This window comes from Vicugna pacos, chromosome 13, assembly GCF_048564905.1.
Source record: "Vicugna pacos chromosome 13, VicPac4, whole genome shotgun sequence".
Classification (NCBI taxonomy): domain Eukaryota; kingdom Metazoa; phylum Chordata; class Mammalia; order Artiodactyla; family Camelidae; genus Vicugna; species Vicugna pacos.
Window position 1 is genome coordinate 42976528 of NC_132999.1, and position 142528 is coordinate 43119055.

The 142528-nt window shown below is 48.4% G+C and overlaps 3 protein-coding genes and 2 long non-coding RNA genes across 7 annotated transcripts in view; 2 read left to right on the forward strand and 3 right to left on the reverse strand.

Annotated features, from left to right (window-relative positions):
- The window catches only part of GJB3 (gap junction protein beta 3), a 4806-nt gene extending 4220 nt beyond the window's left edge, over nt 1–586 (reverse strand). Inside the window, exon 1 of the mRNA XM_006212709.4 lies at nt 1–586. This exon is cut by the window's left edge and continues 65 nt beyond it. The gene's annotated coding sequence lies outside the window, so the exon portion shown is untranslated.
- Nucleotides 587–16453: 15867 nt separating this feature from the next.
- On the reverse strand, nt 16454–21485 carry GJB4 (gap junction protein beta 4). Of its 2 annotated transcripts, none has more exons than XM_031683999.2 (2): nt 21385–21460; nt 16454–20362 (listed from the first exon to the last, which is right to left on the reverse strand). In XM_031683999.2, exon 2 carries the CDS (start codon nt 19976–19978, stop codon nt 19178–19180), a length of 801 nt encoding a protein of 266 aa, XP_031539859.2. In that variant the 5' UTR covers nt 19979–20362; nt 21385–21460; the 3' UTR covers nt 16454–19177. The 2 variants fall into 2 exon arrangements, with proteins under 2 accessions (XP_031539859.2, XP_031539858.2); XM_031683998.2 differs by having other exon boundaries at nt 16455–20047; nt 21385–21485.
- A 1227-nt stretch (nt 21486–22712) lies between these two features.
- GJB5 (gap junction protein beta 5) lies at nt 22713–26278 on the reverse strand. Of its 2 annotated transcripts, none has more exons than XM_006212724.4 (2): nt 26088–26278; nt 22713–23899 (listed from the first exon to the last, which is right to left on the reverse strand). In XM_006212724.4, exon 2 carries the CDS (start codon nt 23876–23878, stop codon nt 23057–23059), a length of 822 nt encoding a protein of 273 aa, XP_006212786.1. In that variant the 5' UTR covers nt 23879–23899; nt 26088–26278; the 3' UTR covers nt 22713–23056. The 2 variants fall into 2 exon arrangements, with proteins under 2 accessions (XP_006212786.1, XP_031539857.1); XM_031683997.2 differs by having other exon boundaries at nt 22713–23902; nt 26088–26265.
- Nucleotides 26279–27836: 1558 nt separating this feature from the next.
- On the forward strand, nt 27837–38188 carry LOC140700720 (uncharacterized). Its single transcript, XR_012079302.1, has 3 exons — nt 27837–28116; nt 31477–31596; nt 38096–38188. It is a non-coding gene; the product is annotated as an uncharacterized lncRNA (long non-coding RNA).
- A 23662-nt stretch (nt 38189–61850) lies between these two features.
- LOC140700719 (uncharacterized) lies at nt 61851–98863 on the forward strand. Its single transcript, XR_012079301.1, has 4 exons — nt 61851–61984; nt 64287–64339; nt 64511–64562; nt 97650–98863. It is a non-coding gene; the product is annotated as an uncharacterized lncRNA (long non-coding RNA).
- The last annotated feature ends 43665 nt before the right edge of the window (nt 98864–142528 follow it).

The following is a 142528-nucleotide window of genomic DNA, read 5'->3' on the forward strand; positions in this document are numbered from 1 at the left end:
GGGGCGGGAGCCCTGCAGTTGCGACGAGGCGCGTGGCAGCAGGTACACCCCGGGGACAGCGTGGAGGAGGGAGGGTCCGAGGAAGAGGGAGGGTCGGAGGAGGAGCTCGGGAGCCAGCCGGGCCGCAGAGGGTCGGTTTCTAGTCCCGACGCTGTCACTCGTTCCTGCCGGGACTTGAAGCTCGTCTGAGCCTCGGTTTCTTCTTCACATGTGAAATGGGGGCATCGGTGGCCCTGGGCAGGGCTTTGGCAAAGGCTCCAATGAGATTCGGGGCGTGAAGCTCTCTAAACTGTTAAGTGCTAAGTGGTCCCCTGACCGACTGCAATCCGGACTCGCCCACGTGGCGTTACCACTTGTACTGTGTCCGCGCCCTGCCAGTCACTGTCCCCGCCCGGCGCTTGGCCTCGACCCTGCGTGGGGCCCTCCTGGCGGCTGTCCTCCCAGCATTGCTGCCTGGCTTGAGCTCCGTGTCCTGGAATAGGGCATGTGCCCTTTGGAGAACCAGGGTAGGGGGCAGACCCCGTGGCTGCCGCAGGAGTCGTCACTGTACCGGAAAGAAGATGGGGGGATCCTTTGTCCGGGGGTGAGGGCGGGATGGGGGAAGGTCGTAGCCTGAAGTTATACAAAAGGAAGATCCTATAGGGGTGGGGTAAGGGGCGGGGAGCAGAACCTGTGCTCTAGACCCCCTGCGGAGGGAGGCGGGGCCTGAGGCTGGGCGTGGCTGGGCGCGGCTGGGCGCGGCTGGACTGGGCTCTAGGGGCAAGGACGCTTTGTCTCATTTACCAGTGTGCCGTGACTGCGAAACTAATGATAGCCACTGGAGCTCAGCCTAGTAGGGGAATCCTCAGGGTTTCCGGCCTCCCGGGGAGTCCTGGGATCTTAGTCACCAAAGGGCCTGAGCCTTCCCTGTGTCAACAGAGATGAAGTTTGTTAGCAGGAGGGTGACTATACATGACATTTTTCCAACCCTGTACTGGTTTATGCCTGTGGCCCTGGTATAATTAACAGCACCCCTTTTACTCTCGGAAGGGCCCCCAAACTTGGGAAGATCAATTACACCATCACCCAACACACTACCCCTGGCTGAGAACTAAGGCTACACTGGGGACCTGGAGACATTCTGTGCCAGGCGCTGTCCCGCAGGCTTTATTTCATCTTCCCAGTGCCAGATGAGGAAGGTACCATTCTTCCCACTTTTATGAATGAGAAAACTGAGGCACAGAGAGGTTAGTTAGGTGACTTGCCCAGGGTCACACAGGTAATCAGGAGCAGAGCCAGCTCAGGAGGCCTCAGCTGTGTTGAATTTCGGATGAGGGCAAAGCCACAGGGCAGAGGCCATCTTTCACTCTGGCCCTTGGAAATCCTGCTGGGTGGTCTGGGTGCTTCTGGGCACGTGTCAGTGCGGGGAGATGTGTGAGTATGTATCATGGTGTCTGGTGGGGGGGAGGGTGGTCCCTGACTCTGCCACCTGCTCCCTACCACCTCTTGCTCTGCTGCGTTCCAGAGCAAAACCCGTCCCCCACTTCCTCACCTCCTAGCCACTCTTCAACCCATTTGAACAATGTTTCCACCCAACCATGAAATTAAAGGCAGCCCTGTTGATGTCACCATGGATCTTCACGATGGCAAATCCCACAGTCAAGTCCCTGTCCCCAGCCTCCTATGCCTTCAGAAGCACCTGACACAGCTTCACATCCTGATCTCAGTCTCTTCTCTCCTGAGTGAGCTCATCCAGTCCTGGGGCTTCCAATACCTCCACTCGCCGATGAGCCCCACATCTCTAGTACCAGTCCCGACTTCTCCCTGCACACCAGATTGTGTGACCAGGGCTGCCCACCTGACCACCAGGTTTCTAGTTATTTTTTTCCTCCCTAAGATCAACTGCCTATTTGGCTGTATAACTATTCTTTTTCCATTTGCCCTATGGAGGTGTGCTGTGTGCATGGTTCTGCACTTGGCTATTTTCATGTAGCAAAACATAGGACATTTTCCTCTCTCAGTAGATATAGAGCTATCTCATTCTTTTTTTTTTAAATCCTTGAATGGTATTTCACTTTCCCCTATAGTAGATGCAGAACTGTCTCTTAAAAAAAAAAGCCAAAGAGTATATTTACCATATTTATCACTCTCATACTGATGAAAATTAAGGATGTTTTCGATCTTGTATTTTTATTATAAACATCGTTGCAATAAATACACTTGGACAATACACTAAACACATTTTGTGTTTGTGTGTGTGTGTGTGTGTGTGTGTGTGTGTCTTCAAGATACATTCTTAGAAGTGGAATTTTGGGGGTTAAAGTATGCTCATTTAAAATTTTGATTGATATTGCCAAATCCCCTCCATAGATGTATCGATTTATGCTACCATCAGACATAAGAGTGCTTATTTCCCCCAAATCCTGCCAAGATAGAGCATTAGCAAACTTTCTGATCTTTGCTACTGGTATCTCATTATATGTTTACTTTGCATTTCTCTTATTATGAGTGAGAATGAGCATCTTTTCCTATACTTAAGGACTGCTGTGTTTCTTTTTCTGTGAGCTGTCCTTTTGCCTTTGCCCATTTTTCTGTTGGATGGTTGTCTTTTTAAAATTATTGATTTCTTAGGCACTCTTTATATATTAAAGAAATATGCCCTCTGGGGGAGGGTATAGCTCAGTGGTAGAGTTCATGTTTAGCATGCACAAAGCCCTGGGTTCAATCCTAAGTACCTCCATTAAAAGTAAATAAACCTAATTACCTCCCCCCTAAAACAACAGCAAAACCAAAGAAAAGAAATATGCTGTCTATGATACAAAGAGCAAGGATTCCACCCTCTCCTCTGAGTTTGACACTTGTATTTTGACTTTGCTTATGGAGTTTTTGCCATGCAGAATTACACTTTTTTTTTAAATGTAGTCAAGTGTATCAGTCTTATCTTTTATGGCCTTTGGGTTTGGTCATAATTAGAAATACCTTCCCCACTCTGAGAACTGAAAGAAATTTTTCTCCCATGGTTTCTTCGCGCTAAAGCAGTTCTTTAAAGATATCACTCCCCTATTAAAACCTTGCAGTGACTTACCATCACCTTTATACTCACACCACTCTCCCGACAAACCCCCGAGCAACCTAGTCCTGCCTCACCTCCCATCACACATCCCCCTGGAATCACTGCTCCGCAGTCACACTGGCCTACTTTCTGTTCCGGAGACGAGCCATGCTCTGTCCAGCCTCCTGCCTTTTGCACTCACTGCTCCCTCTGCCTGGACTGCTTTCCACCTGGCAGGTTCCTCCCCCTTACTCAGGTCTCCCTTTCTTACAGAGGCGTTCCCTGGTCACCCCATCTGGAGAGACCTCCCCCACCTCCTTAGCGGTCACTCTTCAGAACAGCCTTTGACGTGCCCTCTGAGAGCAGGGAGCTCCCCGGTTGTGCTCCTGCTGCGTCTCAAGGGCCTGGATGTCGCCGATGCCAGTTCCTATTTGTGAAGGGAAAGTTGGGTGCGCACGAGGTGATGTGTGAGGACTGTCTGTTACTGTGTGAGGTGGGGTAGTTGTGTATTACGGGCGTAGTGTGGGGCATGTGTGTGTATGTTTGGTGGGTGTTGTTGTGAATGTATATGCTGCTGGAGGTGGCTGGTGGGGCTGTGTGAGGCTGTGTGCCTGTGTGGTTGCATGTGTGTGATCATGTCTCTGTGTGGTTGGTTATTCAATCCAAGTGATTGGATTGCCCAGGTCCTGTCATTCTGACCGGGCCAGACGCTGCCCCTTGCCCCTGACATTGGGCAGGGCCCCCAACCAGTGGCCTTTGCTTTTTATGGAGTGAGCTGGGAGAGTCCCCATTCCGGAAAGAGGCTCTGAGGACCTCCAGACCCTGCTGTCCCACTCCAAGCCTCTGCTCCCTGAGCAAGGGAATGTGTGGGAGGCCATCTAGGCCATCCTCCTGCCTCAGGGCAGGGCTGTGTTGCATCAGGGCTTGGCAGCTGCCCTGGCCACCCCCACTCCCCTCAGGGCCTGCACCTGCTCTCTGGGGGCGGCAGGCCTGAAGCCTGCCACTGTAGTTTTCCCAGGCTGGTCTTATTCCCAGGCTGCCCCCTGCATCTGAAACTCTGCCCAGGCCTCAGGCAAGGGCTTCCTGGGAAGAGGCAGGACCTTCCCTCTCCTGCTGAGATTTTCCTTGTGTTTGGGTGCCGGGGGTGGGGGTGGGGGGAGGGGTGGTGGGTGTGGTGGGGGGCTGGGCCCTCTCCTGGGCCTGAAGGCCCTCTCCATCCTTGAGCACAGAGGTGGAGCAGGCAGAACCCTCTGGAAGTGGTTTGGCGGAAGCGTGGGGGCTCTCCAGCCCTGCTGAAGCATGTCTGGGGCTGTGGGTAGGAAGAGATGTCCCAGGACCCAGGCTAAAGAGTTGCTTTCCTTCCAAAACATCCAGAGTGACCTGGAACTTCTGCCTGCACCACTTTATCCTCAAGGGAGGTAATCTATTTTTCTGAGTTACTGTCAGGATTCAGCTATTCTGCAAGTGTGCCTGACCCCACCTCTCTCACCCACCCCAGGCCCTCACGCCATATCCTCTCTTTCTCCTCTGTCATCAGCCTTTTGCTCTTTACTGGGTCTTTCCCATTACAACAAACATTCTGGTATTTCTCCATCTTAAAAAACAAACACACCTCCCTCGACCCCACTTCTTCCAGCATCTGCTTGATTTCTTTCCATCCTTTTACAGCAAAACTTCTCAAAGGAGTTGTCTTGATTCATTATCTCCTTTTATTCTCTCTCTCTCTCCTCTTCTGAGCTCATTCCAGTCAGGCTTTACTCCCCATATTCCCCTCAAACCGCTCTTGCCAACATTCCCGTGGCGAAATCCCACAGTCAAGTTTCTACCCTGATCATTCCCTGCACTCCGAGCGGCCAGAACATCCCAGACTCCTGATTTTTCGCCTTCCTTCCTTCTTTCCTTTCTAAGTCTCCTTTGCTGGTTCTTCTCGATCTCCCTGACTTCTAAACACTGGGGTGCCCTGGGGCTCAGTCCTAGGACCCCTTCTCTTCCCTGTCCTCATGCACTCTCCTGGTAATGTCATCCACCTCAGAATTTAAAATATCAAGACTAGGCCAACAGCTCCCAGCTCCTTATCTCCAGCCTAGACCATTTCCCCCCTGTATGCAGCTGTGACTCAGCCTCTCCCTCGGGGCATCTAGCAGTTATCACAAACTTATCATGTCCCCAATTAAGCTTCATCTTAATAGGATTGCCAGATTTGGAAACACTTTGTTTCTAAACAAAAAGAAAAGTAAAAACCAAACCAAAACAAACTGAAGACACTCAGTTAAATTTGAATTTCAGATAGTCCATGAGAGTCCTTACTTATACTAAAAAGAGAAAAACGTATTGGTTGTTTATCTGAAATTAAAATTTAACTGGGTGTCCCATAGTCTATCTGGCAACCTATTCCTTAGATTCCTCCCTGACCTTCTCTCCTCACATGCTCTCAGAGTAAACAGTGGTTTTACTCATCTACCTGTTCAGGCTCCAAACCTTAGAGTCACATTGACTCATTTTTCCCATATTCCACATTCAAGGTCAGTGAATCATTTTGCCAGTACATTCAGAACACTTTCAGAATCTGGACACGTCTTATTGACACCATTAGTGCTAGTCTGGTAGCATTAAAGCCACGAGTCATTTCTTTGCTGCATTATTGAAGTAGCCTTAGAGCTGGTCATCCTGCTTTATCCCTTGTCCCCATTCATCTGTTGCTAACACAGCCACTAACTTTTGTTTAAAATGCTCCATTGGCTTTCTGCTCACTCAGCGTGACAGCCAAAAGCATCAGGATGGGCTGTAAGACCCTGTGCGAGATGGTCCTTCTCAGGCCTCATCAGAATGCTCTAGCCTCCTTTTCCATGCCTCTAGGCTCTCCCGCTGCCCTAGCTTGTTGGCTTCCTTGTTGTCCTGGGTGTGAGACAGGAAGCAAGGGGACAGGTCACAGCCGTGAAAGGAATGACACAGCAGTTAGCACCATGATGGTGGAAAAGTGAACTCCCAATAGACCTGCAGGCCCAAGGTGGTGGGAGATTCGTCCTCCAGGGGACCTTGGGCTTCATTTCATGTATTGTAATGAACTAGCATGGTGAATGACACACCTACAGCCACGAAACACCTAACCATGAAAGGTCAAACAGAGGGCGCAGCCAATTCCTGGGAATTCCCACCCCTTTCCCAAAGCAGTTGGAATAATCCTCTACTTGTTAGCATATAAAAACTAGCAACACCTCGCCTTGAAGTCGCTCCTTCTCTCTTGCCCTCTGAGACAGCCCGCACTGTGCCTATGGAGTGTGTATCTATTTATACTTTACACTAAACACCCAACCCCACACCTCTTGGCCTTCCTCTTGCCTTCTGAGATGGCCTACACTCTAGTGTGCATCTCTCTAAATAAATCTACTTTTACTCAGCTATGGCTTGCTCTAGAAGTCTTTCCTGCACACAGCCAAGAACCCTCACTTGGCAGGGCGCGTCCCAGGGACTTGATGGAGACCTGGGACATGGCCATCCTCTGGGGCTCCCCATTATCCTGTACCAGGTGCTCGCCGGGTCTTCCAGCCTCAGCGCGTGCAAACTTGCCCTTCTATCTAACGCACTCTCCCTCCAGACCTCTGCCTGGCTTGCTCCCTCGCCTCCCCTGGCCTCCCCATTCAAATCTCAGTTCCCCTCCCCACAGTCCGTTCTTCCCTTCCTGCTTTATTTTTCTCTTTAGCACTAGAATCATGTGACATATTTCATATTTTGCTTCCTCTTGCTAACTGTCTCCCCATCACGAGAATTTATGGGGATGGCCATTTTTGCTTCTTGGGTCCACTTGTGTATTCCCAGAGCCTGAAGCAGTGCCTGGCATTTTGTAGACAAAAGAACTTGCCAAATGAGCGAATGACCTGCATCGAGCACAGTAAGCTCCCGTCCCAGGTCAGCTCACGGCAGCTGTTTAATCAGCTCCCTTCTAGCTTAGCATCTGACCCTCCTGGGCCTCTCCCTGACCACCTGCCCCCCTCCAGGAAGCCTTTACTGACCTAGCCTTGTCTGTCTCCCTTTCTTCTTGCCACTGGGCCCAAACCCCCGGTACTCAAAGGGTCAGGTGGGCTGTCTGTCTGGCTGAGACTGTCTGTCCTTATGTAGCCTCTGCTGTCCCAGATGGAAGGAGGCTCTTAGCTTGGGCCGTCCTTTTTGTTTGTTTGTTTTTGGGAGGTGGTAATTAGGGTTATTTATTTATTTATTTATTTATTTATGTATTTACTTATTTAATGGAAGTACTGGGGTTTGAACCCAGGACCTCGTGCATGCTAAGCACATGCTCTACCACTGAGCTATACCTTTCTCTCCCTGAATATTTTTTGTTTATTATTACTTATTTTTTACTAAAAATTTTTTTTTGATGGGCAGGGAGGTAATTAGGTTTGTTTATTTATTTAACGGAGCTACTGGGGATTGAACCCAGGACCTCGCGCATGCTAAGCTCACTCTTTACCACTGAGCTCTACCCTCCCCCGACTTGGGCTGTCCTTTGAGCTGCAAGGATGTGGGGCATGAGGAAGCCAGTCCAGGGTGAGGTGTGTGCAACAGGCCTGAAGGCAGCTGGCCACCTGCTGTGTGGGACCTTCCAGAGCCTTGACCCTGGGCCGAGGAGGTGATGGGCATTGGGCACTGAGGAGCAGAGCCTAGGATGGGTCTGGGTTGCAAGGCTGTTGTTCCTGAACTCACTGCTCCTACAAACTGGGGAGGTCCTTACCTAGGCGCCGGAGTAGATGGTTTGCTATTAGCTAAGCTGGGAGCAAAAGAGGAACAAATTGGGTGAGGCAGAAGAAAATGGTGGGGTGGGGTTCTTGCGCCTGGAGCTTGCTAAATGATATTTGTGTTTGTAAATGATATTCTGATATGGCCACTTTGACAAAGGCCATTGGGACATTCTGAAGTGGCCTGTAAAAATCCTTTCTTATGATGCAAGGGCATAAAAGACGGTTTTGCCCCACCCCAAACTCCATCCCTGAGCCTCCCCTAATGCCCAACACTTAGATCCCAGATCCTCAAGGCTGGGGTGTGGCTGGGACTGGTTGTTTTTATACAGCCAAAGTGTCCTCTGCATCCAAATTCCCTTCTGCATGGTCTGAGGTCCCTGTGGGACACACACGTGTCTGCCAGACGTCTGGGCCTGGGTCTTGAGGAAGAGAAGACCCGTGGGAGCCCTCGTGCCTTGCTGGTGTGCATGCAAAACGGTGCCGCTGCTGTGGAAAACAATCTGGTTGTTCCTCAAAAAGTGAAACATAGAATTACCACTTGACCCAGCAAGTTCACGCCTAGGTATACACTGGAAAGATCTGAGAATAGAGACTCAAATACATGTGCATGGATGGTTGGAGCAGTGCTATTCACAAAAGCCAAGAGAAGTGTTTGAAAACAACCCAAATGGCTATCAAAGGAAGGGTGGATAAATCACATGTGGTCTATCAATACAATAGAATATTATTTGGCCATAAAAAGGAATCAAGTCCTGATACAGGCCACAACATGGATGAATCTTGAAAACATTATGTCAAGGGCAGTCAACCAGACACAAATGACAAATACCACATGATTTCACTCCTATGAAATATCTAGAATTGGTGAATTCATAGAGACAGTAAGTTGTTAGAGGTGACCAGGAGCTGAGTGGAGGAATCAGTGGCAGTTATTGTTTAATGGGTACAGACTCTTTTTTAGAGGTGATGAAAAAGTTCTGGAAATAATAGTGGTGGTTGTATACCTTGTGGAGGTAATTAACACTATTGAATTTTACACTTAAAATGATTTAGATGGTAATTTCATGTCATATATATCTTATTGCAGTAAAAAAAAATTAAGGAAAAAGAAAGCAGGGATGGAAATATAGATCTGGGAGTCAGCAGTGTCCAGATGGTAACGAAGGCCACGGGGAAGGGTGTAGAGACTGAAGAGAGCAGATCAATGGCCTGGACAAAGCCCTGAGGACCTCCAGTGAAGGGTGCGGCTCAAGGAGGTTGGTGGGGAGTGGTTGGAGTGGCCAGAAAACTGAAGAGCGGTGTTCTAGAATCTTGGGGGCATTAGTCAGCACTCTTGATGGCAAATGACAGAAATCCACTTTGAGTTAGCTTGAGCGCAAAGAGGGATTGATTGGTTTGTAGAAACGTGGGGAGGGCAGGGGTACCTTGGGGCCCAGGAAGCACCTGGCCAGAGTCAGGTCTGCTTTCTAGGACCTCTCTCCTGCTTGCCTCACTCACTTCTGCTCCTCTTGGACTGCTGTCCTCCTCCCTCTCATACTGATGGGTTTCTGTGCCAGGCATTTGCTCACCGTCACCAGCAGCTCTGAACGGACACCTCCCCAGGTTTCAGCACTATACGCTTCCCTTAGGAAGGAATCAAATCAACTGGGGAAGAACTCTGGATGGCTCCACTTGAAGCATATATCCACCCTGAGGTCGGGGGGGCAAGACTCAGGACCGGCAGTTGCCTTTCGCATCCCTGTTTAGAGGGAGAGGAGAAACGGGTGGACAGGACACACAGGAGGAGAGGCTCAACAAGGAAAGTCATCTACCCTCTAAAGTGGTTCATGGCACGAGACGAGGACTTCGAGGACTGCTGGGCTTAGTGACAAAGGAATCTTAGGTGTGCTCAGCAAGGGCAGGTTTGAGTTGGGTGCTGGGGCAGAGACTGGATCACAGCTGGTGGGCATGAGTGGAAGGTAAGAATGCTCTGACTCAGGAGGCACAGTTGAGAAAGCCAGGAGGTAACTGCAGGAGATGTGGGGTCAAGGAAGGGTTTTATTTCTGTTTTTTTGGATGGGAGATATGAGCATGCTTAAATGCCGAGAAAACCAGGGAGAATGGAGGTTGAAGAAACAGGAGAGAGTAAGGAAGTGGAGAGAGAGGGTATCTGAGCACTCGGGGGCATTGTGGGGGAGAGATTAGAGTGTTGGCAGGAGCAGACTCACCCCTTTCACTGGAGGGGTCCTGTGTGGATACAGGTTGGTCTGTAGGTCTGGTGACTGTTGATGGGAGCGCATTCTTCCCAGTTAGTGCCTACTTTCTTGGAGAGGTAAGTTGGAAACAAGATGGAACTGGCTAGAAGGTTCAAGGAGAGTGAAGAAAGTTGAGAAGGCTGTCACCACGAGCACGCATAGGCTGGATCCAGGTGGAAGGGGACACAGGAAACAACTGGCAGTGGGAGAAGTTCACAGGGTCAGGTCTGGAGGTCACCTGTTGATCTGTTGACCAGACTTGGGCGGATGTTGAGGGAGGAGCAAGGTGAGAGGTCTGGGAGCTGAGGTTGGAGAGGGGATGACTAGCACCTGCCTCGCCCTTTCCTCCTTCCCTCCTGTTCCAGTAGGTATCCTGTCCCTTTTCTGTCAAAGTTGGAGCCTCCACCTGAGCTCTGCACCTCATTCCCTCTGGCCTCTTGGGGACCTTGACTTTCTTTCTCCTCTATTGGATTCATCTTGCCACTTTTAAATATTCCCGTCTCTCTTATTGTAAAATGAAAAAAAATTTTTTTTTGCTTGACTGTTCCCATTCTCTTGCAGCTAATACCCTTTCCTTTTCTATTCTTCTTGGAGCCATCATTTCCAACCAGTTGTCTACACTTGCTGTCTCTATTTGCTTGTACCTCACTGTCCCCTCACTTCACTGGGACCTGGTCTCTGTACCCTGTTCTCTACAGATGGTACTCCTGCCATGAGCGCCAATGACCATCTTTTTAATCTAATGAAAACTTTTCAGTCTTTATCTGCTTTGACTCATGATGAGTGTTTGGCCCTGATGATCACTTTCTCCTCCTTCTAGAAACTTCTCTAGAAACTTCTAGAAGCTCTAGAAACTTCTAGAAGTTCTAGAAACATCTATTGGCTTCTGTGACATCAAATTCCTTCTCTGTGACATTGTATTCCCTTGGCTTCTATGGTATTGGCATACCCCACAGTCCCACTCCATTTAGCCTTTAAGCCTCCATCCTTGGGAATCTTATATTCTCCCCTAAACAGTCTCTGTACAGTATTAGCCACTTTCAAGGCTAAGTTACCACTTAGCCATCAAGGCCCAGATATAAGATAAAAAACAAACACCTGGATATAGATTCAAATAAACCTCTAACTCAAAAAGACACATGCTTCCAATGTTCATATAAGTGCTATTTATAATAGCCAAGATGTGAAACAACCTAAATGTCCATCAACAGATGATGAATAAAGATGTGTTTTATATATATATATATATATATATATATATATATATATACACACATATACATATATATATGATGGAATATTACTTGGCCAAAAAAATGAATGAAATAATGCCATTTGCAGCAACATGGAGGGACCTAGAGATTAACATATTAAGTCACACAGAGAAAGACAAGTATCATATGATATCACTTACATATGAAATCTTAAGAAAAAGATACAAATGAATTTATTTATAAACTGGAAATAGACACACAGACATAGAAAACAAACTGTGGTTACCAAAGGGGGAAGAGGTTGTGGGGAGAGATAAATTAGGAGTTTGGGATTAACATATACACACTACTATACATAAAATAGATAAACAACAAGGACCTACTGTATACCATAGGGAACTATGTTCATTATCTTGTAAAAACCTGTAATGGAAAGGAATCTGAAAAAGAATATATGTATATGTATAACTAAATCACTTTGCTGTACACCTGAAACTAACACATTGTAAATCAACTTTATTTCAATTGAAAAAAAACCCAAACAAAAACAAAAAACAACCCCCATGAAAACCAAATAAAAATCAACCCCTATACTCCCAGTGAGGAGACTCTCCAAAAAGTTTGGAGGCTAATTTGAATACATAAACTTTTAGTGTGGCTGAAATAATAATGTACTTTATTAACTTAGTTTGCTGTACATTTGGAAAATCACATATTATATAAAACATTGTAGTAAGATGTATTATTTTTTTCTCCCCTCTTATTTCATTTAGACTTTTAACAGTTTTCTTTAACACTTGGGTCAGTATCATTAGAATTTTGTTTGTTATCATTAACCTTTTGTAGAACACACAAACTTTATTTTTGCCCAAGTCATTTGTGACATAGTGCTTTTTGGATCTGTGTATGATGCCGGAAACTTTATTCTCTGCCACAAAAGCCTGATTGCATAATATTAGGTTGCATAAACGTAAAAGAAAAATCACCTGGTAGGTGTGTATTTGTCGTCTCCACAACACTCCTTTATTGTTCTTAAAGTGATTTTTTTTTTAGAAGAGCTTGCTTAAAAAGACAAATACTCCCAATTATAAGATCATAGCCCCAGGAATGATGATTGGATCTGTGTGAAATGTCTTTGCCTCCATTTTTTTCTGATTCTCCCAAGCAATCTCTATGCATATCCAAAACTTCATTGACTAAGGTTATTTCAGGCTGAAGAGTTTTCCCCAAAGAGCATTTTGTTGTTCAAAAAGTGGTAATTGTGAGCATGCCCCTTAATGTGGGAGACTTTGTGAGGACTGGAATATAAGACAAATCCTTCCTACCTGAGGGATAATTCTGGAGCAAAGTCTTATCTCACATTCAGGTGTTTTGCTGACAACTCCCAAATCGGTATCTTCTGACCAGTGCTTTCCCACTTATATCCAACAACTAGACAACTCCACCTGGATGCCAATCACTCAGTCAGCTGATGCATTATTTCTGAGTACCTACTATATGTCAAGCACTGTTTCAGGTGCTGGTGGATAAAGGGGTGAACACGACAGAGGCCCTGTTCTCAAGGAGCTCATCCAAGTGAGATGACACAGAGAATAAACATGTGAACACATAAGAAAATTTCATATACTAGTAAATGCCATGAAGAAGATAAAATGGGGTCATGTAGTGGAGGGGGACCATGTGTGGAGTGTGTGTGTTTCATTGGGGGAGGGGGTGGGGAGCAGGTCAGAAAGAAGATCCATCTGGAGGAGAGGATGTCTGATATGAGGTGGGAATGCCAAACAGACAGTCTCGTGAAGCTCTGGGGCAGAGCGTTTTCAGCAGAAGCCAGGGCGAAGACTCGGAGATGAGGGAAGGCCACTGTGGGTGGGGCATGTGACAAGGCTTGAGCTTAGGGAGATGAGCTTGGAGAGGTAGCCAGGGCCCCACCAAGTAGGGTCTTGCAGTCCACGGCAAAGAGTTTGTTTATTTTCGTTTTTACAGCCATAGTGAGAAGCCACTTGGAGGGTTTTAAGCAAGGGAGTGACTTGGCCTGACTTACATGATAGAAAGATCGCTCCACATGGAGGAGGAATTGCAGAGGAGCAAGAGCAGGGACAGGGAGCTAGTAGCTGCTTGTGTCCAGTGCTCGGTGAGGTGGCTTGGCCTGGGCACTTGGAGGTGGTGGGAAGGAAATAGGTTTTGAACATATTCTGAAATTATATCCAATGGGACTCGCTAATAGTGTGGATGTGATCATGAAGAGACACCTAGGTTTTTGAATTGTACAGTTGGGTGGATAGGAATGTCATCTTCCAAGATGAGGAAGACCAGAAGAGAACATAAATCTGCTTTTAAAAAAATTTTTTAATTTTTTATTGACGTGTAGTTGATTTACAATGTTAGTTTCATGTGTACAGCAAAGTGATTCAGTTATACATATATACATACATATATATATTCTCTTTTCAGATTCTTTTCCATTACTGCTCATTATAAGAAATTGGATGTATTTCCCTGTGCTATACAGTAGGTCCTTGTTGTTTATCTGTTTTATGTATAATAATGTGTATCTATTAATCCCAAACTCCTAATCTATCCTTTACCCTCACCCCTTTCCCGCTGGTAACCACTGTTTGTTTTCTATGTGAGTCTAATAAATCTGTTCTTTGTTGGGGGGGGTTAGGAGTTCTATTTTGGATGACCAATAGGAAGTTGGATGCGTGACTCTAACCCTCATGGGAGTGGTTAGGTCTGAACATAAAAATGTGAGAGTCATCAGTTTATAGATGATTTTATAGATGGTTCTGATCACAGAGGGGAAATGTATATAGAGGAGAAAAGAGGGTGGAGAACTGGGCCCTGGGGCATCCTGCACTTAGAGATCAGCAAGAGGAAGAAGAATCAATGGAGACCCAAAAAGACTCATCAGTGAGAGAGGAGGAAGCCAGGAAAGGGTACTGCCTGGAAGCCAAGGGAAGATGGTGTTTAAGGAGGGAGCTCTCAATGGCCAGATGTTGCTGAGGGAGTAAGATGAGGATGAAGGACTGACCATTGGATTTGGGAATTTGTTGGCCATTCATGACCTTGACAAGGGGCAGCCCTGACTGGAGTGGTTAAAGTGTGACGAAGTGGAGATACCAAGTGTAGACAATTTTCAGAGGATTTTGATTTTTTTGTAAACAGGATAGTAGCTGGAGAAGGATGTGGTATCAAGAGGGAATTTAGAAAAAGAGAGAGAGGGGAACATTATTGGATGTTTACAGAAAGGGAATTGCAACAACAGTGGAACATAGTCTAGAGTAGGTGAGAGGTGATGGGGTCCAGTGCCCTAGTACAGGGAGCAGGAACACGCTTCATCCACATTGCAGGGGAGAAGGCAGAGTGAAGGGGCACTCATGCCAGGAGGTCTGCAGACTTGGTGGTGGGGGGTAAGTTAGCGTTTGCCTGCTGCTTCTATGCACAGTGGCATACGATGCCCGGCTATCAGCTAGAATGGGGATTAGGAAAACGGGGACTGGAGGTTTGGGGAAAGAGGAGAAGGCATGATATTGTCCTCTTAGAGAAGAGGGTTAAAGTTTTAGGAAAATGTAGAATTTCTTAGAGATGCAGAGTGCCCACTTGAGCTTTGTGGCCAGAAGTGTCAAGTGAAACCAGCCAGGCCAGCTCTATTATTCCCCAGGTGTTCTGGAACAGGTGCCATATGGAGAGCTGGGTTTAATTGGAGGTAGGATCCTGCCTGGTGGGTGCCTAGAGAAGCACAGAAAGGCAAGGGAATGGAAGGTAACTAGGAGTCGGCGATGATCTGGTGGCCCCTGGAGTCTAAGCTGGGGAAGGAGGGGAGGGAGGATGTGAAGAGGGTGACAGACATTGACATAGTGGTGGGTCAATAGAAGGGGCAGAAGGATTGCTGGAGTGAGAATGAGAGACAGTGAGCTACACAGATAGGCGCTGGTGCAGCTCTTGGTACAGACGAGGTCTAGGGTGTGAGCACGCAGCGGGGTGGAGGAAAAGACTGTTGGACACGAGGAAATCCAGAAACGGAGAGGTCAAGGTGTTCGGTGTAAAGCTACCAAGAATGGTAATAAGCATCTTGGCAGTGAGACAGGCAGCGAGCCAGAGGCTGAGAGGGCATGCGAATGCAGTGGGATAACCAGGGCTTCTTATCTGTGTCTCCAAGTCAGCATGTCTGAAACTGAAGTTATCAGTGCTTCCCTCAAACCTGCTCCTCCACTCAGTAAACGGCCCCGCCACCCAGAAACCTGTGTGTCTCTGATACCTCTCACTGCTTGATCCCCACACCCAACCGAATCACCCCATCATTTTGACTCTGTCTTGTAAGCATTTCTGAAATCTAGGTACTTCTTTCTATCTCCACCGTGTACGCCCTACTTTAGGCCACTATTGTTTCTTACTTGGCCTGTTGCCTCAGGCTCTAAACAGCCCTGCCTCGGCCCCCTCCCCACATTGTGACCAGACACTGTAAATTAGATCATGTCACTTCTGGTCAAAGCCTCTCCAGTGGCTTTTCATTGTCCTTAGGGTAAAGTTCAGAACCATTAACAGAGTTCTCGAGGAAGCACTGCACCACCCAGCCCCTGCCTGCTTCGGCCTGGCTTCCACCCTCCTGGGTCCCTTCCAGTCCTTGCATTAGGTTTGGTCTCCCTCTCAGGCCTTTCATGTGCTCCTTCCTCTGCCTGGAATCCCCTCCCCTCTTTCTCTAGGTGTCAGCTTCCGAAGTCCCAGGGAATCTTTCCCTGGGTGCCTGCGTGTTAGCTCCCCCGCGCCTGCCAGCAGTAACCCCCGCCTCCCCAGCACCCCATGAGTTCAGTAGCTGTCCATTCATAGCATGTGGCTCCATGCATGAGGTCAGGGACTGTGCCTGATTCTTCCCAGACGAATCCGCAGCACCTGGCACGGGGCTTGTCATCTAAAAGTGAACCATTTGTTAATGTGAATTGAATGGAAGATTCTAGAGGTGGAGCAGTTCTGGGTGAAGACAAGGTCCAGGGTGTGGTCCTGTGAGTGGGTAGCTAAATGGAGGAGGAGGCCACAGGAGACGAGGATGGCAGGGAATAAAGAGGACAGAGTGACACACAGGTGGTCCCTGAGGCTCTGGGCCATGAGAGACCAGAAAGACCGAGAGTCATGTGCTCAAGTCTTTAATGAATGGGGAGAAGCAGGTGGAGCAGTGGGGGTGGGCAGAGGGCAGAAGAGAAAGATGCAGGCACCTCAGCTAAGGGAATAGTTTTCAAGAAGGTGGTGGTGGAAGGTCAGAGGGTGGTGGTCTCAGGCTGGTCAGATGTGCTTTTGGCCTCTAGCTGGCTCAGTGGCTCAGGACTGGAGACCTCTTGGACCACAACCCATGGAGAGGGCATGGGAGTAGTCAAGGTCTGGGATGCTCTGGCCATTTGTTGGACCCAGCAGCAGCTCCTGGACTGGGGAATCTGGAATCTCAGAGGGAGTTGACTAGGGCTGGTCTGCTGGCCTGCATGTGGGGGCTACCTTGGTTTGAGCAATGCGGGGCCATCTGGTTCAGAACTGGTTGAGAGGACCATCCTCTGGTCTGGATTGGCGGTGGGGGCTGCCTTGTTTCCTGGAGAGTTCAGTGGATGGTTTTGGTGCCCTGCCTGTACCTCCTTTTCTGGGGGACACACACACACTCATGGCTTATAGCTGCCCCTGGAGAATTGACCCTGACTGAGTGGGAGCCGCCTACCCCTCCTACCAGCCCTTCTGCCCTTGGGGTGGCCTGAAACCAATGACTGACTGCTACAGGAGTTCCAAAGCCTGATGCCCTTTCCTCCAAGGGGGACCGCTCTGTGGTGGGATTTATGATTCAGAGGCTGCTTACCCCACCCGTGGGGATCAGGCCATGGCCGAGTTTCCCTGAACTCATTCGCTGCTCAGCTCGGCCCTCTCCCCACCCTGTTTCCCTTGTTCCTTCCTTCACAGGCACACAAATTCCTGCCACTGGCTCTGCTCAGGGGAACCCTGGCCTAAGAAGGGGTGAGTCTCTGGTCTTGTCCCATAATCAGGGGTGGGCATGGAGGCTCTCCTTGAACCATGGGGCACACAGCCTCAGCACATTCAACTCCTCCCTGTGGGTTGGGAAGTTCCCCTCCCTTCTCTAGGCCAAAGTTTCCTCACCCATAAAAGAAACCTTTAGTCTGGACTTAGTGAAAACAACATCAAAACACACAAACAAGAAATCACTACGCTCAGCTCCTGGGCTAGGTGTGGTGGAAGACGCTGAACTCCTGGGCTAGGTGTGGTGGAGGATTCAGATTCAGATCAACCAGACACAGTCCCTCCTGTCAAGCAGCTCAGAGTCCGTTTAGTCATTTCACAAACATTTATTGAAGGCAACTGAGGGCCTGGATGACTCAGTGTCCTGTGCGTGAAGGGCTCATGGACTGGTGGGGAGAACAGACCACTCCAATCTGGGAAGAAGGGCAGAGGCACAGGCGAGGCTGGCGCAGGGAGAAGGCAGTTAAGGCTGTCCCTGGGGTTCGAGGAAGGGTCCCAAAGGAGGGAGGGAGGGCACTTCGGGCAGAGAGAACAGCATGTCTGAAGGCTTGAGGCAGGACCTGGTGTGATGTGTCTGGTTGGGGAACCACAAGCCCTTTGGTATTATTGGTGGTACAAGGAGGGAGGAGGCAGGGGGTGCGGCTGGGAACGTCAGCAGGGTTGGATGGATGGCAATGGTGATGACAGTGGCGGTGAGGGGATTTTCAAAGCAGGAGGAATGACATGATCAGATTTGTATCTAGAAAAAACACTGTCCCTGTACTGGAGGGCAGATGGGAGAGGCCCAGCGGGAGGGTGTGGGGTGGGAGAGGAGGGGCAGACTCAGAAAACATTTAGGGGTTGAAAATAGTGGGATTTGGTGCTGCAGTGGGATGTAAGGCATGAGGGGCTAGGAGCTGGGGAGGGGACGAGGCTGTCAGGCCAGCTCCTGGCTTGGATGCCTGAGTGGATGGTAGTGTTATTCATGGGGTGGGGAGTGGTGATCTTTGGGGAGGGCAGGTTTGAGGAAAGATGACATGGTCAGTTTGGGGGTTGCAGAGTGGGAGATGTCTGGGGGTCTCCCAGAAAGCTGTCCCATGAGCTGTTGGTATGGGGCTCTGGGACCAGAGGCAGGTCCAGGCTGGAGCTGTGGGTTTGGAAGTTGTCAAGTGAGTGGTGAGGGAGGATGAGAGGAGGTAAGCAGGAGGTAAGTTGCTCAAACTTGAGGATCTATGGGGGACCGTTTAGCTTGGATGCTCTCAGTGGGTTCCTGGCCTGTGGGGATGTGCCTCCTAGACACGCTGGCAGACTCCGCATCCAAGACTTGCTCTTGGCACCATCTCACCCTCCTAGGGGACTCACCTCTGGGGACCTGTGCTGGGCAGGGTTAGGGGGGCCGGAATGTGGAGCCACATGCACTCATCTGAGGGACACTCGCTGAGAACCAACTCATGCTAGGCACAGGGGCTCCGAGGGTACCTTCCCTCCTGCCTTTGTTGTAGAGTCCAGAGACCCCTGGAGCAGCCTCTGGGCTTCCCAGCACATCCTGGGGGCACATTCTGTGGGTGGTGTGTGTGGGGTGAGTGTGTGTGTGTGATGGGTAAACCTGTACCTGAGGTTCCAGGGTTCAAATGCCCACTGAGTCTTGACCTCCTCTCCAAAGTCCATCATGAATCTCCCTGCTTTCCTACCCATCACTCCTCCCCTGGTCTGCAAAGTACAAAGAAAATCATATTTATTAAGGGTTTTGACACACCCTAATGCCACATACAAAATCCCTGCCAGCCATCAATCTCCCCTTCCCAGGGCTCAGGACCCAGAGACTGAACTGCCTCCCAGCATTGGCCCCTGGGTGGGCTTCCTGAGCTCCACACCCACCTTCCTCACCTGCCCTGCTGCAGAAACGATGCCACTGCCCTGCTGTGGTCTTAGGGAGCAGGCCCAGGCTCTGGTGGTCTCAGCCGCCGACCTCACCAGTTACGGGTACCCACCTGCATCTATCATGGTGGACCTGACCTTCATGAGGACAGAGTTCCCATCCTGGGGGTGCTCTCCCTGGGAAAGGGCATATGGTGGGCACGTATCAGGCAGGTGAGCCCGGCACCGGGACTGCCGGCGCCTGGGGCCGAGGGTCTTCAGGCACCTCTTGCCCACCAGGTAGGTGACCTCACTGAGGTTGAGCAGGATGCAGATAACAGCTGTGGCCACCATGAAGTAGGTGAAGACCTTCTTCTCTGTGGGTCGGGAGATGTAGCAGTCCACGGTGTGGGGGCATGGCGCCTCGGAGCAGGCCACCACGCGGGGCATGTCATAGTCCTGGTAGAGGCGGTGGAAGATGTAGAGGAAGCCGGAGTCGACGGCAGCCTTGAAGATGAGGCTCAGCAGGTACGTCCACCAGAGCCCGCCCCGCTTCTTGCTGGGGTTGTCGTACAGGGACGGGGCGTCGGGCCCGTGTTTCCGGCGGTGCTTCCGCTCGCGCTCATGGCGGTAGGCCACGTGCATGACCACGAGCAACGAGGGGCACGTGACCAGGATGAGCTGCAGGGCCCAGAGGCGCACGTGGGACACGGGGAAGAACTCGTCGTAGCAGACGTTGGGGCAGCCTGGCTGCTTGGTGTTGCAGACAAAGTCCTTCTGCTCGTCGTCCCACACCTCCTCGGCCGCCACCACGTACACCAGCACGCGGAAGATGAAGACCACAGACAGCCAGATGCGACCCAGTGCCGTGGAGTACTTGTTGACCCCGCTCAGGATGCCCTGCAGGAACGCCCAGTTCATGCTGATTGTGGCCTTGGCTCTCCTGTGCGCACCTGTGCGGGTCCTGGGGGCCACGAGGCCTCAGGGAACCTGGAAATGGGTGCCCTTAATTAAAGGTGTGATAGGCAAAGCCATTTCACAACCACTGTCATCATGTCCTCACTTGCAATGACTCAGTGGGATAGGGACTACCATCCTCCCTGATTCACAGGGGAGTAAGCTAAGGCCCAGACAGGCACCCGCCCACGGCCCACGAGCTGGACTTGAACTTCCATCTTCTAGTTCCACAATCTGGGCATATTTTATTCTACAAGGTAATAGATAAACGTGAAGGATAATCATCCTGCATGGGTGTGCGGCTGATCTCATCGACCCCAACTTTCAGCCCTGCGGGTCACACAGCATCTAAAGAAACAGTAACAAAGTGTGGGTTGGATCCAGGGACGGACCACGCAGGAGGTGGGGATGTGTATCTTTTTCCCTCAACTTCCTCCAACTTTTATTGAGCCAGGCCCTGTGCCTTGTGGAGTATTATGCACCCTCATTCTTCTCTCTGGCTCCAGGATGTCCCCCGCCCTGACGTTCCCTTCCAAATGAAACAGGCTCTTTGGAACGATGGTGGCTTGGTATCATCCTGCCACCTCCTGCGTTGGTGCCAGGCCTGAGGGCTGCCTGTCCTGACCACAGTCGGTTCCTCTGGAATTCCAACCATTCCAGCCTTAAGGAGGGACTTGGGAATGGACAGAGGCAAGATTCTGGCACAGTCCTCCCCCCACCATTTACCTTTTCTTTCCGGGACCCCCCAACCCCCTTATGTCTTTGCTCAGTGGCTGTTCGCTGCCCACATCAGCTCTCGTTTCATTCAGGACGTGTCCTGCCTGCGCCATCCTCCACACCCCTTATCTGGAGTGCCATCTTGTTCCATCTGTGGCCCCGGCCCCTCCCCTGTCCCTGACTCAGATCTCAGCATCCTCAGACCTTGTGCCTCTGGGACATTTTCTGAGCACCCTCCTCCATCTTTCCTGGCAGAGTGCCTCACTGGTACACAAATGGTCTGTTTACCAGTTTTCGGTACCAGGCTGTCAGCTTCTGGAGGGCAGCCTCTACACCTCACTCGTCTCTGATTCCCCAGGACTCAGCACCAAGCCTGGCCCCGGGAACACGCAGTAGATGTTTGCCAAACCTGCTGGAAACGCCACTTCTTCCTGACCCTTCCTCTTTCTTATCTCCTCTCTAGACTTCTGTCCTTCCTTTGGTCTGGCAGGACATCCCTTCCCCTCCTTGGGGCTTCCCTGGGTTTCCCCAGAGATCCTGTGTCCCCTCTGCTCCTCCCTGAAGCCGGGCCCACAGCCTGAGGTCCCCTGGGGGTCCTCAGCCCATCTGATCCCTGCCTCCCAGCCCAGTCTCCTGCCCGACGTGGCCCTCACCTTTCTTGAGTCTAGCAGCCACTCTCCTGTCTGTGGGCTGGTCTGTCTGCCCGTCTGCCCCAGGGCCTCCTGTAGGCAGCTTTTGTTCCTTACTCCCCTGCTGGGTGGGGCTTGCTGAGCCAATGAGCCAAGCAAGAGTGCCCGGGTGGGCAGGCAGGCTGGTGGGCGGACTTCCCGGGCACGCGTTCAGGGTAAACACCTGTGGCTCTTCTCCCCTGGCCCACGCCTTCTCTGCAGTTTGGTCAGGCATGGCTGGGTCTGGCTCCCTGCGCTGGAAGATATATGGGTGAAACTGCCGTGAACGGGGGCAGGGAGCCTGGTATCCTGGTGCTCGGGCCCAGGTCGGCACCAAATGGCATTGTCCCCTCTTTGATTGCCTTAATACCCCGACCCTGTCCCCCTTTCCCCAGGCCTCTCTCCTGCCCTTTTCCTCTGGAAGCCTGGTTCTGAGGCCCTTAGCGGCTGACATCTCTGGAAAGGGGCAATCTCAGTTTAGACCAGGATTGCATCCCACCCTGGCAGGGACATTTCTGGGGCCTAGAGCTTGGGCTGCTGGTGAGTTGCATAGGGGATGGGAGGGGCCGGCTGTGGTTCCTCTGAACAAGGGCACCGCTGCTCTGGTGGAGAGCAGGAATGCAGGGCACAGCATGAAATTCTCCAGCTGGCGAAGGGCCAGGCGCAGCTTCCCTGTCCATCCCCTCTGGGCCTGGGTCTCTGTGGAGGTCGGAGTGTGACCCAGTGGGGGCTGCAGAGAGGCCTTGGGCCTGCGTCCTGGTGGCTGGGACAGTGAAGGTTAATGCACAGCCAGGGAGGGGCTCCTCTGCCTCATTTCCCACAAGCATTTATAGAGCACTTCCTAATACCAGTGATTAACACTTATGTGGCCCTTTACAGCTGGCTAACCCCATCCAGCCGTGAGCTCATCCAGCCTCACAACCACCCCACAGGCTTGGTTATTAACCCATTTTGGAGGGAAGCTGGTCACTTTCCCAGATCCCAGTGGAACTTGGGTTCAAGTGCAAGTGTTATGACTCAAAAGTCCATTAACTTTCCACTGTGACATGCGGCTCCCCACATACCAAGCTCCATTCTCTTTGCAGACCACCCACGGGCTTAAAATTGCAACTGGGGATAAAGGCTAGACTTGAGCATGAAAAGCAGCATGGTCCCCCCACCCTCACCCCGCAGGAGTGCTGGGGGACCCTCTCCTGGGGGAGGGAATGGGCTCTCATGTGGCTGGATCAAGTTCAGCTCTTTGCAGGGCAGAGATGTTGGCCCAATGACCTGATAAGGATAGAAAAGGGCGAAGGATCGAAGGGCACGTTGAATCAGTGAACGCGCTGACTTTTATTAAGCCCTGACTGTGGGCCCCACACACCAAAGGCATGTTATTATCTCTTATTAAACCCCTCTTCACCACGACAACCCAGGGAGGTGGGCCTCCTCATCTCTGTTTCACACAAAAGGAAACTGAGGTTCAGCTCTGAGGGGTACCTTGTCCAAGCACCCAGCTGGGCTGTGGCAGGAGCTGGGGAATAGGGATTTGACCCCAGGGCATCTGTCCCTCCCTCTTGCCTGCCCCCCACCCCTCACAGCTTAGCACCCCCACCCCCAAGGCTGCACCTCTGAGAGGTGCCGGGTCCTTCCAACCCAGACGGGACCAGGCAGTTCCTCACACATTGGTTTTCTTCACGTTGTCTTGAGGGTGGTCCGGTAAGAGAGGAGGGGGAGTGTCGGAGCCCAGAAAGATGAGGTCTCCAGAGAGGAGGTCGTCTGGTTTGCAGGAAGAGGCAGCCCAGTCCCGGTGGCGGCCCACGTCCCTGGCCCGGGCTCTCCTGGCCACCAGGCACTCATGGCACCTCTTGCTCACCAGGTAGGCCAGCTCCACCAGGTTGAGCAGGATGCAGATGGCAGCCGTGATCACCATGAAGAGAGTGAAGATGTTTTTCTCCGTGGGCTTGGAGATGAAGCAGTCCACCGTGTTGGGACACGGAGCCGCATGGCACTTGACCACCCGAGGGAGGGTGTATTTGGGGTAGAACAAATGGAACACGTAGAGGAAGGTGGCATCCACACCAGCCTTGAACACCAAGCTGAAGACGTACGTCCACCAGAGCCCACCCCTCTTCTTTCCGGGGTTTAGGTAGAGGCGCCCACCATCCTTCCCCACCGCCTCTTGGTGCTTCTTCTCCCGAGCCTCGCGGTAGGCCACGTGCATGACCACGAGCAGTGAGGGGCACGTGACCAGGATGAGCTGCAGGGCCCAGAGGCGCACGTGGGTCACGGGGAAGAACTCGTCGAAGCAGACATTGGAGCAGCCTGGCTGGCGGGTGTCACAGTTGAAGTCTTTGTGGTCGTCGCTCCACACGCGCTCAGCCGTCACCAGGTACACCAGCACACGGAAGATGAAGACCAGGGACAGCCAGACGCGCCCGAAGGCGGTGGCATACTTGTTGACTCCGCTCAGGAGCCCCTCGAAGATCCCCCAGTTCATGGTGGCCCCAGGCGTCGGCTGCTACTGCGGGGAGATGATAATGCTAATTTCCCACATTTATGGAACGCTCACTCTCAGCGCTTTATAGGACTATGTCATTGTGTTTGAGACTCACAGCCACGGTGGAGTTAGGCTCTATCATTGTCCCCCTTGTACAGATGAAGGAAACTGAGGCTGAGAGGGGTCAGACGGGGTTACACTACTATTAGCTACAGAGCTGAGACTGGAGCATAGGTAATTAAGCCTAGTACTCAACTCTTACCCGTAAAAGTGGGTGAAGGCGGGTCCAGGGAGCCAGCCACCTGCTCCTCCCAGGGCCTCAGCTCCAGTCTTGTGGTCCCACACAGTGAAGGCTTAAGGAGGTGGGACATCCTGCCTTCATCCCTCTGTTCCAACCCCAGCCCTCTCCTCTGGGGGCCGAGCCCAAGGATGACTTCTTTCCTTTCTGAGCACTGCTGTCTCCCCTCAGACAGCCTCCTTCCAAGGGGAATCTGCTCTTTGACTTGGCTTGGGGGCTTGGGTTAGAGAGGAGGCTGGAACCTTGTCCCAAAACTCCCATCTGGTCTAACACTCCATAAATATCCAGGCAGTGTCCTGCTCAGGTGCCCCTCACTTGAAGCAAGGTCAGTGGCAATCCAACTGAAATAGAGGGTAGGGCACAGTGATTCTCTTTATCCTGCAGGCTTCCTGGAGTTGCCTGGTGTTCCCGTGTTTCCCAAACTGCTGTTCCCTGGAGCCCTGCTCAGTAGGCTGGTCACAGAAGCAGTAAGAGAAAAGGATTCTGTGTTCAAAATGGTAGGCAAGCACTGTGTACAGCAAAGTTAAACAGGTCCCTTTACTTGACCATACTAGTAAGTTCACATTATGAATCTCCAAAAAGGGGTCAGAATATGTAGCATCTGCACAAACTCCTTCGACCACAGACCCTCCCTTTTTTGGCCGTCTTGAGGAACAGACACCAAAGTGGGAACTGCTGCTCTGGTTAGTTCTGCCGTTCAGTTTGGCCTGATGAACATACAAGAATCAGATTTACCTCCAATTAGAGGACGTGACTACTGTTCAGAGTGAAGGATGCCTCAGTTCCTCACTTGGAATTCCTCTGCCTGGTGGAGAGACCCACAAATTGTGGCCTCACCTTACCGGCTCCCCCTGCCCACCTGACCCCGGAGACCTCAGGGAGTCGGTGTACACAGCCTCCTTTTTTTTTTTTAAACTGAAATATAGTCAGTTACAATGTGTCAATCTCTGGTGTACAGCATAATGTCCCAGTCATGCGTACATATGCATATATTGCACAGTCTGTTGCTCTAAGGGGTTCCTGATGCTCCTCCAGGACTGGTCCAGGCTGAAGATCATCACACTGTCCTGACCCCCTGCACTATCTGCTTCGGATAAGCAAGGTAGTGACAAAAGCCAACATTTACTGGGTGTTTAGGCAGTGCCGGCACTGTTCTGAGCACTTTGCATGAACCAATACAGCAACTGTATAAAAGGGTAGATGGTTTATCCCCAATTTACAAATGAGAAAAGTGGAGCACAGAGAGGTTAATTAATTTGCTCGCAGTTACACAGCTGGTAAGTGGCAGAGCTGGGATTTGAAGGCTGGCTGGCTCCAGGGCCCACACTCTGGGCCTGGGCCCTTTCCTGAGGTTGCAGGAAGTCTTCTGCCTGTCTGATCTGTGCCCACTCCTTCCTCCACCAGGTGGATCCCCAGTGAGGGAGGCCGAGGGTGACTCTGCTCCTCACCCCGTCATCTCTCCACCTTCCCGTCTACTTACCACTTGAATGTGGGGCCTCTGCTCTGAATCATCAGCTTGTAATTGCTCAGTCCTGCCTAAGGTGGGTGGAAATCCTGGCAGCTCCTCAGGGAATACCAAGGAGGCTCCAGCCCAGGGGCTCTCTGCCCAGCCCAATCTGGGGCGGGGCGGGGCAGGGCAGGGTGGGGTTTGGCAGGCCCAGGCAGAGCAGATCTGCCTCCTCAGCTCCTGGCCCCTCTGTGAGCCCCTCTCCCACTCAGTCCCTGGCTCCCACCTCTGCTCAGCTGGGGAGAGAGGGGGAAAACTGAGAGCAGAGGAGGGCGGAGCCCTTCATTCCTCCACTATCAGGACATGGGATGTGTCCAGGCTACTCCCCAGACTCTCCACCAGAGAAATCTCCCTCTTCCAGGTATGCCGAGGGGCAGGGCACATCTGGGCACAAATGGCCTTACCTGAGTGGCTACTCCTCCTGGCCGCTGGTGGTCGAACTCAGCAGGCAGCCGGAACTCATGTCAGAACCAGGAAGAGTGTTTAGGGAAGGCTGTTTCTAGGGACAGAGCTTGCCGATTTCGGCAGGCAGCCTGGGTGTGCCGCCGGCCCTGGATGGGGAGGAGTTGCATGGGGCCCTGCCATTGGCTGGGCCCCAGCCTCCCCAGACTGCCTGCAGTGAGGCCCAGGAAACTTAGGGGTTCCCTCCTCCCGGAGCCCTGAGCCCCAAATCCTGACATCCTTTCAAGGAGAACCACAGGTCCACTCTGACCCCCTGCTTGTCTTCCTACCCCTGGCCTCATTGGGAGGAGTTGAGGCCTGTCCTGGATTCTCATTCCTCTCCAGAAATGCCCTCTGCTACCTCTGGAGACTCTATGAGCTGCTCCAGACACTCCTCTTTCTCCAGTTGCTCCTCCGTGGCCTTCTGTTCTCACGGCTTCAGTTACCTTTGGAAGTGCCATGACTCCCAAATTCTGTCTCTAGCCCAAATACTTTTGCCCATCAATTGCCCTACCTGGATGCCCTTCCCTCTCCTTTCTCCTTGGACTACTCCTCCAAGAAGCCCTCCCTGACTGCACAGCCCCAGGTGGCTTAGGGCCCCATCTCAGGGCTTCCCATGGCCCTGAGCTTCCATGTGATCGTCAGACTGTATTGGAATAGTTGATTTCAACTAGACCTGCTCTAGGTGGAACGTCCCTGTTGAATGAATGAATCGGTCCCCACCAATGGACATTTTTAGGGGCTTGTGAGTGAGATATAACATGGATCAGCCCCTGACCTCCAGGAACTCACCAACTTGGCATTAGTTACTAGCTGGTAAGTCTAGCACCAGCTGTGCAGCCTCTCATGATGGCAAAGGGGTCATAGGACAGGTTTCTGGGCCCAGTCTGCCCATTCCTGCCGTCCCCTTGCTGCCAAAATCTAGTTCAGTCTTTGCACCCTGACACTGAGTGCATGAGGGGTTGCACAGAAAGCTGCCCTTTCTCCACATACACAGCCCCACCCCTCCCCCAGACAGGAACACCAAGTACCTGCCCAGCCGCTGCATGGCTGCCTGCCCTTCACCAGTCTCCCACCCCTGCCCTGAGTGGCTGCTCCCTGCTCCTGACACCACATACACTGGCCTTTCTACCAGCCCTTGTTTTACATTCAAGGATCATCGCTGAGACATGGCTGTGTGCCAGGGGCTGTTTGGTGCTGAGCTACAGAGATGAAGAGAGGGTCAGAAGGAGCTGGCGGGGTCTCCCAGCCTGGGACAGACACACTGATGAGGGGCCCGGAGACACACTGATGTAAGAATGGCCTTGAGGGGGAGCTCTAGCAGAAAGGACTTGGGATTGGATGAGTCCTGTCCAGAACAGCAACTCCCTGTCTAATGGGGGAGGCAGAGGAGGTTAAGGTAGGGGACATCTGTGTCTGGACCCCATACCCTGCACCTGGAGCTCATACACCCCTACATCTGGGTCCCACATCCTTACATCTGAAGCTTACACTCCTGCATCTAAGTCCAACCCCCACCACACTGGAGCCCACACCCCTGCATCTGGAGCAAATACACCCCAGAGCTAATACACCCACACCCCTACATCTTGGTCCCATAGCCCTACATCTGAGTCCTACACCCCTTCACCTGAGTCTCACACCTCTGCACCTGGGCCCACATCCCTGCACCTGGAATCTCACCTCTTTCAGATCTGGACAGCTTCCCTGTTTCTTGGATGTACAATGAGACATGCTGTACCCGTGAGGGGTGCCCTGTGAGGACAGAGACTGCAGCGCAGCACCTGAACAACTCTGCCTCTTCCTGTCTGCGCGACGCCCCAGTTTCCCATCTGTGCAGTGGGACAACGGCCTCGCCTACCTCATAGGGCTGGTGCGCTGATTAACCCAGCCGGTAGAGCTACAGTGCCAGAACAGCGTCCGGCACCTCGAAAACCCTTTCCACGACTGCCTGTGACGTACATCAAACTGCCTGCACACGCCTGGCACGGGGTGGGTACCCGCACAAAATGTCTTCCTCCCTTTTTCCCTATTCCTATGCCTCTTCTCTCTGAGATGCAGGGAAGGGAGAGAAAGGAGGAGAGACAGACTACTTGCCAGAGAAAATCTCCTGTGGATGGATGTTGTCTTTGGGTTAAAAAGGCAAGCCCTGTGTTAGGCACTGACTGTCAGGGAGGTGGGAAGTGTGGGCAGGGAGCGCCTTGGGAGGGTTTCTCATTAGTGCCCAGACACAGCCTGTTAGCCTAATTCACTTCTAAGGTGCCCTTTATCAGCAGGTCACATGGGGCTGGAATTCATGGATGGTATATCCAAGAACCACGAACACCACAGGTCCACAGCCAGCACAATGCAGTCCCCCCGCCACACACTCTTACACACGCGCCACACTACGTGCCCAGTGCTCCACACACGTGGGCAGTGCTGGACCCTGGGGGCCTAGTATGGTGCCTGGTACCCAGTTAAGCCTCTGTTTATGTTTCTTAAATGACTGATGTATGAATTACATGGACCCTGCAAAGAGAGTCACATGTATCTCCCTCTACACTGTTCTTCTCCCAAACTAGAGCCAAGTATAGAAGAGAGGAGACTCATGAATGGATCGGGTACAAAATTGTGAGAAGTGCTGTAAGAGGCATATAACACAGAGGACAGTGTCAATTTCTGCCAGAAAGAGACCCAGACAAGGTGACATTTAAGCTGGGTCTTGAAGGATGTGTAGGAGTTCACCAAGAGGAGAGTCCTTTGAAGCAAGGGACACAGAGTGCGCAGAGGACCTCTGTGAAAGAAGATGTAAAAATTTTGGAGAGTGGACTGGAACAGGGTTGGGGGGCACTTAAAAGCAAGGACATTCTGGACTGTGAAAGACCTGGAATACTGAGCTAAGGGGTTTGGATTTATCTTGCGTGCAGAGGGAAGCCTCGGGGAAGAAAGGAGGCGACGTAGTCAGATTGGTACAGTCCATTCTCATTCTTCATGGTAGTTATGTTCTGTAAATCACCACAGACACTGAATTAGCAAATCCTGAAACTTTGCCTGTAGGGGAAATACAGGGTTCGGTTCCTGCAAGTCTCTGCAACATTTTCATCAACTGATCAATACTGTAACCTTGTTTTATGTGTGCTTCTCTTTAAAGACACCTTATTTAATATATATCATTTACGTTGAACTCATAGCCAACAGCACTGTAACTCACGCCTGAACGAAGCTCATCTAACACACGGATTTACTCCCTAAAGCCTGTCACAGCCTTTCTGCGTTGGGAACACTAGACAGCACTTCAGCGCTGTGCTTGGGGGCCAGTTTAAACCACAGAATCACCTTCCATGAGCACAAAAATGGGCAAGAGTGGCAATAAATCGACCTCAAACAGGACATTATTTTACAGTATCATCTGGAATGAGGCAAAGCATCCCCTTGTTCAACCTGCATATCACATGACTCATGTTTCGCTGCTCTGTGCACGGATGTGCACGTGTCCATGGATGACAGTGGAAGCATCGCCAAGTATTGATTTTGGGGTTAAATAAATTTTAGGGACTAGGCGAACTCACACATATAGAATCTGTGAATAATGAGGACTGACTGTTTGGAAAGCTCCCTCCATTCGAGAGAAGCGGTGTGCAAGACCAGTAAGAAAAATTTATTGCAATGATTTAGGCAAGAGATGAGCCAGAGGGATAGATTTGGGAAATAGGTGGCAAGTACCACTGGCAGTGTTTGGGGTCTGACTGGATGCAGGGGAGGAGGTGGGAGGAAGAGCTGGGATGGCTCCCAGGTTGCTAGTTTTGGCGATTTGGCAGGTGGTGGGTCTCCTGATGGAAGTAAGGAAAACAGGAGGAAGGTAGGCTGTTTGTGGGGGAGGCGAAGGTGACAGGGAGTTTCTTCCCTGATGTTTGGGAGTTAATGAGTTCAATCGTCCATCTGCGGAATGGGAGGGTTTGAGGGGCAGCCACAGGGACTGTGCTGGCCTCAGGCAGTGATGGCTGGAGATGTGCTTTGCGGGTTGTCAAGAGCCACCAGAGGGAACGAGGTGATCTTGGGAAAGCGTGCAGAGTGGGAGGAGATGAGGGTCCAGGCAGAGCTCTGGGGAGCACTGACATTTTAGGAAGCAGGCATGAAAGAGTTGCTGGTGGAGGAGAAAGCATGGCAGGCAGGGGAGAGGCCGGTCAGGTCCCCGGTGACTTTTGCCAGAGTGATTTCAGCAGAGTGATGGGGACAGAAGGCAGAGGACAGTGGGCAAGAAAGCGCAGATGATACCTTTTCAGGAAGCTCGCAAAAGATGGAGGAAGGTTGGCTGGGGGCAGAGGGATCATGGCCAAAGGAGGGTTTACTTTTCCTGGGGAGACGAGGTGAGACACAAGGAAGGAGCCACTGGACCCGCAAGTAGATCTGGCTTTACATCTGTCTTCCTCTCCCCTCCCTGCTCTGCGCTGTCGAGGTACTCTGGGCTCTGCTTGGCTCTCTGGGTCCCTCCAAACCTCAGCCCGGGCCCTCTGTCTCTCGTCATCTTCAACATGTTCTGGCTCAGCCTGACCCCTGCCTCTTCTCCCTGTTACTGGGTGTGGGGTGGCTGGGAGTTGGACTCTTTTCTGGAGACCAGCCATCCCCCCAGGCTCCCTTCTGAATGCATCAGGCAGAGGGCCATACAGGCACCAGGGCCTGATACCCCAGCAGTTAACCATCAAAACGACTGCTCCCAAAGGAGAGTAAATTTTGTCCTGGAGGAACAAGAAAGGCTGGCCTGGGGGGCCAAGGTGGTGCCATTCACTGTGCTCAGGAGAGGTGGGAAAGCTGGGGTAGAAATGCCAGCTTCATCACTGGGCACCTCCGCTGGGCCAGATGCTCTACGTGCCTCACACATGTAACACTTACTGCTCTCACCTTGCCCCTCTCTAATCAGTTGTTCACACACAGCAGACGTCTCTGGAAAATGCCAATCATGTTAAAACAAAAATGTGTTCCAGGTCTTTCAGAGGTTCCCCATTATCTGGAATAAAATCTCATATTGCTAATGTGGCCTGTGAAGTCCTGCATGATCCAGCCTCTGCCACCCTTTGTTCTCAGCCTCTTCCCTTCCCTGTTTGTGCTACAACACAGTGACCCTCTTTCACTTTCGAGAACAGAGGACTCTCTTTCCCACCTCAGGGCCTTTGCACATGCCTTAATGCTCTTTTTCTCTGAGCTAGCTACCATTGAGTTCCAGACATCAATTTAAATGGCGCTCTTAGAAAAGCCATCCTTGACCCCTGCAACTAGGTCAGGTTCTGTGTTATCTTTTCCCTCAGCATGTGCTTCCCTGTATCCTCATCACAATGGCATTCCTAGAGTCACAGGTGTGCTCGTGTGTTTCAGGTCCTCTCCTTGAGACTGTGATATTCGAGGGGACCAGGCCCAGAGGTTGGGCCATGGGAATCACGCTCACTGCTCCAGCTCCACCATTTGGCATAGCACCTGGCACACAGTAGGTGCTTTGTGAGTATCTGAAGATGAATGGATGAATGATTGCATTTATCAAGAGTAAGGGAGCCAAGAGCACTGCCAAATTCTTGGGCAGAAGGATGTTGACATGATGTTGTTTTGACAGCCTGGGCTCTGGCCTGAATTCCCACCGCAGCTCTCCTGCCTACTGGCTGTGCAAACTTGCACAAGTTTCTTAGCCCCTCTGGGCCTCGGTTTCTTCACTTGGAAGTAGAGACCACTAGAGTACCTACGGTAGTATCTCATAGGATGGTTGTGAGGCTCAGATGAATGCAAATATGTAAAACATGTATGCCTGGCACGTAAGAAACACATGATAAATGCCAGCGGCTGCCGTTCTCAGCTGGGACTGACATCAGAGTGGGGCTGACGTGAGGCTGCTGTCTGATTTCTGTCCCCCATTATTTGGTGATGTCTTTGGGAGAGCCCATCGGTAAACAGCCTCATGGGCCTGAGCTGTCCAATCCTTCAGCATCACTGGAAGGATAGGAGATGCCACTGGTTCCTGCCCTGCAGATGCTTATGGACTAGAGGGGAGCTGGGAGGCCCAGCACACAGGTTCTGGGGGACGAGCCGGGCCCAGCCTGCAGGAGAGCTTCCTCTGTAGCTGGTTTGTGTCTGTTTTGAGGCTGTAGCCAGAGAGCCTGCTCCTTTGCTGGAGAAGCTTTGTTTTCTCCTGGAAACAGAGAGAGCTGTGAGTTCCTATCCCCAGTGGAGACTTTAAGCTTTTGGGGGTGTGTGTGTGTGTGTGTATGTGGTAATTAAATTTTTTTATTTTTTAATGGAGGTGCTGGGGCTTGAACCCAGGACTTTGTGCACACTAAGCACGCACTCTAACACCAAGCCGTACCCTCCCCTCTTCAAGGTGCTTCTTTTGAGCAGGAGGGGAGTGGTGGGATGGCAGGAGTCTTGGAAGGAGGGGCTGTGGGCGTGGCAGAGAAGCAGCAGAGCTGGGAAGAGGAGAGCAGTGTGCCAGAATCTACAAGACCCGCGTTCAAACCTCTCCTGCTGCTGAGCCACGTGGCCTTGGTCAAACCATTTCTCCTTTCTGAGCCTTAGCGTCCTTTCTGTGGAACGGGGTGACAGCTGCTGTGGGCAGTGACTGAGAGGACAAGTATGGTGAGTTACAGTTGGCGTGCCCCGTTCCTTCACCTCCCTGCTCTGTAGACTGTCCCTCACCAGTTGGGTAGACATTCATTTTTATTTTCCGGGGGACCCCAGTGGGCACATAGCCATGCTTTTCCCTGGGCCCAGAGACCCACCCCACCAGCTCTGCCTATGTTCCCATGCTCAGCCTGAGGGGGCTGGAGCTGGCCTGGCCTCCTTGGTCTCTTCCTACTATTTCGGAGACTCTGGGTCATGGCAGCGGTGAGACTGCTGTCCTGAAGACTGAGGGCCCGATGCTTCCATGCCCCTTCACCCCTCCACCCAGGCCCACAGTGAGACTGAACTGGTGACCCAGTCACCGGTGCCCTGCTGTCTCTGGGCAGCACGTCTTGATTCCCCGAGGGGCCTCCTTTGTAGAGCATTGAGAGGCTGATGTACAGTTCTTGCAGCTTTGGCCACTGGCCACCACATTCCCTGCTGCTGGCATTCCAAGGCCAGGGACCTCCCTTGGGTCTGGCCTGGATGCTCAGCACCTCTGCTCAGTCATGTCTAGTCTGGGGAGCACATGGCTTACTGCAAACCATTGGACAGATCTGGGTTTTAAACTTTGTTCCTTCTAGTGATCAGTACAGGCAGCAGGTGCTGTCAGAACCCGCCCCACAGCTCCTTGGTCTGCTGCGATTTGGGGATTGGGGGGACCTAGGTAAAGCATGGTGACTTAAGGCAGGGACACCCCTTGTCCAGTGGCCAGCACCTGCCACCCTGCTGGGGCTCCCTGGGCTTCTGGGTCCTCTCTGCCCGAGTACAGGGCAGGCTGGAGGTGCCAAGGAAGTGATGCCTCACTGGGGGCAGCCCTCAACCAATGACTGTTGGAAGTTAGGGCATAAATCCTCCAGCCTCCTCCCCGTGGGCTGAGATAACTATAAGGCCCATGTCCTTATCTTTCCCTGAGGTCCCCAGCAAGGCTGAGCTCACGGAGGTAACCCACTCAATTACATACCCTTCACCAGCTTCCTTCCCTTCTCTGCCTCACCTCCCATTCCCAAGCCCATATTTCCTGGGATCATCTCCCAAACAGACAACTTGCCTGCAGATCCTTGTCTCAGGCTTGGCTTTTGGGGAAGCCCAGATGAAGACATCTCTTAGTGAACCAGCAGCAGCCTCATTTCCCGTGCAGTTCTCCCATCCTCACACCAAGGAGCCACATCTCCCCACCAGCTCGCTCTCCTGTTGGCTGTTGACTGGCTCGGGGGATGAGACTGGCCCCAAATTGAGCTCATTGGTCACACTTACCTTGCTCAGTTGATCAGCCCACTGTGACAACGTAACCCACGCTGATCGACCAAAGGTCCTTCCCTGGGACTTTTGAATGTGGGCAGGGACAGTGTCTGTCCGATGATAAACACTGAGAAGTGAGGCTCTGGGCCTGCTGGTGGAGTGCTGTTTGGAAATGCCGCTCTCCTGGAGGAGATGGTGACTCTGGGACCCAGAGGGAAGCAGAAACAAGAGAGGAGTGAGTGAGTGCTTGGGAGGCTGTGCCTCCCTGGCTCCATTTATCTTTGGAACCCCGTGATGTGGTTTCCCCACTACAACACCCCTTTGCCCAAGTCTGTTTAATTTAAATTTCAGTCACTTGCAACCAAGAAGACTCTGTGTGACCTTGGGTTTGCCATTTAACAGAGCTTGCTGCATTGTAGGTGTCTGATAAGCATCTCTTGACTGACTTACACCCTCTGAACCTTATTTTCCCCTCATTTACATGTTGAGGTCAATAATAACTACTTCATAGGTTGTTGGAAAGATAAATGAGACAAGGAAAGCCTGGGGACTTTGAAGCGTCGGACCCAAGCAAAGAGCTCCTTTCTGCCCGGAAGGCTGAGGAGGAGCTGGGGAGGGGAGGCCTCTTGGGCGAGGGGTGCCGAGCCCTGCCTGGGTCTGTGGCTGGACTGCTGGCCCTGAGGGCTGCATGAAGATGATGTTGATGGGCAGAGGAAGGGAGGCGTCAATGCGAGTGACTTTTTTTTTCTTTTTGAGAGACTCAATAAGCAGCACAGAGAAGGGAATTCATGTTTATCGACTCCCCGTTATGAGCGAGCACTGGGTCCAACTCCTCGTGTATATCAGAGTACAGACTAGCGACCTGGAGGCAAATATTTTGTTTGGCCTTTGTGGAGCTTAAAGAAACATTTCAATTAATTGCCAACATACACAAATCCGGAGATTCCACATGAAAACATGGTTGGGGGCTGCTCTTGAAAAATTAGAAGTCCTAGCTACATGGGGCCCATATTCCCTGTGGCATCGATAGCTAGAATGACAGACAGCTCCCCTCTTCTGATGGGACATCCGCTGTCCAATTTGCACTGGCCCCACCTGGCCTCTTCACTCATGGGTGGGGCTTGTCTGGCCTTTAGTCATCTGAGATGGTAATTCTGGACATTTTTACCCCATCTTCCCAACAGCCCTGCAAAGTGGGTACCATCAGCCCCATTTTGCAGGTGATAAAACTGAGGGTCAGTGGTGAAGCGATCTGCTCCAGGTCACACAGTTATGAAACGATGGAGCTGGGATGGGTTCTCAGTTCTCACCGACCCCTAAAGTTTATTCTGCTGTCAAAAAACAGGGAGTGTTTGGCTTTAGGTAGAAGGAAGGAGGAGGAGGCGGAGAGGTTGGGCATTGGTGGTTGGGAAGAAAGGGTGCCAGGGAGATTGAGGTGAGGATGATATAGTCGGACCTGGGCACTACCAGTTGAAAGGGACCCCCAGGAGGACCAGATGAGGAAGCCTGCTCCCACGTAACTTTTAGGACATGGACGCTGGTCCTGGTGGTCTGCGGTCAACAAGAAATGGGTGATTTTGGAAAATTAACTGAGGGGAGTGAGGCAAGAATGATGTCAGGCACCTTGTTGGGAGCCTGGGTGGCCAGTGCTTTGGGACGTCAGGAGAGGGAGGGTAGGGATGGGGGAAGCGGGTCTGGTAGGGTGAGAAAGTGTGTTTGGCTTTGGAGGTACATGGGGAGATGTCGCGCAGAGAGTTGGCTGAACATGGATGGAACACAAGTGAGAGCTCCAGGCTGGAGCTAATGGTCTAGAGATTAAGCTGTGATGTCCAGGGTAGACAAAGGGCCCAAGCCGGGGGTGTCAGGGCTGAAGTATTTGGTGGAGGTTGGAAGGATGCCCCCATTCACTTTCTCTGATATTCTACGAGGTAATGAGGCCCCCACCCCTCTTTACCCAGCGGGCTTCTCCTTAATCGTCTTCCCTGGGGATGTTTGAGCGAAATGGATGAGCGAGAGGCAGGCAGGGAAGGAGGTAGGGAGAACTGGTTATGGCTCCCCCTCGGCTCCAAGTGGATAATTACACAGCTCTCTGAGCCCCAGGACTGGGCCAGGCAGCAATCCATACAGACAGCCTCTCAAAATTAATGGGACTCCAAGGGGTTTGAGATGGGGGGAGGACCAAGGCTCGGGGAGGCTGAGGTGAGATGAACTAGAGACAGGAAGACACCGTGTCTGAAAGATAGAGCCCAAGACGCACGCAGGGTCTGAAAGAGAGATGAAGAGAGAAGGAAGAGCAAAGACACCGAAGCCCAAGGAGGTTAAGTCACCTGCTCAGAGTCACACAGTAGTGAAGCTGGGCTTTGGCCGGTCTGTCTGCTTCCAGAGCGCCTGGTCTTAACTCACTTTCTGGTGCGAACTTTGTCTTCTCTGGGAAGTCACCGGGAAACTGGCTTGTAGGAACCCCCGGCCAGAACCTGGGGAAGAGCACTGCCTTCTGGAAATGGTGACTGAGGAAAACGGAGCAGGCACGACTTGTCCCTCGAGGCTCGGCTCGGACTGGGACCCTCCCCTGCTGGAACAAGGGCGAGGCGTGCTTCCTCTATCTGGGTAATTGTCTCATTTTTTTCCATGTTAGATCCGCCCTCTGCCCCGTCCGCAGGCAGTGAGCTCCTTGAGGGCAGGGCTGGGCAGGGGACACCTCCATCCCAGTACAGAACCTCAGCAAATCTAAAGACGAGCAGAAAAGAGGCATCAGCGAAGTTGGAGTCTGAATACAGCTGGAATTTGGTTTACAGACTTGAGTGAATGTTAATCTCTCGGTTTTGATAAACGTACCATGGTTATGTAAGACGTTAACAGGAAGGGAAGCTGGGGGGAGGGCACACGTGCGCTCTCTGAACTGCGCTGGTAATTTTCACATTCTCTCCAAATAAGTTTATCAAAGAAAAACAGCAGAACAGATTCCAGATGTTGGCTGGGGGCAGGGAAGGGGCCTGATAAAGGCTGGGCAGAGGTCAGGGCCCCAGAGGGGAGCCGGGCTGCAGAAAGTTGACACAGGTGTCCCATAGCCACATTCTCTCTTGGACAGGGGACAAAAGGGCACGAGGCACCTCGGGTACCCGAGTCAGGGCAGTGCAACTTGATTAGGGCCCCACTGATCCAGTGTTACCAGGGCCGCAAACTAAGTCTAAACTGTGCTCACCCAGGATTCAGTTCACCAAGGAGGGGTCAGGGGAAGCACCAGAAATATCCTGACCATCTCTACCATTTACTTCACACCTAGTATGTGCTGGAAGCCTCCTAAGCTACTCCACATACAGTATCTATTTGACCTCTCACAGAATTCCATTCTCTGGACTAGTCTGAGGCTCAGAGAGGTTAGGCAACTTGCCTAATGCCACACAGTACTTTCTGGCCAGAGCTCTTCTGACAGCCGGAGTGCGAGACTTTTCCAACCTTGCACCGTGTAGGGGACTTACCGTAGATGCAGCAGGGCTTGGGGTCTCCGAGGGCAGGAGCGCTGGACCACCAGGCCTCCAGCAGCCTGGAACCTGGGAGGCACACAGTTGTGGTTGACTCCAGGTCCCTCTCCTGGTAGCTCCTTCGTCCTCTTATCTTGACTCATGTCTGTTTTGCTGCTCTGTCCTCTCTGACACCTGCTCCTGAAGGCTGTCTGTCCCAGCTACTTCGTGGGGATGCTCAGCTTCTGCTTTTGGCCTCTGTGCCTCCTGCTCTAAGTCAAGCTAAAAGGGCAACTGATGGGCCCATCTCCTTGTCTTGTGAGCTGGCCACCCTGGGGTCCAGACAGCTGTGGCTGAGCTGCGGCGGGTGGGGAGAGGGTGGGCAGAATGCCGGCCAATATGGCTTAGGCTACGCTCTGCTGATGGACTGCTTGGCTTTGAATCCCTTGGCTTTGACTCCTGTGTGACTCTGGGGAAGTTACTTCACCATTCTGTGCTCTCAGTTTACCACTAGAGATAATAATGGTTCACTCTTCATGAGATTACTGTGAGGATTGAATGCACATAAATGTCGCAGGACAGTGCCTGGAATGGAGGAAGCACCTCTCCACCAATGGTTATTATTATTCTTGTTATTACTGTTCCAGATTGTGGTGCGTCTACTCGGCTGGGGCAGTCAGTGGGGTGAGCAGTGATGGACATGTGTGCTACACCCAGCCAGTCCGCCAATCGTTGACGCCCATGCTCTCCCTCCTAACCTGTTTGTGATCCCGTATGAAGGATTCATCCTAGGCAAAGGGAGAGTTCAGGCTTCCAGGTACAGGAGTGCGTGTGTGTGTGTAAAGTAAGTGTGACTCTCCCTCCATCACTGTGGCTGAGACCTGGGGCCGTGGCCCTGCTTTGGCCTTCACGCCGTCGCAGTGGTGGAAGAAGGCTTCTCTCTGCTCCGGCAGAGCACGGGTGGTTGTACAGCTCAGTGGTGGGGTTTCAGTGGAAAGTACAGACTGTGTCTGAGGATCAGGAATTTCCTAGGGTTGTAGGAGAACCTCACTGGATCTGGGTAAGTTAGCAAGTGGGTGATGAGAAAGGGAGGCAGTGATTTCAGTGGGGAGCTGCAAAGCTTGAACTCCTCCCACCCCTATCTGTGGAACAGCTATCTCTGCCAGCTCAGATTCCTATCTAGAAGTGTCTCTGGATCCCCAGCTGCTGGACATGTTGGTGGAGATCAGAGTCGAGAGAAGACTAAGGAGGCTGGTTAGAGGATGGCTCAGGCCTTCAGATATCGGATGCAGCCAGGACATGGGAGGAGGAAGAGAGGCCAGGAGGAGGCTGAATAATAATAGCAAACATTGTGCCAGATACTGTTCATTTAATCCCAGCAACAACCTAATGGGGAGCTGTGATGAGCATCACCCCCATTTTACAGTTGAGGAAACTGAGGCCAAAAGGGGTTAGGTAAATTTTTTCCCTGTTCACTTTGAACATGCCAAGATTATTTCTATCCCAGGGCCTTTGCATTTGCTCTTTCCTGTCTGCAGTGCTCTGCCCTTGAATCTTCATGAGGCCAGTATATTAGTGCTCTCTGGCCATGTAACAAATCACCCCCAAATTTAGCAGCTTAAAATTTGTTACCTCAAAGTTTCTGTGGTCAGGAATTCAAGAGCTACTGCAGGGCCACATTATGACTTTTGCCTTTGTTGGCCCCTTCTTAAAAGAATATTAAAAACTGTACTTTGTGATTGTGTTGGTTAAAGATAGATACATTAATATGATGCATTAAAATATTTTCTTTGACCTAAAATTTTCTTTCTTTCTCTTAACCTAATGGAAACTAAAACATTTATGTGGGTCCTAAAAGTACTTGCGGTCCCTGGGCACTGTGCCAGCTGTGTCTAGTGGACAGATTGGCTCAGAGCGGCTCAGCCAGGTAGTTTTTGCTCAGGGTCCCTCACGTGGCTGTGGATGCTGGCAGTGTTCGTCGTCACCCGAAGGCTTGACTGAGCCTGGAGGATCCACCTCCAAGATGGTACACTCACATGGCCGTGGGCAGGAGGCCTCAGCTTCCAGCCATCTGGGCCTCTCCATGGGGCTCCTTGAGCATCTTCCTGACATGCAGCTGGCTTCCCCTAGAGTGAGAGAGAGAGAGAAGGGCCCACAAGACCTTCTGTGCCCTATCTTGAAAGTCACACATGGTCCACACGTCACGATTTCTGCCACATTCTTTTCATTAGGAATGAGGCACGGGGCTGCTGGAGAGGGAAATTAGACTCTGCGCTGTGAAGGCAGTGGACACATTTTATAGAATTTGTGGACGTATTTTAAAACCATTTCACCTGGCTTCAGAGAGGCCTTCCCTGACCACCATTTCTCTCCTCACTGCCACCCTCCTGGTACTCTGACTCATCACTCAGTATCACTACCTAAAATTACCTTGCTCATTAGTCTGATTGTCTGTCTGCCCCAACCAGAAGCTAAGCTCCATGGGAGGGGGCCTTTTCTGTCTGCTCACCACTGTCACCCCAGGGTCTAGCGTAAGGGAGTGAGAGCCTGGCGAAGCTGGCTGACCAGAGGGCAGGGGATTATTTTGAGCAGAGACACCAGATTATAGGGCCTAGTGGGGGAGCCAGATGTGGGAACAGGTAAATTACAAAGCATTATGACGATGCTTATAGATGTGTGTTTAGGACGCACTAGGCTGGATCCTGACACTGTCACCCTGACTGAGGCCCTTGCTTTTGGCTCCTTCCTTGATGGAACTTTGCTTACCATTGAGAGTCCCGGAAAGGGGGGCTCTGTCTCTGGGCCGCAGTCACTAGCTCACCTGCCTGTGATGCTCCTTTCAGCCTCTGGGTGGCAGCAGAGGCCCAGGCTTGGCTGAGCTCCCCGCTCCTGCAGCTTCCACCATCAGAGGGAGCCAGCCGAGAAACCATTCTCTGCTGACAGCCTCAGCTTGCTGGGTGGGGTGGAGGGGTGCTCAGGCCAAAGGTGTGGGCTGTTCCAGCCTGTTCTCCTGCCTCTGAATGCTTTCCTACACTCTTCCCCCAGCTTCTGCTCTACAAGTCTTCCTCCTGGAAGATGAGAGCAGAGGAGGATAGGGGGTGGGGGGGGGGGCAGAACTTGCCTGACTTTTATGAAGGAGCTTGGACTTCACCCTAAGGTGATGGAAAGTTCACTGAAATGTTTGAAGCAGGGAAGCAATACAATCAAATCTGTGTTTGTAGAAAGGTCACTCTGCCTACAGGAGGCAGGATGATGGAGGCTGTGGCAATTGTCCAGGTGGGAGAAGGCCAGAGTCCATTAGGAAACAGCCAGGCTCGGGGGGTGGGGAGGGGTGGGGTGGGAGGCAGCCCAGGGAGAGGCTGGGCTGAGCACCCCAGAGGGAGCCCACCACTGCCGCGGTGGCTGAGGGCTCAGGACAGGGGTCCGGCCCAGACAGGAGGGGGCAGCCCCCAATCCTATGTGGACTGGCTTGCCCAGGGGGATGTCAGGGCTGTGAACCAGGACCAGGAAGGCTGGGCCCATACCTGGAGCACAAGGTGAGGTGCTGACCTTGGCCACAGGCAGAATCTGCGACCAGGCCTGGACTCAGGAGGGCAGCTGGCTCAATAGTACCTGAAGACTGTTTCCCCGCGTCGCGGGTCCCAGCGGTGCTGTTACCAGACATCAGGGAAGATGTGGGGAAGCCCAGAGGATTGGTTTGGGCTTGGCCCTGATACAGCGTTGACCACAGTCCTCCACTTTGCCACCGAGGGCTGAATCCATGGGTCCCCCCGGCCCTCACCCCACCTGGCTCCAGGTTCTCCGTCAGGGCTGCTGTGGAGCTGGAAGCTGGCTGTGTGATCACAGGTGGCCTTGTGCCCGGACACTGCAGCTGGGTGGGGTCTGGCAGAGCGCCTGGCTGCCTCTCAGGGCTTGGGGAGCTGGCTGCTCCTGCTTCCGGCCTGTGAGCTCGTGCTGCGGATGATGAAGGGTTTGTCTCTTTCCCTCTTCACCTGGGCTATTACCTATGTCTGGAACATTCTCCCCCTGCTCCCTTTTACCTGGCCAACTCCTATTCATCTTTTATGTTTCAGATTAGATGTCACCCCCTGGGAAACAAGTTTAGCTCCCCCCATTATTCTTGCTCAGGGCATCCTTTGCTTTTTCTGCAGCCCATTGATTACAAGTTATTATGCTTTTATTTGTGTGTGTGTGTCTGCGTTTTATCATCCTGATCCCCGAAGTGGACTGGAAGCTCCCTGGAGGCTGGGAGCATTTCTCTCTTGCTCATCATATCTCCAGCCTCGGCCCCAGGCCTGGGACACTGTAGGTAGTCCAAGAATATTTGCTGAAAGAGAGAATGGAAGGAGGAATGAATGGAAGAAAGGATGGTTGCCTCTGGGGACACCTTAGGTGTGTTGGCAGTTCGTAAAGCTACAGAGTAAACCTGGCATCTCCCTGGACCATCAGGTTTACCTGATGGTAAGGAATCAGAAGCGTTATATTTACTTACTAATCGAGTATTTTATACTACAAAAAGTAACAGGTGTTCCTTGTCAAAATGCAATCAGCTGGCATTATTTTTATATTGACACAAACCCTGACCTATTCTGGAGTAGGATGCAAAGTTAACATGGTTTCAAAGAGAAAAGCTGAGGCTTCAAAGACATTTTGAGCTTAAGAGGGCTTGCGGTCCAAACCCCCGCAGGTCCAGGGCCACTCCTGTGGGTTGGGGCATTTCCGTGGCATCGTCTAAGAAACCGTTGTCAGGCAGTTGTGCTGCTGTCAGTGTTGTAGCTGCAAAGCACGGGGCGCCGACTCCCACGGTGAGGCTGCGTCTGGCTCCGAGACTGAAAGCAAACACCCGCCTTCTGTAATGTGAAATCTGCCGGCCATATCCATGGGCGGGGGCTTGGGGGAGAGTGTTTACATGGAGTGGGGCTGCAGGGGGGCTTTCTGGGAAGGGGGTATCAGGAAGGAAACCTCTGTGGTGGGGAAGTAACAAAAATCTTTCAAGCAGCCCAAAGAGGAAGGTGTACTTGCTGGGAGGGGTCAGCCGTTTCCGAGGTACGGAGCTGGCGGGCCAGGGCCAGGGCCCTTCCTGCTGCAGAGAACCAGGGTGGAGTGTGGGTGGGGGGCGTGCCACTGGGTTGGCTGGGGTGGGCAACACACAGCCACTCCAGGAGACCGGAAGTGAGTGAGCCACAGAGAATGATGGTGTTACGTGCAAAATGTGCAGCCCTGAGTGGAATAAAGAAGGTGGACCGCAGCTCTGGGTTCAAATCCCCAGCCATGCCACTTTTAGTTATTTGACTTTGGGTCAAGCGCTTTCCCTCTCTGAGCCTCAGTTTCTCCATCTGTGAAAGGGGGATCCTGATTGCCATCTTTAAGGGGTAACGAGGGTCACATTAGGATTTTGCTTTGCACATCAGAATCACCCGGGTGGTGTTTAAAAAACTATACCCGGGCTTCAGTCCAGACCAACTGGATCAGAATCTCCAGAGGGTCGTTCCCAGCAGACAGGATGCTTGACTAGCCCCTGGGTGGTTCTGTGCTGCAGGCAGAGGGGAGAGCCCCTGTAAGAGGTGATCCCACCACAGCCATGGGAACACCTCCAGTGGAAGGAGCAGTGGATGTTTCCCAATTAATCCAGAGCAGACGTTGCAGGCTTTGTGGTCAGTGGACACGCTGCTTTGTGCTCCTAATTGGGCAGCTCTCCTTTTCTCAGCTGTCTGCTCTTTGTTTGTGTCCAGGCTGTTGGGGACAGGGAGCAGCAAGTACACCCCTGGGGATGCAACTGCCTCTTGTCCTGTGGCCTCGGATGTGACACAGACCTACAGGGAGGTGACACAGTGACGACAAGGCCCAGAGCAAGGAGCCCCTTTCCATTCCCCACTCCTAACAGAGCCAAAAAGATTGATTTAAACCTCATGCCCCCAGCCATCTGGAGGGGCTTACAGAAACAGAGATTTTTGCCCTCCTCACCCAGAGTTCAGATTCAGTCCATAAGGGGTGTTAAAGGAAAAAATAATCAGTGCCTCTTGTTAAAGCACAGCAAGGAAGACTTTATTCAGGGCAGGGGAGGGGGTACCATCCTCATAAATGTAGGGACCAGGGCAATGGGATTTTGCAGTGAGGGAGAGAGGTTAGGCTCAAGTCCAAATACAGCGTGGACAAGTGGGAACTTCTAGCCAAAAAGCAGGTTGGGGGTCAGTGGATGGAAAATTACTGCGAGATAACATCAGAGGTGAGGGGGGATTTTGGCAAAACCAACCAAGCAGGATTCTTGCTGAAGGCAGGAGCCAGGGTGATCAGACATCATGTGAGGGACAGTGGAGGATGGGGAATCTGGTCAGGTATCAAGGGTGGGGGCTTACAGTTAGACTGACTTGGCAGGATTCTTGCTAAAATTGGACAATGCAGAGATGAACATGGAAACAACTGAAAAAGAGCTCAGGGGAGCCTGAAAAGAGTTTGGTTGAAGAGAAAGTCTTTGCTGAGAGAAGGGCCAAAAATGTGTACTTCTACCAGATCCCCAAGAAATGCTACTGGTCCTGGGACTGCATTTTGAGAATCACCCAATTAAAGAGCAACCCAGAGAGAAGCCAGGCAGACAGACGGACAGACAGAATCTGGAACAGAGAGACTTAGATACTTACTACCCCCTTTCACACATACTCGGGGCCAGAGAGAGAGAGACTGGGAGAAACAAGCCCAGGAGGAGACAGTCAAGTTGACCGATGAATGTGCTCTGAGGCAAAGGTACTGAGGCCAACCGACAGGACCTGGGCAAGGGTCTACCCATGTCGTGGCCCTTGGGGAGCTCATAAGCAGTGGCTCCTCCTCTCTGTTCTGGGTTTGCCCAGATGGGACCTTGCTCTTTCACTCAAGGTTTGGTTCCTCTGCCCTCCTCCAGGAAGCCTTCCTGGCTGTGCCGCCCATGGGCCCTTGTCTCCCGGAGTCCTGAGGCTCCAGCTTCTTGGGCTCTCTGTGGACCTCTCAGGGCTTTGGCTCCTTGTTCTGCTGCGACTCTGGGTTCAGTGTGATGCTCCTGCTGGCCTCAGTGTCTCCATGTGGGAAATGTGGGTGGGGGTTGACTGAGCGACCCCTAGGCCCCCTCCATTTGAAATAATTTGTTTGACTCCCTCTCTCATACCCTTTTTTGAATCACGTTCCCATGTCCGTGAAACCTGCTGGAGTGAGGCTATATATACACACACACACACACACATATAATATATGCATAGTAAGACATACATAAAATATAAATTAAAAAGGATGAGATAAAAATACATATAGAAGTTACAACATGAGGATATTCTTCCTCCCCTGGGAGACCTCTGCTCTCCTTTGTAAACCCCCTGAAGCCATCTCTGTTTCCTGTCGCCCACACAGGGCTTTCTTGGCCCCAGGGGAACTGTTCTGTGATTTTTCAGTAGTAACAGTAATAGAATATTTACTCAGCATTCATGATGAATTAGGGACAGTGCTAAGCGATTTCTGTAAATTAGCTGTTTCAGCCCCTTCACAGCCCACTGAGGGTCATCTCTACCTCCCAGGAGGGTAGGCTGAGGCACAGAGACCGTCAATAACTTGCCATGAACTAGCAGCCAGTAGACGGTGCGGTGGGGATTTGAACCCGGTCTGGCCGCGGAAGGCGTTTCTACCTCTGAGGCCTGGGCCCCCAGCCTGTGTGCTTCCAGAAGGTGGAGGCCATGCCATCTGTTTTCATTAAAACAGCTGCTAAATATTCTCGGAGAACGTCCCTGGGCCCATGCCAGCATCACCTCACCTGTTCCTTCCCAGACCCCTCGGGGTCAGTACTCCTGTTCTTAAAAAGCCTGAATGAACTCTGGAGGCAGTGCCTTCCCCGTGGCCTGGCTGGGGCACTCTCAGGCCGCCCTAGCTAAGCCAGAAGGTGTGATTTATCCATAAAACACATTAAGAGATGCATCATCAAGTTGCCCTAGAAACTAGACTCTAGTTAAGTGCCTGAAAAGTAATTATAAACTCCAGAATCTTTCAGCCGAGCAGGTGGCTGGAAAATTAGAAATCTATTCCTGAGACACCTTCTGCTTTCCAGAAAGGCCGAGGTGACGTTTCCGGCAGGGCCGAGCGCTGGTGGCCTCGGTGGAATGTGTGTGTGCGCGCGCGCGCGCGCGCATGTGCGCGGACCGGGTGCGGCAGGGAGGGGCGCGGGAGAGCCGCCAGTCTGGGGGCGTCGCCGTGGCGCCCGCCCTTCCTTGGCGCTCCCTGCAGTGCGGGGGCGGCAAAGCGCCTAGTCTCCCGTGTCACCCCGCCGGGAGTTGGGTTGCTAGGACACCGGAGCTGAGGAGATGCCAGCTGATTTGCCAAACAATTTTTCTTCCAATTAGGAATAATTAGACAAGGGGAGAAAGGGCTCACTTGGATGGTGGCAAACAGGCTTGGAGCTCGCGGACCCCCAGGAGCCATCAGGGCTCCGTGGCCGAAGATGCCCTGAAGTATTGCCTCCCCCGCCCCAACCTCCGCCCAGCACGGGAGCCTCCCTTTGCACCCAGAACACTCAGCTTGCAGAAGGGGAAAGAGAACTCACATTTATTAAGCGTCTACCACACGTCGGGCGTCATGCCTACTGCCTTCTAAGCAGGATCCTTTTCCAAGCTCGTGACAAGCCCGGAAGAGTGACGAACATCTTCTGCTATGATCCCTTTAATGCTCGCCAGCCTTGCTGGGCTTCCCCAGTCCCCAAACTTCTGGGCGTAAGAAAGGTTCTGCCACATGCCCTTCTCTCTACCTGGGTGCTCTTGCTCCTCTTCTCTGCGGAACGAGCTCCTTCTTCTCCTTAGCGTGACCCTTGGTATCCAAAGAGGTCCCCTCCCCTGCTTGTTCCCCCTCACCTCCGTGCTCATCTTCTTTATGGCACTCATCACAGCTTAAAACTGTTTTGTATGTTTCTCATCTGTCTTCCTAGCTGGAAAGTCAGAGTCATGAGGACAGGGGACAGAGTATGTGTCACTCGTGGCACAGTTCCTGGCACACAAAAGACTCTCCACACCTCTTTGTTGAATGAATGAATGAATGAATGAACAAATGAAGTTCTCTGTGTTTTTGCGGGGAAGTCGGAGCTAAGTGAATCTGAGGTTCCTCCCTGGGGTCTGCAGCTAGGAAGTGGCAGAGTCAGGCCTGGGTCCTATCCTGACCTTCCTCCCAGGCTGGTTCTCTCCCTGAGGCATCGTGCTGCCTGGGTCTGTGCACCTCTCCCGGAAGGCCTGTTGCATCTCTCACGCCTCCCCCTGCAAGAGGGCAGGCTGCAGGGTCTCCTGCAGTCCTTAGATTTGGGAATTCCAAATGATGGCTCTGTGGCAGTTTAGGGTAGTGGCCCCTGGAGTCAACTTGCCTGGGTTCAAATTCTAGATCTGCCAATTTCTAGCTTTTGACTCTGGGCCTCAGTGTTCTCATCTGTAATGGGGGACCTGTTTCCTACGGCTATTGTGAGAGTATGTTGAGATAACATACAGGAAATGCCTCCTGCGTTCTGAGTTCCAGAAGCAGCAGGGGTGACACACGGCCCACTGTGTGCCTGCCTGTGACACATCAGGGGCCACATCATGCAACCCTTTGGGTGACTGGTATCAATTATTCTGCCTGGAATCTGAGGCCCCCAGTTCTTAATTGCTCCACTATTAGGAAAATAGAGAGAGGCTAGTGGATGTGGAAGAGCCTTGAACAGTGTCTGGCTCCCAGCTTGCTGGACCATATGGGTGAGTCATATTGGAAGTACACGCTCCAGCCCCAGTTGGGTCATCTAAGCTGATGCCACACGAGGCAGAGATGAGCTGTTCTCATTCAGCTCTGCCAACATTGCAAAACTGGGACCAAATAAATGGTTATTGTCTTATGCCATTAAGTGCTGGGGTGGTTTGTTACAGAGCCAAGATTGGCCACATAATTTAAGGTGCTCCCCTCCCAGATCTTTGCTTGGGTGGCTCTTGGTCATTCTTACCACCTCCTAAGAGAGGTTTCCCCTGACCACTCAATCTGAGGCAGCCCCTCCCTGCAACTAGTAGCTTTCTATCATGCCATCCTCTCTTATTTTCTTCATATACTTTTAACTATTTGCAATTGTCCTGTCTGCTTCCTCATTTATGAGCTATCTCTTTTGGCAAGATTGAGAAGCTCCAGGAGTGGACTTTGCCTTCCCCATGCCTGGCACACAGTAGGCCTTCAACAAATCTTTGGTGAAATAATCACCCTCATATATCTGTTATGAATTCTGTATTTGTTTCCTCTTCTTGTTGTGACAGATCACCTCAAGCTTTGTGGCTTAAAACCACAACGAATATATTATCTTACAGTTCTAGAGGTCAGTATAAAATGGGTGAGCAGGCTGGTTTCCTTCTGGAGATTCTAGGGGAGGATCTGTTTCCTTGCCTTTTTGAGTTTCTCCAGGCTTCCCACAGTCCTTGGCTTGTGGCCTTGTGGCACCCCAACCTCTGCTTCTTTGACCACCTCTTCTCTTCTTGCCTGACTCTCCTGCCTCCTTCTTGTGGAGATCCTTGTGTATACGTTGGGCCCACAGAGAAAAGCCGGAATGATCTCCCCACTTTAAGAGCCTTGACTTAATCAAACCCGCAGAGTCTCTTCTGCCTTGTAAGGTACGTCCGCAAATCCCCAGGACTGAATCATGGACATGTTCGGGTGCTGTTATGTGGGCTTCCACAGGCCTGATGACCATCTGTCTTTTTCAGTGATTTCTTCTCTTTCCCCCTCCTCCCCCTGCCCCAGCCCCGGCCCCGGGCTTCATGGCAGGCATGGGGAGACTGCCTCAGGAGACAGGCCAGGAATTCCCTTCCCCAGCAGGCCTTGACCACGAAATCTGGGGGGGGGGATAAGGGGGTTCTAAGACTTTTAAAAATTTAATATGCTGGTGTTCTGGCACCCTGCATTATTGCTAAGAAGCAGAACGCAGTCAGCTTTTGTTAGTGTGCCAGTGTTATTTCAGTATTTAAGAAAATCGGAATCCCGGACATCTGAGGCCTACCCAGAGAATTATATGCTGTGTTAAGATTTCCAACCGAACCAAGCTGCCCTCGTTCAGAAAGCATTCTGAGCCCATCTCGGCCCTTTGTGGACCCTTCCCAGATCCCTCACTGCAGTTTTCATCCCCACACCCTGGATAACGAGGGTGGGTGTATGAATATCCTTTCCTGCGTTTCAGTCACTTGTATTTCCTTCTGAGCCACTTTGAGCCTCTGATGGAATCTGCCTGGGATTGGGGTGAGGTTGGGATGGTGGGGTGCAGAGGACTTTAGGGACAGTGGGAAGAGGGTTTTGCAAGGTGACATAAGGGAGAAGAGAGGGTGAAGGTGGAGATTTCCCAGATGGAATTCACAGTGCTTCTCTGCTCTCTTCACTAATTTATGTAACAAACCCTCGTATAAAATTTCACAGGTGCCAGGCTCCTTTCTAAGCATTTTGTAATATTAACTAATTTACTCCCCCAAGCACCCCATTAAAGTCGGTACTGTCCTTTTCCCAGCTTTACAGGCTAGGGCGTAGAGAGGGCGGGTAACTTGGTTAATTTGTCACCAGCCAGCGAGGCGCAGCCTGGGGTTAGACCCATGACTTTATCACTGGATGAGCCTGTATTATCCCAATGGCTAAATTCCCTATGGTCTCCCCGCCTTTTCCCTCCTGAGCCAGCTGCTTCTTCATGGGGCTTGCTCCTTCCTTTCCGATCGTTTATTTTGACCAGGTCCTTCTTCCCCTAGCATCCTACCTGGAGAGACTCAAGTCGGAGGAACCAAGGAAGCTTAGACACGGACCCTGCCCCATCTTGGGTGGAATGACCTCTGAGGACCATGTGTGAGGTTCACTGGTAACCATAGCCTGTTTAACAAAATGTTGCTATGAGTACTAGTCTTTTGATAGCATGCAAACTAATTACTGAGATACAGCAGTTGATTGTTTTGCTCTAGAATTGCAGCCTCTGGGCCAGGATCAGAGCCTCATTAATCATTAGGCCATCTGGGTAGTGACCGCAAGCACCCATCTATGAAGAATTTCAGACATCTGTGGAAAAAGTTAGGAATAAACTGAGGTGCCACACAAGACTCGGTATAGAGCTGGTGAGCTGAGACAAAAATGAGTCCTACTTCTGCTAAGGGAGGCAAGCCCCTCCAAGGGAACACTGTGCAACATCTTCGGCATGCCTTGTTTCTTTCACTCTTCATAGCAGTGAAGTTTTCATCATTATGCACATTTTACAGATGAGGCCTTTGAGGCTCCAAGAGGCTCAGCAAGCTACCCAAAATCACGGCTAGTAAGAGGCAGAGCTGGGCGTGAACTGGGATTGCCTGTGTACAGTGCCTGGGCTTTTAATGCAGTTGCCTCCAAAGACATGGATGGAGAGGGGGGTCTTGGTGAGGATACAACCTGACAAGTCCTCCTTTTGTCGCATCTCACAGCCAGCATGGGGTAAAAGTGCCTTCAGCAAACTCAGGTCTGTGCCCAGTAAGGACCCGTCTGTTACGGAGGTGGGAGAAAGGGGAAGGGATGGTTGATGAGGAGACCTTAGGGAAGAGTTGGCATTTGAATGGGGTCTTTGGTATGTGGAAGGGGTATATCCTTTTATGACTGCATGCACATGTGTGAGCTCATTCAGTACATGTCCCCTGAGCCCCTACTGTGTGCCAGACACCATTCTGGGCACATAGTACATGGTGGTGAGTAGAGGAGACATTGTCCTGCTCTAAGCTGCAGTCTAGAACTTTCTGTGATGATGGAAATGTTCACACTATGCAGTAGACACTAGCCATGTGTGGCTACTGAGCACTCGAAATGTGGCTAGTTTGAGGAACCGAATTTTTGGTTTTATTTAATTTTAATTAATTTAAGTGTAAATAGTCCCATGCAGTTTCTCTATTGGACAGTACCGACTTAGGGAGAAAGACAGACATGAACATAAAGAAATTGCTTACGGTGGTAAGTGCTATGCAGGAAACAAGATACAGTGGATTTCAAGTGATGGGGGTTATCCTGTTTAGATTGGAAAATCAGGGAGACCTCCCTGGAGGAGGTGGCATTTCAGTAGAGACCTAGAGGATGTGTGTGGGCCATTGGAAGAGTCAGGGAAAGAGGATCCCAGGCAGAAGGAGCAGTGTGTGGGAAGGTCCTGAGAGAGACCCTGAAAGGAGGCAATGTGGTGTGAAGGGGAGGAGGGGTGCGAATGAGGTCAGGGCATGAGAGATAGAGGTCTGATCTTGTACACTTGCGGGTATGGGTGAGGAGTCTGCATTTTAGTTAGAGTGTGGTGGATGCCACTGAAAGGTCTTTTCCTCCAGACTGCCATGTAGAGGATGGATTGTAGGTGGCCACTGTGGAAGTGAGGATGCTGGGGAAGGGGCTATGGCAGTGATGCAGATGAGAGATGGTGCAGGGAGTAGAATGATGGCTTCGGAGGTGAGAGAAGTGATCAGTTTTATGGATGATCTGGATGAGGAGGACAAAGAAGGTGATGAAATTGAGGGTGATGCTCAGGTTTTTGGTTGAGCCACCGGGCAAATGGTGGCACCACTTTCAAAGAAAAGAAAACTAAAAAGAAATCAGAAGTCCAGGCTGTTGGTCACCCAGAAGGTTGTCAAAGTCAGCGAGAATGTGGAATGTTTATTTGACTGTGTTTCATCTCTGTGAACTATGTTTGTACACATGCTCCACAGGGGCGGGCGAGCATTCATGTCTGTGCACATCTTTGCTTTGAGTAAAGTCAATGCATACATTTGGTGCGGGATGACTGTGTATGCATATTAATGTCTGTATTTTGGATGCATGTATGTGAATGTGCACATGTGTCCTGGTAGACGTGAGTGGGATTGGTGCATGTGAGCATTTGTATCTGTGTGCGTGCGGGTGAAGGTGGTGCAGGTTGTCAGGTGACTAGTGTGCAAGTCTGTGTGCATGGGTGAATACAGCAGGTGTGAATATGCCCAAGGGAGAGGCTGAATTTAGTGGCGTATCTCTTCCTATAGGGGTGTGTGCACACATCTATTTGGGGGACCAAGTGCACAGATCTTCATGCATCTGTCCATGGGGAGAGTGCATGTACCTATGAGCACAGGTGTGAAGGAGTGTGTTCCAGGGATGGGCACATACAGGTGTGTGGTGAATGTGCCTGCCTGTGCCCGTTGGGGCTCCTGTGCCCGCAAGTCACGGAGGCAGCAGCTTGCAGAGCATGTTATGACGTGTTTATAGGTCTCTCAACCTGAATGCATTTTAAATTTCCAACCCTAGGCGATCCCGGTGGACTGCAGGGCCATTTGTTTCTTGCTCTGCTTTAAGAAGGAAGTTTCCAGAGTAAGATCCCTTCTGCCTCTAGCCTGGCAGCCCTGTCTGAGTCTTGAGGAGCCCTGATGGAAGGAAGATGCAGACCAAGGTTCCAAACTGGTGCAGATTGGGGCACTGAAAGCAGGCTGGGGAGCGGGGCTCTTGAGTATGAGGAGGAGGAGGGGGTAGAGGCTGGGGTGGTAGTGGGGATGACGAGGTGGGAAGAACCCAAACTTACAGCAGAAACTGACACATCATTGTAAACTGACTGTACTTCAACTAAAAAGAAAAGAACCCAACCCCCTCTGCATGAAGGCAGACCCAGGCTGTGGAGGGTCGCACTCTCCGCCTCCTTGTATGCCCTCCTTCTCTCCTGTCTGTCTGTGGACATGCACTTGAACCTCTGCTTCTCACACCACACACTCTCCTCGGGCAGCTTCACCTCTGACTCCTCTGAGGCAGTTCCTGATACCTTAAATCCCCCCTAGGTTGTTCTGGGCATCCCCAGGTCGCTTCATGTGGCTTTGACAACCCCCAGTGTCTGCTGCTTCCGTTTGGTCCCCATAGAAGTGCAGAGGGCCAGCTGTGTCCCCTAGGTTGAAGGGGGCTACCACTCCACTGTCTGAGGTCCTGGGGGGCTGCTGCTTACTCAGCTGCTGGCAGGGACCCTTGGAGGTGGAGAGAACGGTGCCTCCAACTCCCACTTGTGTTAATGGAGGCACCTTGTATCGGGTCCCAGAGCCTGAGGCTATTGGGCTGTGCTGGGCAGCAGGTGAGCCAGCAGAGCTGTGCTCAAAATCAACTTCACCTTTATCTTTGGACCAAGCTCTAGACTACGGTTCTCCCTTCCCTTAGATGTGTTTTCCCCAGAGACCCACGTTTTTCCTCATGCCACAGCTCCTGGCGGGCCTGCCTTGCCCTCTGCAGCCTTCCTGGGTCCAAGGACGGATGTGCTGGGCCCCCTGCATCCTTTGGTACCACTCATCATCCCTTCTAGTGATCATCCTTTGACGCCACTGTCTGCTGATCTCATCCTCTAGCCATTGGGGTATCATTTGAAACAGTTATTTATCATAACATAGTTTTTGAGCCTTGAATGAGGACATGGGTCAGGAGCCGCAGCTTGAGTCTGCAGAACTTGTCACGTCCCTTGGGCTTCTCCCAGGAGGAATTCTGTCTATACACCCAGTGGGAATGAAAGGGCAGGAAAACCCCTGCAAAGACCTGTGGATGCTCCTTTTGGAAACTTAAAGCTTCTTAAGGCCAATTTGGTGACTTAAAAAAAAAAGCTTTATTGTTTCAGTAAAAATGCTTTATCAAATCATGGAGGAGAGGCAGGATAGCTTAATGGGTGAGAGCGTGGATGCTGGGGCCTGACTGCCTGGGTTTGGCTCTGGTCTCTTACTGGCTGTGGGACTGTGGGTGAGCCGTTCGACCTCTCTGCGCCTTGGTATCCCTGTCCTCTAAAATGGAGGTGATAACAGTATCCACTTCACAGTGCTGTTGTGAGGACAAGGTGACTTAACGTATGTAAGGGACTGAAACAGTTCACAGCCGCAGTGGGTGTGGTTAAGCCTTCCCCTCATTACTAACCATTTTAACAATGCAGAAGGAAGCAGAGGCCACCCCAAGTGCTACTACCCAGGGGACCTTCCAGCCATCTCTCTTTGGGCTGAAGCTCACGTAGTTTTCTGTAAATGTGATTTATGATACATGCGAATACTTTTTCTTTTTCTCACTTAACTGTATGTCTTGGAGATTTTTCCATATTGCTCCATATAGATCTACTTCATTCTTTGAAAATTAATATTAATGAACTACAGTTTATTTGCCCATCACTGGCATGTGGGCGTGGAGGTGGTTTCCAATTTTTCACGATTATGAACAACACTGTGTGCACCTACCCGTGTAGCGCTTACACACGTTTCCTTGCACTGGGGCTATTAGCTCCTTGGGCTAAATTCTAAACGTGGGAATGCTGGGTCAAAGAGGATGCGCATTTTACATTGTGATACATGTGGCCAAGCTGCCCTTTGGAAAGGCTGTACCAATTTACACCCTCTTAATGACGTCTTTTGGTGGAACAGTTTTCATTTTGGTTCTGAGTCTCTCATCAGATTTACCCTGTGCCCCAGGTGAGGCCACCTGACCTCAGAGAAGGCTGGGTGAACACTCATATATATTTTTTTATTAGTCCATGGGATCACGAGCTGCCGGGGAAGCGTGGCCATGGAGGGCACTTCCTGAGGGCAGCCGCTGAGGTGTGCGGTGCTGCTGCCGCAGCTCTTCTTCAGGCAGAAAGGGCGAACCATGAAGCATGCGGAAGCTCGCTGAAAAAGTGACTTTGATGAATGTTAAGCATTGTTCTCTCCAGTCTGCCCATTGAAGCGGCCTGGTTGAGGTGACCCGATTTTGCATGTGAGCAGAGGCTTCGAGTGGCAGACTGCTCATGGCAGAGCTGGCTGGGACACCAGCTCCCATTGCATACGCTTGTGTACGTGGGACCAGGTCACATCTTGGTGGAGTCTAATTCCTTTCCTCTTGAATCAGGGCTGGCTTGGGACTGCTTTGACTCTCAGATGGAGTCTGATGGAAGTGATGCCTTGCCCGAATTTCTGAAGCACAATTTGGGAGCAGAATAAAATAGTGGTGGTTTTATGTCACTAAGTTTTGGGGTGATTTGTTAGACAGTCATGAAAACTGGAACATTGGGCCACTGCTTACTGGGGAAGACAGTCCAAGGAAATGCAGCAATTTTCAACCTTTGGGTACCTGAGAATCAACTGGGGTTCTCATTATGAGTGCAGATTCCTGGGCCCCTCCTGCAGAGGCTCTGATTCATTTGACTTGGTGTGACGTTGGGGAATCTGCATTTTCAAATGAGCGGCCCAGGAAATTCTGACATAAGTGGTACCGAATCAAAAACTTTGGTGAATTGTTTAAGAACAGGAGACTTGCATTTGTATTCTGATTCTGAACTACCATCTCCCTGCGCCTTGGTTCTTTATCTGTAAAGTGGGGGCAATTGTGGTTCCTACTGATACAGGAAAAATGGGGTTTGAGGAGGGCCATGTCCCAGGTCTCGGTTGAGCCCCTGGGATGCGCCCCACCAAGTGTGGGTCCTTGGCTTCGCGCAGGAAAGAATTCAAGAGAGAGCCACAGTTGAATAAAGGTAGATTTATTTAGAGAGATATATACTGCATAGAGTGTAGGCTGTTTCAAAAGGCAAGAGAAAGGCCACAAGGTATGGGGACTGGGTGCTCAGATTAGAGTAAAATTAGATACACACTCCATAGACAGAGTGCGGGCAGTCGCTGAAGATGAGGGAGGGAGAGGTGGCCACGAGGCGCCATGTTGCCAGTTTTATGAGCTCTGTAGCTTTATATGCTAACAAGTGAGAGGACCATTCCAACTACTCTGGGGAAGGGACTGCGAGTCCCAGGCAGCTGGCCATTGCCCACTCTTTGACATTTTGTGGTTAGCTTTGGTGTTGCTGAAATATCGGCCCCCATCCCTGACGAGCCGAATAACCCAGAGACAAGGTCTTGGAGCTTAGAAGAAAAGAGGCAATTTTATTGCTTTGCTAGGCAAAGGTGACTTACAGCAGGCTGGTGCCTTCAAAACTGTGACCCCCACCTTGCGGATGGGGTAGGGTGGTTATACAGCCATAGCTCAAACAATAAAGCATCGATAACAATTGACAGAATCATTTTCTCATCAGAAGACTTAGAATGACGTCATGATGCCTCCAGGCGACCAATTCTATAGAGGCCAGCAGTTAGATCTCTTTATCTTGTAAGCACTCAAGGTGTGGTCTTCTTGGTAATTCAGGCTATTTTGTAAGGTTACAGTCCTGTGACCTTCTCCTTGGAAAAGGACTCAGAGACCAAGCATGAGATAGTAAGATAAATAGCTTTAGTTTTAACAATGGGCCTGCAACTGTGAGTAGCAACCGGTCAGTCAGGTCAGTTGACTGTTTTAAGGGAAAGTATAAGAATAAGCAATCTGAGCCTAAGTGCGCCCATTTTATTAATCCTCCTTCATTGGGACTGTCATGGCGCCTGTGGGCATGTTATTTACCATGCTAATATATTACAATGGGCGTATAATGAGGCACAAGTTCTTCTAGAAGTCAAATCTCCCACCATCTTAAGCCTCAAGGCCTGCTGGGAGTTGAATCTTCTGCCATTCTGGTGTTAATTGCTGCATCATTCCTTAAATGGTTGTGCCCTGCCCCCTTCCTTCCTGTCTCACTACTTCATGGTGATTTTGAGGGGGTTAAAAAGACATTAAGGTGGGGGTGGCGGGTGGGAAGGGATAGACTGGGATTTCAAAATTGTAGAATAGATAAACAAGATTATACTGTATAGCACAGGGAAATATACACAAAATGTTATGATAACTCACAGAGAAAAAAATGTGACAATGAGTGTGTATATGTCCATGAATGACTGAAAAATTGTGCTGAACACTGGAATTTGACACAACATTGTAAAATGATTATAAATCAATAAAAAATGTTAAAAAAAAAAGACATTAAGGCCTGTAGTGCTTAGCATGGGCCTGACACATATAAATCCGGAGGAAATAGTGACTGTCATAGCATCATGGAGCAGGATTTTTAAGCTGGGGTCTCTTCTCCCCGGCCCTTCGACATTAAGTGAAAAATATTGTGTTTTGGTGTATTTAACTAGGAATGGGGTCCACAGTTTTATTCAGATTCTCAAAGGGTGCTTTGTCTGAAGAAGGTTGAGAATGCTCAAGAGAAAGTGTCTGCTCTTTGACCTGGTTCCAGCCCCAGTGAGACAGGAGGGAAGGGAGCAGAGCACAACCATTGAAAGAATGACACAGCCACTGAGAATGGGGCAAATGCTGGTTAGAACCAAAAGGGGAAGTTTTCATCTTGAGCTTCATTATACACTCATTGTAATGCATTAGCATGTTAAATGACATGCCCACAGGTGCCAGGACAGTCTGGAGGCTGACCAGAAAAAGCCAAAATGTGGGCTGTGGTCCAGTTCCTGGCAATCCCCACCCCCTCCCCCAAAGAATTAAAATAATCCTACCACTTGTTAGCGTATGAAATTACCCAGCCCATAAAAACTAACCACTTTTGCACCCTGGGGTAGCTTTCTTTCTGCGACAGGCCACATTCAATCTATGGAGTGTGTATCTCTCTAAATAAACTTGCTTTCACTTTACTATGGCTCACTGTTAAATTCTTTCCTGCACAAAGCCAAGGACCCTCACTTGGCAGCTGATTCCATGGACTCCCAAGACCTGGGACATGGCCATCCTCTCTGGCCCCATTTTGCTGCAAACCAGGAGCCCTTTTTCCTTCCAGATGGAGCCTCCTGACCACACCTCATGGGTCACCTTCATCCCAGAGCCTGGAAGGAAGACTTTAAAGGTGTCCTAGTTTCATTCTTTGGGATTCAGTGGAAGTACAAGGTACTTAGAACAGCATGGACAAAGATCTGGGATCCTCCCTGGTACAGGTCCTTTCTGTCCTCTCTCTCTTTTTTTTTTTTTAACATTTTTTATTGATTCATAATCATTTTACAATGTTGTGTCAAATTCCAGTGTTCAGCACAATTTTTCAGTCATTCATGGACATATACACACTCATTGTCACATTTTTTTCTCTGTGAGTTATCATAACATTTTGTGTATATTTCCCTGTGCTCTGTCCTGTCTTTTATAAGAAATAAGCTTCATTCAGCATCCTAGACCTTCCCTGAGTTCCAAAGGGCAGATTCAAACAGTTGCTAATCAGGGAAGGGAGAGAATGCAGAAACAAGGGAGGAATGATCAGGAAACAATAGTGCAGCCTTGGGGCAGGGTCCTGGTTCCCCCTCAAGGAACATACATAACAATATCTTTGAGTTCCTCTGCAGGAACTAAGACCCCACCCAGGTGGAGGATGGCAACTTCAGGCTGAGCACAGGATTCCTCGAGCACCGCCCTGTAACCTTCACCACCAGCCAATCAGAAGAAAACTACACACCCTGCTGTCCTCACCCCAAATTTTGCCTATAAAAATTTCTCCCTGAAAACCATTGGCAAGTTTGGTTTTTTTGAGGACAAGCTGCCTGTCCTCCTTGCTCCAGACTTCGATGTTTTCGTTGTTTGGCCTCACTGTACGTCAGACACGTGAACTTTTGTTCAGTAACAGGATTGTGCAGGAGTCTTAGGGGGCAGTAAGCTGAGCTTAAGGGGTCTGATCACAAACCATTTAGAATGCCAAGTAAAGGCATTAAGACTGAGGAAATAGGGAGTCATGGAAAATATCTGAGCAGGGAAATGGCAGAATCACCACCGTGACTCAGCAAAACCCTGCAGTCTCTGTGATGGTGGTTAGGGAAGGAAGCGGCTTGATTTGTTCAGGGAAGGGAAGAACTCTGAATTTAGGAGCAAACATTTACAAGGGTGATCTGTGGTGTCCTTGAAGAGCTCATCACAGCTGACTGCTTCTGTCTGTCTTCTCTGACCAGGTGTGCAGGGTGATGGAAGAGCAGGGGCCCATTCTTTGGGCTGGAAGGTTAAGGCCACTTGTGGTATAGCAGAGGGAAAACTAAACTCCTGGCTTATCCTTGGGAAAACCACTTCTCTCCCAGCCTCAGTTATCCCACTAGTGAAATGAGGAGTTAGGAGACTGGGATGAGTTTGTGACTGCTTCTACCTGTTTCTTTGAGATCTGCTGTCATAGGTTAAGGAAGATTACTAGTAGGTTGTAACTCATGTCAGTGCTGCCTAGAGTGCTTTTTTTTTTTTTTGAGGTATAGTTGATATACAACATTATATAAGTTTTAGATGTGCAACTTAGTGATTCACAATTTTTAAAGTTTGTACTCCATTTATAGTTATTATAAAATATTGGCTATATTCCCAGTTCTGTACAATATATCCTTCTAGCTTATTTATTTTATACATAGTACTTTGTACCTTTTAATCCCCTATCCCTCTCTTGTCCCCTCCCTCTTCCTTCTCCCCATTGGTAACCACTAGTTTGTGCCTAGAGTGCTGTGTTGAGTTGGATTCTGAGGGAAAATCTAGGCTCAGTGGGAAAGAGCTATGATAGATTAGCAATGTCTGCCTTGGTTGTGAAATCTAGGCTTAGTAGGAAAGATCTGTAATAGATTAGCAATGTCTGCCCTGGTTGTAACAGGGGTAGCAGTAGCATGCCCACTTATATGGAAACCTTACTTTCATACAACGTGACATCAGTAATTCACGTTAACACTGTCATAATTTTTGCTGCACCTATGTGCTACCTTCATTATTAAACTGATGAATATTTCTTAGAAATTAATTTATTTAAAAATTATATTACTTATTTACATGACCATGAATGAAGATTGTTAAAAAAGAGCAGTCTCACTGCAGAGAACTCTAATCCCCTCCCTCTTGTTCTCAGCCTTCCCTCCAAAGGTAATTTTTTAAATTTAATTTTGGTTTATTTTTTGTTGTTTTCATTTGAAAGTTATGTAATGCGTTATTATGTTTCTAAACTTTCTTTAGATCAGCAAACAGACAACGATGTTGTTTTTTAACTGAAATTTCTTTTTTAAGATCATCTTTTTATTGATGTATAATGTATCTACAGAAGAGTACACACATCTTAAGGGTACAGCTCCATGAATTGAAATTCGGGGAACTCTGGGTGAATGCACCCATCTAATCACCACTCAGCTTAAGAAAGAGAACATTGCCAGTTCTCCACAAGCACTGCTTGTACGTCTTATGTTGGTAAGATAATTGGGCATCTTCTGTGAAGTGCCTGTTTAAGTCTTTGGCTCATTTTTCAACTGTGTGGTCTGTCTTTTAATGATTGGTTTCTAGGGCTTCTTTATCTCTTCTGGAAGCGAGCCTATTGTTGATTATAAATATTGTAACCATCTTCTATTCTGTCTTCTTTCTTTCTCTCAATGGTGTCCTTTGATAAACAGAAGTTCCTAACTTTAAAATTTTCTGGTTTTTAAATCTTTTCCTATACAATTGGTAATTTTTTGTTCTCTCTAAGAAATCTTTGCACCCCAAAGTCACCAAGAGATTCTCCTATATTTACCATCTAGAAGCTTTATTGTTTTATTTTTAACATCATGATACCTGGAACTGGTTTTTGTGTATAGTGAAGTAGGGGGTCTAAACCTCCATATAGCTATCCTGCCGACCCAGCACCATTTATTGAAAAGGTAATTCTTGCCGCCATACACTGCAAGAATCCTATCTTTAAAAATATTGAGTATCAACTGAATCATGGGTTCGATGTGCTAATTTACTTTTCTCCTGTGTTACCTTTTGAGAGTTTCATAGTTTTGCATTTCACATTTAGGTCTGTGATCCATTTTGAGTTAATTTTTGTGAAGGATATAAAGTCTGTGTCTAGATTTATTTATTTTTTTGTATATGGATGTCCAGTTGCTTCAGCACCATTAGTTGAAACTGATTTATTTTTTGTAATATACATTAAAATAAACATATACTTAAGAAAATAAGAAATGTTTAATCTGCATTGAACCACATAAAATCATTCCAAGCTTTAGGAAATCCCACAGTGGGATGTTGCAATCACAGCAGTGGATAAAGAAGGGTTTTCTGTAGGAGTAATTTAAAAAAAAAAACCTGTAAGAATTTATTAGATACAAAGTTCATATTTGTTTTAGAAACAATAGAAAATACAGATAAATAAAAGTCATCTATAATCCTCCTACTCAGGGGTAAGCACCTTACCATTATGATATATTTTTTTCAGCCATTTCCCTCATATACACATATATATAATAGCTTATAAAAAGGGAATAATAACGTACACACTGTTTTGTATTCAATTTTTACTTAATGTGTCCTTAATAGCTCTTCATGTAGATAAATCATATTTTTGCACAATCATTACAATTTTTTTCTCTTGTTTTAAATTGAAGTATAGTCAGTTTACAATGTTGTGTTGCATAACCATTTTAGTGGATGTTGATGCATGGTATGTTAACTGGCCCCCACTCCCTCCCTTCTCCTAAACACAGACTCTATCGCCCTCATTGAGCCTCTGCCTTCCAGACTCCCATTTTAATGGTACCCACCAGCATGGCTTAAGAAATAAAACCAAAGGCCTCTGTGTTCCTTTTTGTGATTCCATTTCCTCTTCTACCCTTGAATAACCATTATTCTAGAATTAGTGCTTCTCATTTCTCATGCATGAAAATACTCCTATTACTATAGCCAAATGCATCTGTTAGCAATGTCTAGTGTTGCTTTGTAGGCTTTAAAATATGTGTATATATAAAAATATAATATCATACTGTACACATCCTTTTTAAGATGCTTTCTTTGCTTAAAATACTTCTAAATTTTATCCCTGTTGCTATATGTGACTTTCACTTATTCATTTTAATGACTGTCTAGTATTCCATTATGAGTATACCACAATCAACTTATCCATTTTCTACTGATAGTAAAAATCAAGAATAATGTTATCTTCTTGTATCATCTGTAAGAGTTTCTTTAGAGTTCATACCCAGAACCAGAATTGTAGGGTTGAAGGGTAAATATATCTTTAACTTTACTAGATATCCCCTGCCAAATTGCTCTCTAAAGTGGTTATGTAAATTTACAATGCTATCAGCAATGTATAAAATTTCCTTTTGCTTTAAATCCTAAGTCTTGATATTGCTACATTTATAATAATTTCACCCATCTGATGGATGTGAAATGGCATCAGTATTAGCTAGGATCCAGTTAGGAAATCAAACACCACACAAGGTATTTCGAACAGGGGAAATTTAATACAGGCAATTGGCTACATAGCTTTTGGGGGTGCTGATAGAGCAAGGAGACACAGAGGTCAGAGATAACAACCGCAGGAAGCAGGTACCACCCTGAGGGCTAGAGGAACAAAGAAAAGATGTGGAGCAACTAGAACCTAGGAGCTCTGAGCAAAGGTTTCAGGGAACTCAGACCTTGGAAGAAGGGGTGTTACCAGCTACTGCTGGTGTCTTAGAGGAGTCTGGGTTTGGGAGTGCAGAAAATGGACACTGGAGCCAATTCCTGCTGCTGCTGGAGTAGTTCCGGCAGGAAAGGAAGAAACAGGAACTGAGTCCCTTTTCCTCTTGCCCTGCCTTCCAGTCTTCCTTGAGTGCCTCCCATTGCCGGAAACCTAACAGGAAACCAGCTGGTCCTGGAGTCTGGGAAGTGGAGTCCTGGCCCCAGCAGCAGAGCAGAATGTGGAAGGGTGGATTCAGGCCGAGAGACATTAGGTAAATAACTTGCATAGCATCTCACTGTGTATATATTGCATCTAGGTTCTTTCCATTTTTCATGTTTAGCTATTTTAAACTGCACTCCACAAACATCCTTGCACATACATTTTCCTTAGAATAAATTTCTGGAGGTAGAATTACAGAGTCAAAGAAAATGCATATTTTTAAGGCTTTTGATCCACACCGACAAATTCTCTGGAGGAGTAGGTTTTGAAGGAAAGGGAGTCCCTCCCATGGTGTATTCCTGGAAACTGCATCATAGAGCAGATGGCAGCAGAGAACATGGTCTTTCTACACTGGAGTGCTGTGTTACCTAGGGACTGCTTTCTGTCCAAGGAGTGAATGCCAGGAGATTGTAGTTGTAACTATCCTATGTCATTAAAGAGAAATACGGCCTTCAACTCCTATATTTATACTAGTTATGTTGGCCTCTGAGTTCTATAAAATAGATATAAATATCCATTACCCACAGAAAAGCCACCATGAATGATAAGTTGCACCTACACAATTATAGCACACCAAAATATAATTCCATGGTATCGTTCTTGCAATTTACCTCCAAATGATATATCCCCACACTAAATGCTCAGTATTTAATTAACTGTGCATTTGTTGACTTAATTGGGCTTACAGGGGCCAGGAGTGAGAGTGAGGAGTCGGGGAAAAGTGGAGGGAGGGAGACAGTCTGAGTTTAGTAGGGTGGAGAATGTGGACCAACTAGCACATTAGGAATTCTGCAGAAGTTCAGGAAACAGAATGTACAGTAAAAAGAGGGCTGTTTTGGGGTGAAGATGGGGAAGGGCTGAAGAACAACCTCACATACATCACAATATACCTAAAATGACTCTACCTGGCTCAGATTCTATGGCCTGTGTCTCTGCTTAGCTCTGTTGAGAGCATGAGTCCCTACTCCGATGATTGCAATCATGAGACGCCCTGCTAGCAGGTAATCAAGAGGACAGAGCCTCTGTGCATTGGGGCAGTTACTGATCTCCAAGGGAGCTGCCTCTGCCACACTCACCTTGGAGCAGGGCTCAGCAGAAGGAAACAGGGTACTATGGTGGCTTTGGCTGTGTATTGTGAGAAATGCAGGGTTGAAGTGCAGGCCTTGAAGAAAGCTCCTGATGGTTTCTCCAGGCCTGGATGCTCTCTGAAATGTAAGTTCAGGGAAGTTGGGAAAATGACTCTAAAACCTTCTCTAGCCCTGATTTCCTCTATGAATTGCCTCCTGGACATCTCTAGCTGGATGCCCCATGGCACCTCAGCATCATCCTATCCCCTGTCCCCAGGCTGTATCCCTCATGAGGGCAGGAACTGTTTGTCTGGCACACCATGACTTACTCAGAGCCCCATGAAGTACATAGCATAGATACTCAGGAAACACCGACTGTAAGAAGGAATGGAGTTCTAAAGCAAAACCTACCACTTTCTATTTGGAAACAGTTCCATCTCTGGGCTGCCTAGTTTGTCACTGATCTCACCATCTTTATTATCAAAGTGTTTCTCCATCGTCCTCCTTCTCACATCCTATTGGTCAACAAGTCCTCTACATTCTACAGCGATATCTCTTAAGTCCATTGCCCACTCTTTACCATTACAGACTGCCTTAGGTTAGTCTCTTCCTGCACTTTGTGCCACTCTCTCCTCTACTTCCTGATCTAAAACCTCCAGTGGCTCCCTATGGCCTTCAGCATAAACCCAAACTTCTCAGTTTGGCCTTCAGGGTCCATTACTGGCCACTGTCATCCTTCTGTCTGTATCACCCATTTCTCCTCTGCATGTCTCCTGCTCCTACTAAGCTGGCTTCTTCCTTATTCCTCAAACATGTCCTGAGTTTACCTGTCCTTAGGTCCGGCTCATATCCCAGGCTGTACTCACCTCTCTTAATTGGCTGGTCCTGGATTTGATCCTCTCTCCTACCAGTGAGTTGAGAATCGAGTTGAACACACACTATAAGACCCACGCTATGTGGCCTGTTTGCCGAGTGCTAGTGATAAAATTGAGGAATTAGGCTGATCCGTAACTGAGGAATTGGGAAGTCGACCAAAGTTTTGGCTTTGGCCAACACTGCGTCTGTCCTAAGGAGGGGTTGAGTGCTCAGAAAATATAAGAAGTCTGCTAGTAAAAGGAAAAAAAGAGGCCAATTAGCTTGATGGGACAGTGCCTAATATTTATAAGAATGACTAAATATCCTTGAACAATGAGAGGGCAGGCACTGTGCTAAGCCCTTTCCAGGCATCACCTCCTCATTTCACAGTGATCCTTTCTCTGAGATGGGAACTGGAATTCTCCTGTACAGGTGCAGAAACTGAGATGCAGATATGAGAAGACTGGCTCAAGGTCATGCAGCTGGTAAGTGATGGAGCCTGAACTTGAATGCACATGTGCCTGGTACAAGTGAAGGCCACCCTGGGAGGGCCACCTTTGATATAGGGGGATCTGGAACATGTTTGTTGCCAGAGGGCAAGGGAGAGGCTTTGGGTGCAGATTTTCCAGAAAGTGTGATTTTCCACTTCACTGCAGGGTTGCCCTTGGATGGATGGGAGAAGGAACGCTTCCTCCCTTTGAGATGAGGGTAAGGACGTGGGGAGTGATTGAGAGGAGGGGGGTCGAGCCCTTCTGTGGCACCACCGGTTTTTTAAGGAAGGGAGGCAGGGTGCCAGTAGGGACTCACTGATGCTGGAAGTGCCGTGATTTGTCTTCCACTAGCGGGTGAGGGAGTTGGCCTGTCTTTGTTATGGTTTTGAGGCCACAAGCCCCTGAGATAGAACCCAATTCCAGGCTTTGGTAGTGTTAAGCCAAGCAAAGCTTATTTTTAAAGATCCAAGGACACAGCTTCTGATAGAGATATAGGTGAGCTGCCTACACCTCCCATTCCCAGGACAGCCTGCTAGCAGGATCCTGTTGTGGCTGTAAATGTATTTGCCGCGTTCCCTAACTCTCTGATTCAAGCAGCCATCCCTGGAGAGGAGCCCTTAGGGAGAGCATCCAGCCTTTCCAGACTTTCCGCGGAAGAGATCTGGCTGGCCGCTGCCTGGACCACCTTTCAAGTCTCCTCGAATTATAAGTTAACTACTGGGTGTTCAGAATGTCTCAAGTTCAAAGACTAGCAGGCTGGAACCAGACGTCTGAGGGAACTTCAGACACATTAGCAGGAGGAATATTAAGACGTGGCAGGCTGGGTTTATCAGGAGACGGGATAAGGATCAGAAGGAATACATTTTAATTCTGTGAGCTGCAGAGAACAGGACTTGTCCTTCCCATGCCAGGGCCATCTGTGGGTCTGAGTTCTATGCATGCTTCTTGGCCGTGGAGCTTGGTTGGGAGGGAGTGAAATGCAAGGTCCGCAAGGGTCCCTGGAGCCCCAGGGTCAGTGGGAAGTGGGTGGCTGGGAAGGTGAGTGGGGCCAAGGAGGAAAATGAGCAGGGGGTGTTGCTCCCCTGTCCCGGCTTCAACAGGAGAATCTCTGGTTTTAATGGTTTCATAAATCAGGGTTCCCGTCAGTCATGTTTCATGTTAAAAAATGGTTTTTATTGGCTTTAAAAATTCTTCAGGGTGGTGGCAAGTTTTTTTGGAGTGAGAAGAATGGGTCTGGGTCCTGGAGCTGACTCTGACAAGCTGTGTGACTTAGCACACACTTGGCCATCACTTAACCTCGCTGAGCTCATTATCTTTAAAGCGGGATGACAAGGCCTTCCTAACAGGGAGGGTCTAGAGACCAAATGAGATAATGTACATGAAGCTCCTAGAAAAGGATTTGGCATGAAGATATTTGGGCTGGAGTGAATCATTTGTCTTCCAGAGTCTTATGTTCACAGAGGGTCATTGCAACCAAGGGATGTTCAGAGATGGTCATCGCAACCAAGAATTTGAAAGCTAACATGGCACGTTCTGATGTATCCCTCAGGACACACCCTGAGAGGGCATGAAGACTGCCCATCCTCTTCCCAATTTCAGGGGAAGAAGCAAGGCCCTGGGCAGGTTATGTGACTTGCCCAAGGCCTTACAGCTGACTCACGTGGAATGGAATTCCAGCAGAGAGAAAGGGTCGTGGGGCAGAGGCTCAGCGCCACTAACTCATTTGTTAGTTTTTCCTACAAATACTCATTGAGCTCCCAAGCACATGCCAGGTATATCTGAAATGAGGGGCTCTTGTCACTGGAGGTGTGCACCCGGAGCCACTTAGCATGACTCTCCAGGCCTGTCCCAGTCCGGCCCTTGCTTGCCTTCTAGGTTTTCTTCGGCTACCTCCCCTTCATTCGCTGCGATCTGGGGGTCACCAAACTTCTTTTTTTTTTTTTTTAACATTTTTTATTGATTTATAATCATTTTACAATGTTGTGTCAAATTCCAGTGTTCAGCACAATTTTTCAGTCATTCATGGACATATACACACTCATTGTCACATTTTTTTCTCTGTGATTTATCATAACATTTTGTGTTTATTTCCCTGTGCTATACAGTGTAATCTTGTTTATCTATTCTACAATTTTGAAAGCCCAGTCTATCCCTTCCCACCCTCTACCCCCCTGGTAACCACAAGTCTGTATTCTCTGTCCATGAGTCTTTAGATTCCACATATGAGCGATCTCATATGGTATTTTTCTTTCTCTTTCTGGCTTACTTCACTTAGAATGACATTCTCTAGGAGCATCCATGTTGCTGCAAATGGCGTTATGTTGTCAGTTTTTATGGCTGAGTAGTATTCCATTATATAAATATACCACCTCTTCTTTATCCAGTCACCTATTGATGGACATTTAGGCTGTTTCCATGTTTTGGCTATTGTAAATAGTGCTGCTATGAACATTGGAGTGCAGGTGTCATCCTGAAGTAGATTTCCTTCTGGGTACAAGCCCAGGAGTGGGATTCCTGGGTCATATGGTAAGTCTATTCCTAGTCTTTTGAGGAATCTCCACACTGTTTTCCATAGTGGCTGCACCAAACTGCATTCCCACCAGCAGTGTAGGAGGGTTCGCCTTTCTCCACAGCCTCTCCAGCATTTGTCATTTTTGGATTTTTGAATGACGGCCATTCTGACTGGTGTGAGGTGATACCTCATTGTAGTTTTGATTTGCATTTCTCTGATAATTAGTGATATTGAGCATTTTTTCATGTGCTTTTTGATCATTTGTATGTCTTCCTTGGAGAATTGCTTGTTTAGGTCTTCTGCCCATTTTTGGATTGGGTTGTTTATTTTTTTCTTATTGAGTCGTATGAGCTGCTTATATATTTTGGAGATCAAGCCTTTGTCGGTTTCACTTGCAAAAATTTTCTCCCATTCCGTAGGTTTTCTTCTTGTTTTATTTCTGATTTCCTTTGCTCTGCAGAAGCTTGTAAGTTTCATTAGGTCCCATTTGTTTATTCTTGCTTTTATTTGTTCTAGGAGAAAATTTTTGAAATGTATGTCAGGTAATGTTTTGCCTATGTTTTCCTCTAGGAGGTTTATTGTATCTTGTCTTATGTTAAGTCTTTAATTCATTTTGAGATGATTTTTGTATATGGTGTAAGGGTGTGTTCTAGCTTCATTGTTTTACATGCTGCTGTCCAGTTTTCCCAACACCATTTGCTGAAGAGACTGACTTTATTTTATTGTATATTCTTGCCTCCTTTGTCGAAGATGAGTTGACCAAAAGTTTGTGGGTTCATTTCTGGGCTCTCTATTCTGTTCCATTGGTCCATATGTCTGTTTTGGTACCAATACCATGCTGTCTTGATGACTGTAGCTCTATAGTATTGTCTGAAGTCTGGGAGAGTTATTCCTCTAGCCTCTTTCTTTCTCTTCAGTAATGCTTTAGCAATTCTAGGTCTTTGATGGTTCCATATAAATTTTATTATGATTTGTTCTAGTTCTGTGAAATATGTCCTGGGTAATTGGACAGGGGTTGCATTAAATCTGTAGATTGCCTTGGGCAGTGTGGGGGTCACCAAACTTCTCATTGTACTTTGGATTCACGAGCCTTTTAACTTGCTGGTCCTTCTGCTGAAGAGGCTCTGACTTCCCCTCGCCACCTGTGTCAACTGAAGTAAATGCGCAGCCTAAAAGTTGAGATTTATGTTTTATTTGGTGGGAGGACTCGAGCCAGGGTGACAGCCTCTCAGATCGCTCTGAGGGAGTGCTCCCAAGAGGCAGGGGAGGAGCTAGGATATATAGGAGTTTCACAACCAAGACCAGGTAGTTGGAACAATAAAAGATTACTTGTTATCTAAAGAAAACCAGGCATCTCACGTTCAACAATTTAGTTCTTTTCTATGTATGGGAGGAAGCAAACATTTGGGCTCATTGAATTCATTCCTTTGACAAGCACCTAGCTACCTAGGGCCAGTATCTTGTCCTTTTATTATCCTGAGTCCCCTCAGGGTGCACCACTGTGAGTGGCTGCAGAGGCTGGGCTGCAGGCTTGTCTTCCCTGGGGGGTGGGGCAGCCCCTGATGACTTGATGGCTTCAGCGTTCTTTGTTTACCGATTTGGTTTGCAGTATTTTTCATTCACACCTGGAAAACTCTTATTCATTTGTCAAGGCCTAATGTCACCTTCTCTGGGAATTTTTTCTTACCCCCGACACATTTTATTTTTGTATTATTTGTATAATTCTGTTTTCATTATATTTCAGAGTTTCTGAGTTTTTTTCCCCCTGAGGTTTTTAAATGAATGCCCTAAGTTCATATAGCTAGTTACCGTCTGCGTCAGGATTTGAATTTGGCACTTTCTGACACCAAAGCTCGTGAACATGACCACTCGAACACATGGCCACTGAAGTGGGTGCTGCCTTCTCCGGGGCACCCCTACTCTGCCTTGGAACTCATCCCACTTCATTGTATTCACTGGCTTGTGAGATTTCCCGGCAGAAGGACTGTCTGGGGGTCATTATGACGTTTCTACAAAGATTGACAGTATAGATGCTCATGGGATACTAACAAAGGTGATTAATGTGCCTGGTTCTGGGCTTACCTCTCAATTTTCATTGTATCATTTATTCCTTATGACAAACCATGACATAGTGGTTATTCTTTCCATTTCATATTTGGGCCAACTGAGGCTTAAGGAGTTGAGACAACTTGTCCAAGTCCCATAGCTAGAAGAGGCAGAGTTGGGTTCAAACTCTGGTCTGGTTATTTCAGAGCCCACTGTCTTAACTTCTGTATCACACTGCTTCTCCTGGACATGTTCTGTCAGACCCTGGGCTCGGTACTGGATACAGAGACAAGTGTCACGCAGCTCCTGCCCTCAAGAAGCTTGCAGTGAAGTGGGGAGGACAGACACCTGACATTGATAAGTAATCGTAACACATGATGCAGGTAGACCACAGGAAGGAATGAATAATTCATCAGACAGGAGGAGTGCTAGGGAAAGATTTCACGGAAGAGGGGATACCTGAACAGGGTTCTGAAGGTTAAATAAGAGTTTTCCAGGAGACAAGGAGGTGACAGGATATTCCAGGCAGAGAGTATCATATACAAAGGAGAAAGAGAGAGAGAGAGAGAGAGAGAGAGAGAGAGAGAGAGACTGGGTGGTTGGGGTACTTCCAGTGATCTTAAATTTCACCACACCTGTCTCCTCTTCCCTTAGGAGTCTCTGCAGAAAGTACGGAGAGCTGCAGCTGCAGGCAGCTGGTTGCACCTGCTCTGCTGGAGTTTTCATTTCTTCTCTTACACCTGTCTCTTTAGAAAGGAGCAGGCGGCTGTGAAACTCTGTGGGATTCTTCTCAGTGCTGGGGCTGGAGGAGAAATGGTGGGGATGGCTGCTCTGGGCATCTGAATCCAGCACCTGCTCCCCAAGCCCCTCAGTTGTGCAGCTTGGCTCCCGCTTCCTTACAGTGGGAAGAGAGGCCAGGGAGCATATGTGACCAGGGCCCTTCTAGCTGGGAGCAGCAGGGCCCCAGAATGGGTTCTGCAGGTGGAGAGAGGTCTCCCAGTTTTCTTCTTGGCAGCAGAGGGAATGAATCCAGGGTCTGGTAGGCTCAGAGGCCCAGTCAGTCTTCTGTCAATCTCTGTTTCCTCAGCTGTAGATCCCAAAGGCCCTGCCTGCCAAGTCCCTGCGCTCACTCTTACCCAGCCTGGCTCCGAGTGGGGAGCCCAACACGGCGGGGGTGGGGTGCCTGGTGTAGCTGTGCTTCCCTGAATAGAGGATCTGAGGCTGGGGGACCCTGGACACCCAGGGCCCACAAACCCAGTTGCTCCCCTGACTGTAGGTGCCCAGGCCCACGGCTGATTCCTGGTTTTACCTGCTCCTCTCCCCTGGGCTAAGGCCCTGACATTCAGCTTCATGTCTGGGAGGAAGGCCTCCCCCGGGGGGGGGGGCTGTTCTTGGTCCCTGATCCCCACAGCAGTCCGGGAACCTGCTTCTCCTAGGAAGGCCCCGCCCTGCCTTTGCACTCTTGTCTGGACTGGACTCTCAGGTACCCCTGGATTAGATCCAATTCGGCCACATCCCCTTGGATCTATGTATAATTTGGGATCCAAGCTGCCCCCTGCTTAGCCACCTGCAAAATGGGCTCCAGCTCCTGGCCTGGCTCTCCCCATTCTCCAGTCTCACATGTGTGTGTCTGAGCACATGTGTCGGTCAGTGATGGTACCGTCAGGGCCACCTGGACTGTGTCGGGGTGCATGTGTGCTGACCGAGGCTGTCCCGTGTGGTTGTGCACCGTGTGCTGGCCGCAGCCTGGCCCTCTGTCCACCATGAACATAACATGCCCAGTGTGGCTGGTGAGGGGGATCAGGATACATGCCATCTGGGCACACAGGTATGGCTGTCTGTACACATGTACAGATCTCTCTAACATATGTGTTCCGGTGTACACACACGAGTATATAGCTGTCTGAGTCAGTGAGTGCTTGTCCTTGTCTGAGATGAGCCCTCTGTCTACTCTGACAGGAAAGGGGACAGGGGTCCAGTCTTCCTTCCTGTAGTCCCATGAGGGCCTGGGCTGGCTTGTGACTGAGCAGGTGGAGGTTAGGGGCCTCAGAACCTCCTGAAACCTCTCTGCCTAATACCCTGGGACTCCTCCAGCTGTCCCCTGGTCCTGTGGCCTTGGCTTTGAGTACTTTAAGATTATCTGGTGCTCTGGCCCCCTCCCATCCCTTTCCCTTGGAAAGTGTGTACCTCAAAATGTCTGACAGTCTCCCCAATTCATTTTGGACAGTGGTGTCCACTATTCTGGAGTCACCCACTGTGGCCCCTGCAGGCTACTGTCCAGGCCTTCCCTCTGTGGGCCAGAGGGCCCTATGGATAGGGTCCTGGGCAGGTGTACCAGAGGATGCTGGCCTGCTTGGAGCACTCCCAAGAACCCTGGTTGTGTTTGGGTACATGTCCTGACCTTCCCCTTCCCAACAAATCTCTGGATGGGCAGGAGGAACCCTTGTGGGGAAATTACCAATTTAAATAGGAAATGCAAGCAATTTGGAAGGAACCCCAGGATGGCAGTTTGAGAGCTTATTCTCTGCCCCGTGGGGGTTTGATTACAACCAACTTGGCTGATAACGTGCAGAGAGGGCCAGAGAAATGGTTTCCAAGGAAACTCAGAGCATTCTAAGCCCCTTCTGGCTCAGGTGGGAGCCAGTGCTGGCCGGGAAATCAGAGGTTGTGCTCAGTCCCACTGGGGCCTTCGCTCCCTGTGAGCCTCTGCCCACACTCCACCTGCTCCTACCCCCGCCCCTACTCCCCAAACCTGGCCTGCACTTCCATGCTGTCCGCAACAGTTGCTTCCCCCTTTCTTTGTTTTTCTCCCCCAGTCTCCTTCTTTATCTCAGCCTTTGTCTGTTCAGATAAACATTTGGGAAAGTTGGCAAACATCTATCTATCTATCTATCTATCTATCTATCTATCTATCTATCTATCTATCTTTCTATCTATCTATCTATCGCTACTAATTGCTCCTATTCATATAGCACCTACTATGTTCCAGAAAGGTCACAGGATTTACTTCTGTTATTTCCATCTTTACAGTAACCCTGTGATAAGGAGGATACTTACTATGTGTTCATCAAATTCCCTTTCCTCTTTCTCCTGGAACTACATTTCCCAGCATCCCTTGCTATCACATCAAATCATGTGACTGAGTTCTAGACTCTGGAATGTGGGTAGGCATAGTATATGCCACTTCCATGTCTGTCCTCTAAAAACATCACACACCGTCTTCTACACACGCTGGCTCACTCTTTTTCCTTGTGCTCTAAAGAAACAGACAATCCAGTGAAGCGCTCTGAGTCCAAGGGGACGGTTGCACCTTTGAACTGAATTTCTGTATAATCTTGTGTAGTAGCACCCTGGCCTCTGCTCACCTTCATTGGACTGTACGATTGTGTTTGTTAAGCCACTGAGGTTTGAGGGATTGCTTATTAAGCAGTTGTGTCACCTGAAAATACAAAGCCTGAAAGAGGGGTATTGGTAGCCTTGTTTTTCCAGGGAAGAAACAGACTCAGAGATGCTAAGTAACTTGCTGAGGTCACACAGCAAAGAAGCGGCAAATCTGAGATTTGAGCCCAGGTTATGTCATTTCCACTACACCGGGCTAGCAGGATGACTGCCCTGTAGAGAAGCTGCATCGGCCTTGACTGACTTTTGAGGAATCACAGAGCAGGACTAGGATATGGGGAGGGAGGGGGCATGTGCAAGGCCGAAGTGTGGAGTGGCACATCACAGAGGCCAAGAGAGGCAGAGTTTCAAGGAAAGGGTGGTCAGTGGTGTCTAATGAGACCCAGCCAGGTGGAGGAGGAAGAAGGCTGAGAAAAGACCATTAAATTTAACAACCTCGGTGACAATTGCAGCTGAGTGATGGGGCAGATGCCAGACTGCAAGGGGTTTGGGAACAAGGTGGTGGGTGGATGGGTGAAGGGAAGAAGAGAAATAAAGGGATAGCTTTATGCAGAGGCCAGGCCAAGGGAAGGAGTTTTGAGGAGAGTGTCAGTGGCGAGAAGGAGATTAAAAATAAAAAATGGAATCATGACCTACATAATGCAAAGTACCTGAATGTGATGATTTTCCCTTTCTGCCTGATTCGGGTGTGCATTTCCAGAGCCAAGCTGACAGGCCAGGAAGCAGGGAGGGAGGGGTTGGACACAACCAGCAGGGCATCATGCGTGCAACATTAACTGGGCTGCCAGGCCGTCTCCTGAGTGGGCAAAGGGGTGGTGGAAGGAGTGTGATTGGAAAGCCTAAAATTCTTCAGGGTTTTCTAAGATTATCCATTTTTTTCTATATTAAAATTTAAAACATTTTATTCTTATATCTTCCAAGTTTTTTTTTTAGTTTTATTGATGTATAATTGACAAAACTGTAATATATTTAAAGTACGTGATGTGATGATTTGATATACGTACACATTGTGAAAGAATTCTCACAGTCCAGCTAATTAACACGTCCATCAACTCACATGTTTACTTTTTTTTTTTTCGGTGAGGATGCTTAAGATCTACTGTCTTTGCAAATTTCAGTTACACAGTACAGTATTATCAACTGCAGTCTTCACGCTATACATTAGATCCTCAGCTCTTACTCATAAAATTATCCATTTGACTGAGATAAGGTGTTGATGCAGATAAGCCTAGATGATAAATCTGAGGAGTAGAGGGGGTAGTCGCTTGTATAGCACCTACTGCATCTTCCTAGACCCCCGTGCTGGGAGCTGGCTAAATCTCCCCCTTGTCCATTCTCTCCCAGGATTCCTTGCAGCTCAGTGTGGCCCCGTACTTAGTTATTGCTAAAAGGATGTGTTCAACCTCCATCCAGATCACATCTTATATGGAAGCTATTTGTCCTGAACATGATCTATTTCCCCTTTCCCATGGGCTGGAACTTGGAAGTGCCAGTGATGAACCAGCTGTGGTTATACGGACAAAGGCGAGACCCGACGGGATGGCCAAGCAATCAGACAGAAAGAACCCAGGCCCCTCGAGACAGCCCATGGCTATGGGTCATCTCTCCCTCTGAACTGTCATGTGAGAGAGGAATGAACTTCCACTATGAGTCTTGTTCTTAAAGCAGCTTGGCCTATGCCTTAATTAATATTCCCCTTACACCCCCTCCATGTCTCTTTCCACAGTCTTCTTCACCATTCAGCAGGTGCCTCATCCCTCCTTTTTCCTTTCCTTTCTTTTTTTTCTCACCCCAATTTGACCATATTCTTTTAGTCTCCTCCCTACAACCAGAACGTCTTCATTTCTCTCTATTCCATTGTTTCCTTCAGAGCCCTCCCAGGTTAGTCCTCCCAATGTTAGCATTTTCCAGGGTTCTGTCCCTGACCTTGGTCTTCTCTTTTCTTCACATTCTCCGTGTTTCCCGTGGTCAGTCTCATCTGCTTTCTCAGTTTTCACCCCATCTGATGACATTAGATCTGCATCTCCAGCTCGACCTCTTTCCTGAGCTTCAGATTGAAGAGTCATCTGCCTGATGGGTCTGACTTCTTTACTGTCCCAAAGGTCACCCTGGGGATGCTGCACCGCACACCTGCAGGGGGCTCCAGGTACTGGGTCACCTCAATTCAACATGTCTATATCATTTAGGAGACTTGCAGTGGCACATGGAAGGAAACTTAACTCAAAGTGGCTTAAGCAGTAAGGAAGTGTATTGGCTCACATAGGAGGGTAGGCTGAGCTTCTGGGTGGCTTGATTCAGTGGCTCACTGAGCTCATCCAACGTTTTTCTATCATATTCTCCTCCTAGAATTGCCTTGGCCCAAGACTCCTGAGTTGGAGGAGTGCTGTCAATAGCAATTAGGACTACTTGTTTCCTTGTTCTCATCAGGAGAGAGCTCCTCTCCCAAAACTGTTGAAGAAAGGTGCTTTCCTATGGTCTAAATGGGTCAACTTATGGCCTCCACACCAGTAAGGTCACAAGGGGAATGCTATGTGCTCACTGGCTTAGACCTCTGCTCCACACCAGTCACTGGCAAGGGGGATTGTTGTGGGATGGGCTTATTATGACTGGGTTATATAACTGGGTCCACCCTGTATCTGGGGTGAATGCCTCAGACTGCATTCGTATGACAGATGGCAGAGGGGCTGAGCAGATGCTGGGCAGTCAGCTACAATGTCAACTCCAATACAGAAAGCTAAACTCATCATATCTACTCGTTCCCCCTCAACTGCGACCTTCCTTCTGTATTTTATATTTCAGCTAATGGCCCACCATTAACCAGAAGCCAGAGTCATGCTCGACTTTCTCTCTGCTCGCCTGCTCAATGATTTATTTAATCACCAAGACCTGGTACTTTTATCATGTGTGGCCCCGTCTCATATCTACTATCAACACTCTGACGGCTTTCTAATTGGTTTCCTTTCTCTAGTCCCAAGACGCTCCAACCTACCCCTGCTGCAGCTACCAGAATGAGTTTTCTAAAATTCAAATCTGGTCTTTTTATTTTTGTCACTCCCTTTGCTTAAATCCTCCACTGGCTTCGTACTATTTACAGGAAAACATCCAACTTCTCCCGAGTGGTTGGGGGCTAAGCAGGATTTGGAGAGCTTTCTCTTGGCTTTAGAGGGACCACAGTGAATACTGACACATAGCAGTATCAATAAGTATTTCTTGAATTAAACAGAATGCTGTGTGGTGTGCTTGGTGTGTGTAAGGGCCCGAGGAGAGGCTGGGTGACTTTCGGCTGTGAGCAGGTGCAGGGAGGAGTCGACACGAGGTGGACTGAAGTTTGACAAGGCTCAGAATTTATTCTGGCGTGGTGGGTTGTTCTCCTTTTAATTGTAGCCCAGTGCTTACGGGGCTTTGATTTAGAAGTTTGATAGCTGAAGTCAGGTTCACATCCAGATGTTGCCCTTTGCCACCTGGAGCCAGGCGTTGAACTCCCTAGTCTCAGTACCTTCCTCTGCAAATGAAGAGAGTACAATTATCCAAAGGTTTGTTGTGAGAATTTGAGGAGCCGATGCCCACAAAGCACTTAGCACATGGTAGATGTGTGGTAAATGTTGGTTGTTCTTGTTACTGCTTAGTTGAAATGTAGTATCTATTAATAACATTTAACACAGAGTAAAGCATGTTTTGTTAGTACAAGCTTAGTGTATAAGGAGCTGAATTAATATTTTCTTTCAAGTATGGACACAAGTTTTTCCTACTGATTGTCTTCTACATGTTAAAATCTGGGGTGGGACATCTTAAAGTGTGTATTTTTCATATTACTAATTTAAAGAGTTAAAATCCATAAAGGTGAAATTAAAACCAGACATTTAGGGAATGGCTGGGACACTTTTGAGGAACTCTGGGTTTTGATAGACATAATTTAAAACCTGTGGCTCTAACCCTGCGCTGTACAAAACGGGAGCCACTGGCCACATGTGGCTAAAGAGTTCCTGAAGTTGGCCAGTCCAGGCTGAGATGGATTGTGGTGTAAAATACACACCGGACTTCAAAGACTTAGTACAAAAAAAAGAATGTAAAGTCTCATGAATAAGTTTTTATGGTGATTACACATTGAGATGATATTTGGGATAAATTGGGCTAAATAAATATATTCTTAATATTAAAGTCACCTGTTTCTTTTTTGCAGGGGAGGTAATTATATTCATTCATTTATTATTGTTAGTATTATTTTTAATGGGGGTCCCGGGGATTGAACCCAGGACCTCCTGCATGCTAAAAGCTGCACTCTACCACTGAGCTATACCCTCCCTTCTCTCTTTACTTTTTAAAATGTGGCTACTAGAAATTTTAACAGTAAGTATATAGCTCACGTTATATTTCTCCTGAACAAGGCTGATCCCAGACTATCTCTAGCATCACCCCCTTTGCCACTCTGGAATTCACTGCTTCTCGGTCTGCTGTGTTCTCTCTGACTCGTTTCAAAGATCTCCAGCCTCCACTTCCTGCCCTGCACACCTTGCACATGACTCCTGGCCGGAGGACTGCGGTTCTGCTCTGGGGATCTGTGAGTTCTTGGTTAGAACTCTGTTGGCCCGTTTCGCCACCTCCTGTGGGTGGAGCTGAGACTCGGGAGCATGGCCTGAGGTCCCTGGAGGCTTCATTAGGGCCAGACCCTATGTGTAGGACTCAGCAGTCTTCCGCTGAGCGAGGGTGGTTGGGTGCTGGGCAAAGCACATTTTCTGTATCCCTGTGGAATGCTGCTCCCCGAAACACTAGCTCTTAGATTTCTGCACCATGATAGTTACCAGTGTAATGGCGAGCGATGGCGAGAACGTGGGCTTTGGAGTCAGAGAGGCTCTCAACCCAGCTCCATCTTACTAGCTGTGCGACATTTGTTTCTTGATCTCTTTGTGCCTCAGTTTCCTCTTCTGTGAAATGGGGACAATACCAACTTCTGAGAATTATTGGTAGACCTAAGTGGGATTAGGCATGTAAACTGCCTAGCAGAATGTCTAGCCTGTGTGCAAGCACTCAGTGACCTTATTTCTTCTCTCTCACTCCCTTCCCCATGCTTGGTGGAGAGTAAGTTTTGATAAAGGAGAAAGGGAGAGCTGGCAGATGGAAAGGGTTCAGACAGAAAGGGCGAGGCCACCAAAGAAAAACTGCCCAGATGCCTAGTTTTGCCCAGGGTTAGCCCTGAGGGATGAGACAGGGCTGGGGCTGCTTGGAGCTCCAGGTTAATGAAGAATGGGAGCCCACTCTGCTGCTGTCACCATTGATTTTTCGTTCCAGGCAGCTTGCAAGCTGCCCCAGGAATCAATGTTGGAAGGTGAAAACAAATTTCTAAAATTAGCCCAGAATATACTGCAAGATAAAACCTTTTTGCACGACAAATTGTAATGAAGCAAATGCCAGAGAAATGTATCATTTGGGAAATGCAGGGGACAGGCAGCCCTGTGAGTGAGCTCACCGCCTCGGCGTGGAGGGGTATCAGCCCCGTCTGGAATGATCCCATCTACCTGGCAATGCACGCAATCCATCAACACACAGACGCACGCACGGCATATGCCTGCACCCTGTGGGTCATATCGTGCAACCATTTAACCACCAGGAAAGGATCACCCAGCTAAGAGCTGACTTTAGGATGGTGGGGAAGGAGGGTATGCATTTGCACCCTGCTAGTGGTCTTAGAAATCATTCCGTCTTGCCTAAGGGCTCATAAGTGCCAGTAAAACCATTTAAGTGTTTGGCCGGGTCACTGTGCTGGGCAGTCAGATGTGACCGTTTGTACCGGGTTAGGAATCCCAGACATGACAGTTTTCTGCTCACTTTTCATGACGACGTGTCTGAGGCCCATAAAACTTACTATCTGAAGTGAGCTCTCTCACTGAAGCCCAAGTGCTGTGTGTCTTAGTTTGTAGTCTTCCCACATCCCCACCGCTGACAAGCTATAAGAAGAAAGGAAATAAACAATGAATTTCAGGAGAGCCATTTTGTGCCGGGAGACATCCTCCTGGGACCCATCACCCAGACCGAGGTGTTGGATCAAAAGAGCGTCAGGAAAAAGTGTGTGAAGGGGGAGGTCATTCATCCTGGCTCTTGTGACTTAGAGATGATATAAAAGAGTCGAAGTATAGCCCTGTGGATCTCCCATTCTCAGGAGTCTCTGGAATGTTCTAGTGCCACTTAGCTCTGAGTTAGAAGGTTCTTGGTCCATTGTCTGCTTGCTATGAGGCTGGGAAATCATTACAGCGCATAGCAGCTGGAAGAACTTGAGTTTATGGTCCCAAATCTGCCAGAGGAGCTGGTCACCAAATGGGCAATGACACCCAACAATCTCCTTTTGCAAAGTAGACTCCAGGGAAAGAACCAAGAAGGAAAACAAACAAATATTTGAATACCTGTGTTTGTAGCTGTATACATTGTAAATGCAAAACATTGTAAATGACCAAATGCACAACTTCTGAGCCTTGGTCTAGTGGCGTGGTGACATCATGGGGTGCTGTGTGGGGCCTCAAGGTGAAGGAGCTTAGGGTGAGATGTTATGGCCTGAAAGGAGTCCAGAGTGATCTGTCCACTGGGGCCCCTAGTTGGGTTAAATGAGGGCATGGACACTGGAAGAAATGAGTCATGGTGAAAGTAATCAGGACTTTATAGATATTGATTATAAACTCCACAGGACCACAGACATGGTTCTGGAAGGGCCCTTAGTAGTAATCTGGTTTAACACTTCATCTCACCTGTTGATTAATTCAGTAGGTTTTTTTTTTTTTATCATCTACTATAATCCAGGCATGTGCTAAGGACCTGGGGAATTAATATTGAGTAAACCCCAAACCCTGAGCCTATGGCCTTCAAAGTTGAGGGCGCAACCTCTCCTACACCACTCTGACAAGTACTGACCATCGAACACTCCCTGGGACGCCTGCCCCATCGCCGGCGAGGAGCTGAGAGGTGCCTCTCTCGTTCTTTTCACGTTTCAGCTGGCTCTGCCTTCTCGATTCACACTGAAGAGGTCTCTTCCTCCTCCAGAAGAACCCGTGCGTTTTCAAGATGGGAGAGGTTATTTAAAAGCCGGGATCCCAGTGTGCTTGCTTTGCTCACACGCGGGGGAATGGTGTGCCCGGAGCTGCCTTCCCTGTCCTGCGACCGCAGATGGGCTTGCTGTGCCGATCGGCTCTCTGGGTCCACTGCCACGGGCTTTCCTCCACAGAGGGAGATTCTCTCAAGGTGTGACAGACCTTTGGGTTGGTCAGATATGGGCTGGCACCCAAGGAGTTACAGATCTTTTAGGCTGTTCAGTTCTTGATGAGAACGAGCTGAACTCAAGTCCCCTAGAGGTGGGCTGGATGAGGTGGGAGGATGTCTAATTTTTTGACATCACCCTGTGCTAACTTTCCTAGCTTTTCCCCCAACCCAGTCTCACGTTCTTTGATTTCCCCAAACCTGAGAATCAAATTTTCTTTACTTTCTCTGAGAGAGGGTCTTAATTCCAGAGTCTGGGGTTCAGTCCAGATGGCTCCAACATTCAGTCCCAATGGCACCTTCCTAATTTCTCCCAAGAAGACTAGGGACCCTCAGTCAGTTAGAAGCCCTGGTGGCCAGTCCCGACACTGAGGATTCCCAGAGTGGGTCTGCTGCTGATGCCTCATGCTCAGCGATATTTGGAATATTTGTGGGGAAATTGTCTCTTTGCAGTCTCCTTTCCCCGGATCTAATGTATCAAGCTAATCCTGGTGCTGCTGTCCACTGTGTGACCTTGGGCAAGTTCCTTGGCCCCTCTGAACCTCGTCTGTAAACAGATGGAGAAAACACTGGTATCCATCTCATAGGGAACTATAAGATATTGGGACTGCTAAATGAGATGACCAGCTAACAGAACCTGGCACACTTCCAGGCATCCCGTGAACATCAAAATGTTTGCTCTCAGCATTTATCACTAAGTTGTCCTTTGTTAAAGGGAGACACCTGGAGCTAGCTTCAAGACTGCAGGCTTGATTTTTGCCAAAGAACAATGGGACTTCTTTTTCCAACTTTTTAGACACTGGATTCTACATGTCAAGGATGGCATTAGCTCTCTAAAACCTTCAAAACCGTTGCACGCTTACCGAGACCTCCCTCCATTCCTAAGTCACTCCTAATACCACCCAGAAAGTGCCAGATTCACATTTTAGTGTGTATCTTTCCACAGCTTAAAAAAAATCCTTTAAAAAAATCGGCTCAAACTGCGTATATTGCTTTGTAACCTACTGTTTTTCATTTAATAATATTTTCCCAAGTCATTTAACAGTCTTAAGCCATTATTCCTGCTAATGGGTATCTTGTTGTCAGTTGCACAGACGAACCATGCCTACTGGACCTCAATTATTTTCCAGTGTTATGCTATTATAAACAATGCTGTGATGAACATTCTGGATTCTTCTTTTAGTGTCATAGTCACGTTCACTGTGTTGGCGAATGCTCCAAGTTTTATTAAAACCTGCTGCTGCTGTTAAGCCCCATTACTGTCCCGTCCACCTTGGTCCTGCCCTCGAGCAGTTGTTGTTTCGAAGCCAAGTTCAGGACCTGACATTTAGCTCTGTTTTATTTTATTTTATTAGAGTCAGCCCATCAGTCCAGCCTGTCTAGAACCATCTGCATCCCTGTAGATGTCTTTGCAATCTGCCTATCCTTTTTTCTTTCCTTTTTTCTTTTCTTTTTTGAAATCAACTACAAATTTGGCGCACAGGCCTTTTAGGTTTTCAAGTAAGTCATTGAGAAAAATGCTGTGCAGATCAAAGCCAAGAACAGAACTCTGTGGCCGGCCACCAGACACCTTCTTCCAGGTCTGAGCAGCACTCACGGGGTTCAGCAAGTTACAAATTCTCCTAATTGAACCGGCATCTAGCTCACATCCTCCTGTAAGTTTATAACGAAGTTCGTAAAACAAAGTTGGACCAGATGGTCTCAACATCCAGGCTCAGTCAAGGGGAATCATGCTCAGGAGCAGAAACTCAGGTTCTGGATGGAGAATTGGGCTCCTATTGCTTCTGCTTTACCTGTGGCACTTGGTCACCTGGTCTCCTCCCTGCTTTCTTAGTAACCCAGGCTGAGAGCTCCCCAGGGTTACCGTCTCCTGCATCACTCAGGGAGGCCCCTGGGGAAATGGCTGACAGTACCAGCTGAGCCCAAGGAAGAGTGAAATCTGATGCTGCAGGAACCCAGCTGGGGAGCAGCACCTCTGGGTGCTGCACCGGAGCTTCAGCCTTCAGCCCACATGCAGCACTGAGTGACGGACACCGTGGATGTTGGACACCACCCATCCAGGCTTTCACTGCCTGTGAGAGCAGCCTGGCCATGACAGGATGCTCCAGGGCCTGGCAGAAAGCACAGCCTCCAGTTTAGACACGTATCTACTGTGTGACTGTGGACGAGTCCCTTCCCTTTCTCGGAATCTCAGGGTCCTTGTCTGTTGAACAGGGATAACTATTATTTCCCTTGTAGGGGCTCGTATGTGAATTTAACAAGATAAAGTAGGAATAGCATAAATGGTACAGTGGAGGCAGACTCGTGACTGATGGGCTAGATTGGGCCAGCAAATGATGTGTTTTGTTTGGCCTCATAGCATTTAAAAACTCTGAGCCTATTTCCAAAAATCAGAGGATTTTACTTACAACTCCAGATCCTGACTTCTTTTAAAAAATTGGAATATCTGGTGAGGTTAGGCCCACACTCCCAGCTTCCTGTGCGTGGCAGCCACGTGGCAGGGCACGAGTGACTGCTCCCCTTGCACAGGCGCCCTTCCCACTTGCTGTGATCTTCTCCACTCGAATGCATGTGCCTGGGCACTTATGCACAGCTGGCTCCACCGCTATCCTTCTAGGCTTGGGTCCTGGAAGCCGATGGGGGTACCACCTTGGTGGAACGTGGAAAAGTCCTGGCACCTGAATCGAATTGCTTAGCTCTTGTGTGATCTCTCAGTGGCTCAAGCTCCTCTTGCATCGAACTGGCAGCATCATGGTTGCAATGAAGATTGTGTCTGCTGCGGCTCTTTGTTGGTGCCCCACGGAGTGGTGGAGCCTGCGTGGCCACCCATGGCGGCCTCAGCTGGGAGACCAACTGGAAACTGGTGGGAGCTGGGGAAGTTCCACAGTGCAGGGGAGGAAGCCTGGCAACGTCTCACAGCCGCATCCTTCAATCACAGAGGCCACAGGAAACCATTCTGAGGAAAAAGGATGTCCGTGGATAAAGATATGCAGGAAGTAAGAGAAGCTGTCCCCTGTCACCTGTCACCCTGTCCCTGTGTTACCATGTCCTTCAGTCACCTCGGTCCACTTCTCCCCATGGCTCATGTCTTTTCCCCAACATTATTTCTCCTCCTCTCTTCAGTGTGTTAGGGGCTTGTGTACGTGGATTTCCTGAGAAAGCAGAACTGCCCGCTGTGGACCTCAGAGGAGCAAAGTCTTCTTGGAGAAGAGTGTGGCCTGCCCAGGCACAGGCAGCCAGCATCTTGGAAACCAGACCTTTTACACTTGTAGCCTAAACACTTGCTGGAGCTGCAGGGCAGCCCAGTGCGGTGTCCCGGGCGACAGCGGGCGAAGTTAATCATCACTTCTGCCTGCCCAGTGGTTGGAAAGTGCTGGGCTAGTGAACCAGCTGGCTTCTATCCCTGAGGCTTCGGCCCAGAGCTCTGGCTTGTTGTACTGGTTTGTAGTGAATCCCCCTGACTGTGTGGATTTTAAAGCTGCCTCCCACCTCTGCATTCTGGTCCCACTAGAGACCTCCCTGCCCTAGGAGTGGGGTGGGGGTTGCTGAACCCCCCTGGACACAGCTGTTGGAGTCACTAGGATCTGGTGTCTGCCTGCCATGCAAGGCTTTCCCACTTTCCTGAGGTCAAAAACTACACCCTCTGATTTAGTCTCTTTTCTCTCAACAGAGGGTGAAGACCATCAGACTTGGGCTCCCTATCTCCACATTTCTCTGTAAACTTACCCAGCACCTTCTTTTCCCCTCCTGCCTTACAGTCTAATAGCTCAGGTCAGCATCTGTGTGCACCTCCTGTGTGCCTGCGCTGTGGATGGCACCTTGCAGATGGTCGCAGTTTCCCTTCTCCTCCTGGAGTGTATCTCCCATCCCCCCATCCTCCCGCAGGGCCAGCTGCCCTGTGTGCTCTAGATCGGGTATGGTAGACCATGGCCCAGGGCCAAATCCAGCTCACCATCTGTTTTTTGCAAATAAAGTTTTATTGGGACACAGCCACGCATATTTGTTTCCGCATCATCTATGCCGCCTTTGCACAGCACTGGCATTGGAGCAGCTGTGAGAGGCTGCACAGCCTCCAAGCTGGAAACATTTCCTCTCTGGCCTTCTACAGTAGAAGTCTGCATATGCTTAGTTTAGATCCTGGGCCTTCCTGCCTCCCTCTGCCCCCAGGAACTCGAGCCTCTGTCTTCTGCACCTTCAACCTCTCCATCTCCCGGCTGGTCCAGGCTGTTTGCTTGTATCCTCCAAAACCTTCCTCTGTCTGTTCATTGCCAGGCTTCCTGGAGGAGCTATCCACACTTACCGTCTCCACCGCCTCTCCGTGTTGACACCCAAGCACTTGAAGGCGCCTGTCTTTTCAGGGACTGACGCCCATTCTCTGGATGGAGCCTGGGAGCAGTGGGAGGGGCCTACTGAGACCCCACCCTCAGCCCCTCCCCCTCTTGCTTCCAGTCCTGCTATGCTCTCGGAGGATGTGGGGAGCCGGGAAGGAAGGGGGATCATGAAGCAGAAAGAACATAGGTTGGGGTGTCAGACAAGTCCAGGGTCCCTGCCACTTGCTAGACAGTGACCTCACGTTGATTCCTTTACCTCATTGACCCTCTCAGTTTTCTCATCTCTGCAGTGGGGTTGAGATGACCGGCCTCTGGATCACTGAGACAGTACCTGGTACCTGGTACCCAGGAGGCTCCCCGCCCGCCTTCCTCAGTCTCATGGGGGAGCCCATCCCCTGGCCCACGTGAGGACGACAGAGGCCAGGTGAAACGCTGCAGGAGCTCAGAGGCAGGGGAGGCAGCGGCGCATGGCCCAGGCCAGTTTTGGACTCTGAATTCCTCCCACGTGTTCCTCCCCCGCCGGTCCTTTGTACCTCTGTGGACAGGGCTGGGGGCTGTGAGTGAGTGTGCCCAGTGATGGCAGGCTGCAGAAGGCAGCAGCCGCAAGGCTGAGGGACTTTCAGAGGCACAGGTGCTGGGGCCTGGCAGAGGAGGCCAGGCTCGTTGCTATGGAGAGAGAAATGTTATGCAGTTAACTTGTTTGACTGGCGGCCTTGAGAAATACCCCTGTCCCTCCAGGGCCTCGGAGCCATCCATCACTCCAGAAAGGCTCCTTTCATGATGAGAGTTATCTATTTGGCTAATAAAAGCACAATCACAATCCCTTACAGACAGACAGGCCTTCCCTTTTCATACATTTTATGGAGCCCTCTTTAGTTTATAAGGAGCCTGAAGCTTCATTCTGTTCAGCTCTGACCCTGCCACTGAGACGGGCATTGGGTACACGCTGTATGCTGGGCACAGGGAGCGAGAGATGAGCCAAGGGCTACAGCCCTGGCCTTGTAGGCACTCCTAAACCTCATGAGATGAGCATGATCTCTGCCTTCTCCAGCCAAGGAAGGGAAGGCGAGAAGGTTCTGAGTACAGAGGGGGTGGAGGTGGCCTTGGACAGGAAGAGGGACACCCTGTCTGAGATGGGACAGGAGGAGGCAAGAAGGATGGAACTGTAGAGGTAGCACCAAGAGCATCTGGTCTGACCCAGGCTGTGGTCCAGGCACCTGGTATACATTGATTCATTTATCACGACAACAGAATTCTTTGGTTGCAAGTGACAGAATCACAATGCAAACCAGCTTAGACAAAGAGAAGATTATTGGCTCAGGTGTCCAAATCCCAGGAGGGTCTGTGTTTGCAGGGCATCAGGGGTCTTTTTTCATGCTGAGGAGGAAAAGACCATCAGCTGCTCCCAGCCTCACCCTTGCATCTCTTCAGGGAAAATTTGGCTTTTTTCCTGGTTATAGTTTGAAATATCCCTGCCCCCTGACAGTCACTGTGGCCAAGGGGAGGGTCATGTCAGAAGGTGGCTGGCCACTCCCATTCTATCAAATATTAGAACAGGATGTGTAGGTGGGCGTGCTTGTTTCTCAGCGCAGTGGTGGTGGTCTTCATAGTAAAGAACTGGCCCCAGATAGCCACCTTAGATTTTTTTCTATTATTCCCCTAACAAAATTTGATGAACACCATGCATTGTTTTACTGATGGAGGTTACTGCGACTAAGACACAGTCCCTGCTCTCCTGAAGTTTACAATTTTGTGAGAGAGACAGGCAATAAACAAGTAAACAAAGAAGTATAATTTCAGGGAGTAAGTGATGAGTGAAACAAAGCCAAAGAAAGAGATTAGAAATGATGGTGCTAGTTTCTTTGGGAGTAGTCAGGGAAGGTCTTTCTGATGAACACTGCCTGTGGGGGCAGGAGTCATGCCAAGCTCCTACAGAGGGAACAGCATGTGCAAAGGCACTGAGGTGGGGAAGAGTTTGGTGTGTTTCAGGAATTTGTTTGGTTAAAAGACTAAGCGGCTGGGGCAGCTCAGCCAGGGCGAGAGGGGCAGTCGAGGGGGTCAGAGTGGACAGGGCCAGGTCATGTGGGGCCACCTTTGCTGGCCATGGCAAGGAGTTTGGGATTTTATTCTAAGTGTGATGGAATGCCATCTGGAAGCAATAACTTTTCTTTCACGGATTAAGAAACTGAGCCTCAGGGAGGTGACGTGAACTTGCCCAGGAAGGTCTTACACAGTGGCAGTGTCTGTCTGGAGCCAAACTGGTTTTCTTTCTTCCCCATCACATGTCTTCCTCTGGGTAGCTTTGGAAAAAGGAGGAGGGGGTGAGGAAAGAAACTGGGCGACAGCCTCGTGCCCTCTCCTTTCTCTGCGAGGTAGGACAGATGGTCTTCTGAGAGTGAAGAGTAGGGTCGGGTTGGTGGGGCTGGCAGAGGATGGAAAGGCTTGGCACAACCGCTGAGCAGAGTGGGAAGTGGACCAGCCGGGGAGCGAATGGGAGGATTTCAGGGCATCGGAGGGCCCTGCAGACGTTGGAGACTGTGAATTTGCAATGGAGTCGATCAGATTTGATATTCTCCGGCAGCACTTGGCAGACAGCTGGCCTGGGATGGGGGCAGAGAAAGGAAGGACCCGTGAGTCAAAAGTAGGTGTTGGGACAGCAGGACCGGCAGCAGCAGAGGGTGCTGGCAAGGCTGTGGTTGACAAGATATAGATCCCTATGCTGCAAACATATATTTTGCTTTTCCTGGGGCTGGTCCCAAACAATGTGACAGTTTATTTTCAACAAAGGTGGTTACTGAAATTACGAATTTACTGAGATTTAGTGTTGATGCATTTGTAGGATCTTGCATACAGAAAACATCACTGCTGTGGACTGAGTTACAGCCTCACCAAATTTGTATGTTGAGGCCTTAACCACCCTCCCTCCCCCACCAAGTCCCTCAGCATGTGACTGTATTTAGTGAGTAAGAGCCAATTACCTTAAAATGAGGCCATTAGCATGGGCCCTGATTCAGTCTGACCGGTGTCTTTATAAGAAGAGCAGATTTGAAAGCAGGGAGACACCAGGGGCTCAGGTGCCCACAGGGATGACCATGCGAAGAGGCAGCAGGAGGGCGGCCTCTGCAAGTCAAGGAGAGAGGCCTCCGAGGAAACCAACCCTGTCGGCGACTTGATCTTGAACTTCAGCCTCCAGACTGAGGGAGTTTCTGTGGTTTAAGCCGGCCGGTCTGTGGTATTCTGTGGCATTTCGTACGGCAGCCGTAGTCAACTAACGCAATCGTCCGTCAGAAGGTTTTCTCTGTGGTTGTCCCATAACCTAACTTGGCCTGTAAGGACCTTGCTCGAAACCACATTTCCATCCTTGCCGCTCTCCCTTCCCTGATGCCTCTCACTCTCAGTATTCCAGCCACTTGGGCCTTGAACTTCCTTTTTTTCCTCAGGGTTTTGTGCATTCTGTTCCCTCTGCTTAGAACACTCTTCCTCCAGATAACTCCTTATTCTTCAAATTTCAGCTCACATGCACCTTCGTTAGGAAAGCTTTCTGTGACCCTCACACCCCCACTCACTGCCACCGCCTCTCTACCTCGGTCAGTCCCTCTTTGGTATGTTATCCTAGGCGGGTTCCTTGGGAAGCAGATCTTGAGACAAGAGAATTGTGTGCAGGAAGTTTCCTGGGAAGCACCCACCAGACCCACACCCACGGAGGGGCTGGTGGAGGGTAGGGATGGGCAGGTGGAAGGGTTGTGCTTTGATTCATAACAAGATCAAGCCAATCCCAGGAGGAGCAGTGGCGCAGGGACGGTCCTTCAGAAGTTCCACCTCGAGGCAATAGGGCTGCAAATACCAGTCACTGGAGGTGAGTTGTCCCCAAGGAAGGGGCATGAGCTTTGTCAAGGTGGCTCTTAAAGGCTGAGGGCGATTCCTGGGGAAGACTCACGTGGGAGTGGTGGGCATGCAATACTCCTGGCGGTTCGGGGGTGACTGCCTGAAGGGGGCGCTGGGGGGCACACACAGCGTTCTCACCTTCCCTTAGGAGCGCGCAGCAGTTGCAAGCTGATGTTTGTGTGCTAGTTTTATTAATTTTGCCTTCCCTGCTAGGCTTAGAACTGAGAGGAGTTCCTTGCCAATAAAAGTGGCACTCCTTTAGGCACAGAGGAAAGCAGTAGGATGGACGCGTATATGGAGAGAAGAGAGTTACACCAGCAGAAGGAAGAGCAGGAACGTCAGGAACGTCAGGAACGTCGAGGCGGAAATGCTCGTGTGGCTGGAAAGGCTGGTTATTACTGTAGGAAGAAAAGGGAGCAGAGTGAGGGGGGATGTTAGTTTATTTGCCAACTGCTACATGCCAGGCACTTTCCTACTGAATCCTTATAACAACCCTGGGACTAAGGATTCTTGCGGCTTGAAAAGGGCTGATGAGAGGTCACACGTCTCTCGGTGAAGGCTGAGTGGCTGGCTGCTAAGAGGCCTCTGAGCCTGGCAGCAGGGTTGTGAATGATCCCGGAATGAACATGGCCAGCTTCTGGCTCCCTAGGCTCCCCTTGTCTCCGCTCCAGGCGAGGCACGCTCTCTCTGCTCGCACGCACTTTTGCCAAAGGATTTAGTTAATTAGGTTTCCGCTTACTCAGTTACCATTACCCTTCAGTCTTGTCTCCCTGCGACCATAGCTGGGCCACCATGATTGGCGTTTGGGGTCTTCCCAAACTCTTCAAGTCACATTTTCAGGCCATGCCTTGGTTCGTGCCAACAGATGGCCTATCTCATCCTTCTGCATGGATTTTACTAACCTGTCTCTCCCAGGGCATCCTTGTTTCCAGGATCCACACTCATTCTCAGGGGCTGCTGACAGGTGTTATTACTGCTCTGCAGATGAAGGGCTGACGCTCAGAGAGGCCAAGTCACTGGGCCAGGGTCATCTAGTCAGCAGAGCCAAGATTTGATGCCAGGTCTTCTTCTGGCTCCCAAGGCAGGGAAAGGAGTGGGGGTATAAAGGGCAGGAGGGCCATGGGTCAGGGCCACACAGTGTCAGGTTCTGTGGGCAGTTCTGGGCAGAGATTGTTTTGTGTGCTTGTTCTTAGGGTCTCCCAGGACTTAGAGAGAACAGCTTCAGCCAGCTCGGCCAATATCCCCTGGATGCTTTGAGCCATATCCATGTTCTGCCAGAGCGGAACCTCTGCTCCAGGGTTCTCCCAGAGCTGAGCTTACTCTGGTGGCCTCAGCAGGGAGCTGCCTAGCTCTGCCGCCTGCGGCTGGATAGGTTGAATCTGGGGGTGGTGGTCAAGGGACTGAAATCTAGCCCATGTACCATTCACTACCCTTTGCACCCTGGTTTGGGACTGCCATGGTCTAGGGGAAGCAACACTTGCTCCCTATCATATGGGACACTGTGTTGCCATTGCACTGCCTGGAGTGGGCGCCTTTTTCTAAATCATACAAGGTTCCCCAGAGCTTTTTAGTTGTGACTGTTCCTTGCTCCTCTGTATATGCCAGCTGACTTTCTGAGGTGTAAGCCCACACTCAGGTACTTGACCAACCCCCTGCAGAGGTCAACAGAAACTATTTGAGCATCTTTATTGACCCAGAAGAGTGCAGCAGAGAATCCCAGAAGTCAGCCGAGAGGGTCGTGCCCAGCAGGGCGTGGGCTTTGCCGACACTGCGTGTGCCCCTAGCTTTCTGGAAAGCCCTCTGGGCAGCCAGCACAAGGTCAAACATTTCTGTGCAGCACGTCCCTGCAGGGGGATTTGTTCCAGGAAGGGAATTACATTTCGATTTGATTTAATTCAATGAGAATGACACCAAATTGATCAGCTGGTAAAATGCCATTTGATGGGCAGACTGCTCTTTCCAAGTCAATAGGAACCACCAGAAAAATTAGTCTTGCTTTTTCAGACAGAACTGAAAGTTTTACCCATTTCCTTTGCCTTTGGAAAAGGGCTCAAATTCCCAAAAGGTGGAGAGCATTTTCCTGATAGCTCTGTTGATCTGGGTAAAGACATTAGCCACCCACATGCCCAGGGAAGATAGCACATGTTCTGTATCAGTATTGATTTTTGTTAATGAACCGCCTTGTACTAGACTTTTGTGTGATCTTGAGAGATTACTCAGATTCCTTCTGCTTCGCTGTTGCTGTCTGTTAAATGGGCATATAGCTTCCTCTGGTCCACCTCTGGGTGCCTTCCTTTGGTGTAACAGCATGAGCCATAACCGTGGCACCATCAGGACCATTATCCCAACAACCACATCACTAATATCACTTTTGAGCTATTACTATGTATTAGGCACCATTGAAGGCTTCCTATGTATTTTATTACATAAACCTTGTAATAATTCCATCAGGTAGGTGTGGTCAGTTCTGCTAGCATGCTTTTTTGAACATGTGAATTTGTTGCATTGCCACTGATGTATTAGGGAATAATTTGAGCATAATGTTAACTTTGCATTTGCTTGGGAGTTGATATTGTATGTGAGAAACACTTGGTGAAACACTGCACTTGGTTAAACTGGGCCACATAGGAGTAAGCAAAACTCACACATACGCACACTTCAAGCGTCTACCAGCTTCCCCAGTTCACTGCTTGTTATGTGTCAGGATTTGTTACTGAACTCAGGTACAGCTTCTCACTGCTCAAAAGTCAATACTCCAGAGGCAAGTGCTGGTAGAAATGGAAAGGATGCTTTAATCAGAAAGCAGGCAATCTGGGGAGAAGGCAAACTTACGTCCCAAAACCAGCTCCAGAGCTTCTGCTCGACAATGAAGGTTTTTAAAGGGAAAAAGGGGAGTAATATCAGTTAATCACTGAGACGGTGGTCAGAGTCATTGCCGTCTCCTGCTGCGTGCAGGCTTGTTGACTCCTTGTGATCTCTCCTTAGATACTATCTTGTTCACACAGTTTGCCCGCAAGATTACTGAAGGGGAAGCTGGGAAAGAGATCTAGTCATCTGTTAATTACTTATTCTCCATTTCCACTCCTTTGATCTAAGGAAAGAACCACCAGGTTAGGCAAGGTATTGTGTGATCAAAAGATCTGAGAAGTGTGCACAGATGGGAGATGAATAGAGCATGCAGGCGCCTGGTTTAAGGTTAGTTACAACGTAGCTTTGCTAAAGTGACCAGACAAAAGGGGCCTCCTGCAGAGAGCTCTCTCCTGCAAAGAGCTCTTCCCTGCCAAAAGCTGCTTACATGTTCTGAGCCACATATCTGGTGCTAGAACTTTCCTTCCCATTTCTGATGACCCTCCTTCTACCACTTCACAGTAACTCACAAGCTGTAACCCTTTCTGTGCCTACTTGCACAAAGAAACAAAAGGTCTTCTTTCAAGGTGAGGTATGAGGTTTTTGCAGTATTAATGTATGTCTTAGCCGCTTCACATGTATATGACTGGGCTAACGTTTCTGTTAGGTTCTTTCTGAAATATATGTCACTGATGAAGTTTTTGAGTGTTGTACCCTAACTCCATTGTTTCCATTGGCTCTGCGGGTTTTACGAAGTGCGTTGATTTATCTTATTTTAATTTAAAAATTGTGATTAAAATATATGTAACATAACATTCACCACCTTAACCATTTTAAGTGTACAGCGTATTGATGTTACGTTCACACTGTTGTGCAACCATCACCACCATCCATCCACAGAACTCTTTTCATTTTCTCGCAAACTGAAGACTCTGTATCCTTAGACACTAGCATCCCATTCTCTGCTCCCCCCGCCCCTGGGGACCGCCATCCTGCTTTCTGTCTCTGTGAATTTGATCACTCTAGGTATCTCATAGGAATGGAATTATACAGTATTTGTCCCTTGGTGACTGGCTTATTTCACTTAGCGTGATGTGCTCAAGCTTCATCCGTGTTGTACGACACCTGTGTGTCACGACATCTTGCTTTCTAAAGGTTGGATGATATTCCGTTGTGTGTATACACCACACTATTCTAATTCATAGTGTGGGGTGTTTTCCAACACCAACAACCAATTCTCCTGTTCTCTGGACACCAGCTGCGTATACAAGAGTTCAATTCAATTCGTAAGAGCTTAGCCCCACAACTTCCGACGTCAGTCACAAGCCCCAGACCTCCCATACTTCTGACTGACCGGCTATAAATTGGAGGTTCCCATGACCTCCTCTTAAGGTTCAATAATTTGCTACAATGGTTCGCATAACTCAGAACTTTACTTACCCTTACTGATTTATTATAAAGGGTACAACTCAGGAACAGCCAAATAGAAGAGTTACGCAGGGTCGGGTGCAGGCAGTCGGGGCGTGGAGCTTCCCTGCCCTCTCCAGACACATCACCCTCCCAGCACTTTGTCACCAGCCCGGAAGCTCAAAGTTCCAAACCTCTAATCACTTGGTCTTTCTGGTGACCAGCCCCATTCTAAGGCTATCTAGGGGCCCTCTCCTGTCACCTCATTAGCATATGCTAATGAGGCTACTTAGGTATGACTGAAAGGGGCTTATTATGAGTATCAAAAGACGCTCCCGTCACTCAGCAAATTTAGAGGGTTTTAGGAGCTCTGTGCCTGGAACCAGGGACAAAGACCAAGCTTATTTTCATTACATCACATCATAGTATGAGGGTGCTTTTTAGGAATGTATGTTGCATTTACAGCAGAACTGATGGTGCTGTTACTTCTCTATTTTGTACATGAAGAAACTGAGGCCCAGAGAGGTTAGGTAACTCCTCCAGGTTTCCCAGCTATAAATGGGAGATCCAGGACTCAAACCTAGGCTTTGCTGATTCCACAACTTTTGCCTCAAATACTGTGCTACCCTGCTTCCTTTTTGTTTTTTTTTCAGATATTGTCACCAATCCAGGTGATGATGACTGCACATCAGTTTGGTTATTAATTTCCTGTTGTTAACAGAAGCTATAGTGTCTGAAATGTCTGTTGCACCATCTGGAATTTTTAATAAAAACCTGAGGAATTTCCAGGGGTTTTTGGGCACTGCAAATGTGTAAGAGCGAGGGAACAATTGCTATTTAAAAACAGAAGTGCCTCGCAGCCACTTTTACACTCCGGGTGGGAGTAAGAGTGGTTCTTGGCAGAAGGAAGGCTGCTCTCTTGTTTAAGAAAATCCTAAAAATAAACTTTTTTGATTATTTAATGGAAGTTTCACTTCCTAGCCCCACTTCACAGAGTCTGGGAGATGGAGGCTCTCTCAGGGATTAAATTGCTCTATAAAACAAACTAGTAGGAATCAGAGAGAGAACTGGCAGCTTGTGAAGAAGGGAGTCTTGCAAGACTCAGGGAGAAGAGGAGAGTAAAGAAAGTTCATGGTAGGGAAATTAAATGTTCCCAAACAGGGCAGCAGGCTTTGGCCCCAGATGGTGATGACTCGTGAGAAATTCCCTGTGTTGGGTTGATTGAGGAACTCTGAGATGATGACTGTTCAATTTTGAATGTTTCCAGTTGTGTGCTATTTTTGAAACCCCCCTCCCCTTCAGTGTAATCAGCTGCAGGCAGCAGGCTCTGGGTAAAGCCTTCGGAGGTAGAGGGACTGGATTCCTGAGAAGGAGAAGTGGTAGGGAAGAGGACAGCAGGGACAGAAATGTCGAGGTGGGAGGGGCTTGAGAACTGGGAATGAGAGCAGGTGAGCAGGGATTGGGAGCCAGAAAGTGGAAGCACCCCTGAAAATGGTAGGAAATGTTGGGGAGAAACCTGTTTTTCCCCCAGATGGCTGGGATGGAGGCTGAGCTTATTTCTGTGGATAGTAGAAGAAAGAATGCTCCAGAAGACACCAGGCATTACCTCCTGGGGAGCTGGTCCCAGGGGCAGTGCTGCCTGCTGTCCTGTGTGGGATGGGTACCCCACTTCTGCACCTTAAGGGTGTGGGCTTCATAATAATCAGCACAGCCAGGACCACTCATGGTTCTGTTTTGTGCATCTTCAGGGTACCCATTGCACAGGTAGGGGTCCTCTTCAAAGTTATTCTCTTATATTTGAAAAGTTAGTGTGACCATTTCCCCAGAGGCAGTAAAGTGGTGTGAGGAAGGGATTACTTTTTCTAATGTGCCCAAAGTCATCATCTGGGCTTGTGGCAGATCTATACAGCTGCTCTTTTTTGAGTACTTAATGCATGCCCTGCCCGCCATGCATATTACCTCTTTAAATCCTCAGAACAACACCATGAGGTTGGATTTGTCCAGTTTTTATGGAAGAGGAAAGAGAGGCTTACAAAGGCTCAAGGTCATGCGGCTTGGAAGTGGCAGAGCTGGAATGTGAACCAGGATTCACCTGTCTCTCAAACCTGTGCTTGGCTTGTAACCACAATGGCTTCTACCTTTGTCCTTAGAAGAGACCAGTGGGTTCTTAGATCCATCCCTTGGTCTAGAAATTTCTTCTGCAAGGCCAGGAGTTCTTACACTTGAGCTGCATCAGAGTCATGGCAGGAATTGTTAGAGCAGATTATTGGGCTCCACCCCTAGAGTATCCAGGTGGAGTCTGAGAACTTGCATTTCTAACAAGTTCTTAGGTGACCAGAGTAGCTTCTCTGAGAAGCACTGTGCTAGGATGATGTACTAACTTGCCAGGAAACCTGGGCATTGCCTCCAAGTCGCATGGTTATTCTCTGCTGTACTCCTGCAGCCAAAGATCCAGGCTGCGAAGGACTTGATTTGTCATCCTTTCAGACTGGGTTCTGGATGGCTTACCTGTAACCTTGGGCAGTTCCCTGGCCCTGGATGGACCTGGCTTTGTCTGGTCTTGGGGTTTTCCCTTCTTCCTTGTGTGGCTTGGGACACTGCTGAGATCTGATGGGCTGGAATGGGAGGGAAGCAGAGCCTGGAGCTGAAGGGGGCACTCCTCTGCTTCCTCCCTCTGAGAGCTGGTATAGAGCTTGGGGGGCTAGGGGTGTGTGCTGACTCAGAGATTCAGATGGGCTCTGCAGCAGCTCAGTGGCTCCTCGCCTCCCCCTGCCTTGTACAGACAGCTTTCACCTAGGAGACAGACAGGTTGGAATTCTTAGCGGAGAGAAAAACATCTTAATATATCAAGTCTTTTGGTAGTGGTTTAAAGGGCTCCAGAGACAGACTGTCAAATGCAGTCCCTGGGCACCCAGACCAATATGCCTCTGCTCCTGATGCCTGTCTCTTGTCTCTACAGCTGGAAGGGGAGCAGAATCATGTGGTGTGTGAGTGTGTGCATATGTGCACGAGTAGGGAGAGCTGCCTTCAATAAAGGAGGAATTTAAGAAGCAGGTGTAGAGCGCTTGCCTGGTGTAAGGCTCTGTGGAATAGTGCTGGAGGCAGGTGCACAGGGTTCTGGGGTTGGAGGGATTGTCACAACAACCTCATGAGGAGGACTTTCATTATCCTCTGTTTTACAAAATCAGAGGCCCAGAGAGGTTGAGTCATTTGCTTAAAGTTACTCAGTAAGTGGCATGGATGAGATTTGAATAGACACATCACCAGAGAAGGTATATGGATGGTAAAGAAGCACATGAAAAGGTGCTCAACATCATTAGTCATCAGGGAAATGCAAATTAAGGCCACAATGAGATACCACTGCATACCCACTAGAATGGCTAACCTGAAACAACCTGACCATATCAATTGTTGGCAAGGATATGGAGGAACTGGCACCCTCATACACCGTTGGTGGGAAAGTAGAATGGTGCAATCACTTTGGAAAACAAGTCAGCAGTTTCTTAAAAAGTTTAATGTACAGCTATCATGGAACCTGCCATTCCTTTCCTAGATATTAACCCAAGAGAAAACAAAGCATATATGTCCACACAGAGACTTAGACATGAATGTTTCTAGCAGCTTTATTTGTAATAGCCCTAAAGTGGAAACAACCTAAATGTCACTCAGCAGGTGAACTGATGTTTATCAGCAGTGGCCAACCCATACATCGGGATGATACTAAGCAATACAAAGGAATGAACTATCGATACATGCAAAAACGTGGCTGTGCCTCAAAACAATGACTCTGAGTGGCAGAAGCCAGAAATAAAAGGATGCATACGATGTGATTCCATTTCTATAAAACTCTGGAAAACACAAGCTAATCAATAGTGACAGGAAACGGGCCAGTGGTTGCCTGGAGATGGGGGAATTGAGAATGGGGAGGGCCTGGAGGGGGGATTAGAAAGAGCACAAGAAAATGTTTGGGGTGAGGTGGAGATGTTCATTATCCTGATTGTGTGATGGTTTCAAGGGTGCATACATATATGCAACTTATCAAATAATGCACTTGAGACACGTACAGTATATTTTATGTCAATTATGCCTCAAAAAAGCTATTAATTAAACAAACAAACAAACGCAGGCAGCAGTCTGTCTCTAGGCTGGGACTTTTGTTTATCCATTGTCCTATCTCGCAGCTGTGCACTCTAGAGCAGGGCCAGCTATGTGCCTGTCCTGGGTAGATAAGAACTGCAACCTGCTCTGTGATGGACACTTTACATGGTTTAATACTCCCATCTGTCAGTCCTCTTCAGGCAGGGCCTGTTTGATGATGCCCATTTGATGGATGTGGAGAAATTAATGACATACTCAAGGTCACGTGAGTGGGACACTGGAGGAGGGCGGAGCCACACTCTTCACCACGTACACATCCACCCCCTCAAGAAGGGAGACTGAGGGGGCAGCAAGCCCAGTGGCTTCCACAGCCTCTGGTCAGGGTCCACGAGCAGGCCAGCCAGGCCTGCGGAGTTCTCCTCTGAAGGAGTCAGACCAGATCTCTAAGTGTCCTTCCCGGTCTGGTATCCAATGAGTCTGTGAAAGGAAAACTCTTCCATTCCTTAAAGGGCCAGCCACTCACATGGACTCTTTTCCCTTCATTTTAGAGATAGACTTGGTCCTGCCATTTACTTAGCCTGTGACCTTGAGCAGTTCACCTCTCTGGGTCTTTATTTTCTCATTCTAGAATGACAGCAATTAGACCTGACTTCTGGGGTTTTTAAAGAAAGGCTTCAGTAAGTTAGGGGATATAAAATACTTTGGACACTGACAGACCCTAAAAAAAGTTTGATTGTTTGTCTCGGTGTTTCATAGCTTGCCACCTGCCCCAAATGGGGTCCGTTTTTTTTCAAATTGTGGTCAGATATACATAACATAGAATTTACCATCTTAATCTACTTCATGTATGACTCAGTGGCATCAAGCACATTCACAATGTTGTACAAACATCCCCACGATACAGTCCAGATACCACGTGCTATTCCAGAACATTTTAATCATCCCAAACAGAAACTCTGTACCCATTAAACACTAGCTCCTCATTTCCCCCGTCCCTACTTCCAGCCTCCCCACGGGGGAGTAACTGCTATTCTACTTTCTGACTCTATGAATTTGCCTATTCGAGGCATCACATGTAAGTGGAATCATAGAATACCCAAATGAGGTTTTTAATCCCAGCCTAGCTCCGAAGTTCCATTTGTTCTTGGTGGCAGAAGTGGGAGGACATGGGACTTTGGAGGCTGCTGTACAGATAGTGGAGTCCACTGTTTCCAGAGCAGAAGATGGGGTGGGGAGCTTCCTCTACTGGGACAGGCCCAGGGGTGCTCCACGAGGCTAGACTTGGCAGCTGCTCCTGGCCAACAACTGTGTGGTTGCGCATGACTGCTTGCGTGTATCTTGTTGGATGGATCTGAGGTTTCCGAATCATAATCAGCAGGTGCCTCAGGAATTCTGCAAATGATTGATTTGGATGTCATTTAATTATTTAAAAATGGCTGTAAACATGCTCACTCAAATGTATCTCAGATAAATATGCTGATGGCAGATTGTGCAGATCTTAGAATGGAAGAGGTCCTGACATCTCTCTGTTTAATTTAAGAGAACCCTAAGATTACAAGAAAGCTGTTGGGAGACGTCTACCATGTGCAATAACTTCTCTCTGTGACTGGAAGTTTCCTATAAACACGGAAGTTCGTTGGCCATTGAGGTGGATGACTGTGGCATGTTGTATTTTACAAAGACGGCCACACTAATATCTCTCACCCCCACCATGTTCTTCTTATAATGTGACTGTGATGGATTGAATTGTAACCCCCCAAATTTGTATGTTGAAGTTCTATCTCCCAGCACCTCAGGATGTAACCTGATTTGGAAATAAAGTCATTGCAGATGTGATTAGTTAAAATGAGGTCATACTGGAGCACGATGGGTGTCTTACCAACATGACTAGTGTCCTGATAAAAGGGGGAATTTGGACACAGATGGAGAACACCGTGTGAAGATGAGGGCAGAGATCAGAGTGGTTCTTCTCAAGCCAAGGAGTGCCACACATGGCCAGCAAAGCCCCAGATGCTGGGAGAGAGGCATGGAACACATGCCCCCTCAGGGCCATCAGAAGGCACCAACCCTGCCGACCCCTTGAGATTGGACATCCGGCCTCCAGAACTGTGAGGGAGCACATTTCTGTTGTTTGAGCCGCCAGGCTGTGGGGCTTTGTTATGGCAGCCGTAACAAACCAACACAGTGACCTGTACGTCACTCTCCTTCAGAGATGAGGTCTCTGTCCCCTCCCCTTGAAACTGAGTGGCTTTTTCTTTTTTTTTGACTGTTTGGACAAACAAAGTAAATAGAAGTGACGCTCTGTGACTTCTGAGGCTGGACCACGCAAGGTGATAAAGCTTCTGCCTGGCTTTTGGGATATTTGCTTTTGAGGCTGTCAGTCACTATGCAGGCAGCCTGAGTTCGCAGTCTCCTGTGCTTTGAGGGTGTAGACGAAGCAACTGGATCTCTTCTCGAGGGAAGCAGCCTGGGGCTGGAGGTAACATGAGGGACCCCAAAAAGGCAAGAACGGGCTTTTGCTCCTTGAAAGCTTCTTGGCATCTACTTACAAAGTAATCAGATACAGCACCATTTCCAGAAGCGAGCTCTAGAAAGGCACCTGCAGTTAGGTGCCTGGTCTCCGTTCCCCACTGGGAAACCAGATAATTATGGACAATCCAGACTGAAGAAGGGTCCGGGGATGGGAGACCCCTTCTCGCAGGGAGGTGTATTCTGAAAGAAATCCCCAGGTGGCATCTCTAAACACCTCCTCTGCCCCGCTACATTTCCTCCTGTTAGCAGTACCTTCATTAAACTGTCGTCACTCACCCTTGGAGTGGATTTTTATTGAGTCCCTACTCTGCGCCAGCCACCGTCCCTGCGTTATCTCATTCAATCCTGGCCACGACTCTGCCAAAGGGCTTTATTGTCTTTCTACTCTATCACTCACATCTCAGGAGGGATCGATTAACCAAATTAATCCCATAAGCAAATCTCAGTAGCGCCATGAATATTTCAGGCGAAAGAATAGGCTTTAACTACCACGGAGGAAGACCAGCCCCTTTAAGGAAGAAGTAAGCGCCACCAGAGTTTAAGCAGGTTGTAAAATGTTAAAATCTGCTGAGCTCCGGAGTGGAAATTTCTTTCAATGTAGATTAGGCCTGGATTCAGGGGGATGGTGGGAGACTGGTACCTGTGGTTCCCTTGGCAACCGCCTTCTGATTGGAAGGAGCCAGAGTGCAGAGAAGGGAGCCGCTGGGAAGGCCTGTGTGACTCCCCCCAAAGTAGGCAGGAAATAGTTAAAAAGCAGCCACCCAATGAAGCTGTGGGGGTGGGGGTAGGGCAGCATTTATTCTTTATTATCAACCTGCCATGATACCAGGGAAATAGCATGGAATGATGGAATGGCTGGCTTCTGAGAAGCCCCGTGGATAGAAAGAAAGTTGTTCTCTTTCCACTAAAAGTTTGAAGTCTTCCAAGACCTCTCCTTCTGCAGCATAGAGTGAAGGAGTCAGACAAAGTTATCCCCAAGAGTTTCAGCTGCACAGGTTTAAGTGCAGAATTCTGAGCAGAGGCGCGGCCCAGGCATTTACATGAACACCTTTCAGTAGCAGGAAGAATGAAAGGAGAACGAGCTACAGAAACACCAGGGGTGAAGACTTCATCTGGAAGTCCAGCCTTCGATCAAGTGTCAGTAGACAGCCTGAGCACTTGTATCAGCCCCGATGCAAGGCTGTCCAGTCTGAGTCAGAGGGATCAGAGTGAGAGCTTACGTAAGGCATACTTGGCACCAGGCTCCTTTCTGACGGCTTCTTGTCCATTTGCTTTTTTTAAACCCAGACAAGGATCTTACGAGGTGAGTTGTAGTGTTATCCCCCTTTATGAGTGGCGAAATTGAGGCACAGAGGACATTGGACGGCAGGCACAAAGCTGGTAAACGCTGGAGACAGGATGCAGACTCTGGCTGTTTCAATATCAACTAGCATAGGATACGGGGGAGGATCAGCAGGAGAAACAGGACCTGGAGAAACAAAGAAGAGAGCCTGGACAGCACTAGGCTGGAGACATCGCAGCCACATCTCAGCAGAACATAGATACATTTTTATCCCAGCAGGCCCCCAGCACCCTGAGGGGCCCCTTCTCAGGGTGGCTCCCGGCCTGTTCCAAAACAAGATGATTGCTTTAAAACCTAGATTTGACTGTGGCACTCCCTGCTGTGAAAACATCCCTTCCCTATCGGATAAAGCACAGACTCCTTGGCTTGTCCTATGAAGTTTCCCTATGAGAGCCCCGTCTCCTGCACCCCTCCTTGCTGCCTCCCTGTTACTCAACATCTGAAATTTCCCAAGTCTCCCCTTCCTCCTGGCAGAGTCAAGCACGGCTCACCCCACCTCCCTGATGGCTGTTCTTCCCAGATGAAGCCACCCCTGTGAGGAGTCATCTTTAAAGAGAAGAACGTCTCCTCTGTGGGACCGTCAGATAATCACAGATACCAACACCAGGGCATGAAGGAAAGCCACAATAACCATAAACCTCGACGGTAACTTTAAAGCAAGAAAACAAGTGCTGAGTTCTCAAAAATGAGCCCAAGTGCGCTAATTGCACAGCAGACCCTTGTGTACCATAAAGTGTGTGTGGAGCAACGAACTCGGCTACACCGTAAATTGAACATAAAACGGATATGCTGTGAGGCAGAATGGTGCCAAGGGAAGTCGTCCCACCTCTGCCACTACCGGCTGTGGGACTTCAGGCAAACAGGCCTCTCCAAGCCTCAGTTTCCTTGATGGTAAAGAGGTAGTGACAATAGTATCCAGGTCACAGAGGAGTCATGAGGAGTAAATGAGGCACAGGTAAGGCTCCAAGCGGAGTCCTTTGCCTTGCCCTTCCTGACCAGTATGAGACAATAAATAACGATTAGGGGCAACTTTCTTTACCTTCAGAGTAATTTTTATGAGTTCTCTAAATGAGAACCTGGATCTGAGGTCATCTTTCCTCATGTGACATTCAGACTCTTTTTTTTCTCTTTTCTTTTTAAAAGAGACAAATGCTGTGCCAAAGTCTACAGACTTTTGTTTCTGTGTAACACTAGGGGTTACTGACTGAGTGAGTTATTAAAGATGACAGAAAATCATTATTTTAAAAAACCTTAATTTATTTATTTAGACTAAAAAACTCAAACCGACCAACCAACCTCCTCCCCATATTCTCACTCCCCCTAGAAAAAGATTAGGTGATGGTGCCCTCTAGCCTTCTTGGTCTTTTTACCTTTTTTTTTTTTTTTTAAACAGCCTTATTGAGGTATACTTCCCATACCACAGAGTTCGCCCACTTAGAGTGTGCAATTCAGTGGTGTTTAGTATATTCACACATATCAAAAAAACTATTTCTCTCCAATTTTTTGATATCACAACGCTTCCCAAGCTCCTTTCCCCATCTGGAAAGTGGGCACAGGTCGGGATGTAAGCCATGGGTCTTTGTCTCAGCTAAATGAGGATGATGAGATGTTGAGACTCTGCCTTGGAGCCGTTTGAAAAGTAGCCTGCATTTCCCAAGTTAGCCACTAGGTGTCAGGCTCAAGGACTGGTGTAGTCTCACTTGGGGAGCTCTGCTGCGTGTCCAGCCTTGCAGAGATGCTCTGCAGGTAAATGCAATGGAAATATAGAAGTAAAATTAGGCTTCATTTGAACAGACATCAGAGCTTTGAAATTTCCTATGTCTATTTGACCTGGGCTTGGAAAATCACTTCGCATTTTCTTGGGCATTTGGCAAAGATTAGAATCGTTTTTTGTTTTTTTTTTCTGTCCTCCCTCCCGCCTTTTATTCCTTCATTTGACATGTTTGGAGGGCTACCATGTGCTGGAAGAGCGGAGGATACAGAGATGAACAAGGCACAGCTGATCCCCTCCCTTAAGGGGCTCAGACTATGATGAGGAGGGGGATTGTAAATAGATCAGTGCGTCACAGATGACACATACCACGTAAGTGGGGAGCACGGCGGGTGGTGAGGGTCGGGGAGAAGTTATAGTGTAAATGTAGCAACAAAAACAACAATACCAACCCTCCTGACTCGGGCACGTGGGGAGAATTTACATGTTATGAGCTCTTTCATAGAAAGGTTTTATTTATTATTTAAATCATATTTAGTACTGTGCTAGGCAATGAGGGTACAGCAGTTAAATATTAATGTGGGCGCTATTATTTATACTTTGCACATCCCAGACACTGTGCTTGGCTTTTTACATACATTATCCCATTCAGTCTCCCAATAAATTCAACAAGGAAGGGTCTACCCTTCTCAGATGAGAAACCTGAGATATAGAAAGACTGAATAACTACCCTAAGATCTGAAAATATGAGGAAAGAGTAAGAGCAAATGGGGGCAGGGGGCGAGAGATTCAGACTCAGGCAGTGTGACGCTGAAGCCAGAATTTGAACCAGGTTTGACCCACTCAAGGGCCCACACATGTACTCACAAGTACTCTGCTTCAGAGTGCATATACTAAAACCATATACTGAACACCCCTTTTAGTCTATGAACACTATGACACATTTTCTCCTCATCCAAACCATGTGGAGCAGGAAGAAACAAGTGTCCATACAGTCACTTTACAGATAGGAGCACTGAAGGTCAAATAGAGAAAGGACAGGCTTTCCAGGAAGTGGTATTGGAATAACTGATCATTCATATGCCAAAAAAAAAAAAAATCCGAAACACAAGAAAAACAAAGACAATCCTTGATCCATATCTCACACCACACAAAAAATTTACTCAAGATTGATCATTGAGGTGAATGCAAAGTCTCAAACTATGGAATTTATAGAAGAAAACAGGAGAGAAATTTTATGATCTTAAGTTAGGCAGAGATGTCTAGGTAAGACACCAAAGCACATCTATAAAAGAACAAATTGATAAATTGGACTTCAACAAGATTAAAAACTTCTGCTCTTCAAAAGTCACTGTTAAGTGAATGAAAAGACAAGTCACAGACTGGGAGGAAATATCTGCACAGCATGTACCTGATAAAGAGCTTGTGTCTAGAACATATAAACATATAAAGAACTCAAAACTAAATAAGAAAACAAATAGTCCAATTAAAACCAGGCAAACTATTTAAACAGACACTTCATCAAAGAAGCTATATGGATGGCAAATAAGCATATGAAAGGCCCACAACATCATTAATCACTAGGAAAATATAAATTAAAACTACAATGGGAAACCACTCCACACCTACAAGAATGGCTAAAATTAAAAAGACCCACCATACCAAATGTGGCCAGGATGTAAAGGAACTGGAGCTCTTACACACTTCTAGTGACAAGGTAAAGTGGTAAACCACTTTGGAAAGCAGTTTGGCAGTTTCTTAAAAGTTAAACATGCACCTTCCGTATGATCTTGCACTTCGCTCCTAAATATTTAACCAGGAGAAAAGAAAGTATATGTTCATATAAATATTTGTCTATGAACGTTCATGCCAGCTAACAGCTTTTGTTTTTAAAACAATAGTTCAAAACTGGAAAAACCCAAATGTCCACCGACTAGTGAGCGGATAAGTAAATCGTGACAAATTGATACAATGGAAAATACTACTCAGTAAAAAGAAATGAACTACCCACACTACATGGATGAATCTCAAAAGCAATTTTGCTAAATGAAAGAAACCAAATGAAAAGAATACCTACTAAAAGGTATGATTTTTAAAAGAGTCTAGAAAATGCAAATTTATCCATGTTGACAGAAAGCAGGTCAACGGTTTCCTGGGACCTGGGGGAGGAGGGAAAGAGAAGGAGGGACTTCAAATAAATTTTGAGGAGTAATGGTTATGTTCACCATCTTGGTTTTGAGGATAGTTTCATGAGTGTATATACAGGCAAAATTTACCGAAATGTATGTTTTAAATATCTTCAGCTTATTGTATGTGAGTTAGACTTCAATAAAATTGCTACAAAACTCAACAGCAAGAAAACAAATCATTTAATAAAAAATAGATAAAGATTTGAACACACATCTCACTCTAAAAGCTATAAGAATGGCATGTAAACACAAGAAAAGTTGCTCAATGTTATCAGTCATTATGGAAATGCAAATTAAAACCAATGTGATTACATACCTATCAGAACGGCTAAACCAAAGCCAAAACCAAAACTAAACACCAAACCTGACCCCAAATGTATAAGCCAGAGAGCTTATACACTGCTGGTCGGAATCAAAATGGTACAACCAAGCATGGACATTAGTTTGCAGTTTAATATAAAATTAAATAAACACTTACCATACGATCCAGCGATCCCATTCCTGGTTATTTAGAGAAATGAAAACTTACATTCACCCAAAAATCTGAACACAAATGGCAGCTCTATTCATAATCGTCAAAAGTACAGAAGCAACCCAAAAGTCCTTTAAAGTGTGAACGGGAAAAAAGACCGTAGTACATTCATATAATAGAACACCACTTAGCAATAAAAATGAACGAACGACTGATTCATGCAAGAGTATGGATGAGTCTCAAAGGCATTGTCCCAAGTGAAAGAAATCACTTTCAAACAGTTATATGCTATATGATTCTATGTATATGACATCTTGGAAAAACTAGAGGTCCAGAGAGCGTGTCAGTGGTTGCCAATGGTAGGGGGAGAGTTTGGCGGCAAAGAGGCAGCTTGAGAGCATTTTCTGGGGATGATGTAACTGTTTTGTATCCTGATTGTGGTGGTAGTTACACAAATCTACACATGTTAATACTCAGAACTGTACACCAAAAAAAGGTCAATTTTACTGCATTTAAGTGGAAAAAATATGGATGGGATGCAGCTAAAGTGTACTCAGCAGAAAATTTTTAGCGTTAAGTGCTCTTATTAGAAAAGATGAAAGGCTGAAGATTAATAAGCCAGAGCAAGGCTTCTCAACCTCATTAGTATTGACATTTTGGGCTGCAAATTCTTTGTTCCGTGCCTTGTGGGATGTGTTGCAGCATTCCTGGTCGCTATGGTAGATGTCTATGTCTTTATCCCCTCCAGTTGTGAGAACAAAAAATGTCTCCAAATACTGCTAAATGTCCCATCTGGGGGAAAATCACCTCTGTTTGAGAATCTCTGAACTAAATATCAGATTTAAGAATTTAGCAATGAATAATGTAAAAACTATCCCAAAAAGTAGAAGGTAGGAAATATTAAAAACAAGAGCAAATATTTATGAAATGGAAATCAAACACACAGCAGCAAGGCCCAACTAAGCCAAAAGTTGTTTCTTTGAGGAAACTAATAAAATTGAAAAATCTCTGGTGAGACTGATCAAAGGAAAAAGAAAGAAGACAGACAATGTAAGGAATAAAAAAGGAAATGTATGTATAGATGCTGCAGAGATTTAAAAGGTAAGAAGCTATAATGAACGACTTTATGCTAATACTTTGGAAAACTTAGAGGAAATGAAAAAAAATTCTAAAGAAATATAAACTCCAAAAACTGACTCAAGAAGAAATATAAAATGTGAGCAGCACTATAATTATTAAATAAATTGAATTATTAGTTAAAAAATATACCCTAAAGAAAACAACAGAAGCCAATGATTTTACTGGGGAGTTCTGCCAAACATTCAATAGATGTTTCCAATCTTACACAAGCTATTCCATAATGTAGAAAAAGAAGAAACACGCTCTAACCCAGTTTTTAAGGCTTGCACAATCTTGATATTACATCCTGTCAGGGATGGTACAAGAAAGGAAAATATAGGCTAATTTCACCTAAGAATATAGATACAGAATTCTAAATGAAATATTGGTAAAAAAATTCTACAACATATAAAAATTGACATATAAAATATGTCATGGTATAGTTTACCCAAGTTATGTGAGACTGGGTAAACATTAGAACATAAAAAACTAATGTGATTTCCTACACTGACAAAGAAGAAAAGTAATAATTATTTTAATAGATGCAACAATTGAATAAAATTCAACATCAATTTATGATTAGAAAATACCTGGAAGTAGAATGAAATGTTCTCACCTGATAAAGGGAACCTATTAAAAACCTTTACCAAATATCATACTTAAATGTGTTCCCTTTAAGATGAGAAACAAGACCAGAGTTCTGCTATTTCCACATTTCTTCAACAACATACCAAAGGCTCCAGCTAATGAAATAAGGCAAATAAAGATGAAAAAATATAACAATTGGGAGGAAAAATCCAACTGTTATCATTTTGAGGTGATATGATTATAAGCATAGAAATCACTGAAGACTATGCAGATACATGCATAGAACTAATAAAAGAATTTATCAAGGTCTCTGTATATAAAACTAGTACAAAAAGGTGATTGCCTTTTCCATATCAACAATGAACAGTAAACATTGTACTTAAAAATAGATACCATTTATAGTACTTCCCATAAAATGAAATACCTGGGAAAAAATCTAAAAAATATATGCAACAGCTCTATGCAGAAAATCAGAAAACTGTTGAAAGACACTTATAATGGTTAAATAATAGTATACTAGGTTCATGGATTGGAAGACAATAAGGCACAAATGTCAGTTCTCTCAAATTGATCTGTAGAGTCCATGCAATTCCAATCAATATCCAATAGGTTTCTTTTTCAAGAATCCTGACAAAATGATTCTAAAGTAGATATGGAAGAATAAAGGTCCAAGAATAGCCAAAATATTGCCAAAGAAGAATGAGGTGGAGCACTCACTGGCCTTATCAAGTGTCATTATCACACTCTAGTAATTAAGGCCGAGTGACCTTGGGTTAGGAGTAGACAGACCAGTGGAAGTGAAGAGACTCCCGGATCAGTCCTTACACATTCTGAAGTCGTCTTGTTTGTTTTTTCCTTTATCTGTGTCTCCTGATTCGAATGTAAGCTCCCGGAGGTTTGGGACTGTTCCGACTCATTCACCCCAGCAGCTAGACATGGATTGACAGACTGTGTGGATATTTAGGCAAATGAATTTAGGGTTTAAAAAAAAGGAAGTTGACTGCCTAAGATGAGTTACTTTGGGGTATTGACCTGTCCTTCGAAGGCACTGTGGTAAACCGGGGGTTAAATTGCTTTTAAAATCACTAATGACTTCCGACTGAAGGGAGAGTTATGTAGGAAAACAAAGGGCATGTCTTTGTAGGATGCAGGTAACAGCACAGAACAAGTTTAAGAGAGCTAAACAAATTCAAGCTAAAGAGAGAGTAAGTTTAAATTGGGTCATTTCCCCTGAAGATTATTGCAATTTTAAGGGTAATGCTGCCCCTCCGAATGTTAACCTTACTTGGTCACCGTGGACGTGACAGTGTGCGGGCCCATCACTTATCAGGATAAGGAATTACAGATCTGGGTGCTATTACTCTAGGTTTGTTTGTAAAACGGATTTCTTTGTAAGAAGCACTGACTTGTGACCATGTGATGTTTGGACTGTGCTTCAGAGCAAGGGATGGCTTGGCAAAGGCCCTTGCGGTTTATAACTGATTTTATTTTCTACAATTGAATTTTGAATTTGGAGGTCCAATTTGAGCTCTTTCCAAGTATAATTTTGTTATCTGTGGAATGGTTTGAATTTAAGTTTCATGAGAGTAAGTTTGCGTGACGTTTGGGTTTTAAAAATTAATTCTTATTGGAAACATTTCATTATTCTGAAATGTATCTGGTGATAGCAATTGGGAGGCTAGAAATGCTTGCTCATAAATGGGATTGTTATTGGAGTTCCTTGTGCCTGGATTGACGGATGATGGAGAAGACATGCACCTGTAGCATAACGCTCTTTTTCTGGTGGTGATTTTGGGTGTAATCGCCATGGAATACAAAGCTGCGAGACACAGAAGTAGAGAATTTAGTTCATGTCCCTGAGTGTAATTGATTTGAATACGTTCAGCCAGAATGCATGCTTATGGGGAATTAAAGGATCAGCAATTGACAAAGGCTGCCATTATAATCGGATCTGAAAAAGAAGTGATGGAACCTGCTGAGTGATATGAGGCGATGGGGAATCTATCTTTTGACAGGAACCCAAATGCCTAGGGCTTTCTGTAACGTGGAATGCAGTATGTGTGCTGGGCTGGATGGAAAGCCACCAGTTCCAGGATCAAAGTTAATAAAAATAATTGTAATAACTGCCACTTATTGAGCATTCGCCATGTGCCGAGTAATTGACTAAGAATTTACCTGCATTATTTCATTTAATCTCATAAGAATCCCATGTGGCGGGTCATGCTGGGTTGTCTGTTGTCTACATGGCATCACTGCCACCTGTCATCAGGTGTCTCCTGCACTGCAGAGGAGAGACTGGGACCTACATTTCCCCCGGCGTTTTTCCCCATATGATTCCTGGTTTGAGCTGGCCAAGAGGGATGTTCGTGCGAGATTTGGAAAGTGGAGAAGGAGGTCAGGGGGACATGTAGACCTGAGTTTTAAAGAACCTTCCAGATGAGCTTCTGAGATTCACCTGCTTCCCTCCTGCAGCCTGAGAGGATCAGCAGGTACTTCTGAAGGTACCTGCTGTAGTGATGGAGCTGAGGTCCTCAGTGTGCCTTCCCCAACTGTTGCTTTCCCAGCCCTTCCAACAGCTGTGGAAGTTTCTAATTCTTTTCATTAAAGCTCTTTCTGTGTTTTTGATTGAACCCTGACTAATACATAGGTGTTTTTCCTGTTTCTGCTTGTCAGACTGAGGTTTAGAGAAGTGAATTGCCCAAGTGCACGCAGAAATAGGCAGAGTGGAATTTAAACCCGGGTCTGCCTGATACATGATCTTGCTCACTGGGCTCCACCATTTCAGAACATCACCTGGAGATCCAGACACTGGAACTCTAGCCACGACCTCATACATGCAAATCTGGCTCTCCCAGAACTCTCGCCCCTGTGTTATCTATCACTGTGGGTATCCCTCTTACAGGTGAAGACTGCAGTTTGCTGATCCACTTAAACTGCATAAGCACCAGCCAGCTCTGGTTCCTCTTCCTTGTTGGAGATGTAGGCAACTTCTTTCCCTCTCTTTCCTTCCAACATTCACATTTTCACTCTCAAACGCCAAGTCCTCCAATACATACAGTACCCATGTGTGCCCTTAAATAAGGGGCCCAGGTACATGATGTATGTACCATCTATGATGACTTTGGAGTGTGAGCATGTGTTTCTCCTCCCGAAGCATGTGTCGCTGTGTATATGGCACATGTGACCACGTCCTTCCCTCCCTGATGTGCTAGCTGGGGGATCCTCAAGTCTTAGGCCAGTGGAGGTCCCACAGATTCTGAGCTTCCTCCCCTGATCTCTAGGCTGGAGTTTCTAGGATTGGGGGAAGGGGCAGGAGGGGGAGAGCCAGCATCTCAGATGGAGCAGATAAAGAAGCCATCTGCATCGAATCCCTGAAGAGTAGGGAAGAAGAGACGGTCTGCCATCAGGAGAACAATAAAGAGGTAACAACAAGTGGGTGACTGTGCCACTGAATGCCGTGTCCTTGTGGGTGGACAATGAGGGCCACCAGCAGGGGGAGGGGGCTGCTTTTCCATGGGAGGGAAAGATGGTGGCAAGGAGAAAAACCACAGAGACAGAGCCCACAGAGGCAGGCAGAGATCTGGTGACAGACCAGGGTCACAGAGACACAGAGAAAGCCAGACACTGTGATATTGACAAGGGACAGAGGCAGAGACGAGGTGGGATGGAGATGCAGGGAAATGCGAATGTCAGAGAAGGCTTTTCTTCCGGTGGCTTTCACTGCAGAGACTGGGGCCCTGCGAGGTGCTGCAAGAGACCGTCCCAGGTAGGTGTCAATCAGTGGGTGTTGTGAGGACAAGCCCAACCACTAAGCGTGGACAGATGCCAAGGGTCAGCTGGAAGGTGCCCGTCAGTACAATTTGGTCGATGAAGGCCAGTCAGTAAATATCAGCCTGCAATTCAATTAAGCAATCCAAGGAAAGCCGACTGATCACTCTTGGGGTGCCAGGCCCAGTGCTGGGTGTCAGGGAGGGGAAGAGTAGATGAGGCTGAGCTCAGGATCTCCCAAGGAAGGTGAACACATCTCAGTGAATAAAATACTGCTATTTAGTGTTTGCTGGGGAAACACTGAGCTGAGTGGCTCGGCACAAATCACCTACCTGAGACCTCCCGGCACCCCAGGGTGTAGGTATCGGTGTCTGCATTTCCAGAGTTAAAAACTGAGGCTGAGACAGGTGAAGTTAGTATCAGACAGAGACAGGGTTGGCACCCAGGTCCTTTGGAATTCCGAAGGGGCTGCACGGGCCCACGGTGTGTTGCCACATCTCTCATCAGTGACAGAGGGTTGAATGGTGGCAGATGTTTATCTGATGGGGTGTCATTGAGGGGAGTGCGAAGAATTGGTGGGAGGGCAGCCCAGGAATAGGGAACAGCTGGGGCCAAGACAAAGGTGTTCCAGGCTCAGCTTGGTTTTCCCTGTCCAAGTCCTGGGATTAGCTTTTTCCTCAAAGAAATCTGGTTTCTTTGGGTGGAGGACGGTGTTTAGGAACCAAGATCTAGGTGCTCAGTGTGCTAGGTGCTATGAGGGTTTCTTTCCTTCTAAGGCCTCTCAGCAGACAGAGCTAGGAGATGGACGTAAGTACTTCTGTGTACAGACACTTGCACGTGTGCACGTATAGGTGTACACACTCCTCTATCTACTTCTGTATTCGTAGCTGATCTATGTATTATGAACTCTGGGTTCACCCTGGTACCTACAGCACCTCAGGGTTCATCCCAGGCTCACTCCTTCCCACATCCAACATTTTAGCAGGTGTGACATGAACCAGAGACTGCATGTGCGAGGGCGGTCTGTTCTGTCAGGGCGTGCAGTTTGAGCTGCTAGAACTAACTGAACTGCGAATGGCATGGAGGACCTTACACCCTCCTTGGGAGTCTTGAAGAAGACAGTGTCATCTTCAAGCTGGTCCTGAGACCTGGCTCAAGGACTTGGTACCTAGCCTTTGACTCAGGGAGAAGGGACCTGAGAGCTGCTGCTGGGGGCGCTCAGGAAGCCCCAGGCATCTCAGCCACCTGGAGAGAGCAAACATGGGGTTATCTGTGACTCGGCAGCAGGAGTTGGGCCAGAGGAAGCATTCAAGCTCCCTCCTGCATGGAGCTAACCATAGCAGGCTGGCCACCTACCGATTCCCGTCCATCCCTCCCACTATAGCCTCGTGGCAGAGGCGGGCCACAGGGCAGGCACTGCCACCTACCTGGAGTCGTGGCAGCATCCCACCTGCAGCTCAGAGCAGAAGAACCCCCTGGAGAGGGGTACCACCTGGAAGGCAGAGAAGGATCTGCCTGGAGTTGGGAACCCGGGAGATTGTAATGTTCACGTTATTACGAATTTTTCCTTCAGGACTACGCCTGCACCACCTCTCCACCCTGTGCTTAAGGTTTACCTCTGAGAAATCACAATACTTGAGGAATGAATGGACATACAAGAAACAACCAGATGTGGGAAGCGGGGAAAAGCCAGGCCGACCACGTTTCTCCGGATCCAGATCTGTGTCTAGTCTGATTCTTGCTGCCTTTAGAAAAAGTCCTTGTTCCCCTTCCACATCTGGACTCTGGACAGGACTGGGTCAGAGGGCTCAGGTCACTCTTGTCGCTATCAGGAGGATAAAAATAACTGTAAATAATGGGAGCTCAGTTTGGTTTGGGGTGAGGACTCCCAGGGGAAAGGAGAGCTCAGTGTTGGGGGTGGTCCTGTCCTGGAAAGACCTGGGCAGGTCACTATGCCGGGACTCAAATTCGGGGATCTAGAAGGTAGAGATTTCATCTCTGGGGCAAGACGGAGGCCACTGGGAGAAGGGAACAGGAGCACGAGGCCAGAGTTGGGGCTGGACTGAGCTTTGGGGACCGGGCTTGGCTGGGCTGCAGGTGCGCGCCATGTGACCTCAGCCTGGTGGGGCGGTGGGGCGAGCTGGAGGAACTGGCGGGGAGGCCGGGGAGCTTGGGGAGGGGATTCGGTTCTGGTGCTAGTCCTTTATTTCATGCAGTCTCTTACAGAGCCTCCCTGTCAAAGCATCCATTTCTCTGCATTGCCTTCTATCTTGTAAACAAAAATTGACATCTCTTTTTGAGGGCCGAAGGCTTTATCTTCCATATCTCCTCCATGAGTCCTTTTCAGAGGTCGCCTTTTCTGTGGCTGGGAGCTTTTCTCTCCAGCTGCGCCCCCAGCCTGCTTTCCCTACAGGTGGAGTGTGATGTCTGCCCTCTGGCATTGTCCCAACCTTCTTGTGTTGAAAACACCAGCCCACACACTGGAAAGTGGTTCTATATTGACCCTGCTGGGGCCTCGAGCCTCTGTGAGCTGCCTGGGGCACATCAGTCCTGGGAGCCCTGATGGGGACGGCACAGAATCAAAGCTCGCAAAGGTGGCCCGGGACTCTGCCTGGTGGGGCCTCACCTTTTTATTTTTAGTAAAACACTTGAATCTCCTATGCTTCTCTTCTGTTAGCCTGACATTCAAGGCCCACAATAACCTGACATTGGTTAGTTTCTAGCTCTGCCCCCAACGAACCCTCCTTCTCCATGAATATCACGTTCTGTACGCGTGGGATCTTCACACTTCAGTTCTTTGTATTTTTTTAATTAAAAAATTTTTCACACACTTACATATTGATTGGTTGATTGGCTGAAGTATACCTTGGGTCTTTTGCTTACCTTTCCCCACCTTCCACCTGTTGGAATTCTGTTTATTCCACAAACGTCACCTCTCCTGAGAAGTCTTCCCTGATTTTCCTGATTAGCACCATCGTCCCTTCTGGGCTTCATGGCTCTTTTTTGGAAGTGCTTGCCTCCTTCCCCCCGTGTGGCGTGCATGCTCATCTGCCCCACCAGGTTCTGGGCACCTTCTCCTGTGGGCAAGAGCGGTACCATCCTTGGCTGTCTCCAGCATGAAAAGACCCAGCACACGGTGGGAAAAAAGTCCAAAAGGATTTCCTTTAATCCAGCAGAATCACTTTCCACAGATTTCTTTTTCTTCCCAGTTTGCCTGGGATGCTAAAGCCCAGTCCTTCCCCAACTTGTCTGCTGGCTCTTTGCTCTTCAAAGTCTGGTCTAGAGACCAGGGCTGCAGCAACAGGGAATGTATTAGAAATGCAAAACCTTGGACCCCACTCCAGGCTGCTGAATCAGAATCTGTGTGTGTGTGGTTTTTTGTTTTTTGGTTTTTTTGGTGTATGTGTGTGTGTGTGTATTTATATTTATTGAAGTGTAGTCAGTTTACAAGGTTGTGTCAATTTAAGAATCCGTGTTTTAACAGGATCTCCAGGTGTTTCCCATGCACATGGGCCTAGCCTACTTTCTGGAGGCAGGGATGAGGAAGGTGGAATGGTCTGCTGTGTATGGCTGTACAGGTTACGCACTGCACAAAGGTTCCTGGCTGAAGGGGCAAGTGAGGGCTGAAAGCCAGCCTGGGGTCTACTCACCCAGCTGTGTGCCTGAGCTGTCAGGCTAGAAGGGGTGCCTTTTAAAAACTCACACAAAGGGCTCCACGGAGGGAGTTGGGGGTTCGGCTGCCATTTCTGTTGAATCCCGTTGTCACAGCTTCATCCTTTGCTGGTTCCCAACTCTTTTACCCTGACAACAGTAATCCAAAAAAAAAAAAAAAAAAGCATATTTTGTGTTTCAGCCCTTCTGGGCCTTTTGGTCTTTCAATTCCTCCAATATGTCAGGGTCTTTAACAGGTTCTTTCCTCTGCCTTCTGTCTTCCTGTCTTTCTTCCTCTTGCTGCCTCCCTCCGCCCCAAGTCCATTGCTAACTCCTGTTCTCATCCTGCAAGTCTCAGCTGAAATGTCACTTCCTCTGGAAAGCTTCCCTCCTTCTCCAGATGATACCAGATCCCCGGATTGTCTGCTGTCAGAGCTCCCTGTGCCTCTTCAAGGCATTTATTTCCATTTATAATTAAATAACTAATTGCATGATTAGCCATCTCATGCCTGTCTCCGCCCTCTCCTTGATGGAAATGCCTCAAGAACTGTAGCCCCAGCTCCCAGCTTGGTAATTTGTTCAAAGGTGTTAAAAAAATATTTGTTAAAGAGGGTTGGGGAATAGAGCTCAGTGGTGGAGCGCATGAGTGGCATGCACAAAGTTCAGTCCCCAGTGCCTCCATTAAGGGAAAAAAAGAATTTTGTTGAGTAAATGCGTAAGACTCTAAAGACACTAGCAGGGACTGCCTTGGTCACCTTATCATCTTTCCCTGTCATGGGGATTTCTAGCCCCATACCTGTGCTTGGGTCCTGGGCACACTGCTGTGTTGACCCAAACAGCAGCTCCTCTGTATCCTGAAGCTGTATGTCCCCACAGAGAATAAAGAGCTTGTTTGGCCAAAACCTGTTCCTGGGATAAACCAAACACCATTCCCCTTTGCACTTTCCTCTGGCACAGTCTGTGCATCTGTACTGGTTGGTTTGACCAGATAGCTAGCCAAGATGTTAATTTTCCCACTTCCTCACCTTGCATTTCGTGTCTATGGAGGTAGCACTGTGCAAAGAAGAACCCAGAATGCAATGCTAGACATGCTCTGGCCAATAACTCTGTGACTTTGAGTAAATTCCTCCTCTTTTCCATCTATAAAAAAGAGAAATTGGGTTAGATTAGAGATGGCAAATATATGGCACTCATGTCAACATTCCCCTTCCTGCGTCAGTGGCAGACAGTAGTAATTGATCACTGAGTTCTTTCTTGCTGACTCTAGCCGAGCCTTAGATTTCTTCCTGCAGTGGTGCTCTGACAGCCACTACCAGTTGATCAGAGCTGGCATTTATGTTGAGCTCTATATGCCATCTGAGGACCAGATGTTCCCTAAGGTTCCCCTTTGCTCAGGCATTTGAAGATTTTGTTTCCTCCGCTGTTCTCACCAGCCTCCCTAAGAAAACCTTGTCAGTGCTCAAAGCCTCCCTCTGCTCACACGCTCTGTTACAAGAGTGGGAAACACTATTGGCTAAGCATTTTTGACATTCCTCTCCTCTCCCATGTGTCATGAGAGACAGCTGCCCCATGTGCATGCAGGCCAGCCTCAGAGGTCCCCACGCTGACCAGGGTTTTGATTCCATTCATTTGAACATGCATCCAACGTTTAAAGCAAATGACAAGCCCTCTCCTTCCTTCAGCGCCTTCCCCAAACTTCCTGCAAATTCCTGGGGCAGGTTTTGTTCTTCTGCTTACCTTTCAATTCTGACTTTTTGCTTCCTCTGACTTCTCAGCCAGGCACCTATCAGCTCCCCTCCTTGGCTGTCCCTCGATGCATTCTCTCCCCAAGCTGGGCAGGGTCTCTTCCTTCATGCCTGTCAAAACCCCATCACCCCATGGCTGCTGTCATAGGTTAGACTTTTCCTGAAGGTTTGGAGTCATGGGGGAAGGGGAGGGCAGTGGAGGGATTACAGCCCAGGAGAGCCCAGTGCAAGAAACATTTTCAACTGGAATATTCCCACCTGTTTCTCCACGTCCCTCAGCCCACACTGCCCTGGTGATGTCCCCCGTACTCATTTCCCCTTCAGGCCCTCAGCCTACTTGCTGGGTCCACTGTCCCCTGGATCCTTTCTCACCAGCCTCCACCTCCCTTTCCACGACAGGGGAACAGACTTCCCTCTGTTTTCCCCAAGAGCTGCATGCCTCTTCTCCCTCACTGTTCGGAGGAACTTGAACAACGCCTGATCTTATTAAACAATTCATTTCAGTCCAAAGAAGTGCCTCCATGTATTTTCCTAAATAAAATGCTTTCTCCTCTAGTAGGAATTTTGCCATTCTTCTAGGATGTTAAAGCAGCCGCAGTCAGTCCTTGTTTTGAATAGCAATCATTATTTCATCTTGATGCTGAAGATGAGTAAGATGCATCCTTGCCTTCGAGGGGCTCACTGCTGGGTGGCAGATACAGACAAGCAAGCCATCATCACCTTATGAGTGAGCTGAGCTGCAGAGAGGACCAAGTAAGATGAACCCAGGCCCGAGGGTGAGGACAGGGGAGCGAAGCTGGGCAAAGCTTCCCAGAGGACGTGTGCCGGAGGGGAGTCGTGAAAGCTATACAAGAGTTAGGAGTAGACTGGTCAAGGACAGAGGAGGAGATATGGCACTTCAGGCAAAGGGAACTGCCTGTGCAAAGCCATGGAGTCTTGAAAGAGCTTCAGGAGGTCAACAGTTCAGTGCCTGCCCCCCGCCTCCATCCTCCCTCGCCTCTTCATGGAAGGGGGAAGGGAAGAGGTGGGGCTTGAGACATAGGCAGGGACAGATCTCAGGGGACCTTGGTGGGGACTCCTGTAGGCTGTTAATCTGGGAGCCATAGGGCTCTTTTAGAAAGACCCCTGGGCAGCCACTGGTGTGGAAGCTAGATTGGGGCAGAGACAGGTGGTTGATAGGAGCCCAGAGAATTACTGCTTTCTAGTCTCTGGGAAAAGAATAAAGGATCTAATTAAGAACGGTGGCAGTTCTGATGAAGACAAGAAGGTCTGCAGCATGTTTAGGGAGTGAGTGTGGGTTGGATTGGGCCAAAGGAGGTTGGCGGTGGAGATGAGGGACTGAGTGATGGATGGGATTAATTTATTGATCAAGATTTATTGAGAAACTTGCATCAGGACTTGATCAGGAGTCCTGGGTCCCCCGTCTAGGGACAGAATTCCTTCATGGCCTCTGACTTGCCCCCACAAAGAACTCTGAGGACTCCCCACGTCCACCCCTTGGTGTATACACCCCAAGCAGGTGCAGGAGCAGGTGACTCAGTGGCCCCACTGCCTTCTCACCAGAAGCACCCAGACTGCCAGTGTGTTGAATGCCAAAATCAGAAACAGAAATGTGAATTTCTCTCTCATGGTAGATTAATGAGAAGGTGTTCAGATCCAGGAGTTTGGGAGTGAATGAGTGTGGATGGTCCCAGGGGTTCCAATGAAAAATTCTGAATTACGTCTCTTTTGGTAAAACCCAAACAAAACTAGTTAGAAGAAAGTTCCTCAGGAGGACTGAGAGTCACCATCCTTCCTGGTGGGGAGTTCCCACAGTGGGGGTTGCAGAATTGGAATCGTCCCCTGGTTTGGGATTCCAGACTCTACAGGGCCTGGGAGGCGGGGAGTAGGCTATGAGTGCACATCTCCTCACTAGCTTTGCTTTCAGAACTTTGTTCCTCCCCCTGGAAAGAAGCCACAGTTCCTTCCAGAACCCACCTTCCCCATAGCCAGCCAGGAGGGTGGGATTCGGAGCGAGAGGGGATTGGTGTGTGCTTGAGGCTGGATAACTTGATTTTTAACTATTTTGAGTATTTTAATTAATATTCTTCCATTTGCAAGTATCAGAGACCAACTTGGCTTAAACAAAACTAGAGGATTTTTGTTTTTTGTTTTTGTTTTTTTTTTAAGGGATACAAAAATCATTGACCAGGAAGCCACCAAGAGACAGCACAGTCACCCTGCCTGTCTGCCTTGCTTTCTCTGGAGCCAGAGGGTCTTTTGTCTTTGATTTTCTCTGGGATTGTGCTTCACATTTCAATTTCATTGTCTCTGGGCTGGTTTTATCTACCCCTTTGACACATGGCGTCAGATAGTTGCAATACTGTTTCCAACTACCCCAACAGTGTGAATTAATGGATTCCACACGTTACCGTGAGGAGAACTTGATTGGCTCAGCTTGAGTCACGTGCTCACTGCTGTCTAATCAGCTGTAACTGGGAGGAGTAAGTCTCATCCTACAATTAATGCTACCGTGGTCAACCATCAAGGTGTCCAGAAGGGAACTCACAGTCCTCCAGAAGGTTCTACTATTCCCATCCCTGGGAAAGTGGGATGACAGTTCCTACCTACAGTGAGGGTGAAATGAGCTAACACATGTGGGGGTTCTTTGTCACCTCTGTAGCACCACATACAAATTGTAACTCTGCACCCACTTCTCTGGGACTGGAGGCACATGCTCCCCCACGTTGCCGCCCCCTGCCGAGGGAGATGTCCTGTAGATGGAAGGAGCAGGGGGGCAGGAAGGATATTGAGCTGCATTTTGACTGGGAGTGAGGGAACTTAGATCTGGGGTGGCTGGGATGGTCATGGCTCTGCTTGGGTAACTGTGAGCTTTGTCTCTGCTCTAGAAGTACTAGACAGAGATGGCAGGGTCAGCGATGAGGACGTGAGTGGAGGAAGACAGAAAGCCAAAGCCCCAAGGTGATGCCAGGCTCAGGGATCATGGCCATGTCTGGATTCTGGGAACAAGGAACCAAGGATCAAGTTCAGGGAAGTGCAGGCGACTTCTTCTGAGTGATTTGTGTGCTGCTGAAGCCAGGTTTCATTGGAACCTTAATAGATTAAGGTTCTCTCCTCAAATCACATAACATGTAAGTAAGGGGAGAATGGATTCAAATCCATCCTTTTGGACTCCGAAGCCACTGCATCTCCTTGTCTCTTGTGAGTTATTGGGAAAGGTTTTCCCCTCCTCTGGATGACTCCTTCTGTGAAGGGGGTTCAATTCGTATAACTCCAGGTCCCTTTTCACCCCGTTTCTTTTTCTACCCTGGGGAGATGGAATGACTCATCTTACCAGTCAGTAAATTTAGGAAGAATAACAGAGTATGTCTGTGCGGTACCTCCTCTGTCGTGGGAGTGATCTGTCCCAGAGGAGACCCGGAAGGCTGTACCATGCTGTGTGTCTTGATGGGCCGGGCCTCCCTCCCAGAAGTCTGCCCTGGTCAGCGTCACCATGACTCTTAAACCCAGGATTCATTCTCTGGCATGTCCTCTCTTCCACTAAGCTACATTTCCCAACTCAACTTCTGTCAGTAATATGGTCAATAATTTGATCTCCATCTATTTGTTTCATGAATTTTTTTTCTGGACTAAGCCAAGAAGAGGGTTGCTACTTCTTGGGAGCCCCTTGGAGACCCCCACATCACAACGGTTACTTACAAGATAAGTAGTCACGATGATAAGGGTAATTGTAGAAGTCATCCCCATTTATGGAGATTTTACTATGTGTTGACATCCTTGCATGAATTACCTCGAAACCTTGGCAGCCACCTGAAGAGATGGAAACTATCATTATTCCACTTTACATTTAAGAAAACAGAAGCTTGGGCTGAAGATTAAGCAGTGTGTCGAGTTAAACAACTAGTCCATGGTAGAACCCCGCTCTAGCCAAGACTGAAGCCACGCTCCTAACCACCAGGCTGCACAGCTTCCTGGAAAGTAAAGGTCCATGGAGATGGCATCCGTAGGGAGGGCTTCCCGGAGGAGGGGTGAACAGAGGCGCTGAACTAAATCTTGAAGGATAGACCAATGAATAATTTGAGCTGTTAGTTTTAGCAATTCTGTTTTGCTTTGTTCACTGGCAAGTCCCAGTGGTATGTACTTCATAACTCTTGGGTGCCTCTCCCTTGCATTTAGATATCATATCATTTGTTTAACTTGCTGAATAAAGTAATTAGTACCTGGGAGCCTACCTGCCTGGCAGGATATATTGGTGCAAGCGATGAAGTTTATGCCTTCAGGCTGTGCCGTGGAATTTGATGTAATTTGTCCCAAGGTTAGGGAAGACGATGGGGGACTTTGGCATCTCCTCCATCTCCGTCACGGAGTTAATTCATTGCGAGGGTGGAGGGAGGTGGCATTGGGCTGTTTCGCCACTAATGGGACTCCAGACGCTTTCCCACTGGAGTCTGACTTGCTTTATGGATGAAGCTGAGCAGCTACCAAATTCCCTTCACGGGGAGATGGCTTTCTTTCAAAGTCACAGGGACTGGGCCCGTGGAAGGGTCCCTCTCAAGTTCAGCCTGCGGCTTCGGCCTCCGCGGCAATGGCTTTTGCCCATGAGACTGTGGGCTCCTTGGGATGCGGACTTTATTTTATTCATCTCTGGGTCTCTGTTCCGGAAGAGACACAGCTGGGACTCTGCCTTGAACCAGTCTGCCCTGTCGCCTTTGTGTGGTGATAAGCCGCAGCTTGAAGGGAGGGTGAGATCAACCTACACCTGGCCCCCCCTTCACCCGGCCGGCACCCTCTGTCCACAGCGCAGCTCCATACTGCTCCCCTGAGCAAAGGGCTTTCTCTTTGTCTCCAGCTTTCTGAATTTTTGACACCCTCTCAGTCTCTGTTCTAACCTTCCTTTCTCTAGTCTTTAATTCCCTGGATTGTTCCAGATGGTATGGGGCTGGGAAGATCTGTAGTTCAGATCTCTAGGCTCTGGAGCTAGACGGCCTGGGTTCAAGCGCCAGCTGTGTTGCTTCTTTGCTGTGTGGCCTTGGGCAAGTTACTTAACCCTCTTTGGCCTGGTCTCATCTCTCAAAAGTGAGCAGATGGGTTCTTGTGAGGATCAGTGAGTTAGGCTATAGATAAAGCACGGAGAACGGTGCTGTACTGGACATGTGCCACCTGAAGGTTAAACCATCGTAATGCTGCTCTCTCCCTCCATCCTCTGTGCCTCCCAGGGACTCCTCACCTTCAGGAGACTGTTGGGGACGTGTGCCTTGTCCTGCTCTCGTCTGCCTCGAATCTGTGTCCACTGGCTCCGGGTCCAGCAGCCAAGCTGGACCCTCCCACACGGGCCTTGATGACAGTCCATGGATCTTAGGCAGCCTGAAGTGACGTGCGCGGGGCGGGCCGGCCAGCATGCCCATCCCTCTGCCCTTGGCTCTCCTCAAGGTCGTCCCAGGTGGGATGGGCTTCATGTCCTCGCATGCCCTCGACTTCTGAGGGCTGAGAGCTCTGTGGCTGGTGCTGGCGTTTCCAGGTAGAGAAACCAGGGGTCCTGCCCAGAGGAAGGATGAGGAGAAAGAAATGTTCAAAGGTCCTAACCTGACGTGGGTGAAGTGTCTTCCAAGCTCAATGTACTGAGGGAGGGGCGTGGGGGAGGGGACATGAGGGCGGGAAGAGGAGTGGATGCCAGGGAGGCACTGAGGTCCCTACAAGGGGAGGGCTAGGGGCGGCTTCCAGAGCAGAGTTAGGACTTAGGGGGAAGAGGTGACAGGTGTTGGGCTGAAGAGTGACTGACTATTCCAATAGTTAGAGTTGCCTCAAAGAGCTCTGTAAGGTGGTGAGCTCCCCATCGCTGGAGAGGCTGATGTTTGGGCTCCGTGGTGCTGATAACAGTTCTTTTTAAAAAAAATTTAAATACAGTCGGTTTACAATGCTGTGTTAGTTTCTGGTGTAGAGCATAGTGATTCAGTTACACATGTATATATATTCCTTTTCATATTCTTTTTCATTATGGGTTATTACAAGATATTGAATATAGTTTAAAACGTGATGCAAACGATAACACTTCTTAAAAGCTGACTATGTGCTAAGCCCTGCATTAAGCTCTTTATTGTCTCATTTAATCCTCACCACAACTTCATAAGGGTCAGTACACTGATCATTTCCCTCGTGTTGTAAACAAGGAAGTGGAGGGTTTATGTAACAGACCCAAGTCAGGAAGGCCCAGGCTCAGTCCTGGCCTGGCCCCTTCCTGTGCATCACTGGGCACGCCACTTTTGATTCCTCTAAGCCTCAGTTTCTGCACCTGGAAACCCATGAACTCAAAGAAAGTGCCCAGCAAAAATGTGCTACTCTAATTCTCAGGTGAACACAGCTGGCGCCAGCATCTCCTCTCTGGTTGGGTCGCTGTGGTCCTGGGTTGAATCAGGCTCCAGTCCCTCCTCATACCTGCAGTCAAAAGTCTCAGTTGCACCAAGAACATTTTCTCAAAGAGGGTTCTGCAGGATGTTGGTAGGTATCCATGAGAAAGATCCCTAATCAAGGCAGTTTGGGAAACAATGGGTAAAACAAAGCTAAGTCGATTATTTACTGCAGGACTTCTCAGAGCCTTTAAAATGCTGATGGGTACTGTGGGTCTCCTAAAGAAGGTTGCAAGATGCAGCATTCCCCAGATTTATTTAATCATGAGTCTTTCCATCCTTTTATTTTTGGTGTCATTGCCCAGGACTGTTGCTGACTCTCTAAGCAAATCACTTCTGGGAAACCTCACACCTCTCTGGCTCTTGGTAAGGGCCTGAGAGAATAATCAAGACAGGAGGCTGTCCTGATTGCTAGCACCCAAGTGGAATCACAGAACCTGCCAGGAGAATGACCTTCCCCAACCCCCTTCTGGGGGAGGCGGGCAGGTACACCCTGTGGGTTCTCTGGGTTCTGCCGGCAGCAACATGGAGGTGGGAGGAGTGACAGCAGGTACCGAGCCCACGACCTTCTTGAGCATCTGGGTTAGCTTATCCTTGATACCACTCAAGCTTGCCTCCTGTGCTTTAATTCTCTATCCTACGCACAAACGTTGCCCAGTCCTGTGCCAGGCTCTCCGTCTCGAGTTACAAGAGCATCCAGATCATCTAATCATTTTCTGGTTGTCGTTTCTGGGTCACCAAGAGGCTCCCTGATTGAGGCGTGTTGTTCCTGCTGACCAAGATGTTTATTAGTTCTGCCAATCCAACCCATTCCGTGTCCACCAAGAACACAGAACAGAGAAAATATTCCCAAGCTTGTGTTAGCACCTGCAGAACCTCTTACGGGGTACACTTCCTTTCTTATTATCTAGTTTAATTATTTCTCCCTATTAGAATACAATACATTTTCCTCCTAACCACTGGTGTACTTGGGAATCACGTCCTGAAGACAGTCAGAGGGAAGGAGGTCGGGGGACATCGCGGGCTGGACAGTGGAGGCTCGGTCTCCAGGCTTTAGCTCTGGCGGTGCTGAGGGGTGCTTGGGGAAGGCAGTGTCATCATTCAGGCCAGGAAGGGTCCAGCCGGCCAGCTCTGACCCTGTGGCCTCTAGGCCCTTGGGAGAAAGAAAAATGAGTCAGCGTCAGCCCCCGCGTAGCGTGCTTCCCTCCTAATCGGTGCCAGGGCCCCAGATACCAGGGCTGTAATTACTTATGCTGTCGGGAGAGGGGAGTTCTTACAGTGATTTATCATGGAGGCGACAGAAAATGACAATTGCTCATCACTTAAAACAATGAGCCTGCCAGATGCTGGCCACGCAGGTGTGGGCACGAGGAGGTGGCGGCATTCCATCTCTAGAGGACTTCATTGGCCGAGTTAATGAAAGATTAGCCTCAAAGGGAGACTTCCCTCCAGGGAGAGGCACCACCTGGCGTCTGTGAGGCCTTGGTCAGGGCTGTGCCGCCCACGTGGGCCCTTCTAAAAGGTTTTAAAAACAGGGCTCAAACTTTTACTACATCAGGCGCTGTGCTGAGTGTTTTGTGTCTGTCGTCTCATGACAGCTGGTACGCGGCAGGTGTCATCTCTCAGGTGCCCCAGCAGGTAGAGGTCCCCCCAGCTGGATCGCTCTGAAGGGCCGAGACAACCAGCTGCCATGGCGACCGCATAGCCATACCCATATACCTACTTCCCAGGACAGAAGTTGATGGCCAGGCGTAAGATTTGAGAGGCAGAAGTGAGCACTGGGGGTCCCAATTTCCCTGCATTTGGTCTCCACATCATAGATGTTCCCTGACTCATTACACCAATGTGGCAGCTGGGATGTTCTTTTGTGTCCTCTCACTGTCTTTGTTTTCCTCTGGCTGGTCTCCTGTGCAGCAAAAGCCCTCCACATCACAGCCCTCCTCCACCTTTCTGTTCCTAGGAACACCCTTCTCCAATGTCCCCTTCCTCAAGGGGCAACACAGTGCAGGCGTGAAGAGCGTGCCGCTGGAGTTTGAGTGCCTGCCTTCGAATCCCAGCTCCGCGTGTTAGCTGTGTGACCTTGAGCAAGTTATCTAACCTCTCTGGGCCTTGGCTTCCACACTTGTAAAATGGAGGTACTTAAACTATCTACCTCAGGATTACTATAAACCTTACAGGAGTTAATGTGTGTAAAGTGCTTAAAGCGACTTTAGTGTTAATTATTATTACTTCATTGGTATTTTGAGCACTCAGAGACTGTAAAATGGTGCAGCAGCTACGGAAAACAGTATGGGGGTTCCTCAAAGAATTAAAAATAGATTCAGCAATCCCACTTCTGGGTATATATCCAAAAGGATTGGAATCAGAATCTCAAAAAGATGTCTACACTCTCATGTTCACTGCAGCATCATTCACAAGAGCCAAGGTACAGAAACAACCTAAATGTCCACTGATAGATGAATGGGTGTAGACAATGTGGTCTGTTTGTACAACGGAGTAGTATTCAGCCTTGAAAAAGAAAGAGATCCTGTAATGTGCTACGACATAGATGAACCTGGAGAGCATTATCCTAAGTGAAATAAGCCAGTTACAGAGGACAAATACTGCCACTTTTATGAGGTGTCTGAAGTAGTCAGATTCACAGAAGCAGAGAGTAGAATGGTGGTTGCTGGGGGCTGGCGGGTGGGGGAAGTGGGGAGCTGCTATTCAATGAGTATAAAGTTTCAGTTCTGCAAGACGAATAAATTCCAGAGACCTGCTCTATAACATAGTGCTTATGGTTAACAATACCATATTGTACACTTAAAATTTTTTTTAGGAGAGTAGATCTCATGTTAAGAGTTCTTATCTTAAAAACAAAACAGTAAAAAAAACACACACAAAAAACAAAGGGTCGTGAAGAAACTTTTGGAAGTGATGGATATGTTTATCAGGTTGCTTGTGACAGTGATTTCATGAGTATACACACATGTCCAAACTCATCAGATTGTATATTTAAATTAATTAATGTATAATTTTTATATATCAAGTATTCCTCAATAAAGCTATTAAAAAAATAGAACTCAAAACAATAGGAAAATATCATTAAAATAAATAAGTAAAAAACATTAAAACCACTGTTTTGAGCACCCAGCATATGCCAGTGCCAGGACTGTTGCTGCCCTCAGTGCACTCAGTCTTCTCCAGAAACGAGATATCAGTCAGATAATCACATAAATAAGTATGTACTGAAAATCATGATGAATGCTGCAAAGAGGACATGCAGAAGGCAGGAGAGCATATAACAGAGGGATGTGACCTTACGTGTGAGGCCAGGAAGGGTTTCCTGGGGAAGTGATGTTTCAGCTCAGACCTGAAAGATGAGTAAGAGGTCAACAGACAAAGGGAGAAGAGAGTATTCTAAGTATACCAAAAAAAAAATCCCCCCAAAACCCCAAAAACAAAAACAGCAAAGGCATGTACAAAGGTCCTGGGGTGGGAAGAAGCAGAGCCAAAAGGAAGACCGATATAGACAGGGCACAGAATGAGGTGATGTTAGGGAGACATGCTAATTTCCCACACTGGTTGTTTCCTTTCCTCTTTCTGCCCCATTCCTTCTCTCCTTCCAGAGAGAAGATTCCTTCCTCAGGGAAGCCCTCCCAGATTGCCAGGTCAGGTCTCCATGTCGTTCTCCTCCATTGTGCTGATCTCAGTTTGTTTATTTTTTAATTGAAGTAGAGTTGATTTACAATGTTGTGTTAGTTTCTGGTGTACAGCATAGTGATTCAGTTATACATATATATATATATATATTCTTTTTCATTATAGGTCATTACAAGATATTGAATGTCTCTGTGTTATATAGTAAGACCTTCCTGCTTGTCTATTTTATGGATAGTAGTTTGTATCTGCTAGTCTCAAACTCCAAATTTATTCCTCCATTTCTCCTTTCCCCTTTGGTAACCATAAGTTTGTTTTCTATGTCTATGAATCTCTTTCTGTTTTGTAAATACATTCGTTTGTATCCATTTACATTCCCACCAATGGTGTAGGAGGGTTCCCTTTTCTCCACACCCTCTCCAGTATTTATCATTTGTAGATTTTTTAATGATGGCAATTCTGACCAGTGTGAGGTAATTCTTCATTGTAGTTTTGACCAGCACTTCTCTGATAATTAATGATACTGAGCATCTTTTCATGTGTCTATTGACCATTTGTATGTCTTCTTTGGAGAAATGGCACTGACCTCAGTTTTAAATTACACACTGTGTGTGTGGTTATTTGATTAATCTATGACTCTTCCACGAGACTCAAAACCTTACGAGGACAGTGCCTGACACATCCCTGGCACTCCATATGCACTGAATAAACTCAGCAGGTGAAGAAGAGGGGGAAAGGCATTCTAGGCAGAGGGAATAACACATGCTAAGGCCCAGAGGAGAGAAGGAATCTGACACTCTTAAAGCAGGCAAGTCAAGGGTCTGGTCAGACTGGGCTAAAGGCAGGGCTAGATGGTTGAGACATTGTCAACCCAGTTAAGGATTTGAGACCTTCTCCCAGGTGCAGTGAGAAACCTTCACAAAGTTGTCATCAGGGCTGTGAAGAGGTAGGATTTGTGCTTTAGCAAGATTGCTTTTCTTGTAGCTTTGGTGAGACTGGAGGCAGGGAGACTAGGCAGGAGGCTATGGCACCAGCCCAGGAGGGGAACAGGGGTGGCTGGGAATAGGATGGTGGCAGCGGTGCTTGAGGGAAATGGACACATGGGAGATGGGATGGACAGCACTTGGTGTGGGGCTGAGTTGAGGAAGGCGTCAAGGAAGATGCTCAGGTCTGTAGCCTGGGCAGCAAAGGGCTGAGGGTTTGCACAGGGGTGTGATGGGTCCAGGCTAATTCTCAGGGGCAGGCGGAGGCCTGATTGCACAGGGCTCTTGCCCTCCAACGCATCTCAGAGGAGTCCTCTGGGCTGGGCTCCTGATACCTCCCGCATTCAAAGGCTCAGAGGCTTCACCCAGGGTCACCTTCAACTGTTAAACACCATCCCATTACAGATAGCAGTTCTGGTCCCGGTGTCTGGCCACCTGAAGTCCCACCTGAGTCAGCTACTGGAGCTCAGGAAGTCTCTGCTGGTCTGCAGTGTGGAGAAAGGCGCCCTCCTGTGGAAATCAGAGGGACAGCGCCTTCTCAGTCTGCAAAGCCCAGCGGAGCCAGGTCTGGGTTTAGGAGGTTTGAACCAATTTGAGCTTGTTCCCAAAATCTCAGATAAGAGCACCAGGGGGCTCCCTTGAATCTTGAGAAAGATTAGCACAGGCGAAAAAAGGAAATTGGATTTCCTTACCTTTGTCTTGCGTGGTTTTTAACAGACTCATGGGACTTAAATCTTCGAGGGGTAGCACAGGAGACTGGGGTTTATTTATTTATTGACTGACTGATTGATGATCATTCACCCCCAACACACAGTTGTTGAGAGCTGACTATGCAAGGTCCTGGAGTGCCATGGGAGTCAGAAGGCCAGGACTTGCCGCTAATCCACCTGGTAACCCTGGAAGAGGCCCTTCTCCTTCCTAGATTGATAGCCATAAAAGCCACACTTTATTGAGTCATTTGCATCTTCAAGGCACGGATCACTTTAACCATTCAAAATGATACACTGAAGTAAGTAAGATTAGCCCCATTTTACAGAGGAGAAAGCTGAGTTTGGAGAGATTTAGTAACTTGCTCAAGGCCACATGGAAACTTAGGGAGAGCCGCAGTTCAAACCTGGTGCTGAAGACCGAGAGTGAATGCACTCTCCCATTGGGCATCTGGGCAGTGGGGCACCGGGAAAGGATTTGAAGTAGGAGGGCGACATGATCAGGTTGTTTATGGAAGATGGATTGAGTTGGGGAGTGACCAGATAGGAGGAGTTGATAGTGGGCCAGGCCAGGGATGAGGCTGGAGTGAGGGCAGAGTCCACAGTCCTGGAGATGGGGGGCCAGATATGAACTGCATTGGCAAGGGCACGTCCCTGGAATGTGGGGTCTGGGTGCACGGTGGGGAGGAGGATTCTGAGGATGTCAGCTGTGCAATGACAAGATGGTGGAGCCACTGCCTGAGACACAGAAGGTGGAGGAAGAACAGGTCTTAGGGGAAGACAGATCTCTCCAGCCAGAAGGTGCCCAGCCAAGCTGTCCCAAGCAGCGATGCCTGAGAGGGCCCTGGTCTTCTTTGGTGTGAAATCCTATCTTTTTCTGATGGGTTCCCAGGCAGGAGCCATATCTCCTTGTTTAGTCTTTAAGAATCACTTGAAATTGTGTGTGTGTGTGTGTGTGTGTGTGTATGTTTATTTCTTAGCTTTTAACCTTGCCAACTTGTGCTTCTTAAGTACTAATTACCTCTCGGACTCTGACAATTCTGCTTTCTTAAAACAGTCTCAGCAGGCTTCTCCTGTCAGTGAGAGGCCAAGCATGTGGCTGTCTTTGCGCAGAAGGTCTCTGGACAGCGCTGGTCCTGGGATAATTAGCCAGAGAGGCCGAGGCTCCTGCAGCAGACAAGGTGACTCAGGGCTGGCAGCCACAGCATCTCCATAGTAGAGTCCTGGTCTCCAGGGAGAAGATGTTGCAGCAAGCTGCTGGCCAAGCTGCCTTCTGTCCCCTCAAGCCTAATGAGAAGAGACGGGCCAACCAGTGTCTGCTGGACTGGGGCACAGGGGTATCCACTGAAGACCAAGAGACAGCCCCACTGGTCTCATAGCACTGGAAAGGAAATTACCTTCCTCCTGCAGGGATAGAACACACTGCACGGTCACCAAGCTCCCTACACCCTGGAACCAACTCTACTAAGTTCAGGGCTGAGCCTTCCTCCAAGACAGAGCACTGATAGTCGAGGGGCAAGAGTAGGGCCTTCAAGAGACGTGAAAGGTCAGGGCTTATTCTTCAAGGGAAGGGGTACACATAGCAGATATATGTGAGAGGTGATAAGAGCCACTCAACCCTCTCCTGCACCCCAGCACTGCATGCAGTGTGGTGTAGACCAGTGGTTAAAATATGTGTAGGAGAGGAATATAATGCCCCACCCTTTACTTTTCTGAGTGTTTCTCTGAGACTCCTGGAATAAAAGTCAGATGAACAAGAGAAAAACAAACAGAAGTTTATTAACCTGTTTACTCAAGTCTACATGGGAGACACCCAGAGAAAAATAAATAACTCAAAGAGTTGGCTAAGAACTCAGGCCTAAACGCCATCTTCAGCTAAAGGGAAAAGAAAGAATTGGTGTTGGGGAGGCCAGTTTTGGGGAAGGAGGGTGACCAGGAAAAGCAGAGTAAACAAGAGTACAGTTATACAGATTTAAGTTGGTGCCTTCCTCACTGGTAGGGGTGTAAAGTTGTCTCTGTGGATTAACCTTTGTTCTTCTTGGTCCAGAATGGAGGAGGGACACATTTGTAAATTTATGTCCCACGTTTAGGCAAACAGAGGTGGGCAGAGAGCTTTTCTTGTATCTACTTCTTCTCAAGTGCCTTCAGCTCAAAATAATCCTTATGCCAAAGCAGCATTCTCTAGGGTGGCATGTTCTATTTGGAACGTCTATTTGGAACCTCTACGTGTTTGGACTCTGGCAAACCTTGGTTCAAATTTCAACTCTAACTTCTTCTTGTAGGCAAGTCACTCAACCTTTATGAATTTCAGTTTATGTAAAGCAGGAATAATAACAGACCTGATGCCCCCAGAGTGGTAGCAACGATCTGAGGTTATATTACTTGCTGGGGCTGCCGTAACGCAGTACCACACACTGGATGCTTTAAGCAACAGAAATTTACTGTCTTGCAGATCTGGAGGCTAGAAGTCCAAGATCAAGGTGTTAGTGGTGTTGGTTCCTTCTGAGGGCTGTGAAGGAGAGTCTGTTCCATTCCTCTCTCTAGTCTCTTGCAGATGGCCATCTTCATGTTCATGTGGCATTCTCCCTTAATGCTGTCTGTCTGTCTCCAAAATACCCCTTTTTATAAGGACACCAGTCATACAGATTAAGGCTCACCCTGATGACCTCATTTTAACATGATTATTTCTGTAAAGACCCTGTCTCCTAACAAGATCATGTTCTGAGTTACCTGGGGTTAGAACTTCAATTTATGAATTTTAGGAGGGGCACGAAATTTAACTCATGACTGACATTGAAATCAAGACACTTATTAGACAGTGTAGGGTTAGACAGAACAGACTAAGCATGCTGTAAATCACGATCCCTAACCTCCATCCCCCACCCGTGCGCTGTTTTAGCCTCTGTTTTAGCTCTGTGTAGCTTGTTCCCTAATGCCTCCTACCCTATTCATTCCTACGCTAATCTCCATCTCTTCTCTGTCCTCACTTGAGGATTCAACTGCTGTCCCCAAGACAGGAAGGACCCCTGGTGAATGGTGTGAAAGGCTGAATCATCCGGTGTGTGGCCCACAGGTCCAGCCTGCTGGTCTGAACCTAGTTCTCAGATGATAAGTGAAGCCGGCTCCCACATCTCTGATGGTCTGCACTCTGGGGCTTGCTCACTTCAACCTCTAGAAAAGGATGTGGGTAATGGTTAAGAATGTGGACCCCAGGGGCGTGTATAGCACAGTGGTAGAGCACATGCTTAGCATGCATGTGATCCTGGTCAATCCCCAGTACCTCCGTTAAAAACAAACAAACAAACAAAACCCTAATTACCTTCCCTGCAAAAAACACAAAAAAAATTAAAAAAAAAAAAGAGAGAACATTTACTGCTTGCCTAGTTCAAGGACTGGCAAACTACAGCCTTTGGGCCATATGTGGCCCTCTGCCTGATTTTGTAAATAAAGTTTTATTGGGACACAATCACACCCATTCATATTGTCTATGGCTGCTGTTGCTTTACAAATGCAGAATTGCATACTTGTAATGGAGACCGTATGGCCTGCGAAGCTGAAAATACTATCTGGCTTGTTACAGAAAAGGCAAATATCTTAACCTCTTGTGCCTCACTTCCCTATTTATTCATCGGAGTTGGTAATGATGTCTTCCTCCTGGTACCTCCCTCCTATTACAATGGCATTGTGATTATTAAATGACCTGATACATGTCATGCTGCATTGGCCATTAGTATTATTATTACGTGAGTATTAGTATTATTACTATACAAATTGCAGCCAAACTCCATGGTCCCAGAGCCATGCGGTCTTAGTTGGAGGTGTAATCAGGGCCCAAGGCCTGAGCACACAGCAGCCTTGATGCAGGAGCTCAGCCTCTTTAAACGCATAGCATCTTCTGGCCTGAGAGGACCTCTCTGGCTACTTCTGGCTTGCACAGATAGGCAAGTGGTGTCTCTAGTTTGTATTTCCAGGCTGTCCCAGACCTGGATCTCACGCCTGCTCCTGTCTACGCCATCCCATTTGACCACTATTTATTGAGCGCGTACTATGTGTGCAGAGTCCTGAGTGGGGCATTCGCGTGTCTAGAGATAAAATATGACATCATCCCTGCCGTCAAATTTATCATCTTCCTTCCACTCCTTATATAACAGGGCACCTGGTAGATGAGCCCTCACAAATTTTAAAGTGGAAAAACTTATTTTAAAAATAATGCAAAACGTCTGTCTTTTAGGGTGGAGACCATCCCTTTGTTCTTGGCAAAACCTCGAGTGGGCCCTCGTGGTTATGTAAATGAGAAGCAAGTGCTCTCCCTGGTGCTTGAAGAAGACCTAAATGCAATTGCTTCAGACTGCGATGTTAGGTGTGCTGCTTAGTAATGTAAGTCAGGAGGGTATTTTAGCGGAACCATGCCTCTGCAGATTATGTTTCCTTCAGAGAAATGTTTCCTTTCTAATTCTGGATCCAGACTGTCCGATGCTTGTAAATTGTCGCATTTGTACCAAGATGTTTTCCTTAGAGCCGTTGTGGGAAGGAAGGTAGAGAACATAGAAGGGGGGAGCTTCTGGTCACTGCCTGGGAAGCAGTCGGGGAGGGTCTGGGCTGGCCTCGGCCAGCGCAACCTGACCGGCGACCCCACCGTGGGATTCCCGCGGGGTTGTCTTCTTGGGCACCTCATGCCAGACCTCACTTCTGTGAGGGGTGGTGGTCAGTTTCAGTGGGGCCCCCATTGCCCATCATTTAGGGAGAAGATTTAAGGACCTGGGAGGACTGTGCTTGGACAGGACAGGCTGGCCAGCAGGGAACCAGTCCAGTAAGGGGTTTCGAGGTCAAGTTTGGGCTTGAATGTTCCACCGGTGGCCGCTTGGAGCAGAAGCTCTAAATCATGCTTTATACTGTACTTCCTTTTGTTTAGTCCCAAATCTGCAGTAAATTCTTGCTAAAGTTCTAGCCTATCTGCAGCAGTGACGTAGGCAATCGGGGTTAGCAAACTGGGGGAGGAGATGAGCGGGGTTCAGAAGAGCAGCCAGAACCCAAGCAGGGCAGCAGAGGTGGCCATCGGGTGGCATCAGGGGAGGCCAGCTTGGCTCAGCAGCCTCTTGACCTCACTGGAGGCCACGGCAGCAGCTCCTTCTGGAATACTCCAGGCCGTACCTTGGAAGACGCTCAGAAGGAGCTGGAGGACAGGCTGAGGGGTTCATCTCCAGCAGCGAGGGGATGCTCTCTCAGAATAGGCAAAAACAGCAGCCTGCGCCCCTTCATTCCTTTGTCTGCTAATCAAAACCACCTGGTAATGATCTGTACTTCCTTTTGTCTTGGGATATTTCACTGTCATCTTTCCCCTGGTTGACGTGCAGGATCTAAATAAATTTAATATCTGTTTGGCCTATTGATGTTAGACATGACAGAGAGCACTAAAGTAAAACCACCTGTGACAGACTGTCTAGAGCAACCGAACCCTCCAGCACGTGTGAATAGGTGCTAAAGGTCGCAGATGCCAAGAGTTCACAAGGAGGAGGGAGGAGGGGACCTCTCAGGACAAGCATCCTTGGAGTAGGGGCTATGATCATGATGGCAGGTGACCCTTCTGGTGGTTGTCATGGTGATGAGAAGGGGGCTGAAAATGAAGGTGCCTGTGCAAAGTTGCAGTGGGAGAGGGTGGCTTTCTCTTTCTTACCAAAGCATATGCTGAATGTCCACTTTTTGAGCTTGGCAGATAACACCTCTTTTCCAGTTCCCATGATGCGTCATTCAGTCAAGTCTCCAGGGCTTCCCTGAACTGGATGCCCTGACTCTGTCTGCTGCTCTTGGTGCCAGGATTGTTCTCTGCGGGGGACACAGGAGGTGCTCTCAGGGCGGGAACTAGCTGTGTGTAGCAAGGCAGCAGGTTAGAAGCCAGTTTCCTCCGAGAGGACCTATGCAAGAAATGCTCGCAGAGGAAGGGGCTAGAAGAAATCCCAGGGAGAAACCATTCAGTACGTGAACCAGCCACCTTGCGCACCTTCAGAGCCCCGAGGGTGCTGTCTCCTTTGCAAAGAGGCTGCATGGATCAAGCAGCACTTTATTTGGAAAATTCAGGTCTACAGCCTGCTTTCCAGCAACTTGGAGCCAAGTGTCTGTTGGTGCATAATGTTTGCCAGTTCCTACCTACGAGTGATTTGCATAGGAAGTCCCTGGCCCTAGAGGGGGCTTGGCAATCTCTCCAGGACTCTGGGGTGCTCTATTCAGGTGGATCCCTGAAGCATAAAAGGAGAACAGAGTGAATGGGCTGCAAATCACGTGGTTTGGAGAGAGTCAGGTGGCCTAGAGCAGTGGTTCTCTCTCTCTTTTTTCTTCCCCCTCTTCTCTTTATTCCATATACACCTAGTTACAAGTTCAAAAAAAAAAAAAAGGCAGAGAAGGGTGTGGGGAAGATTTTTGTGATGTGTAGGGGGTGGGAAGGGAGAAAGGGTTGAGAACGGGTCCTCTCTCTCCACACACAGCCCTGGACGAGGGCTATGGCCCCCATGGAATCTGAGGAGGAGCTAGGCAAAGATGCAGGGTAGCCGAGGGATGGAGGAGGCCCCTAAACCCAGAGCTCACCGCCAAAGCCCCTGCAATGCATGGCAGGGGTAGAACAGAAAAGGGGAGGAGGTTCAAAGATGGAGCAGCAAAATGAAAAACCATGGTAGTGGATACAGGAGAAGAGGCATCATCCTGGTAAGGAGATTAAGGAAGGAAAAGGAGGTAAAGGGGCCTGTGGAAGGCAGAGGCGGCGAGCCCCGCCCCTCCGAGCTGGGTTGCTTGTGATTCCAGGAGAAGGAAGCCTGGAGACGGACAGGTCTCGGCCCCCGAGAGCAGAGGAGAGATGTTCTGGGCTGCTGTGGGGCCGATGTCCTTTTTCTGGAAATAACGCAGACAAAGACAGAACTTACGACTTTTCTTTTGAATAGGAATTGGATTTTTCCAGGGGAGGACGTTTAATAAGTTTCACTCAGGAAGTCTCTGTTACCAATAAAGACTTAACAAAGTTAATTAGACTAAACAGCAATTATCGTGTCTCCTCATTGTTCAATTATCTGCTGAACTGGTGTTTCCTGATTAATTTTCTGATTAAAATGTATTAAACTAAGAAGACCAGCAAACAGGCCTTGACAGGTTCCCAAAGAAGGAGGGAAGCTGCAGCTGGCTGTGCAGGGCAGTGGGTGCCGGGGCCACGAGGTTGTGTCCCACCTTCCCGGGTAAGGGTCTGGGGCAGGTGGGAGGGCGAGGGGAGAGGGGGTGGTGTCCTGCCCGCCTGCATCCCCACAGGAACAGCTATCTGTGTCCTGATTCAGCGTCTCCCTTTCCCCAATCCTGGGCTTCCTCCTGGATGGGAATGGCATCTTGGCAAATGGCACCTACCTGTAGGTGCACTGCAGAAACGGGGGAGTCATCCTCCATCTCCCTCGCTCCCTCCTTGGCCTGCCCAGGGTGTATTATCATCATTTCCTTGTAAATATTCTTAACTGCCTTCCTAGCAAAACCTCCATCCTGGCAAGAGCCTCATCCTGTCTAACCCCACTAATTGGTCCTCCCTGAACCAGCACCCCTGAGCCTTGCAAAGAAACCCTATAACCCTGCCGACCGGTGTCGCTTTGCATTCATGACCAGAGACCTCAGATGAGCACTCAGCGTTGCCCAGCAAGGCTACCACACTTCCTCCCTGTGTTCCCTCTCCCACTCTGAGACAGCAGCCTCTCTCTGCTCAAACCCCCAACCCTCCCCCTCTCTTCCCCACTGCCAGCTCACGACCTTGCCTTACACTTCACTGAGACACAGAAGCAATCAGACAAGAACTCCTGTGTCTTCCCATCCCCAAATTGACAAGTCTCCTCCTACTACCGTGGAAGACGTGTCCCTACTTTTCACAGAGGCTGACCCCTCCCTGGATCCCATTCTTTTTCACCTTCTCAAGGACTTCATTCCTGTAAATATCCTTTCTCTTCCCTGCATCATCAGTTTCGTCCCTCTCAACTCGATCATCCCATTAGCATACAAAATGCTGTAGTACCTCTCATCTTAAAAAGAAGAAGAAAAAGGAACTGCCTTCAAACGGCACATATATGCCATAGTTACTCCTTTGAATGTCGGATGCATTTCACAATAATACAAAGTAAAACAAAAGTTCCTTTCCTTGACCCCACGTTCCATCCTTGTGTCGCCCAGTTTTTCTACTGTCCTTTGCAGCAAAATTTCTCAAAGGAGTTGTTTGGATTCATTGTCTTCACTTCCACGCCCCTCGTTCTTTCTTCCATGTCCTTGAGCTTGGCTTTTGTCGTCCCTAGGCCACTGAAATTGCTTGCATCATGGCCAACAACCCCACGTTGCCCAATCCAATGGCTTTTTCTCTTCTCTCCTCTCAGCCACGCTCTCAGCAGCATGAACACTGCCTGTCAGCCCTTTCTCCTGGAAACGCTGGCCTGGTGCTCATTCTTCCTCACTCTCTGCTCCTTGTCAGTCTGCCTTGCTCTTTCCTCCTTGACGCCATGCCGAAGCCCTAGGGATTCTGTGCCCTAGTAGTCTCCTCCTTCTACACTCTCTTTAGGTGATCTCATGAGACTTGGCGTCAACATCATGGCTTTAAATTCCTTCTATGAGCTGAATGACTCACACACTCCCAGCTCCAACCTAAATCTCCACCTTGAGCTCCAGTGTGAACGTGCAACGTGGGACTCCACATTTCTGCTTGGATATCTGATAGATGTTCCTAACTGAATCCATCAAAAGTGAGCCGCTGAACTCCCTCCACCCCTAACCCAGATCCACTCCCTCTAGGTTCTTCCCATCTCAGCAAATGCCACTGTTGTTTGTCCAATTACTCAGGCTAAAAGTGTGACATCTTTCTTGAGTCCCCTCCTCCTCTCCCACTCACAACTAACCAGCAAGTGTCACCTCTTGATTCTTACCACTCCTCTCCATCTCCACTGCAACCTCTAGGCCAAGTCATGTCTGTCCTTGCCTGGACCAATGCCTCCTAACATTGGCTTTTACTCATTCCTATAGAGTCTTTTCTCCATAGAGCAGTGTATCAGTTATCTATTGCTGTGTAACAAGGCACCCCCAACCTTAGTAGCATCAAACAATAACCATTTCATTTGCTCGCAATTCTGTGGGCCAGCAGTTTGGGCCAGGCTCAGCCAAGCAAGTGGTTTTTTGGCTGGTCTGACCTGGGATTACTTGTTCCACTGCAGTCAGCTGACAGATCGGCTGGGGTTGGCTGGTGTAGAACAGCTAGAACAGCTTGTCTGCTCTATGTGATCTCAGCCTCCAATAGGCTAGTCTGGGTTTTTTCACATGATAGGGTGATTTATGCCTGGTTCTTAATTTATAAAGGTGAGTAGGTGAAGACATGGAGAGGTTAGTGCCATTAAAAGAATAATTTAATGTTACTCACAGTTCCCTTAGGGAAGAGAGGCATAAGCACTCCATGTAGCGCCTCAGGGGGAAGCACCAGGAGTGGTCAAGAGGCAGAAAAGAGTGAGGGGAAGGCCCTGGCTACGGCCTCCATTGGAATTTCTGCAGGAAGCAAGGCAGGGCAGGGTAAACAGCTTAGGATTGGCTAGTTTAAAGAATTCCAGCAGGCTTTGAGGCACTGGGGCTGTCCCTAGTTGTCTAGTAGCTGGCCCTGGATGACTTAGGGCAGAGGAAATATTGGCCTAGGGTGAGAGTTAGAGAAAGGAGGTGGCTGGGGATTGGGGCCTGGGGTTGGTTGGTCTGTATATGAAGGGTGGGCTCACCGACAAGTTGTTTACTGTCTAGGAATTAGCTAGTCCTGGGAGGGGCATTCTTTTTCCAGCCAGCAAGGCCCTCTGCAGATGCCAAGGCATCATAAAGTGTAGGAAATGGTAAATGTGATTAGAACACAGGGTAGCAAGACGGTAAGAGTGGAAGGAAGCTGTACAGTGTCTCTGCTGAGGTTTAGCTTCAGAACTCCCAAACATCACTGTCACTGCATTCTGTTGACCACAGTGAGTTATCAGGCCAGCTCAGGTTCAAGGGGGCTGGAGAAACAGGCTTCTTCTCTTGCTGGAGGAGTGGCAAATCACACAGCAAAGAGGTGTTCATACAGGGATTGGAGGAAATTGTAGCCATATTTTGCAACCCTTTACAAGCAGACGGAGTGATGTTTTAAAAGTAGGAATCAGAGGATATCACTCTCCTGTGTAAAACCCTCTGATGCCTTCCTTCCTGCTGCTACTGAAATAAAAACCCATGGCCCTGCAGGCCCTCCATGATGTGGTCCCTGCAGACCTCTTTAATTTTATCCCTCACCCCTACTCTTGGTTCACTGTGCTCTGGTCACACTGGCCTTCTGTCTACTTCTTGGATGCTCCTAGCTAATTCCAGCCTCAGGATCTTTCCCTCTGGAATGCTCTTCCATAGGCCTTAGCCATTTTGGCTCCTTCATCCATTTTTTTAGGTCTTCTCAGCTCAAGACTAGCAACCCAGAAAAGGATTTCTTAATCTGCTAATCCAAATAATCTTTCCTTACCTCGACCATGAAAGTCCCTCTCTAATACATGGCTCTGTATTATTTCTCATAATTAATAATGACTAATACCAAGTGCTTACAATGGGCCAGGCCAATTCTAATTCCCTTATACATAGTAACTCATTACACCCTCACGACCACCCTGTGGGGTACATAATATTAATGTCCTTATTTTGCAGATGAGGAAATGGAGGCATGGAAAAATTTAGTGACTTGCCCAAGCTCACACACCTTTAACCACATTTATTTTTGTTTTTCTTTGTTTTATTATTATTTCTTCACCCCACTATATGTTTCACGGGGGTAAGAGATTGGCTGTCTTGGTCAGTGTTAAATTCCCAGTGTCTGGAGCGATGCCTACCTTACTATCTAGTAGATGTTCCACAAATATTTGTTGAACAGATGGATAAGCCTTCCATTCCAATGTGTTGCCAAATCCGTCTACCATACTTCCTAAGCATTTCTTAATTTCGGCCACCTTTCTCTATCTATATTTCTACCACGTGAGTAAAGATAATCTCTTACCTGGTCCCTTGTACCAACCTTTGTAGACTCAGCTTCGCCTCCTCCCACCCACAGCAGAATGAGCAAGCTGAAATTAAGAAGTGAGACTACAGTCTTCTGCTTAGAAACCTCTCATAGCCTCCGATAATCATCATAACAAACTGCAAACTCTGTGAACTCCTTAGAGTGGCCTACGTGGGCCTTCCTGATCAGGCTCCCTCTCTCTCCCAGAACCCCTAGCACCACGCTCTCCACTGTTCCCCAAACTTGCAGGACCCTTTCCACATCCATGCACTTGCGTGGGATGCCTTTCCTCCCTCCAAGCAGACTCCTGTTCTTCTTTTGAAACCCACTTTAAATGGCCCCTGTTTGTATTCACTAGCATATCATTTGTAACTCACTTCTACAAACCAGAAATACTCACTTATTCGCCCACACATCCATCCATCCATGCATCCATCCATCCATCCATCCATCCATCCAGCAAACAGTTACAGAAAACAACATTTAGAAGCTCAGTCTGTGGGTTAGAGAGGAGCAGTATGGTGGGTTTTAAAAAATATTTAATCATCTGCATGTTTGTTTCTTCCTTTACATTGAAAGCCTCGTTTGGTTTTATATCCCTAATGCCTAGATTAATAAATATTTGCAGAATAAATGAAGATAATTATGAAACAGCAGAGACTATCGAGAGAGAATTGGAGCAGACCTAGTCCTGTGTGGGAGGGTCAGGAAAGGCTTCCTGGGAGAGGAGATGTCTGAGCTGAAATTTACCTATTTCTTGCCTTTCCCTCTCATATTGTGAGCTTCCTAAGGTCAAGGATTCTGTGCTACTCATATTTTTAACTGGGCCAGCATGTAATATAGTGCTTGACACAGACTAATTATCTCAAGCATTTTTTTCAAGATTTTTTTTATTGTGGTAAGATACATGTAACAAAATTGACCATTTTAGCCATTTTAAAGTGTATAGTTTAGTGGTGTTAAGTACATTCTTGCTGTTCTGTGACCATTACCACCATCCATCTCCAGAATGTTTTCTTTTTCACTTTTTCTTTTTTTTTTTTTTATTGAGGTATAGTTGATTTACAACGTTGTATTAGTCTCCGGTGTAAAACATAGTGATTCAGTTGTATATATATGTATTTCATATTCTTTGCATTGTAAGTTATTACAAGCCATTGATTACAGTTCTTTGTGCTATACAGTAGGACCTTGTTGCTTACATATTTTATATAGAGTAGTTTGTATCTGCTAATCCCAAACTCCTAATTTATCCCTCCCAACACCTTTTCCCTTTGGCAACCATCAGTTTGTTTTCTGTGACTGTGAGTCTGTTTCTGTTTTATAAATTAGTTCATTTGTCAAGATTCCACATGTAAATGATATCAGATGGTATTTGTCTTTCTCTGTCTGACTTCACTTAGTATGCTAATCTCTAGGTCCACCCATGTTGCTGCAAATGGCATTCAGAAGTCTTTGTCATATGGCAAAACAAGAAATGATTTTCAAATGAATGAATAAATATCCTTTTTCTCGCTCCCTATTCCTGCACGCCTATCCCATACCCAGTGTTTAAGGCAACTCAGAAATTCAACTTACCCACAGCATCTCTTTGTCTAAAGTGAGACCTTGCCACACTAAGAAAATCAGACAACACAATTCAGAAATCCACCAGGAATGATCAGATTCACGTTAGAACCACACGGCACTTTGCCTTTGAACTCTTCACAACTCAGGATGTTTCCCTGCCCTCAGTCTGGAAGGGCTTTGTCTTATCAATTCTGCCACTGGGTTGGAATTCTAAATTGGTCCCTGGCATCTGAGCCTATGGGTTCTAATTGGAATCAGAAGGCTGATTAGTTGTACACTCACCCTCTTCCCCTGCTTCCTTCCTCCCTGTGTTAACTATGTAGGCATCTGTCTCCCCTGCCGGATTACGAGCTCCTTTAAGGCCAGAGACCATACCTTTGGCACGTTTGTATTCCCCACAGTGCCTGCCACATCGTAGGCAGGCATCAATAAAGGGTTGTTAAATAAATAAATAAATCAACCGCACTGAATGATTTGTCCTAATTAACTCCCCAGAAGTGGTTCCCTCAGGATGGATTAAACGTGTAGTTTCTCCCATCTTCTAAAAGGCTTAGCCTTTATCTACACCAGGTTATGGTCACTCCAGGTTCCACGTCATTGGTCTTCTCCACCAAGTGCCTGCGCGGGTCTCTCCATTCTGAGCTATGATAACCAGCTGGACTCTTGCAACCCCAGAGCCCTCCTGGACTCCCACCTTGGTGCCGGGGCAGGAGGGCTGGTCTCAGAAGTGACAGTGTGTGGAGACTGAGATATGACAGTGTGACGGTCGTAGGCTGGGAACTCAGGACAACCCGAGAGTATTCTGTGCACAGGAATGTTTCTCACCTGGTGCCGTGGCTCCAGACCAGGGTGGTGCACGAGTTGGCTAGCCTTAGCCTTGAGGGCCACTTCGCCTTAGTTACGTTGGCATCAGTGGCCTAAAGTGTTTGGTCTGCTTCACCTTCTTCCATCCAAAGCTTGGACCCCTGTCTCAGCGCTTACCATTTCAGTGGGAGGGCAGACTAGTCCAGAGCGTCAGTGTCAGCGAGTGGAACCAGAGAAGGACTGAGAGAGGGTTTACCTCGGTGCTTAGAGCTGAGTTTGCCTAGATCATCCTCCAAGGCTGTCTCCCCAGGGACGTTTTCTTTGCACTCCTCTGACTTAATCTCATGAAAGAAGAGAGAATATCCATAAAATAGTCACACCCATGTTCACTCGACTCCTCTGAAGCCCCATTCAGTGGGACCGCGGCCCAATGTGCCAGCACTGAATTTGAGCACTTCAGGAGGCACCCCTCCGCCAGGAGGCAGGGAACCAGGCGAATGGGAAGGTGCAGGTTCTTTGATCTCTCCCTAGAACTGGTGTCTCCCTTCCCACCACCTCCAGGATCTGGACCCAACTCAGTTCTGGGGAAGGGGACTTGAAGGAGCTCTCACTTAGGGTTCAGTATCTCAAGAACTCAGTCCAATCTTGGAGAGAAGCCCTCTGCTTAATCCTGGTCTCTGGGGCTTAATTTGCATGCCCCTCCCTCCCCACCTTACGTTCCAGCCTTGTACCCCAGTCTTACTAACACGGAGGTCTTACCTGGCTCAGACCATCTTTGTAGGGATGGGACTCTGTCTCTGAGCCCAGGGCCCTCCCTGAGACTTTAATCATCTTTGCTCCCTGCTACTCTTTGCATTTGCCTGTTCCACTCGCCTTTGAAGCACTTAGTGTTGCCTGCACCCTTTGTAGCTGAACTTGCCTGGTCTACTGTTCACCCGTTGGTTACCTGTTAGCCCTTCTCTGGATCCTGGGATTTCTAGCCCTGGCCCCATTCCAGCTGACAGGCTGGGTCTTAGGTACCAGTCTCTTCTGGTCTCACTCAAACCTCTGCTCCTGAGTTTCCAGTTCTTCTGCTGATCAACTTGCATGAAGACTAACTAGGTCTGGACAGAGCTGCTTCATTCCTGATCATTGCTGGACTGTTTAGTGTCACCCAGATAGCAGCTTAAAATAATGAAATACTATGTTTTTTCAGCATTATTGATTTACTATCAGTCATTAGTCCCCAAAGAGAAAATATTTGAGAGTGAATGCAGGCTAAACCATAACAGGAGAGGATAGTAATGGCTCTGTGTTTAATGGAATAAAATATGATTGCACACTGTTGTTTCAAATTTATGTTTAAATAACCTGAGTTTTTAGAGGACCTGGATGTATCTACTCCTGCTACAGTAGTCTTGGAAACAAAGAAGTTTCTTTGGTGAGGACTGGTTTGATGACTACAGGTAAGGTTTAAGAAATGATTATTTCATTTACTTGTGCATTCATTCATTTATTCATTAATTCATGCATGCATACATTTATGCATTTGTTCATTCTACCAAACACCTTTGAGTGCCCAGCATGTCCCAGACCCTGGGCTGGGTGTTGGAGGTTTGGAGGTAGGTAAACAGGGAGGCCAGCTTCAAGGAGCAACTGTTCCAGAAGAAGAGACAGATTATTGCAATGCAGCAAGTATAGTAGGCAGCCTCTCTGGTGGCCCCCAGTGATCCCTGCCTCCTGTGTTTGTTCATGCCCTGGTGTGCTCCCCTCTTGTGTGTGGGCTGGACCTGGTGACTCACTTTTAACAAATACAGGAAAACTGGTAGAATGTCACTTCTATGACCAGATGACCAGCTTACAGAAAATCTCTGGCTTTTGTCTTGAGCAGCCCTCTCTCCCTCTCTTGTTCTCTTGCTCTGAGGGAAGCCTGCCCTATGGATAGGCTCTTGTGGAAGGAACTGGTATCTCTGGTCAATAGCCAGTGAGGAACTCAGGCTTGCCAACAGCCACACAAATGAGCTTAAAAGTGGATCTTCTGAGATCTACCAAAAGCCGTGAGTATGGACTTGGAGGTGAATTCAACCCCTCTCGACTGTAGCATCCTGAGGCACTCAGCCAGACACACTGAGCTAAGCCACACCCAGATTCCTGATGCATAGACACTGTGAGATAACAA

Coding starts and splice junctions, on each gene's coding strand:
- GJB4 (XM_031683999.2), bottom strand. CDS start 19,978: ATGAACTGGGCGTTCCTGCAGGGCATCCTGAGCGGGGTCAACAAGTAC.
- GJB5 (XM_006212724.4), bottom strand. CDS start 23,878: ATGAACTGGGGGATCTTCGAGGGGCTCCTGAGCGGAGTCAACAAGTAT.